The sequence below is a fragment of the Centroberyx affinis genome, unplaced genomic scaffold, assembly GCF_046629955.1.
Source record: "Centroberyx affinis isolate AG114_WGS23_722 - 3 ecotype Tasmania unplaced genomic scaffold, CSIRO-AGI_Caff_v1 ptg002187l_1, whole genome shotgun sequence".
NCBI classification, from domain to species: Eukaryota; Metazoa; Chordata; class Actinopteri; order Beryciformes; family Berycidae; genus Centroberyx; species Centroberyx affinis.
This window is the reverse complement of record NW_027280495.1, coordinates 790-144,968: the sequence shown is the minus strand read 5'-3', so window position 1 is coordinate 144,968 and position 144,179 is coordinate 790. Positions and strand designations below refer to the sequence as shown.

At 41.3% G+C, this 144,179-nt stretch overlaps 5 protein-coding genes across 10 annotated transcripts; 3 read left to right on the top strand and 2 right to left on the bottom strand.

Moving 5' to 3' along the window:
* Nucleotides 1–31,748: 31,748 nt before the first annotated feature.
* On the bottom strand, nt 31,749–45,738 carry rps6ka4 (ribosomal protein S6 kinase, polypeptide 4). 4 transcript variants are annotated; one of them, XM_071532375.1, is made up of 19 exons: nt 45,685–45,738; nt 44,741–44,879; nt 42,916–42,987; nt 42,336–42,403; nt 41,363–41,513; nt 41,070–41,185; nt 40,045–40,152; nt 39,793–39,873; nt 39,377–39,480; nt 38,932–39,082; nt 38,564–38,725; nt 38,163–38,288; nt 37,437–37,570; nt 37,164–37,257; nt 36,243–36,413; nt 35,543–35,734; nt 35,295–35,454; nt 34,654–34,817; nt 31,749–34,529 (listed from the first exon to the last, which is right to left on the bottom strand). In XM_071532375.1, exons 2-19 carry the CDS (start codon nt 44,826–44,828, stop codon nt 34,272–34,274), a joined length of 2,400 nt encoding a protein of 799 aa, XP_071388476.1. In that variant the 5' UTR covers nt 44,829–44,879; nt 45,685–45,738; the 3' UTR covers nt 31,749–34,271. The 4 variants fall into 4 exon arrangements, with proteins under 4 accessions (XP_071388476.1, XP_071388475.1, XP_071388479.1 ...); XM_071532374.1 differs by having other exon boundaries at nt 44,741–45,719; XM_071532378.1 differs by having other exon boundaries at nt 37,437–37,552; nt 44,741–45,719.
* Nucleotides 45,739–46,486: 748 nt separating this feature from the next.
* stip1 (stress-induced phosphoprotein 1) lies at nt 46,487–60,078 on the bottom strand. The gene is made up of 14 exons (XM_071532395.1): nt 59,961–60,078; nt 56,209–56,418; nt 55,975–56,116; nt 55,408–55,549; nt 54,762–54,927; nt 53,972–54,098; nt 52,957–53,059; nt 50,583–50,703; nt 50,146–50,242; nt 49,942–50,066; nt 49,784–49,820; nt 49,523–49,626; nt 49,226–49,398; nt 46,487–49,091 (listed from the first exon to the last, which is right to left on the bottom strand). Exons 1-14 carry the CDS (start codon nt 59,967–59,969, stop codon nt 49,019–49,021), a joined length of 1,629 nt encoding a protein of 542 aa, XP_071388496.1. The 5' UTR covers nt 59,970–60,078; the 3' UTR covers nt 46,487–49,018.
* A 2,597-nt stretch (nt 60,079–62,675) lies between these two features.
* kat5b (K(lysine) acetyltransferase 5b) lies at nt 62,676–73,056 on the top strand. Its single transcript, XM_071532393.1, has 15 exons — nt 62,676–62,702; nt 62,783–62,849; nt 64,336–64,404; nt 64,540–64,676; nt 65,483–65,551; nt 65,840–66,016; nt 66,108–66,182; nt 68,144–68,206; nt 68,522–68,770; nt 68,878–68,967; nt 69,089–69,229; nt 69,975–70,068; nt 70,199–70,358; nt 70,462–70,543; nt 71,208–73,056. Exons 1-15 carry the CDS (start codon nt 62,682–62,684, stop codon nt 71,340–71,342), a joined length of 1,629 nt encoding a protein of 542 aa, XP_071388494.1. The 5' UTR covers nt 62,676–62,681; the 3' UTR covers nt 71,343–73,056.
* Nucleotides 73,057–78,583: 5,527 nt separating this feature from the next.
* sipa1 (signal-induced proliferation-associated 1) lies at nt 78,584–114,340 on the top strand. 3 transcript variants are annotated; one of them, XM_071532384.1, is made up of 16 exons: nt 78,584–78,835; nt 96,082–97,744; nt 97,850–97,974; nt 98,055–98,243; nt 98,602–98,776; nt 99,160–99,263; nt 100,384–100,541; nt 101,128–101,734; nt 101,839–102,113; nt 102,932–103,309; nt 104,642–104,768; nt 104,873–105,005; nt 106,836–106,934; nt 107,884–107,956; nt 109,708–109,786; nt 111,303–114,340. In XM_071532384.1, exons 2-16 carry the CDS (start codon nt 96,631–96,633, stop codon nt 111,444–111,446), a joined length of 3,780 nt encoding a protein of 1,259 aa, XP_071388485.1. In that variant the 5' UTR covers nt 78,584–78,835; nt 96,082–96,630; the 3' UTR covers nt 111,447–114,340. The 3 variants fall into 3 exon arrangements, with proteins under 3 accessions (XP_071388485.1, XP_071388488.1, XP_071388487.1); XM_071532387.1 differs by having other exon boundaries at nt 109,719–109,786; nt 111,303–111,441; XM_071532386.1 differs by lacking the exon at nt 78,584–78,835 and adding an exon at nt 95,162–95,293.
* Nucleotides 114,341–120,500: 6,160 nt separating this feature from the next.
* LOC139655096 (sodium/potassium/calcium exchanger 3-like) lies at nt 120,501–142,936 on the top strand. Its single transcript, XM_071532394.1, has 17 exons — nt 120,501–120,603; nt 125,090–125,200; nt 133,960–134,036; nt 134,233–134,307; nt 134,476–134,560; nt 135,430–135,533; nt 135,640–135,714; nt 135,825–135,850; nt 137,813–137,866; nt 137,993–138,132; nt 138,631–138,797; nt 138,911–139,172; nt 139,610–139,776; nt 141,319–141,433; nt 141,556–141,668; nt 141,879–141,944; nt 142,826–142,936. Exons 1-17 carry the CDS (start codon nt 120,501–120,503, stop codon nt 142,934–142,936), a joined length of 1,851 nt encoding a protein of 616 aa, XP_071388495.1.
* The last annotated feature ends 1,243 nt before the right edge of the window (nt 142,937–144,179 follow it).

Genomic DNA, 144,179 nt, shown 5'->3' with positions numbered 1-144,179 from the left:
CAAAACAACGAATCCCTGTATTCCTGATTTTTCATTACTGCCTCTCCTGCTTTATCCCTCAAGGCTCATCTTCAGCTTTATGTTGTCTTTCTACTTCATCTTTTTTTTCTATTTATGCTTCTTTCTAATCTGTAACTGTATTGTGCGTGTGTATTTGTGTGTGGCAGGAAGTGCTGGACGCGCCCTTATTCTGTATTATAATAATCCCAGATTACACATAGATATTGTGTGTGTATGTGTGTGTGTGTGTGTGCATGCGTACCCTTGCATGTGTATTTATATTTGCATACAGTGGCACACATACATGTCTGTTTGCACTGCAATGTGTCTGTAATCTTGTTTTCTGCCACTCTGTGTACGTGTTTCTGTAATCTTGTGTCTTGTGATTTTTTCCATTGCAATCAGTGACCTCTGCACTTCCATAAATTGGTGTAAAATTCCACAATCCAGCCTCCAGAAAACACTAATCAGATCGCGCTTTTTCAATGCTGCTGTTCAATCTACATCACCCACAGCACCTGACCCAAATGTCACTTTCCATTTAGGGTGAAGGACTGGAAAAAAAGAAAAAAAAAAGAAAAAGAAAGCTGTCTGCTGGTGGGGACTTGAAAACCAAAAAATGTTGAAAATTATGACAGAGTAATCTTTGTAATGGCTTTTCCTTTCTATTGCTGTTTCTCCTGTTTTCAATACCACTCGTCTGTCAGAATGTCCAGCTATTCAAGACTCAGCTCGTTGTATTGTATACATTTGTGTGTGTATCAGCTGTAATGTATGTATTGTAAAGCTGAGCATTTGTGTATGTGTGTTAGCGGGTGTGTTTGTGTGTGTGTGTGCTGTTTGTATAATAAAATGTGCTGTTCCTATATTGCAGAGTCATTACAGGAGCCATCTTCCTTTTGCTGTGTGCTGTAAAGCCAGTGAATTTAAAAGCAAAGGACCAGGACCTTCTTGAGGGAAGAGAGGGGATTTAGAAATTAAAAAAAGGAAGAGAAAAAGGGCAATGATGAGTGACAGAACCAGTTTAATTATCAGTCTAGTGCAAAAGAAGAAAGTAGTCCTCCATCAAAATATGATAACATCAGTAGGGAATGAATTTTAAGACGTCAATATCAATGGAAATTCAAAACGTAAACTGTATGTGTTTGGCATATTAAGAGAGAGATGTAGAGCTACAGTATGCATGAGTTAGTCGTATGTGTATGTCTCTGTGAGTTGGCAAATATCTGCACTTGAGCTGGCATGGCCACTGTACCCTACTGGCTGCCAGCTGTCACTCAGGAAGATAGAAGGATGGAGGATGGAGAGCGAGAGAAGAGAGAGATAAAGGGAGTGGTGATGATATAAGGACAGGAGCCCCGAGGCTTTCTTTCTCTCTTGTTCCTCATTTGTCTCTCTCGTGATAACAGATAACATGGCAGCTCAAAAAGAAGAGAGAGGCTTGTTGAGAGGTCCCACATCAGGGAAATAAGGTGAAAATACAATGCAGAAGAATTAAAATGAGAGAAGGGGTGTTGAGCGTACTATGGGAGGGCAACTAACCATTTTTATTGTAGATGATGAGAATAGAATACTAAATAAGGCCATACCATAGTAATTCTGGATGCATTACTCCAAATGAATGCATCCCAAGGTCTACTATGACATTTAAGATATACAATGCAAAAATGTGGCATTTTATGCCCACGTTGAATTGCTGATTGCAGAGGACTACAGGTTTACCCACAGCCTGTTTTCTCACAGTATTCATTACTTCCCCAACTAATTAGGATAAACTAGAGAAAATAAAGATCCAGTGTACAAAGAGAAACTCCCCAAATTGTTAATACAGTGTGTTAAAATGTCACCAGAAAAAAAAAACATGTTGTAGTTTTACTTGTTCAAATTTGAGGAATAATTATTCTGATATGAAGAACAGATAGAGGCAGATTTTAGTCTGTAAAAACCGATGTTCACTACATCTTTTTTGGGTTGTGATTAGTCTTTTCCTCAAATTAGGGAGGCTGGTCCTCAGTTATGATACCACTGATGAAAACACACATTCATGAAAGTTAGGAATGCTTCCTACTCAATAACATGAGTGAACAAAGCAACGTGAAAGGTGTCCTCTTGATACCACATTATAACACACATTTGGCATTGCACTTCAATAAAATACACTTTTTGTGCTGCTCACAGAATGAAGCACTGCCAGTACTTAAGTCTAGCCTTCCTACTGCCATCCAACCAGAAGTACTGTATTGATTGTCATAGAGACTGAAGCAGTAGACTTCAAAATGTAAGAAATAATACACATTGGCTTATTTGGGTTCTCTGTGTCTCTGTAACATACAGAGAACTGCTTGGCCACCTATCCACAGTTTTAGACAAGATGTGAAGTTTCAGTTTTTATCTTTCTGGCATGACCGAACTTAGTACAGTAAATATTGATTTTGCAGGAAAATGTCCACACCTTCATTTTAAAGAGCAGATTGTTTTGTGCGTTTACTTGATAAATGAGGACCGCTGTGAACTCCTAACGGCGCCTGCTGTTCTAACAAGACGGCGTACAGTATCTGACGTCATGACTTCTCTCTCTGACTTTTGGACTATCAATCAACATACAGTCCCAGAGCTGCACAAAGGGGATTTCGGGTTAGTTTCTCAAAAAGGTGTCAACAGCATGTGCACTGAGGTTTGGATGGAAGATCAGCACATACTGCACCTTAGACCTGACATGAAGTGGCTTGATATTCTTTGCTCTGCTGCAGTAGATTTGCAGATTACAGGACTGGTAATGGCACATGCAACTTGCTCATGTCCCAACAATGGTTAATACCTGTGACCCATACTATATATTACAATTGATTATTTCTCTGCACTTTGGGTGATTCTTTTGATTTTGAATTGTCATGTTAAAAGCCTTTCCGGGACACTTTGGGCCTTGCGCTGGTAAAACGAGGTAAAACAATGCAAATTAGCCATGGGATGTAACAAGCTCTCTGATTGGTTAGAGAGCCGCACCCGCCTCATACCCTAGCGGAAAGGTTAAATGGAGAGGCTAAAAGGAGAAGCTAAATGACTAAGCAAATCGAATAGCTAATAGGAAAAGGAAAAGCAGCGGGGAAATGGAAATGCAAATGGGAAAGGAAATTGCCCTTTGATTAAAATCTGTATTCTTAATTCAATTTGTGAATCCAGTTATTTATTTCTCTTTTTAAACTGCATTTTCAAATAGATTTTTAAATTCCATTATTTATTTATGAATTCATGAATGTATTTTTAAATGATGTACTTATTGACTGTTTTATGGTTGTTTTTGTAAATCCCTTTTTAATTTGAACTATTTATTGATGGATTCATATTTCATTTGTAAATTCTTTTTATAATTCCTTTTTATTGCCCATTAAAATATCAAATATCAAATCGAATTACTTCATAATTTAGTCTATTTATTCATAGATTAATAAATTAATTTGTAAACAAATGTATTAATTCCTATTTTTATTGTACAATCAGTTATTAATTAATGAAATGCTTTATGACACTTGTGGTCCTCCATAGTTATCTAGTAGATAAATATCAGATATTCGTTCTTGTTCTTTCAGATTTCTGACAAAAACAATCTGAGCACATCTACCCAGGCGATTCATCAAACATAGGCCTACTGATTTCCATGATTTTCGGTGTGAATGGGTTTCACAGATCAGTAAACCGCGAGAGGACACATATTGTGAGGATTACTGGAAGATTAACACTCTTCAGCGTCCACTAATGTCACTCCTGTGGGGCCTGAAACCCCGTCAGAAACCTTCCTCCATGTCTCGTTGAGAGCTTCAATGCAAGAAAGCCCAAGCACCATCAGCTGTCTGCTATTTTGAATTTTAGAACTGAAATATCTCAGCTTTATGAATGTCTCTCTGTTTTCTGTACAAACCAGTACTGAGATTTTCAAAATCATGCAAAGAAATAGTAGATATGATTTCCACCTTTGGTTGTTAGCTTGTGGGCTTTCCCTTAGACCCACAAAATCTATTAGTCTTGCTAGTGTTAAGTAATAAAAATCTGAATTTTATAACCAGAGATATGAGAGCTTTAACACGGCATGAGCAATACTTCACAAATCTAGCCAGCGTAGACATGAAGGGGTAAAATTAAAGATTTTTGCTGGGTTGCATGAGGCTGTATGGTCTCAGAGTTGTTCGAGCTATGTGCAGATAAACAGATTGTGTTCTCTCATAGTTGTGTTCCAGTTTTGCTAAAACTGTTATGAGCTATATACTGTTCAAAAGATGCTGGTGTGGGCTCATTTGATCCACCAGTGTAACTGGTCTCTGAGGGAGGCAAACAGTTTTTGCTTGTAAAAAGTTGTTTGTCTTATCCGTTGTCTAAGCGATTACCCTCCTTACTGCAACATCATCCCCTCCTCCACTCGAAATACACACACACACACACACACACACACACACACACACACACACACACACACACACACACACACACACACAGTGCACTCACTCCCCCTTTATTTCGATACAAACCTGCTTTATTGAAACACACCCACACACACACACACACGCTATAGGATATGATGGACAAGGGATAACAGCACCCAGAATAGTATAGGTATAGTATAGGTCCAGCATAGGTCAGTGTATGTTCATCTGACAGAACATTATGCGTCATCGGAAAGCTGTTCTCAGACAAGGTTTTGTTTTTGTTTTTTGTAACTGCAAATGAATCTGACCAGCATTACATTTGTCAGAAACTTGCATTTATGGATCCGAGCCGTCTCTCAAATAAAGGAGAAATGAAAACTGAGTGAAGATGTGGTTTGGTTTTTTTTGTCTTTTACAGTAACATGGCAATATCTGAGGCAGAAATAAACAGTACTGACTGTGGTGGAGCAACACAGGCTCTGTTGAGACACAACAGTGTTTTTACTTCAACTCAGTAAACTCTCATAAGTGCAGCTTCAACTTATTGATGTCCGTTCCCACAAGAATTGTTATTCAACATGTGGGTGTGTGTTTTGTTTTGTTTTGGGTTTTTTTGCTTTCTTTTTTATTTCAGTTGATTTTATTATTACTGTTTTGGAAATGTTGTTATTATTTCATTATTATTTACTCATTATAATTTGATGTAATACATTTTGTTCTCTTCCTTCCTTCTCTCTCTTTTGTAATTTGTGTCAGTGTCTGTCAGTTTGGTATTGTTTATCTATACTGTCTATTATGTAAATTCTGTAGTAAAAGTAAAGCCTGATATTGGGAAACATACTGTACATGCTGATGACCCCACAACCATCAAACAGAGCTTTCATCTATAGATTAATTGGTCACTCGATATACTCAGCCTGATTGAAAGTAAAAAATAGTTACTCTGACCATAAAGTCTGAAGAAGTCTACAAAACACTGGGAAATAGTAAAACAACAATCATTTCTCAGAGGCAGAGCTGCTCTGGAGGCAGAAATAGTCTGATTGGTTGAGTTAAACCTCAATGGGCAGAGCCAAAGAACCACAGTTTTTCGGAGCGCAAGTTAGCTAACTGGCAAACTTGAATGGCAATGAAGGAACTCTTGTAAAATACAAATAAAAAATATAAATGGCAACGACTTTTCTTGGAAGGTCAGCAGACTAGCTAACTAGCTTACTCACTATGGGCTAGTATGGCTAGTTTGAACTTGGAACGTCAGCTAGGCTAAATTACACTAACCTACATAATATATAGTATGACTAGATTGCATTTTTGCAGTTAGTATCAAGAGCAGTAGGCTTCCTTTTCCTACTTCCTGACCTGTTGCCTTTTTCACTAGGCTGTTGCTTAGCCAAAAAAAGAAACTGCCGCAAGTTTGCCAGTTAGTTAACTTGCGCTCCAAATCACTGTGGTTCTTTGGCTCCGCCCACTGAGGTTTAACTCAACCTTATTTCTGCCTCCAGAGCAGCTCTGCCTCTGAGAAATATTTGTAGAAGTAAAACTCCAATCTGTGATTTGATTGCAGCTGTGGGTTGGTGCTATTTAACTTGTCTGGTAACGTTTCAGCGACAGGCTCAACAGGCTAGCACAAGTGTATGCATAATATTATAGAGCTTTATTACCTAAAACAGACAATTTGTGCCTAATTTTTCCTTCAGGAGTGTCCATACTGTAATCATCACTTATTTTTGTAGTGTTAAGATACATTGTGAGTTACTTCCTAAAATCATAAATCTATTCTCAACAAAAGTTGGTTAGCTCTCTACTTTGACAAGACTTTGCGATATCAAGAGGTTTTCCCCTGATAAAAGACATATAAATATTTTAAAAAAAGAAATATGGAGTTAATGCATGGAGGTAGTTTTCTTTGATCTCTCTTCCCATGTTTACCATGTCAACCCAAAGTAGATGGCTAATCTCACCATGACAGAGGCGTAACACAGCTGAGGTAATCAGGGGAAAGTTATGCACTGCACACACAGTAAGACTGAGGCACATCAGGGGAGGGAGCCCGGATCTCGCCTGCTCTTTTTAGTCATCTTATGAAATTGTCAATCTCCCATCTTTGCACCTGCACTGGCTGAGTTTCCATTTTATAATGTGAGTCAAAACCTCGAGTTAATGCCTCTTTTGCATATTTACCAATGCTCATGCTCTGATGTAACTGTCATTGGCGGTTATCTGGTGGGTACCTCCCATCACAGGCAATTTGTTCAATTAGGCTTAATGTGAATTCTGCGGTCCCAGAGCCGCCCCGCTCCGAACCCGCTTTCAATCTCACCATCAATCTCAACAAGAGGCTAAAGGCAGACCCATCTGGCTTGAAACAGCCCACTCAGAAGTTCAAAAACCAAACTGTATCAGCAAACAACGCTCGACACAGACGGCTGTGTGGTACTGACTCAAAGGCATTTTCCAAATCTAGAAATCGCTCTTCTGTTGTTTGGCTGATTGAATTTGGTGCCATATCATTTGTGCTCTTAACACCTTGCTGGTTCCTGTATGCAAATGATTCTTTATTCCTCGATTCAATCTGTTCAAATTATGATGGACTTGATGGGTTTTTTTTCAGTTATGTATGTGTATATATCCAGGCTATATTTTGAAATCCATGTTTTGCGAGCTAAGTCTCTTACTCTGTTAACTAGAAGCTAATGAGACTAAGGCTGAGTTTCAAACTTTACTACTTTAAGAAGTGATTATCAACAGTGATGAACAGCATTGTGCCTATGACAGCTGTGTCATAGTTACTCATGGTCATTATTATAGTTATATATATATATATATACTACTGCATGCATCACAGCACCTGAAAGGACTGTAAAATATTAGACTTTGCTACTGTTCATTTACATGGGTAAGCTATAGAAATATAGTCAGTATATGGGGAACCCTGAACTCTGAAGTGTGGCTTATAACCTGCCTTGGAGTAATACTGTTGATATACTGTATATGATTGTGTTTGATTTGCTGTTGTAGACTAGTATGCAAAGACTTGCTCTGGTGATTATGTGGAGCTGCTTGTAGCTTACTCCTTTGGCATGCTGGTGCTTTTTCAGTCCTGCTATCATTAGACACATGCAGCCTAAGTTTCCTTTGGTCTTAGACTCGCTCTGGAAATCTTCTGATTCACAACAAAAATGTGTCTTTTAGTGAAGACCACATTGTTAAATGTATTTATGAGCATCTTTCTGATGGCTATTCTTCTTCATTAGTATATTATATTCCATACTAATGAGCAATTAACATGTAAACAAGAAGAGAAATGTTTTCGTGTCCGTTTGTTTTTATTTGTCTTGGAAGGGTTTCGGTGTGAGTGAATGTGGTGATATTGCCATTCCCACTCTGTCAAACGTTGTTAAATAGCACTCGTAAAACTCAAGCGTCTGCAGCACAGGATGGCAGAAAGTTTACAATAAATGTCGGGATAAATCCATGAAAGACAGTGTTGCCAACTCTTCTCCAATGAAAGACACTAATGGCTGCTCAAAAACTAACTATAAGTCAACTAGATGATGCAATACATTCATTTACATATAAATGAAGTCAATGCATATTTTGATACTTTACTACATGAAAGAGAGAGAGTTTTTCTGAGTAGAGGCTGAGCTACGACTTGACTAAGCTTTGGAGATGTGACTGCTCAGTGAGCTGGAGGTTGAGAGAGACAACCTGTCACAAGCCGGCCCTCTCTTGTCTCCCAGCCAGCTGACTAACACCGATCCAATGAACCTCAGTTTTGTCAGCAGTAGTTCAACGTGCTGTTTACCCTGCAAATGTACAGCTAATTAGTTTGTGGTCATGGCCAAAGATAGTGGCTGTCCAGCTCAGCGCAGGCCTGTGGCAAGGATACTGGACACCAAGGACCTCCCTGTCTCTCCTATATTGCTTCCACTGGAGGAGAGAGGCGGTGTTTCTGCGGCCGCAACTGGCAAGTGGCTCAAAATTTGCTTTAGTCAAAACAGCCAAGTCTCCAGTGGCAAAATGAATTGAAAGTCCGACGTTGAACATTCTCACAGATATTCTTTAAAAACTGGAGGATTTGTCTGCGGATGCTTTTTAGAAATGAGATCAATAAGAGGTTCTGAAAAGTTGCTTTGTCTAGCCACAAAGTTGCCACATTGTCAACAGTGATGGAGAAGATTTAGAGCACAGCAGGTAGGTGGTATGCTTTGAGCAATACCTTTGCCATACAGATTTTTTTTTTTCACTCGCACTATTAGATTTGGCCTATTTTTCCCTACAAGTCAACGGGAAGAGCACTTCAATGATACATTTTCCAACAATGCTATGTAGGCATGTTTTATTTCATGGCAAATGGTCCATTTTGTAGCCATCATTTGAATATTTATGGTTACTCATGAATAATCTTCAGGTCCTGCTTCTCTACTTCACTAGAATATTGAGAATGTTTTTGCTCAAATGTTGATTTGATCTGTTGATTTGCCACTATGTTAGTGCAAATAACACCGTCTTGTGTGAAGGACTGCGAAGTAGTTGGCTTGCAATTACCAGTCCAGTAAATATTGAGTATAGGTAGCCAAAATCAAAATGAATTTAACTATGTGCTGCTTTAACCATGTTGCTCAGTCCACCTCTGGTCAATTCTGACTATTTCTACTTACTGCCCACTGAGACACTGCAAACCACCAATTTTTCAGCTGTAATGGCAACAATAGGGAGCGGGAAGGCTGTCATTCCTATAATGGCTGTGCCGTCATGAATATAATGGCTATGCAGTTATGTTTTATAGACAGGAAGGCCAAACATTCACAATGTGAGCAAGTACTAGCAGAGTGCAGCTAACTTGCTTGGGCTGAAACAGCCGCATTTCTACCTGTTTTTAAGATTATTTTTTGCTTTATTGCACAGTCTACAGCGGAGAGAGAGAGAGGGGGGGATGACATGCGACAAGGGTCTCAAGCTGGATTTGACCCCATGATGTCGCAGGTACATGGTACGCACCCTAACCAACTAAGCCACCAGGACACCCTATCACTTCTATCTTGTTGGTGTAAAATCTTTGATGTAGCATTTCCATGCCCACTTTTGACGGTGTTTACTTGCAACAGTCCTGCTGGGATGTGGTGTTTGTTGAAGTCGGACCCAGCGGTCTTGTCAAAGCTCAGTGTAAATTGACCCGGACAAAGGTCAAACATCAATAACGTCAATACGTCAACTGTCAGTAATTAATGTTACCTTGAATTTAGGACAGCTAATGATTTGGGAATAAAATAGGTCATCACTGGTAGCTACTTGCTAGCACCAACACTAGTTCCTGAGCTGCCGCAGGTTGTAAGGGATGATGTACAGCGAGATGGTCATTATCGCAAAATAAGCCCAGATGCGAATTGCACTAATGACCGTCTCCCTGTACATTATCCTGCTTATTACACAAAATATAGATTTAAAATTATTTAATCACAAGCTGAAGTACTTTACAAGCTTCTGCCAAAAAAGAAATGTTCCAGCAGGACAGCAACTATATAAACGTCTGTAGCTGGCATCTATGGCTACACTGTAGCACAACTGTAACCATTAAAAAATAACAACGCACACAAAGCCACTAAGTTTGACATTCAGTCTCTAACCAGCAACCAACAGTTCTCTGAATAAATTGAGTAATATTGGCAAAACCTTACATGTTTCTAAACTTGATCTAAAAGACATTGCTCCTTAACTACTGCAGAAATTAAGGAGTAACGTCTTTTAGAAATCAACAAAATCCACAAGACGTCTTGACTGCAGAGTGGTATGATTAGATGTGAAACAACTGCTATGTGAAAGAGCTGCCTGTTTTTCATAAATAAATATATGACATTTTTATTTGGTAGGATCGGCCCCTTGAGATGTCGCATCTCGTTTTCAAGATAAATAACAGACCTCAAAATGCGTTCATTGGCCAATCAGAATTGAGTATTCAAAAAAGCTGTGTGATAAAGCTCAATAGCATCCTCTAGCTGGTCGCAAAGATTCGGTTAACGCTTGCAAGGCAGTTATCTAGTTAGTTTTGGAATACTTTCTACCTCACAACAACAGCACAAACAGATAAAGTAAATAACACACTGAATACACAGGCCCAATACTACTCTAATATATTAAGGGCTTGCACTATATAATGTTCCTGCTATAGCTCTAAAAATTAGACCAAATTAGAATGCCACACTATTCAGTAACCATGTTAATGACTGGAGCGGGCGTCTAATAGCACTGGAAGAAGCCACTTTGTGCCTGAGCTGATCATGCAATTGCAAATCCTAATTGTTTGCATACATATTGAATTGTTGGTGAGGCCATGTAAATTAGAGGTAGCGCTCGATTCAGCAACACTTTGCAACATCAGCATCACAATTATCGTGGAACAAATGAGATATTTTGAAAGGTGTCGGTAAGTGTAATCAGTGTGGCTATTCAGCAAGACTGCCATCACTACTGCCAGACGCACGCAACGTTGCCAACAAGTCAGAGGGTAGTCCATCCAAGAATATCTCTTCCAACTTTTGGAAGATGAATTCCTTTGGAGGTACCATCTGTCTGTCTGTCGCCTGTGTGCCATACACTTGGGTTAAACCAAATTATTGCAGCAGGCAGTGTCTCAAGCCTCTCCAATTCCTTCTTTATATAGATCCTCATCGTCCTGTTTTGTTTCTCCTCTGTGAAATGCTCCTCTGTGGGAGTCTGCCATAGGCTACTCCCTCCAAATTTACCTTCAATTTGGTATTCATGCACCTGGGATTGTTTTATGAAGTGCAATGGCAATGCGTCTGGTTGGAACAGATGCACAGGGACTGGTCAATATCATCCTCTGAAATCCTTCCATGATCAAATGCGGATGCTTGAATGTTAGTTTAGCGAATCAAAAGTGATTAAACCAAGTGGGACCGAGGAACAGCCGCCTCCCAGAACTGTCCCACTGTTACCATGAGGTTGGCTCGTGGCTGGACAGGACATTTACTTTAGGAAGGCTTGATTTTTGAATGGATGCAAATTATGGCACAGACCATAGTAACAGGATGATCCAGAAAAAATATAAAAATTTGACCCATTTTGCTTGGTTGCACTATCTCCATTTTCCTTTCTAGATCATGCCCTAAAGGGCATGAAAGGAGCAGTGGAAGCAGATATGAGCTGTTGCCAATTTATTACAACCCTCCCTTTTTATATACAGTAACTGATACCTCTAAACCACAATATTTCTATTTTACATTTTCAGTTTTAGTGCAAGTGTATTCATTTCAGGTGAGTTGTTATACCATCCAACAGCTTTTACCAACTTAATGACAGATTCATGGGCAGACACTGTGGGAGGCATTTGCTGCGCAAATAATATGCAATAATTCAGAGTGTCTACATGCCTTTGCAGATCAGTCAATGGAAACCAGGCTATGGAGGGGAGGGGAGGTTGAGGTTATCACAGTCTTCAGCTTTACTGGAACTCGCCTGACCAACTTTCCAATCACGTCATTTAGCCCCAATCCAGCATTTTTGGATTATGATAAAAAATTGGAGTATATTCTCATTGATTATTACAGCATTATCTTGCAGATAGATTTTGAATTAGAATAGAAAGATTTTGCATCTTTGTTGATGCAACTGTAACTCAAAGTAGCCTTTTGTACCCTAATAATTACACATTACAAGTGCAAATGTTATTAGAGAGGTGTTGCAGTTGTAGCCTAAACTAATATTTTGCAGCTTCAAAATGCACTTTGTTCTTGTATGAAGACCTGCGCCAATCAATGCCCAATCTCTATGTCTTTTGATGGTGTGTCTTCCCCCTTTGTTTAAATTTATATTCCGGACTGGGCCTTCAAACCAGAGCTCACAGCTTACATCTGACTGCCAGCCATTCACTGACACCAACATGCATCTTCAATCAAGTGGTCTGGCAAAATGCAAATAGTCGATTGTAATGTTCTACAGGCCTAATTATTTCTCCAGCCGTGCCATCGACAGAGAAAAAAATGTGTCAAATACTTGTTGGGCACATAATGCACAATAAAACACCAAAGTGGCGCGGTGAGATTTGCCAGACCGATGATGAACAGCATAGTGGCAGTCCGCTTACATCAATCAAGGCTCACCTACCGGATAGTCCTTTGCATTTCCACGCTTTCTCTCCACTGTGTTTGATGCAAAGTCCCTCAGATTTTGGCCGCCCTTTTTTTTCGCAAGGATCCTCCGATGTCCTCCAGAGACAGGTGTGACCACAACCTCGCCTTGTTGTATTCCCATATGTTGTCGCCAGTGCAATTATGAATGCTCGAGTTCATCAGTCACTGAATAGCCCGCGATCATGTGCTGCCAGCTCCTTTCTCTGCCTCCTCTCTGTAACTGCTCCCTCCGCCCGATTATCTCCCCGCTGCGGCACTGGCTATGGTAATACAGATAAATAAAACGTGCTTGACATGTTGGCGAACTTGTGCCTTAAATTATGGTAATTAGTCGTCGGGCCGATCCTTGCCTGTTCATCCGTGCACCTCTGCAAATATGCTCGCTCTCAGCTGTCCGCTATTTGCAGTGAATAAATCGCCCTGAGCCGCTGAAACGTGTTTTATTCTGTGAAATTTCTCCCCATCTGCCAGCTGACGCTCGAGAATCACAGAGGATGAGAGGAGAGGAGCGAGAGGCTGAGGCGTAAAGGATGGAGAGGTTTAAAGGAGAGCGAGTCGGCTAAAACACATTTGGGAAAGACTTTTCTCTATATGTCCTTTGAATAACAGTGAGGACGGCGCATATTTTCCCAAATCCCTATCTCTCTCAGTGTCTCTCTCTCTCTCTCTCTCTCTCTCTCTCTCTCTCACACACACACACACACACTCCTTTCGCTGTCTCTCAGCTGTTCGTTGTGTTTATTCATTGAAAGTGTAGGGTATTTCAGAGAAAGACAGCAAAGATCAATATATGTTATAAATGCAGATTCAACCAAATTATCTATCTATCTAGCTATCTATCTATCTATATATCTATCTATCTATCTATCTAGGCTATATGTCTGTCTATCTACCCAGTGAGCAATTTTACAATGATAGCCGTTTAAAAGATTTAGGCTAAAATGAGGCTACATAGTGTTTAAAAGTGAAAGTTAGTCTATGTCTATAGACTATGTCCTCTGAGATAAATTACAAAAATAATGCATTATCTTGTACTTCTCTGGTGCACATTTTTTTTTAATATTTACAGCAGTTTATGCATTGCTTGAAAATGCAGTCAGTTATTTAGTGCTTGGTCTAACACTGGGCTATACATTGCCAAAAAAAATCCTGGGCTATATGAGAGCTGTAACATAGATGCAACATTGAAATGATGTCCAGTGCTCAGTGGCTATCTATGCAAATGCATGTTAGTCTCCTCCATTCACCACACCTGCAGTGTGTTTGTCTAGAGCTTCAACCTTGTGAATGAATAACATGATAACATCAGCACCCAGGAGTATGTGTAATTGAGTCGTCCTGCATGTCATTTTTTAAACCCAGAACAATTTTCCAGAGACTTTAGCCTGGCTGGTCTGAGTCACTCCCCCTTTGTCAGACTGATGGATGTTGTTTTTTAATCAGGGCTCCAGTCTGATCTGCGCAGCATGCTGTGCACTTTATGATTCCATGCAACCATGGCAGAGCCTCAGCAGAGTGTTCAAGGTGGTCCTCAGATTGGTTGGACATCTGTTCCTGTCCCCTGAGTGGACTGGACCGTAGTTCGCTGTGGGTTGAACCTAGCGGCAGGAGGACTGTGTTGTGAACCCCACCGGTGGGGTTGAGCTCAGACCAGCTGCTTACATTCGAGTTGTGCATCAACAACCGACTCTTGTCAGCAGCAGAGTTGTTCATGAATGAGCCGTTGTGATTAGAGGTGGCATAATTTTAGCCTTGCTTTCCCTGCATATGCGCATGTTAATGTACAAAATGTGCTGTCTCTAAAGTGTTGGTGTTGTTCTATGTTCATTGATCGTACGCCATGAAAAGTCAGGCTTGTGAGTTGTGTAGAAAAGCATAATTTTCTACCTATCATAAGGCAAAATTGTAAGTAAAGATCTGTGGCAATAATTACAATGCAGGGCATCAGCATACAACATTAATGATTCAGCAGGACCTTGTTGAAAAATGCAGCTTCTCATTGTTTTATATGGCAGCATGCACTCTGGTGCTCGCGGTGCATTTTCTCCTCCATGTGATGTGCTTTTGTGCACATTAAATTAAAGTCGTTCTGTTTTGCTCACAGGAAAGTCACAAGGAACAATCAACATTGAGACTGTTATAGCATATGGCAAAAATGATTATCATTCTTAGCCGTGTTTGAACACAGGGCTGCAGACATTGGGGGTTTCATGTGAGTAGTGTACAAGTGTAACTCTCATCAGTGAGGGATGAAGCTAGAACATAAGGCAAAGGAGGCATGTAACGTCAACTTAATCTATTTGAGTTGCTCTGTTTCTCAGCGGTGTGACATGCCTCATCTCTTTGCATGAGGCTAATATCATAATCAGGCATGTATGGTCTGATAAATGATCCTAAATCTGAATGACGTGTTGTCCTGATAATTAATTATTGAGCAGCAACACTCTAACCTTTACGTCAAGCTGTAGGCTGGTTGCAGCTATCAGAGTTGTGGTTGCTTATCAGAGGTGCAGTAATTGCCTCTGACAAACTGTAATAGACACCAGTGCTGAGCTGAGAGAACGTCCATGCTCCTCAGACGTGTACTACTGGAAATATATTGCACCATCAGAGGAAAGGACGTGAAGGAGACCAAGAATAGCTGCGGGTCATTATGCGTGTGCAAGTCATTGATAAAGGCCAATCACTGCTCGAGGCACACTGGCCGGGCGACTCGTATCCGTGCCAATTGGCTCTGCAGGCCAGCTGTTGATTTTTACATCTGCTGCAGAATCAGCTGCTAAGGTGCCCCAAGCTTTATGGACTCTGTCTTTTTCTGTTATATGGCCGTTTGGGCCATATGTGATAAAACCCGCAGAGGACTCGGCCAATTGTATTGAACTGGATGATGTCAGAAACCTTCCCTGAGTTGTATGATTGATGTGGGTGTTGCATTCACATGTTCAAATGCTTTTATTAGTTTTTGCTGGTTTTCCTTATATAGGCTAATTTTGTTTTTTGCTGTTCTCTTGCTGGGGATGTTCCTGTCCTTGAAGGCCTAACTGGCTCTTGTAACTGGCTCTCGTTAAAGCCAGCTGGTAAGATGGTTTTGTGGCTGATGAGCAACTGTGGAATGTGCATTGCCATTTAATGTGGCTTTTTATCGTGCTTTCGGTCATTATGTAATTTTGCAAGAAGGCTGCAAGTTGAATGAGAGCGTGAGTATTGCCTGATCTTCAGATCAAAATGCACAAGATCCAACGGCTCAAGCACGTTAACGCATGTCTAAACAAAGGATCAATGAATTGTTGTGAGATGGACACCTGCAGGCAGCTCAGAGGGAGCCAGTAAGTAAACTGGCCCTGTTGCAGTCTGCAGTAGTTCAGAGTAATAGGCTATATTATCGTGGTTTACAATATGTTGCAGTCCTTTATTAAGCTAAGCTGTGATCTGCAGTATGTTGATTCATATTGTCCAGATGTTGATTAATATTGTGCAACAACTTTCGGTATGGAAAGCTGGAATACATTTGGAGGTAAATTGCAAGTCCATGGTCCACCAGATTTTGAAAGTCACCTTTCTGTCCCAGTTTGTAGGAGTGCACACCATCCAGGCTTCAGCAAGAGGAACGAATCTAATATCTGACCTCCCATGTGACATCTTGTACCTCTTTTCTCTCTCTCCCACTGCCACCATTCTCCATCTATGCTGCATTTCTTTCCTTATCCTCCCTCTCCATGGCGTCTCAGTGGGAGTGGGATTGTAATTACGCAGTCAGACGGTGTTTACAGACGCAAAAGCGCCTTAATTTATTCCAACAGTTAGCAGTAATTCCCCACTTTAATTTATAGCTCCTCCACCCATTGGGAAAAGGGAGAGAAGCAGATAGTGAGAACGAGGGGGAGAGAGAAGGAGCATATGGACATTATATTATAGAATACAGTTGACTGCAACTTCTACAAGGCGTACAAGCACGGAAAAAACACAAGCACTGGTTTTACTGCACAATTTGGATTTTTTTCCTTTAAACCTGCTTCATAATGGAAGGCATGCAAAGAACTAGAACAAATATTTTCATGGCTGTTATTTGTATCTGAAAACTTTTTGCAATATTACATTATTATTAGCCATCATTATCATTATGTCCTGTGCAAATAGCCACAGCAGATGGCCAGCAATGATATTTGTGTCAGGTGAGGTCGTAAGCCAGGTGTGCCTCCAAAGACACAGGAGTGAATGGTACTTTACTTTGTCTTTACTTTTCTATCTTGAGTAACAGTTCACCACTAACCAATATATTTACACTATTACACTCATCTTCCTTAAAGGGATTTTCAGCCTGTTCTGAATGTGATTTATGAACAGAGAGTCTTTTCAGGCCATCCAAAAAGCCCAGGCTCCAGTGTTTTCTTAACTCATAAGCAACACCAAAGCTGTGAAAACTGGCGAGAAAACGGCCATCGACTCCACTCTTACTCCGATGCTGAAGGCCAGCCCCAAAACAGCTACAAGGGTTCTTATTGACTGTGTTTTCGAAACCATGTGAGGCAAAGATACGAAACCTTAATGACTAGACCAAAACACTTGTCAAGATACCCAAGAAAGACAGCCTCCGGTACTGTGACAACTGATGCGGTAACACTCTTCTCCTTCCCTGACAAGAAACTGCAGAATTGATCCAGCTGTTGACAACAACCTAAAACAGGAGCAAGCCAGATTCAGGAAACAAAGAGAAAGCATGGACGAAATCTTTGAATGATTGAATAGTTAAAGATATATTCAAGAAAGCGTTTGACAATATGCATACTGTGACACGCTATAGAAGATCCTGCAGTCTTATTGAATCTGCTCAAAGATTTTCACACTGATAGTGACAGTTTTGCAGCCACTTGGATGCAGTGTCAAAACAAGGCTGTATCCTCTCCTCCATTTTCTTCTCCATTTTCTTCCTGCTTGACATCAACTCCATCAAGCACAAAACAACAGCTGATAAACCTAAGGGCTTCTCCCAACTAGATGATCCAGATTTACAATCAATTGAAGTTCTCAGAGAAAGCAAATTAAATTGAGTGCAACAGTAGAATAAGCTTAAATTCCTGGATCGCTGCAACATTACAGTCAACCATTAGTAGCACCATTAGTGGGAGTGCAAGGGTCAAAGCTGCAGGGGCTTGACAATAAATGTAACAAATCTTCCTGATAGAGAAACACTAGATAACGAAACAAGGCATTTTGAGTTCAAGTAGAAGAAGAAGATATGGAGGAGGTAGAAATGATTCAGAAGAGAGAGGATGGTAGTGGGGAAGGAGACACGAAATGTTCCGAACAGAACAGAAAATCAGGAGTGACACTGCTGTCCTGACTGGGGATGGGAAGCTCATTCCACCAATGGGGAGCCAGGGATGCGAAGAGCTGACACCGGGTGGAGCAATGGCTACTTTGACCACAGGGAAGAGAGAGCTAAGCAAGAGTAAGCTGGACTCAAAGTCAAAAATCATCCATGTGCAGTTCAACAAATCAGCTGCATCTGTCACTGTCAGTAGTGAAGCTACACAAGATTGTAAAAGACTTGGCATGTTGGGCAAGTCTCATTAGTAATAGCGGACCACAAAAGCACATCAAGTTTCAAGTTTATTTTCCATTAAAAATGCATTGGAATTCTTGATCACAAGCCTCACATCATTCAAGCAAAAAACACATAAGAGACAGGGTAAAAAAAAGGACAAAGACACATAAGAAACAAAATACAAGCATGATAAAACATAAAACGTGCAGCAGTACATGCATTTTCGGCAAAGTGCGATAGTTGCTGTAGTTAGTAAAGTGCAGCAGTGCTACTCATTTAAAAACTGGACAGCCTCTGGGTAAAAACTGTTTATAAGTCTGTTTGTGAGAATTCTTTGCTTTACCCGTCGATCTGGGCAGCGCTCCCATTGCTCATCGTTGCTAGATGAAGGAGACAACAGCAAGTTTGTACAGCTTAGACTGAACTCTACAACAGCAATGTTAAGTCTGTGTTTCCATATGGGTTTTAGTGCAGGTGGGTTTAAAGGAGGCCATGAATATAATCAATGCCTTCTACAAAGGATGCCTCACAATGGATGCCTCAGGAACATATTTAAAATCATATTTAAGCCTCTCTATACAGTAAACTATGTTGATAAACAGATCAGAAATTGATTTGAATGTACCGCCTGTGAGTAGAAATGTTTTACCCTCATTTAGTTGCACAGGCATGCATCAGAAATTATGTTGTTTCCTTTGAGGAATTGGGTGAACTCAGAAACTTGATGATTCCTCTAATAGCCCATATGCAACAAACAGACCTTGCAGCACCTCAATAGTATTGTTGGACGTGACTGATGTCATTGGAAATACTTCCAGCCATTGAAATCCTGTCTATGACCATTAAATGTACTATTTGTCTTTATGGTAACAAATCCCATTAATGAGAAAACAGAAACCCTGGAGAACACACTGCAGCCATTACATTCCTATTTGATGCAGTGTCATTACAAATGCCACTTGGTCTTTTACCTTAAGTGCCTTACAGTGCCATGACTACATACATCCTTAGCATGGGTGGCCCAGTGGGAAGTGAACGCCTTGCTCTGGCAGTGTCGGTGTCAAAACCTGGAGTTGTTTTGTGTCCTTATCTAGTGTGCAATTAGATGACTGCAGTCAGTTGTCACCCTCTTCATGAGGGTGAAGTGGGTTTTTAGCAAAGCGAACGCTAGACAACACGTTCAAACAGAGGACTCAGTCAGAATCATAACACCAGAGTTGGATCTATGTGCCCAGGATTTAGATTAATGGAAACATATGGAGTATGAAAAGTGTTTGGACGCTTTCTTGCCTCTAAAAGACACCATGTGCCACTCATGTGTGTCATAAGATCCTGTAATCATGTTTTGGTTTGAGTGAAAACAACTTTTTCCTCCATTTGTTAACATCTGGGAATTGCTGGAAAAAAGGTAGAAATCATTGCAGAAAGCATCCCCCAAAAGCCTCAAGACTTGAGACTGGAATACAATTCTTCATAAAATGTCATACAATGATTTGTGGTTAATAAATTTACATTCTGAAAAAACTTGCATCAGTAGGCCATTTGGCGATCAGGCAGTAACCACCTTTACTATAAATAGCTCAAAGCCGCCCACATCTTCAACATACTTAGATATTCTGAATGGCTAAGGTATAAAGATTAAAGAATTGAAGTTGCAATTTCCCTACCTGTCACAATATCCAATTTTAGACAGTGAGGTAAAACTGAAAAAAAAAAAAAACTGCATGTTACATTCAAAGGACTCCCAAAAACTGCTGCAATACCACATTCATATGAAAGCAAGGAACCATATGACTCTCAGCTTCCAAACCCTGTCCCCATTCTATAAAGCATCCAACTATAGAATAAACATGATCAATCTCTCTCTCTCTCTCTCTCTCTCTCTCTCTCTCTCTCTCTCTCTCTCTCTCTCTCTCTCTCTCTCTCTCTCTCGCTTCCTGCGACCTTCTTTCTATTAATATAAGGTATAGGTGACAAGTAAAACAAACACTGGTTGGGTAAACCAGGCCAATCAATGCTATAAACAGGAGTGAAAAGAGTTTGCAAATAAGCCTCTGTGGCAGCTGAGAAAAGGTGAAAAGGGGGAAATGAAGGAAGCAAGGAAGGAGTTAATTTTTCATTTTAGTTTTTTTTTTTTTTTTTTCATTTACTTTAATATTTCCTTTTACCGTTCATGCAATCAACAAACCACCCAATAAACACCACCCATTTCAGTACTATCACAGTCATTTCGTAATGCAACAGTCTCAGGCGGTGACCGAGGCAAGGAGCCGAGCCAAATCACTCATCTAATCCTGAATCCGAACAATTGACTTGAGCGTTTGATTTACACGTAGAAATGAGATGACCTGTTAACTTATAATTCCTAACTGCTCAGTATATTTCCTTTCTCCTTGTGTGTAATTTAATCGTATTTATAAAAGTGATGTTGGTCTAATCTATTATGTCTGTCCTTGTTTCTCCTACTTCACTAAATACTCCTGGGATCTTTATTCTGCCGCAGTTGCTGGGGAAGAGGAATTATTGTCACGCTGGGGTGCTTCAGATTGCAGTGGGGGTTACTGTTGAGAGTCACTACTCATTTTATTTTGCCATTTACAGTGACATTATTCCACCGGGACTCATGAGGCACAAGCAAAAGGTTTAAATAACATATTTACAGAAGCACAAATTCTTAAATCCACATCCTAACCATCATTTGTTCCCCCGCAGAGAAAGATGTGAAGCAATGTTGGCATGGCTTCAGGTCGGAGCAAGTCCACACAGCGGGGCGAGCGAGGTAGAGGGGAAGTGGTGGGGAGGGTGAGAGAGACTCAGGGTGAGGCAGAGCAGATGTTTGGGCGCAGCATTACCCCACCCTTTATGTCTGAGTTTCAGCAGCAGTGCTTACTAGATGAGAGGCTGAGTTATTCTCAGCACAAAGCTCATCCCCCACAACCTCCAAAGACATGCTAAATTACTAATCAAGGATTCCTCGTTGATGATTCCCAATTAAAGATCTAATTTTCCACACCACTGGCTTGACTTACTCTGTCCCAGAGCATACGGCACAGAAATATTGGAAGTATAGGGAAGGGAGACAAAATTGCCACAGATGCATATTGTTGGAAGGTGTGCCTGTGCGTGGGTGCGTGCAAGCATGTGTGTGTGTGTGTTGAGAGGAAAGTCTGTCACCTGATAATTCTTGCAGCCGCTGCTCCACCCTGCCGCAGCTCTTCTTCAGACGCTACATATGGGGCCATGTACCAGCAAAGAGCAGTGCGGCTGTACAATAATCAAACACGTTCACAATCAAAGTGAAGAGATGCAGTTCCCTGCTGAACAATGGCCTGGGGCTTTTATCAGGAGAAAAAAAACTGAATAAAAACAGAATTGTTAATATTAAAAAAAGAAAAAAAAGGCAAGAAAGAAACAGAAATGGCTGTTGCTTGTTTGGTCCCTTTCTGGGCCTGCTGGCTTACCGATCAAACAAACAAACTCACAATTACAGTTTGAGCTCCTTTGAGTTCCAGTCCAGTACAAAAAACAGTAAATCCAGTACCCATGAGGTCTTTCTGCTGCCATGACCAGAGAGTAGCAGCTACATCCTGCTGAATCCAACACAAATATATGCTGTGGCTGTTAATAAGCTTCCTTGTTCAACCTGCTTAGCTTGATACATGAACATGTGGTGTGAAATGTAAACCTGGAAACCTTGAAAACATAAAGCAGACAAAAAAAAGAATTCATGTTCACAGATGGAAACACACATTAAATCAATATAAAAAATAAAGGTAGTGGATATTTTACTAGAAATGGTATTAATTGCTATTTTACCAACATTATGTCAAGTGTTACTGAAGAGTTATCTCTTCAGTGCTTGGTGAAGAACTTTGCCTCTTAACCTTGTTGAATGGATTTGCCATCACCATCATAACGTAAGAAATAGCTATCATGCAGTAACATGACCGATAGACTAACCTCAACTTTATTTATTTATTTAACTTTATTTTAGCTTGTAAAATAATGTTGGATTCATTGTCATCAATTCAGTGGCTATGATCTGGTGCCTGATACTGGTTGGATTCAGTTAGTTTGGACTGAGAGAATCCAGTGACAGCATGAGAGCAACAAAGAAATACAACTGAAAGAACAGATCACTCTGGAGTGAAATATGAGTGTAAACTGTGGCTCCGGCTCAATGCCTGGAACCCAAACTCCCAGTGCTAAAGGTCCAGGCCAACGAGGCAGCATCACTGATTCAGAGATGGCACTCATGTTATGCCAACTGCTATGCTGTGACAAAAGAGAAATAACAACCAACAACTTGTAAAAGTAAACATGCATTTAACATTTTGACATATTTTCAAATACTATTAAAAAAATCTAAAATAAATAATCTTCACATGTTATCGCTTTTTTTCTTGCATAGCAAAGTAGCTCTTGTTTTTAAGCCCTAATGTGGCTCTGTTTTACTGTAATTTTCAACTCCTGTGAGCCTGTTCCACAATTTAATTGCTTTACACCTTTGCCTAAGCTATTTGGATTTGGATAATAGGAATTCAGGAGAAACCTATCCAGGGTACCTTTATAACTTCTGTAATATGTGTGAATTTTCTCCCTTATCTCATGTTCAGACGTACAAGTTTGATGTTTGGCCTGGGCAGCGATGAAACAGCCCCAACTTCAAGTGGAGCGGTTGACAATAAATGAAAAGAGAACAGCCGATAATAAACATGCACTACTAGTCAGAAGTTCGGACACACCTGATTGAATGTACTATGTTTTTCATTATCATAAAGCCATTGTGATCTAAAGGCTTATGCGTAAAGGCTTGAAATTTGTTTCTTAGCCAAATATAAATAGTAAAGTTGATGCCTATGTATGAAGCCTTTGCCTTTCCATCAAGGCAAAGGGCGGCTACTTTAAAGAATCTAAAATATAAAATAGTTTTGATTTGTTTAACACATTTGTGTTATTTTATAGTTTTGATGCCTTTACTATTATTCTAAAATGTGAAAAATAGTAAAAAATAAAGACAATTTTTTGACTGGTAGTGCATTTCATGAAGCCTAACCTACATGGCAGAAGGACAGCAACAGATCACACACATTGGATGCTAATCTGTTGATTTAATGGAGGAAATGAGGCTTGAGTTGTGGGAGAGAGAAATGTTCTGCACCCTTAAAACTATATGAAGACAGTCTTCAGTGCCCTATTCCTGCTCCTCTGGTCTGACGGAGCACATTCAGTGCCACAGACAGCACTCTTTCGCCCAGCATGGGCCACCGGGGAGAGTAACAGAGGGCTGGTATCGATCCGGTGATCTGCTCTGCATGTGGGAGGGGAGTCGCAAGTGCACCGCATTCCTTTATTTCCACTAACCTGCATGAAGTTGTTTCATAACAGAAGGAGCCGGCGAGGCCTCAGAGTTTGCCAGGACCCCAGGAGGTCAGAGCTACCTCCAGCTCCCCGGTGCAATAAATGGCTTCATGCCAGACAGTCAGAACAGTTTGTGATTGTTGGGAAGTGGTTTGCTCTCTGTTGATTTTCTGTCAGACCTTTCTCATCTCCCGGTATTTGGCCCAGTGTGGCGTCTGCCTGAACCCCCACAAAGTTACCAGTGACCAAAAAGATTGTTCGTGTCACTTATCACCCTTCCCGCAGGGTTGAATAGCATTTCTCAAATCTATTTTCTTCTTCAGTCAGGAGCAACATTTTGATAATAGTTTAAAAGCGTCGAGCGGTTGCAGTTACAGTCTTCTTTTCTGGATCTTTTACTTTAGCAAGCAAGCTAGCGACTGAACATACTGAATAATAAAACGTGTTTTCATCCACAATTTGGGAAAGTGATCCACACATGAGGCGCGTGCCTCTGTTTGTATTATCTATCACACCGAGATGCAAGGAAGCCCAGGAACAATACATGGAAATAATTGTGAGGCAAGGCATGAGGAGGAGTTAAATAAGTAATGAAGCTGCACCACACAGATTTCTCGCTTAAACATGCATTATCACCTGCACCCCCCACCTCACCCCATCTCACTCCACACACACACACACACACACACCGGCCCAACTCTTCCTGCATCACAACCAGTGTATGAAGCATCCCAACGGTAATTATTATGCTTCGCTGTTCATGCACAAGGGCGAGGAATGCGTTCAATATATCCTTCAGCAGTTTGTGCTCGTTTCAGCACATGTGGCCCGTGAAAGCGTCGTTGCTGCGAGGGCCGAGTGATAGCTGCAGGCGCTCTGATGGCCATTGTATGTAACTATGCAAAGACCTCAGCAGAGAGCAACATAGGGACCGGTGATAAGAGCAGCACAGACTCCACAATGGAGTTGAATGTGTTGCCTTTGAAACGGTGGTCCTGAGTGTGCATGTCAGTCTTGCATGTGCCTGTAAAAGCACTCATGCATTAGAGGGGCTTGACCCAGATCACAGATAGACATAACAACGCATGACAGGTTGTCCTTTTGAATGCCCTGTATCCTAAAAAGCAGGCTGACCATTCACAGCCGCGATGTCTGATACTGAGTGAAACTGTCCCAATATTGAGTGCTTACATGTTAACCACGTTATTAACCACTACTTTCAGGTGTGGAAGAGTTGTGTGTTTGAGTTCAGACATGTAAACATTACATTCAAGCTCTTATTCCAGTTATACGAAGCCCTGACTCTGGGGATGTGCTGACTGTAAACCAGGAGGTCTGCTCAAGCACAGTTTCCATGGTATCTGTGGGCTTACTCAGAAGATTATATGTATTCATTATACATGGGATACATGGGCGCTTGCATAAGTGAGCATAATATGAAAGATGCATATGAACAGCTTATCCCAAAGACTTTAAAGACGTTCTTCACAAAAAAACAAGAACAGTGTATTATTCACATAATCTGACGTCCTGAAATTGGTAAACAGTTGGCACAAATGTGTTTGGTTTGAGTTATTCAGAGCTAATGAGTTCCTCCCAGTGGTGTCATATGGAGGACACTTGTTCTGTGTAGTGTGGTGGTGGATTTGGTAGAATATTTATATTTCCTAGTTCACAAAACTGTACATGACATCATGAATGGTCCTCCGACAATAAAAAAACATACTTCTACAACATTTACAGACAAGAAAAATTAGATTAATCTAATATGTCTTTCTGTATCCTGGATCTAACTCCTCAAGATGTAATTTAGTCTGTTTGCAATTATTAATATTGTGAGAGGTAGGAGGAACACGCTGGTAATGACAGCAGGTCCGCAGGGCAGCTAATAACGGAGGCTGGGCTACTCAATGTCTATGGAGGTATGCATGCTGAATAGTAAGAAATGTTCACTTTAAATACAGCTCAATGAAATGCTGAAAATGAAGAATTACAGTGGTGTTACTGTAAGTTTCAAAGGGGAATTATGTTAGGATCATATAGTTTTGAAGTAAGGAAGTAGATCTATATACTTAATACAGTGACACTGCCAAATATCTAAAGACTGTATCGAGAATCTTTTTGAGGGAATCAAACCCACTGAAGGCAGGGAAAAGATGGAGCTAAAATGTAGTCTAGTCTCTTTCAGCTGGATATGAGTTTATATCTGGGATACTTTGGCATGTTAACACACTCATTGAACTTGTCCATGATGGCTGATGTTGATTCCAGGACAGATGGGTTTATGTGTTGGTTAGTATTCATCTCTGTCCCTAGATCTGTTAACGTCTCTCCCTGTCTTTTCAAGTGTTTAACCTTGTCAGAGATAGGCTGGAATCCATTAAGGTCTACTGCTGTTTCCAGAAAGAGGTTGGGCATTACGGGCTCATTTAGGATGACTTCCATTTTTAATAAACTGCTTTCAGCCCTGCAGATCTGATAGTGAGGAAGGTGCACTTAACAATGCCAGAGAGACAGATATGACTCATAATTTATATGACACGAAAGGTTAGGAAATCATACCCACGCACCCTTCATTATTTTTCCCCCCTCCCTCACTTTGTTCTGCTCTTTCCTCTTCTTTGTGAATGCTCTTTTCACCTTGCACTCTCTAATTTAACGTATTTGACATGTCCAAAAAACTCTCTCGTCATCTTTTCAGCTCCTCCCTAAAGCTCTGCTGTGAAAGTGTTTATCATTATTTTCTAGCCTGGGATTATTTGTTAGTACACTGCACCACCCCTGCCAGCTGAATCTATATCAGTCCGAAAAGGCTTGTTAAGGTGGATTTGTTGGCAGAGAAATTGTCCTGTGGATATTAACATTAGTGGGTTTACATTTTTACAACACACTTACGTTATTACAGTAATATTAGCATCTGTATATAATTCTACAGGGGTGGCTAAATGCGTGAGAGGAAAGATAATGATAATTGCAGTTAGGGGTGTGAGGGTATAGGATAGCGTTGCAGTGGGACAGAGGGAGTGGGACAAAGGTCACGCCTCGCTCTCTCGCTCTCTCTCTCTCTCAAATGAACCAGAAATGAAGGGACGAGAATAAAGAGGAACGGGGTTAAAAGAAAAGTGAGGCGGGTGACGCGGATCGTGCCAGAGGGGAGGGCGAGGTTAATGGAATCGGTGGAGTAAAGTGTGGGGAATGGAGGGGGTTCAAATGGTATGTGAATTGAAAATGCCTTTTTAGCTGCTGAATCGATACACTGTTTCTCTGTTCTGAGAGCCTGTCAGTCGGGATGGGAGTTTAGCGAAGGCTCTTTAGTGTGGAGGTGAAAGGGTGTAGGGTGAAGAAAAACACTGGGTAAAGACCTTTCTATCTACTTTGAGTGGATTATAGACTCGATGTCAGCAATCACATTTCTTGTACAGTTGTGGTTAGGATCATTGTCACAATTTTGTTGATAAGAGCTATTTTGTCAAAATGAAATTTTAAAAAAGCCATCAGATATCCACCACTTTATTCATTTTTCTAAGTGTTTGGAGCTATAATACTAATCATTAACCAGGAGTGGAGGTAGAAGTGTGCATCACCAAAACAGACTTGATTGGAGTGCTTAACCAAAAACACTGAACTTAGAGGTAAAAAATTGCACATCCAAAAATAAAAGTAGTATGGCGTACTCACTTTTCACTTGAATGTATTGGCACACACACAATAATGCGTGTGAGCAATCATTAACCATTTGTGGTGAAAACCCTTGACTGTTTCTGTTAGTTGTCTTTCTAAACACAGTAGACTCCTCCTCATCTTTTCGGGTGTCAAGTCAAGTCAAGTCAATCCCTTCCTTACTGTACTGCATCCTCAGTCCGAGGCTGTTGTTCATTTGTGTTGACATATCCATGAGATATCTTGACTTCACTCTCTTTTCTTTTTGCAAAAATCACAATATGTCAACTCCATAGCAATCATCCCACTCAATTTAGCAGAGAAATATGTTCCTGGGTGAATATATGTCTTTATCCTCCCAATATCCCATGGGCAGACCCGCATAATTAGCTGAAAGCAGTGTATGTAACAGCGTGTGCACCCGCCGTATGAGTCAGGTTTCTCAGATCTATTCGCAGATGTTGACTGTTGCAAAATTAAAGTTGCTTGTGTAAATGTCACTGAGTGGGAGGAGGACAGAGGTAAAAGGGGACATACACGAAGGATCACTCTTACTACTTCTCCTCCACAAGGCAGCTGGCTAATGCAGTATTCAGCAACCCACAGAGCAATCTCATAAAGCATAAGGATGCTGACACTGTTGCCCACCAGCACACCACATACAGGGAGAGGGAGAGAGACACAGAGAAGAAGAGAGCGAGAGAGAGGGAGAGAGAGAGAGAGAGGTCTTGATAATTCACCCATTAGCTGGAAAAATAAACTTACATGTGATTTGTAAACAATACATGTATTGCACACTGTTTAATACTCTTTCTTGCTCAAAGATAGATGCAGCTTTAATTAACCCTGCTGAATCAGCAAGACCTCAGAAAAATGTTTTAGTAAGGCAACAGGTTGGCCTTGCATGTGGACACCCTCTCTGACTTCAGAGTGTCGCGTGAACCTTGGTTTGCTTTTTTTTCTCTCTAATCTGATAATACTGTACAGCACTGTGTGGAGCTTGTTAATAAAGTGGCCTCCTGTCCCTGAGCGCTCACAGGCCGATGTAAGATTTGCCACAAAATAGACCCCAGTATAAATTGTGACAGTTGGGCTTTTAACTATTCCTCTACTAAACTACAAGTTTAGTAGAGGAATGTAAGGCCACATCTGTATGTGTGGTCTGCTCTCCAAACTCTTCAGTAAGTGAATTAAACCAGTATTATGGTATTACTGGTTGATAGGCTACTTCAGCCGCCAGTGTGTGTGTGTGTGTGTGTGTGTGTGTGCGTGCGCGCTGCTGACTGAAGGCAGGAGACTCTGTCCTTGGGTCACTTCCAAGCCTGCAGATTGTAATTGATGGAATGGTTTTGAGTTAGTGTTTCATCCATATCCATCTATGTCATGCTCAATATATTACATTTTCCTATGCAAATCATCCACTCAGGGATTGTTTTGATTAATGGTTCAATGACACATTATAGCCATGTTATCCATTGGTTCTCAATTGCTCATTGTGGCTTTTGTGCTGTCAATGCCAAGCACCCTACTGACCCCCCGGTGGCGTGGAATTTATGGTGCAGGGCCCAAAACCACAGACGGGTTCAAAGATCACGACACATATCAGTGGACTAATAGAGCATTATGAGTCCTTAATGTGGACCATATTTTGGGCATAATATATATATTCACGTACCATGTATTTAATGGGCTATTAATACCATGTATTAATAGCCCATTAAATCTTTCATTACACGCTCTAATCAGTGAAACACTTCATATATATTTTTCTATATGGGACTTGCAGTGGACCAGCACTACAAGAGAAGCTATTCTCCCATATTGAACACAACTGCAGGTGTTTAGTGCTTTTTCAGTTTTTTCCCCATTCCTAACTGTGGTATTAGCTACATTATGCACTGTGCAGGCAGTTGGACACAGTAAAATTGTCAGTAAAGTCTGAAAGTGGTAAAATGGACTCACTTATACTCCGTAACCTGACGTTGCCAGTTTTTTATACAATAAGTAAAAGTAGCACATTTTAGCAGAATTTGTGATCCACAATTGTAAATATGTCACTTCTCAAAGGGACAAATACAAAGAGCCACTTTGGAAAAATGAACACTCTGTTGTTGTGGATACAAAATAGATTGATGGTCATACTGGAAAGATAAAAACTGATTTTCCAGCTTTATCGAGGTTGCAGGAATAACTCTTTACAAATCCAAAAGCACCATATAAATACAGTGTATCCCAATAAGAATTTGCGTCACAGTGCTCTGTCAACAGAGCTATATTTTATTGCACACAGTCTGTCATTACACCAGCTTTGATAGCTGTCATAGCTGTCATTCTAATTCTGTATGGCATTGTGCGTTGTGTGAGTGAACACTCACTATTCACAAAAGTCACGCCCCACTGAAAGTACAGCTCTTTGTAAAAGATGAAAACGATGTGGTGCTAATAACAGTGGGCAGCGCTGTAGCATGCAGCATGTAGAATATGGCAGTGCAGGAAAAAAAGCGAAGGGGTTTGATTAGCCGAGAGGCTCAGCAGGGGATTCATCTGCTGCCAACAATCAATGAGCGAGCTGCGGGGAATGCCGATCAGTTTTATTGGCTTCTCTTCTCCTTTGTGCTACCACATGCATCCAGAAATATATTGCCTTTTTGTGGATATTTTGTGCAATCACTATCACTATAGGTATAGAGTACTATTTGAGCTTTAACTATATAATAGTTCATAATAATTTGGTTGTGACAATGGAATACTTTAGTAACACCAGTGACAGCTGACAGCTTAGTAAAAAAGAAATCTAATATCAGGAATACATTTAAAATTAAACAAACTCTGTGTGCATATTGTTGTGTTTTGATTACACACTGAAAAACTTGCTCCCTTCCACAAAACAATATTTTTTTCCTTTATTTTTTCAGGATGGCAACCTGCAGCAAACATGCAGTGTTTTGTCAGGAAGGACACTGGAGATGAGTCTGGTTCTTGCATCTTTCATCTTCATGCATCTTTTATTTTAGCACCAAAGAATAATAAAACTATAACCAACACAAAACCAACACTGGTGCTTTGCTCAGTTAGTCAGTATCTATCAGTCTGTAAATGCGTCAAGGCTTCTCCTCCAGTCTGTTCAGTCCTTTGCAGGCTCTCAGTCTGCTGCTGCATGATCAGGATTGGGTTGTTTTGTGTCCTGTCCTGGGCAGTGTCTCCTTCTGTGTAATTTTGTGTCTTGTCCTGTGTAATGAGGGTCTTGTGTCATTAGGTGTCTTTTGTGTCCTGTTCTTTGTGTCCTGTCCTGTCCATTTCTGTGTTAATGCTTCAAAATTGCATGTGGTCTGATAAAACAATGCATCAATTAACAGTCTGAGTTTTTTTATCATCATGTAGCACATAATTTAGCAGGATGTATTTGCAGAATAATCATTTAATCCAATATTAGATGTTTTGAAAACATCACATACTGGAATTTCTTCTATACATATTCACCCAGGGCTACAGTGTTGTGGTAATGCCAAGGTTTCACATTATTTGCAGCTACAAATCGTCTGTCACAAGTGTAGTTGTGGGACTATCTGTTGGTTAGTCCATGAAAGCTGTAGTGGGATAATTTGTATGGCAGAATGTCATGATTAACTATCAAAAGCTTGTGGCAAGTTTAAAAATATTCCAGTAGCATTTTCATTACTGCTTAGAGCAGAGTGGATTTTATCAACAAGATGAAGGACGGCCATATCTGGGGTGTCATTTTTTTTTCACTCGACTGATGATCAGACAGGATGAAATGAGCTTCCAGATGCTCAGAATTCTGTTAAACACCCAATTTTGTAGAACCTTTGAAAAATATGCAGAGGCAGAAGGAGCGACAGACGACCGGACTGGAGGAGGGGAACTACTTTAACTACTTTAAGATCTAGCCAAATGACTTTCCAGCGATTCTGAGGCTACATATGTCAATGGATTGATAATTGAAGGACACAGCTTAGTCAGCAGAGGTGAACTAATCTTATCGTGATCAGCGGCTGAATTTCTCATCTTGGCAATTATATCTATGACTTCCTTCTTGGTAGGTGAATCAAACCATGTTAAGAGCCATCAGTGACTAATGTCCTTAGAAAGGGATGAGCCATCATAAGGGTCAGTATACTCTATGTACTACTGTGGAGATGTTGAGGAGTCTCTTCTCTTGTTTAGAAGCCGATTAATGACTTTCTATGTCGTTTTGATATTGATTGAGGCTTCATTGAACTTGTAAGAAAAGCATTTCTTTTTTGTTATTCTCAATAAATGGGTACATTTCAGAAAATATTTCAAATGGCTTCAATCAAAAAAAAAAGAGAAAAGGGAAAAAAAAAGGGAATTTCCTGGATAATTTACAGTGTTTGCACTTAGTCCCCATAGTTGCAATGTTATTTTACCTAAGAAACTAAACTACTGAACAATGTGAGGTTACGTTGTGCAGTTTATGGAACAACTTCAAATCACAACGTTGAGAGTACTCAGCCTAATGAGCACTTCAGCCACATAACCCATCCAGATAACATTGATCATAGGAACAAGATAACATTAATCATAGGAATAATTACAATACGGCATCCAAAGATAAAACACACAGCGATCTATTTAAAAGTAATGTTTATTTTGCACCAGATCTCATGAAACATTCTTGGTGCCAAAGATAAATTCCAAGTTATGACATAGTGCATCTCAATAAGATGGTATGCTCCAAAAACAAACAACAACAAATACATTACAAAAAATGAAAAATATCTCATTTATCACAAACTGATAACCAAATCGGAATATCAACACCAATAAAAGCACAGTTCCTGAAGTAAAATTTTGAATACTCTAAACACAAACAACCTGTTATCTTTAAAAAGACGAGGGGAGAAGGGGGTGGAGGGGGGGGCAACAACAACAACGACAAAAAATTATACAGTAACTTGCAATAATGCTTCATCTGGTACAGAAACGTAAATACATCCAATCTCCCAACACCACTCATGCCTCTCTCACACACCCACACATATAGTGCTGATATACAAACTAACAAGAGCCAATTTATCATGAATCCCATTACCACAGCATTATAAAATACATTAAAACCAATTACATGTAATAAATACCAGAGAAAGCACCTTTAAAGCTGAAATGTGTTTAATTGATCAACTGACTGTGCAACATCCATATAAAAAAAGATCCAATAAAAATATGATTAGTAGATCGGCGTGACTAATGTACAATGATTAAAACAATCATCAAAACACTACAATTTTTTTTTTCTTTTTTAAAATCAAGGATGTATATATACACAACGACTCTTCAACGGTGGAGTCTCTCACACTTTAAGATCCCACCGTAATGCAAAGGACTGTATTAAACTCATGATTAAGTGTCTCATACTTTATCATCATTTTAATTTGAGAATGAAAGAATGTCTTCAAACCAATTATGTAAACAAAGCCAGAATTGGGGCGATCTTGGCAGCGCAGGCGGCACTTTACTCAGGTTCTGAATTGGGCTGTCAATACATAATTTATTTGCCATTTAAGCGACAAACTGAGTGGCTTACTCTATTGGGAAGAGCTCCTTGTAACAATATTTCACTATACCAAATCAGATTGCATTGTGATAACCACATATGGTGCCGGTCTGGTAGGCCAATAGAAAACTGACATCCCCTGTCAAAATTCACATGCCTACGGCAAATGTTCACTCAAAATAACCAAAAGTTATTTTTCTCCAGTCTTCCTGCAAACACACTGTAAAGGGTAGCTCAGGCTGCGCTTGGTAGCATAAAAAACAATTTGAATGACATCTGCTAGCGAGCCCGAGCTACCAAAATGTAGAAAAAGTTCTTTTAGATCATCTTCACGACAGATTAGCATGCTAAAAATCTCAAAACAGGCACAATGATGCTAGTAAGTTACAGCAAGTACGACAAGAAAATCAGACCCCAGTCCTATTTCATCACTGCTTCTTTGTCTTTTGTCGCTTTTTCTACCATTGGCCATTTGGCTAGCACTGCCATCACCTCAACTCAAACTCCGACTGGTCAACTTGCACAACACTTGCCCATATTTTGTCACATCATGAAACGAGCTCTACACTGAGTTCAATGGGGTCTTTAACGTTGGTAGTGTATTACAGGTTCAACTGGTTTGCCAAAGACCGTGTGCCCTTTGGACTGAAGATCATCACTCACAGTTAAATTTGTTTCTAAATGAGAAGCTTTCCACTACAGCATCACTCTTTCTATCCAATATACTGTATAAGGTTATATAGATCCCAAACAATTCCCTCTCTGCTCAGTCCTTCCAGGAATTGCAGTTTTTTGATCTTCCGATTTACATTATTACCATTATCTGCAAATAGTGCAAACAATTGGATTTTTCACCAATCCACACAATTTATCTTCTTTTAAAAAAGAATATGGGTACCTCAATTACCTATGTCAGAGTCTTTGTGGGTGTCTAGCACAGCACTTATCACGCAGATCACTAAAATTTTGCCTACCGACTCAGTCAAGCATGACTGGATACAATCAAAGGATAAGTCTGCAAAATCCTGGAAGGACTGTCTTTTTGCTATGTGCAAATTTGTGTGTATTCACAACGGCTCAATTGTTACAGTCACTGCTTTGCTGTATATATGGCTTCTGCTCATTCATGGCTCCTTTTTCCCTTTATCCCTATATGGTCAGGCACTGCTCCCTACCCACTATAGTGAGAGTAGGTAAATATCTTATTTTTTAACTTTTAGTGTGTGATATCACCAAATCCTGGTGACTGAATACTGAATAAGTACTGAATATTCTGAAGGCCACAGATTATTATCCATATTAAAAGATATGACTCTAGACCTTTTTGTGATCCGTCTTCCATTCATTCAAGAAAAATACATGTTTGGTCTTGGGGAGAACACGGCGTGATGAATGAAACCAATTGCTTTGCTATGACAACACAAAATGGAATTCGGCTTTGTGTTGAAAACTTAAATACTCGACCAGTCTTTTGGTTTGTTCATAATTAAATTTATGGAACTGGGAGGCCATATCACTTCGGTCGGACATCATCAGCACATACCACTTTCCTCTTTGTTTCTCTCCTTTCGCTCCTCTTCTCCCCGCTCCCATTTAGGCTAGCTCTGCTTTGGGGTCACAGTTTGGTTTGGCTGTGCTTTGGATGCAGTTGCAGTTGCAGTTGCAGTTGCCGTTGCAGTTGCCGTTGCCGTTGCAGTTGCCGAGGAGGAGGATGTGGATGAAGAGGAGGAGGAAGAGGACGAACTCCACCGGGTCTCCACACCTGTACTTGTCATCTTGAGCTTTCGGCGCTTTGCCAGGGGAGCGTTGTCGACGCTCTTCAAAAAGAAGCCTTCTCTCTTCCCACGGTTGAAAGCCTGGTGTGGAGGGTAAACGACAAAAGAAGAGGAAAGGACGACAGGAAGAAATATATTAAGCGAATGCACATAACATCTGTTTCAAGAGCTTTGAGAAAATGTGGTTCACAATGCCATGCCTTACCTTGTAAGTGGCATTGACATAGGTGCGGACAGTAGGCCCACTGGACTCCAGCACATCTGGAGTGCACAGCGGAGTGGTGGACATGGAGGCTCCGCCCTGTAGCCAGCTGTTCTCTTTCAGGTCAGACAGCTTGAGACGGTTCTCTGGATCCACTGTCAGCAGGCCTAAAACCACAGAGGGACGGGGTAAGGTGTGGACCAATTACAAAGGCAAGGGAACAAGATGGGAGGCGTACAAGCTAAGAAGCAGAGTTGCAAAGGGGTGTGGAATAAAAACATTCCTAAATGACAAATTCTAAGAGCAATGGGAACTCCCTAAACCATCCCACTGTTACATTTACTGAAGTACACACGCCTCCAATCAGCCTTTAGAAGCTGAGGCCACCGTCCTGCGCATAAATGTGGAGCTGTTAATTAACATGCAGTGGTGCTGCACTACAAGCAAGGTCTCCTCACTTCAAGCTCACTGATTACAAATGCATACTTATTACATTCCCCAGCAGGGCAAGCAGAACCTCTCTGAGGAAGGGTTGAATATTGTGCAAAAAGTCATGTAGTGTGCCCCTAACAAAGAATGTTCAAATATACTATGCCATTTTGCTTCCCTTCTACAAAGCATTCGGTTTATTTCAACTGGTGTACCTTTCACAAGCTCTTTGGCCTCCTCCGACACGCCCTTCCACGCCTCACCAGCCAAAGAGAAGTCTCCCTCTTTTATCTTTTGCATGATATCAGCGGCGTACGATGAGGTCATCCCGCGCTGCTCACTCTGAAATGGCACCTGGCCTGACAGCATGGTGTACTGATTGAAAAACACACACACATTCTCATTACTATCACAATTATCCTAAGTCTGATGTGACAGAATCAGTGGTTTTAGTTAAAATTACCAGGATAACCCCAAGACTCCAGAGGTCGCAGGCTTTGTCATATCCTGCGCTCTCAAAGAGTTCGGGTGCAGCGTACTGCAGTGTGAAGCAAGGAGTCTGCAGGGGGGCGCTGCCTGCAGGGCACAGGCGGGCAAACCCAAAATCTATCACTTTCAGCGCTGAGTCTTCTCCCTCGTCTGCAAACAGCACGTTCTGCAAGGCAAACAGAGAGAACATCATTATCCCACCTTATTTTTCTTACCTTTCACACTCAGTCCGCATTTGCTTTTTGTATTTTACATGTGAGGTGCATTTTCAGGGATGAGGAGTGCGTCATTTAGGTCAGTGATTCTCGACCTTTTTCATATCAAGGACCCCTAATTTAGTGCACTTTAGGGCCACAGACCCCCGTTTGATGAGATGTTGTCTCTCGAACCCAAATCTGAGAATATTTTTATTGTCAGATATGATTTTGTCCAGAATTCCATGACTATCTCTACTGTAGGTAGAGAGATAACAGTGCAACTATGATCAAAATAGTCATTCTTCTACATTCTCTAATTGTGTTTAATTCTTGTAAATGAAATAATGGTGAAGTCTAATAATTCATCAGTTTATTGGGGAACTCCCTCAAGGACCCCTGCTGGTCCCTGGACCCCACGGTGAGAGCCACCGATTTAGCTATTAGGGTGGAGTCTAGTTACGTCAAGCGATAGCCCACCTCTGGTTTGAGGTCTCTGTGCACCACTCCAGCCTCGTGCATGAAGCTGACAGCGGAGACCAGACTCTGTAACAGCTGGCTGGCCTCCGCCTCGCCAAAGAGCTTCTTCCTCTTGATCCTTTCCAGCAGCTCCCCGCCTCGCAGGAGCTCCATCACCAAGTAGGTGTGGTACTGAGAGAGAGGAAGATACACAAAGGGGGGGGGGATAATGTGTTTTGTTGTTGCACATTACCCAAAGGGGAACATCGTCCATTTTAACAAATTTAATATTATTCAGAAGGATACACAACATGATTGATGAGACACTACTGTCTTCTCATGCAACAAAACAACTATGGGGCCGCGTCATCACGTAATATAAAACAATTGCCTTCCAATGGGAGAATAGGGGGGTATAGAATTGCAACAAAATTTACCATCTAAATAAACGTGTCACAATCTGAATCTCTTTTATGATTCAGCGCGGTAAAACCTTGCATGGATCTGGAGGGGATTTATCCATCTCCTTTGACAGCGCTCACATAAACAAAAATGAATACTGGAAATCAAACTAACTCAGAAAGGTAAGGCATTGTTTTTACGCGTTAAGAGTTTATTGTTCACATAAAAGAGATTCAGATTGTGACACAACGTTTATTTAGATCACAAATTTTGTTGCAATGCTATACTCCCTTCAATTTCACATTGGAAGGCGGGTGCTTTATACTGTGATGACAAGGCCCCCTAGTGGTTTTAGTGTGTGTTGTTGATCAATGCACAAGCATGAGCAGGCGGCAGTCAGTCATGTTGTATATCCTTCTGAATAATATTACATTTGTTAAAATGGCCGGTGTTCGACTTTAACATTCAGCATTGCAGAGTTTCCAGGCTTGCATTTTATGCCATGTCACTGGCTGTACATGTTCTATTCCTCTGCTGTACCTGGTCAGTGTAGACGTCGTACAGTTTGACAATGTTGGGGTGAGCCTCACATTGCCTCAAAGCAGCAATCTCCCTCTGGGTGTTTACTTCCATTCTAACGGAGCCAAAAGAGACATTAGAAGTTAACAAGAACATTCTGTGACTATCAAACAGTATAGTGATATAGTAACACATGTTAGAGCACACAGAAGCACAAACATGATGATTAATCACCTTGATTTAACAGTGACACACAGCGGTCTACCAAGATAGAGTACCAGTGCCTCCACTCACCTGCGGCTGACGATCTTGACGGCGTAATCGTGGCCACTTTGCTTGTGTCGGCATTTTCTGCACACAGAGAAGCTCCCCTCGCCCAGGGGTGGCCCCTGGAGACAAAGCTCATAGCTCTGAAAAAACTGGGACTCCTGAACAGAAAAAGGACAGGATTAGTCAAGCTCAAATTGACGGGGGAAATAACAATTCTTGTGCAACAGGATATGGCTCCCACCACTGCACTGTAAAGACTTTCAATAAATCAAATTTACTCTGGCATACGTCAACAAATATGTGACACAGCCTGGCAAATCAGCACTTGTGGACCTTGAAGAGTTTTATGTTTATGGGGTAGCATGTTTAGATCTATAAAAGGATGCATCTTGCACTTAAAGTCAAATAAAACATGAAAACATTGTGACCTTTTGCTGTGAAACTTTGGTGAATAAACTTGGCAGCTTTCTCTTCCCTTTCCTCTTTGTCCATCCTGCATGACCAACACACTGCTGAGCCCTTTTCAGATGCTTGTTTTACACATGTATAGATTGCATGAGGGCCTCAACTGAACACAAGCTAGTTGTGAAAGATTGTTTTTCTGAGAAAAAGCGAAAAACGGCCACTTACACCCCTAGCCAAAAACAGGGTGATGCAACTAACCTGGGTGAGCCAAAACACGTCACATTTTGTCCAGTCATCAATTTACCTAACCACTTGTTTGCACCAACATCCACGCTAGATCCATACCTCTAACATCGCACTCCGCTGGACAGAGGCTGAGCCTGGTCGATCAGCGCTGATCTGGGATTCTATGAAGTCCCCCATGACCGCGTTCTTGTTGAACAGGATGGAGGGAGCAATGAACGAGTAGCCCTAAAATTGCAGAGAAGAGATGTTGGGTCTCTCACAAGGCAGCCTGCTGTGACCGTGGAATTACTGTATTGTGCATTGAAGAGTTTCATTCCAAAACGCTATATATCCATTTCAGGGAAGAATAAATAAACAAATGCTACCTAAAATTCAGTCAATATTACACTCAAAAACAGAAAAACAGATCTAAATTTTAAGCAAAGGCATTAAGATGACTCAAAACTATAAACTATACTTTTTGAAATCACACTGTTCATTTGTCGTTAGTGAGGACTGACCTGGAACAGGCGGCCCGTGCTTGGGGGCGTACTGGCTGGGGAATAGACAGGATCCATCCCAGTAAACTCCTCAGCAAAGTTCCCCACATCAAGTTCACTCTTAAGCTCTGGTCTGAACGGGCTTGCCACCTTCTTTTCTGCCAGGTCAGCCCAGTTCAGTCCCTGTGTGAGGAAAAAAAGCAGATGGGAATAATGAGATAAGAGAGCTGTGTGCTGAGAGTTGTGTGTGTGTGTGTGTGTGTGTGTGTGTGTGTGTGTGTGTGTGTGTGTGTGTGTGTGTGTGTGTGTGTTTGGGGGCTTTTCTAATGGATGAGAGGAAAGAGAAGACAGGAACAGGAGCAGAGGATGGGAAGTGAGGTCAATAGCACCTTGAAGAAGGCATGTGCTTTGATGTCTTCAGCCCCTCGCGGCCCGGAGCCCAGTCTCCTGTGGGGATCTTTCACCAGCAGCTTCCTCAGCAGGTCCTGAGCGGTGGCTCCAATCATAGAGGGGAACGGGGGCTCACAGCGCAAAATACGTCTGTGGGGAAGGCAGAGGGAAAGGAAATAATGGGATGACTGCACATTATGTTAACATAGCACCCTCATAACGTATTACTGAATTCAAATTAGGCTGCGGGTTTTACTTTATGGAAAGGACACATCACATTTATTATTAACACAACTGTATTTTCTGCTGGCTGGATGAATAAGTGAAAGGAGCCTCCAGCACAATGGCTGGCATCATTTTCATGAATTGGAGAGTAATAAAGGTTAATCAAAGATGGGAATGGTACACAAGTGAGATGGAGAGGGAGCCGAGCCCTGCACTCACTTTGACACCTCGCTCTGGGAGTTTCTCTCTCCCTCCAAGGTAAACGGAGACGCTCCGGTCAGCAGCTCAAACATCAGGATCCCGAGACTCCACCAATCTACCGACTGAGGAAGGTGACAGGTGGAAATTACAACCTGGACTGTCTGTCCTGCTACTGACTGCCTTCTATCACCAAAATGGTTATAATCTCCTCTTTCATGTGTGAGTCACCAGACCTGCAGCATTTTCAATTTAAGCATATAGGTCCAAACGCTAAAGTGGATGGATCTCCCCGTCATCCTGAAACTTCAAAACCTGATCTTTACACTTTTACACATTTACACATCACCGTGTAGCTCCTGACACGTGACACCTTTAAATCTGTAACATTGACACAATGATTTGAACTCTGAAAATCAGTTCAATATTCTTTTTACCTTGCCGTGGCCCGACTTCCCCCTGATGATTTCTGGAGCCATGTACTCGATGGTGCCACAGAAAGAGTAGGTCCTTTCCTTCTGCATTGAGGGGAAAGGGAAGACACTGTATGTCTATAATGACAAATCTATGAATCAATTTATGATTCTGATGGCTACAACTGAGAAGACACATTCCATCACACACACACTTGAGAATGTCTGCATGCACACACATTCTGATGGTTAGAATTTGTTCGTGCATTTACACACCTCCTCTTCCAGAAACTCTTTGCTAAGCCCGAAATCTGTCAATACCACATGTCCTTCGCTGTCTAGAAGGATGTTTTCCAATTTGATGTCTCGGTACACAATCCCAAGCTGTACACAACACAGTGAATACTTATCAGTTACATACATGGTAAATGTAGTAAATTCTTAACAGGGCATCGGTAAACATTTACACAAGCAATGAAGACAACACTTAATGAGATATTCAATGTGAATGAGAAATTCATTAACAATTGGTTATTTCCATTTATCATGTCATCTTTTCAATATTTCTGAGTCCAAAACAATGTGTCAGAGCAAACAATTGCCCAGACAGTAACACAAAGTTCAGCATGAACCTTAGTGATAACATGACCTCAGCGAATGAGAATACCGCTCATCTCCAAAGATACTGTTGTTTTGCAAGTTTAATTTAAAGATATCCAGTGAAGTTTTAGCCATGGAGTAATTCGCAAAATGTGTATTGCTGGTGATTAATGTACAAGCTGCAAGGATCTATTATCTCCAAAAACTTTTGCCATGTTAATTTTTAAGATTGATTTTGCTGCTGTATTGTTTACAGCCATTTTCTGGTTTAAGATGTCATCTGCAAATTACATGCCCTCAGGAAACATTTTCATGGGCCGGCCAAGTAGTAACAACCTCTTCATTGGAATTAGAGTTATCCAACTTGCTAGATTCCAAGGGAGAATCTAGTTTGCTGGCCCACTAGTTATAAGTTATGGATTAATCAACAAAAAACTAAAGAGCATTCAAATGCCCTCAGCTCAACCTTGAAAATGTAGTTTTACCTCCCTTCCATATTGTGGTTAGTGCACATGCTGGGAAAACGCACGATAAATCACTTTTAATGCCACATTTTCTTCTTTGCCTCATTAGCTCCAAATTTACAACTGGTTGTCAAAAGTGTCATTGGGTATCTTTAATGATCTAGAGTGTTTTTCAGGCAGTAAAGTCAGAGTCCAGAGGCGGACGGAGGTTACAGGGTTGAGAGGAGAGACACCCACCTTGTGCAGGTGCTCCAAAGCCAGGATTATCTCCCCAATGTAAATCCGCACTGCCTCCTCACTGAAGTGATCCCGCTGGTACAAATGAGTGAACATCTCCCCTCCGCTCACATAGTCTATACACACAGACAGATACACAGGGCGCTTGAATAGACATATACAAACATCCATTATACACAAAAGGCCAACAGACAGACACACAAAGTAATAGACGCATACAGAAAACACCTATTCAGCACTTCAAGATTGAGACCAGAATACTCCACATTTGGGTCCAGTGACCCAGCGCTCACCCAGGATGAGATGCAGTTTGCTCTGCGTCTGAAAGGCATAGTGCAGGGTGACCAGGAAGGGAGACTGGCGGATGTGCTCCAGCACCTGCCTCTCAGTGCGAGTGTGTTCTGTCGTCTTTGCCTTTTGAACGATAGCTGCTTTCTTCAGCACCTGGGGCATTAATTAGGATCTTCCGTCAGTATCTATAAATCCCACCAATACTAAGTAGACATCAACAATGGAGTTGGGTTTAAAGACCAGATGAAGTGAAAAATGGGTGGCTTAGTCAGCCTTCACTCTGAGGCGGAACATTTTGATTGACATCCCTTAGCAAGCTTCAGCTGCTGTGCTGGAGGGTGACATATATACAAAATTCTGTCATGTTGTCCTCAGTTGTCCTTAAATGTCCCCACTAAGTTGCAGCTAGTATGGGAATGAAATTTGTTCATCTAAAACCATCTTTCAACACTGCCTCTTTGTTTTTTTGTCGCCCGATCCCCAAACACTGTGTAATTTGGCTAGAATTAATCAATGCGATGCGCCCTCACGCTGTTCAAATCGCATATCTCCAGCCCATATTTCCTTTTCAATCAGACACTCTTGTCGTGGAATGAGCTCAGATTGTCATTTCATTTGGTCTTTAAAGTAAGATGCCACCCTCAGTTTTGGTCCTTTAGAAAAATGCAACAGTACAGTTTGGTATAAATTAGCATAAAGGGAAAGGGATGCATGATTTTATCAGCAGAGACTAAAGCATCTAGTCCCCCTGTGAAATCACCAGCTAGCAAAGTGCATAATTACATCAAAATTTCAAAAGGTAATTGGAACCTATAAAGACGGAAAAAAGCTGTGATTTTCAGCAAAAACATGAATGTGTTTATAGGGTAACATAACATTTGAAATAGGTTTCTTAGCTGACATTACAGCATTGCCCAATATTTTAACTTTCAAGCTCATTACACTAAATGCAATATCACAGACCAAAAGCCTCACCTTCATAGCGTATAGCTGGCCTTCATCATGACCGCTGTTCTTCCTGACCAAAAACACTTTTCCATAAGCTAGACAAAGACAAAAAGAAACATTTCCTGCAGTCACACTAATTACTTCTATTAACAAAGTCATACAAGTAACAGCCGAAAACAGACACACCAAGATAAAGAGTCTTATTCAGGTGTGGGGCCACTGTGAGTCACCACAACAGGTTCAGCAGGTGCATAAACTGCACAAGTGTCTGGAGCTCTGCCGAACAGATGTAACAGTATTCTTCCACACAAAATTTAATCATGTGTTGTTTTGTTGATGGGAAACAGCTTCTCCGGCCCTACTCAAGGATCTCCCATAAGTATTCAGTTGGGATGAGATCTGACGACGGAGATAGCCATGGCATATGGTCTTTACTGGCAACTAACACCAATTGTAAACACTCTGGGTTGATTCGACCTCAACATGGCAGGAAAATGCAATCCATCTGCTTTCAGTATACTTTATATCACCAATTTCCTCAAGTGTTTATTTAAGTTTGGCTACACCTGAGGCCGTATATGTGTGGATGCTTCATGCAGACACTTACCTCCAGTACCCAACACTTTGAGAAGCTCAAAGTTCTCCATGCCGACCCTCTCAGTATGACCTGTGAGGTTAGCTAGTGGCAATAAACAATGATACCACGTTAAAGAAAAAGAAGAAAAAAGAAGAATATTATATTTCAGCACACAACAAACTGTCCCACACACACTTTTTCAATCCTGAAGGCAAAGGGCAGACACAATTCAAAATTTCAACAATACTAGAGCTTGAGTATGGGCCATGAGCTTTTCACCAAATATCCTTAGATGGTCTTCAACTTTATGTAACACTAATCACACCTCAAACAAAAGTAAAGCATCACATCCAAATTAGGGCATAGGTTTGTAGTGTAAAGTGTCTTCAGGAAGTATTCAACCCCCTTGCCTTTGTCTGCACTTTGAGGTGTTGCAGCCTGAATTTAAAATGGAGATTGTTTTTGTCAACAATCCACACAAAATTCCCTATAATAACAAAGGAAACAAATTCAACTTTTTGGACTTAGGGATTTTCTCCAATTCATCCTTGCTTATTTGCTCAAGCTCGGTCAAATTGGATAAGGGGCATGAACAGCTATGTTCAAGTTCTAAATTTTCAAATGGGATTCAAGTTTGGAATGGCTTCAGAACAAGAATGTGAAAGTCCTTGAGTGACCCAGCCAAAGCCCAGTGCTGATTTAGCTTTATACTTAAGGTCACTGTCCTGCTGCAACATAGATCATCGCCCCAATCTAAGGTTTTTTGCAGTCTGAAGCTGGTTCTCATGAAGCTGGCTGTTATTTGGCTCCATTCATTGCTCCCATTAGCCTTGTAAGTCTCCCGGTCCCTGCTGCTGAAAAGCCCCCCACAGCATAATGATGCCACCACTATGCTTCGTTGTAGGTGTTTGATATGCGGTGAGCTGTGCCCGGTTTCCACCAGATATAGCACTTTGCATTATGGCTGAAGTGTTCAATTTTAGTTTCATGAGACCACAGAATATTTTGCCTCATACTCTCAAGAGTCTTCTGCGTGCCTTTTTGCAAAACTCCAGGTGTGCTGTCATCTGCCTGATTCCCTGTCCGTGCCTAATCGTCTAGTGTGAGTATATTTACAACTGAGACAAACAAAAATCTGTGAAATCCATCATTACGTGTGTGATGCAATGTCTGTGTTTTCAGAATTGGTTAGGATTTTAAGAGTTTTCTAGTTTGTTCCAAGCCTACCAGATGAACTTTGCCAACCATCATTCCCCAAGCCAATCAGGATTTCCCCTCTGATTGTGGTATGGGCAAATCTGGTGTAAATCCTCCCGATAAACCTCTAGTGTATCCCCATATAGACACATGTGCATATAAATCATGTCCAGTCAATAGAATTGGCCACAGGTGGACTCCAATAAAATTGTAGAGACAACTCACGGACAGCAAAAGGAATATGGATGCACCTTAACTCAATTTGTCACTGCAAAGGGGTTGAATACTTGTTAACGCAAAATATTTCAGCTCATCATTTTTAATGAATCCATTTTGACATTGTTGGTTATTGGATATTGTTATTTTGAAATCTTCATCTGATACATTTTGAATTCAGGCTGCAGCACCACAAAAATCGGACACAAGGGGTTGAATACTTTCTGAAGGCACTACTGAGTGCAATCCCGAGAAAATTAAATATTATTGTTGACACACAGATGCACTGAAACCTTTGCACATGGCTGATGAAAGAAGATCTTGTTGTCGACCATCTACTTTATAGTAGCAGATCATATGAGCCATACTGAAGGCCATCAGGTGTTTAGTCCATGATCTACATGTGTACCGTGTTTAATAACAAAAGGTATACCTGACTTACCATTGGTAATCTGATGCTTGACGGTGCAGGCTTTTTCATTCGTTTTTGCATCGGAGTCATCGCTACTATCAGAAGCGTCCCCAGGCATACCGAAAGTAGGCTCTATCTAAAGACTCTCTAAAATGAACTGGCTAGCCAGCTGTTTGGGTATTTAAAAAAATGTTACACTAAACGCTCAGCCAGGAAAGCTTTATTGCATTATGACGATTTACAGAGATTAACAAAATGGTCTGGCTGTTGTGTTTTCTAAACAATATCGCTGCTCTAATTCCCTTGCCTTGGACATCCTGGTGTTTCGCATTAATGTTAGCTGTCTTATCTCCAACGATACCGGAGGACAATAATGGCCGAAATCAATCAGAAAAGGCAGAGAAGTGTATAAAGATACTAGGTTAACACTGCTAGCTGGCTAACTTTATTTCAACTTTACAGAAAATATCATCAATGCTGAGAGTGACTATGTGGCTAACGTTAGCATTAGATGTTTAACATTAGCCATTATTTTCCATCCGTGTAAGAACACTACTCATTACTGTTTGAGATAAACGTCTGATCAAAACAACGCGTAACGTATTAGCTAGTTAGTGCGTAAATAAATACCCCGCTTGTTAGCTAACATTATTGTTACGATCAAACAAAACATGTTACATAGCTAGCTAGCTGGTAATGGTTAGTAGTAAGTTAGCAAACTAGTAGCTAGCTATACCTAGCTAGCGAGTCCCTGCTGTAGTTGCTCATCAAACTTTGTAACGTTAACGTTAGCTAATGTTTGGTTAGCACACTCAGTTAGCTAAGTTAACTGGTATCCTGAGATGTCAATTCACGTACAAAATCCCCTGGTTAACCAAGATCATGTTGGAAAAGGCCAGCTTGGGTAGTTCCTTATCCTGTTTCTACGGGAATCAAGTTCATGACTCACTCAAGTTGAAAATAATGCACCTCACTTTATATTTTGTCAGCAGCTAACTGCTAATGGCAGTTTCCCAACGACTGGGTGCGTTCAATACAACCTGGGCGACGGTCCGTCACGTGAATCAACAGGACCCATGCGGGCGGAGCGAAGTTGGTCGAGCCCTAGCTAGATTACCTCCCACTTCAGCATGCATTTCCTATTTACATGGATCACCATTTTTCATATCAACACAACAAACACGTTTTTCTATGAAATAGTAAATAGAAATGTACAATTTTTTTTGTATGACAAATTCTAGACAATTAGTGTCGATACCTTCACCATATAAAACAAACAAACAAAAAACACAATAAAGCACTGCACTTCATCCATCTATTAGTAATAACAGGTGGCCTATACTGTATGTGCCTGTGCGTGTATGTTTATCTCAGTTTGCCTTGTATTAGGAAAATGTTTGCCTGGTTGCATTCAGCTTTCCGACACTGGGAATATTAGACTTTGCTATGCCTATTCCTTGGAGAGGGACATTCGCCAACATGTACAAAGTGTCTGTAATGGATGTTACTTTGCAACTGGGACTCATTGCTGCACCACTGGGAACGTATACAATTTGACAAACAAAAAATATTTCACAGAAGCATTTGGTTTATATTCAAGGCTACAATAGTGGATCTTTTTCATTGTACTTTTACTTAATGTGTGCCTATGTGGTGTTTAATTTAGTTTTGTTTTTTGTTTTTTTAAATACATAAACTACCACTGAAAATGTAGTTCAACTGCATCTAGTCAACTATTTCAAAAATGAAAGACTTAAAGGACAAAACAGCCACCAATGACCTTCGAAATACATTCAGATATATTTTGCAGAACAGGATTCATTTCACCTTGTACATGACACTTCTTGGACAGTTTCTTTTACATGTGAGAGTGCCACATTGTTCATGTGCCGGCTGTACTTTATTTTGTGGCACAAGTCATGGAGGATTCCAGATAGAGCAAGGCTATTGTGGAAATGTTGAAACAAAAGTAAGCTTTAAAAAAAAAAACTCAATACATAGGCTATTTAATGTTTTTGAGTCCCTCCTCCTTTAACACAAGAAACCAAAGGATAGAGATATGATAATCAGATAATTTTGTGAGGTATTTGGAGCCGTGTGTCCCATACTGGTCAACAGCCATACTTTCACTTAATAGCCTATACTGTATTTTCTCTCTCAAAATGGATGTTAAACAAGCTGCTGTTGTGGGAGGACAAATTCCAACAGCAGTGTCCAAAGCCAAGAAATTATAGGGCATCACAATTTGATCCAGCAAAAAGTGGGTACTGGTCACCTAAAATGTGATAACTTGCTTTGCTTCCACAGCTGTAATACTCATTAGGCGGTAGTGACAGGTGGCCCTGCTGAGGCTTCAACACATCAAGACAAGCCAACAAACATTAAAGATGCAACATGAAGTGAGGCAATCATGACTCAATTAATCAACCAACAGAAGCTATCTTATAAAAAGGTAAATCCACCCTATAACCTGAATTCACAGTATTCCTTTTATCTGGACCAATTCACTCCGGGCAAGTCGTCACACTTTGAGACACAAATTTGAGACTAGTCAGCGAGCATCTATTTTGATATGAATTATCGATGCACCTGCCTATTGTCTACAGTGGTAAACCTGTAAATCTTTTTTTTTTTTTTAATATGAGCTGGCTGTTGGGCAGGTCATCAATCTCTCCCATCTCTTTTGCCTCAAGAGCCATCAAATAAGTTCTTCAGACCGTGTTAGGCCAACTCATTATGCCCTTTTCAGAGAGCAGAGCAATTTCAATATAATTATTGTTACTGTGTGGCTTTTATTGACAGTCCTGATGCTACTTCAACCAGTGAAAGAGCTTTATCTCTAAGTATTTTCATAAATTTGGGAGTAACTGCTTTTTTATCGTAGCCTTGAAATATGAACAAGGCTGCTTGGGCTCATAGAGGGACAGATTTAAAACACAATTATGGATCCAACCTCTTCAAATCTCCTATCATTGTAAAAACATCCCTCAACTCCTGAAGACAGATTTGCATAGTATCCTTACCAGTTACTATTTGCCTAAATCCAACAGGTTAAGTAAATGTTCCTTCTCCTCTCAACTTGCACAGTGCTTTAAGACAGAGCAGAGACAGGCATGGGGAAGAGTCACTCTCTGGGACACCTTTGAAAATTATGTCAATTTGTATTTTAGGTTTTGAGAGTAAAAGAAATTAATGTTAGGCCTAATAGGGTACACAACTGCCTTATTTATTACAATATTACGTAGTCCAACCACTTCCTCCATCCCCCACAACTCATCATTAGTGGATTAGCTCCACAAAGTGTCCCTTGATGATACAGTACAGACTTTTTTCTCCTTTCAAAGAGACTCTTTGGAGGAGACTAATACACAAAAAAATGTAAACTGTTAAACCAAAGAAATCAAGGCTTGAAAACAATCACTTTCAAATCATTTGGATCGGAGTACCAATGACCAATGTGCTTATAAGAATTGCTACCTGCATTTGAGTGGCTGGTAGACAGGACAGAGCTCAGCTTCTGCACTGTGGTCAAGCTGTGAGAGGAACAGAGGAACAGAAGCTGTATGTTTTACATCTTTCAAGCAGCATGTCTAGACATACGGAAGAGGATTAGGGCCACATGTGAAAAAGTTATTTGAGTTCTGAGTTTAAAGTCAGAATTCTGAGATTAAAGACAATTCTGACTTTTTTCTCAGAATTCTGAGTTTAAACTCAGAACTCAAATAATTTTTTCACATGTGGCCCTAATCCTCTTCCGTACTAGACAAGCTTTGCAGTGGCATGGGAGTGAAAAAGAAAAGGTAATAACCAATATCGGCAATTTCAACTAGTGATCTACTTCCAGAACCTAGTTATTACATTTGTGTTTTCGCTCAAGTGATAATTCCATTGTTTTCCATTTTCTTTTTTAATTCCCTGAACCGTTTCCAAGCCTTGATAGGAATAACGTGAACCGTTTTAGGGTGGATTTCCCCTTTAAACATTGAGGAGTGGTGCACTGCGTTGTAATGTGTATTTTAAGACCTTTTTAATCATCTGTTGACATTAATCCAGTTTTTTCAGAGGAAGTGTTCTGGAGTCCTCAAGTTTGCAGGTGACATACAAGATGCTTTTCTTCAATACAATGTAAAAATTGTGAGATTGATTTAAAAAAAAAAAAACATACAGGTCAAAGTCTGAATGAGACTGAGGACAATATAATTTTGAATTTGAAGGCAAAAAAGAGAGGAGGATGCAATATTTGGAGGGAATTGCATTTTGTTCCGCTGTGGTCTTGAAGTCTCCTCACGCTTCTGGCTCTTTCTCTCATCACCGTATGGCTATCAGTCCCACATCTATGAGTTTCTGAATCTTCTGGGCAATAACTGGATTCTTTAAGTGACTGAGGGTCGAATAAAAAAGGAAAGAAAGGGAAAAAACACTAAATTCTTCATGCATTTCAAACATTGATTGTATACTTGCATAATGTTGACTTTGCACAGAGATTCAAATCAAAACAAGAGTTAGCCAGCTTACTCGCTGAGCGCCTGAGGGTCCTTCTGCATTTGCTCCAGGATCATTCGCATGGCTGGGTCGCTCATAATCTGCTGCACCTCGGGGTCAGCCATGGCCCTTCTTTTCACATCCTCGGGGCTGTCGTTCCTCACAGCCTGGCTCATCACACAGCGCTGAATGCCTTCTGTGGCTTCCTGAATGGGCAGGAGGGCAGGTGAAGAAAGCCAGACACATGGGTCATTATCATCAGCCAACTTTATCTTCATCACATACATATGAAATAAGGTGTGGGCCTTGGTACACTGTCATTGACAATACCTTTGAGGAAGAGTCAAGCTCCAGGGCCTTCTGGTATGCATCCATAGCTTTAGTATAATCCTTCATGGCTTCTAAAGCAGCTCCCTTGCGTGTGTAGCCTTTTACTGTAGACAGAGGTGTTAAATTAGGTGTTAAAATCAGAACAAATATTCACCTTGAATTGAAACATCTAACATAGTTATAGTAACCAATGCTACCACTAACGAGTGCTTCTAGCAGAATGTTAATTAAATGTTACTTCAGTTAAAGTTCGCTACTTACTGAAGGCGGGATCAAGTTGGATGCAATCTTCACAATCCTATGACACAGATAAAATATGATTGTCATTTTCAATTACAACACAACTCAGAGGCACTTTTTCCAGGTTTGAATCTCATGAATGTACAGTACTCCTGTGGGTGCTTGGTGATGCACAGTACCTTCAGGGCAAGCTGAAACTCCAACAGCTTTGTGTAGCAGGCGGCTCTGTTACTGAAGAGTTTGGCATCGCCAGGGTTCCTCTTGATGGCCTCAGTATAATGTCTCATGGCTAAGGGGTAGTCTCCTATTGGACAGGAAAGAAGAGAGAGTGCATTAAGAGAGAATCCAATCACGTACAAAGAACAAGCACTGCACCTACACACCTTTTTGGAAGGCCTCGTTGCCCTTGTTCTTCTCTTCCAGGGCTACCTCGGGGTTGATGTAGGCTAGTTTCTCCTGCTCCTTCACTATCTTCTCTGCCTGCAGATTCAATGAGTGTCAAGGTGTAAAAAGTGTCAATAATTTTGTTATAATGAATGTTCAAACAGACATTGGTTCCTGTAACAATAGCCTGGTTTCAACAACAGAGTCTAATGCAGCTTACAAAGATTTGAGTTACTTACTCGCAAGTAACTCAATTTCTCACACTATTTCTGTAGTTCATTTTGCATAATATTATTAGGGCTGACTTGTTAGCTGGGTTAGACTGAGATGAATAAATACAGTTTAAGATCCTCAGTTCTGATCATCCGAGTTGGCATCACATAGCTCCATTTTGTGGAAAACTAGCAAATAATAAAAACAAAAGCCTACACCTCACCTGCTGACACTTCTTCAAGACATCAGGGGTGCGATGCTCTGTTAAACTCTTGTTGAAATACTGAACTGACTCTTTGTATTTCTCCTGCTTGAAGTATGAGTTGCCAATTCTAGCCAAGGCCCTATGAAAAGAGGAGGAGAGGGATGAAGATAAACATGTTCTTAAAATCAGAAAGCAGAGAGATCCACCAACATCATTCCTGTTTCCTCATCTAATAAAGCAAGGCAACTCAGAATGGGGAAGATTATCACTTACGGACGGTTTATTCAATCTTGAAGCTTGACCTTGGCTTATGAATCACACACAAATCTTTCAGTTCACCAAATGCTCAGCATTTTGTCACATTTTGCACTTATTTTTGGAAAAAAAAGTGGAACATCCACACACTTAGATCCATGCAGAATTTGATTTATTAGCAAGCTGTCAGTCTCAACAGACCTTCTTCAAGGCATACTTGGCAAACCTGTGAGCGGTAGTTCTTCTACATTCTGCACTTACTTTTAGGAACAGTACTATCCAACCCATTTCAATTTGCGCCACTAGTTTGAATATTTCGAATGACGAATGGGACACCCAGCAGTGAGACACAGGATGGAAGGTTCAATGTGGATTTGACGCAAGACTCCAGCGTCAGGGACCTAAATCACCACAGCATCTTTGGGCAGTTTATTGTTTATTACACACAGCTGTAAATACTGCAGTTAAGAGCAATAGAGTTACATTGCCACCCAGTGGTTACGTGTATAACATGAAGAGTGCAGACTGTTCTTTAGTCAAATTCTTGTGATTAACTTTTGCTTGTATGAGATCCATTGATTATAAGTACTAATTTTACACACACCTCATCTACCCTTTTAAACTCAAAAACAAAGTATCCTAACCTGCAGTAAACTGCACTTTACAGGATAATTCCAGTGATTTTCAATCTGGGTCTAATTTCCTAGTTTCTGTCATCATGCCAATCAATTCTGATCAAAATTTCGTCAACTACTCCACTGTAGAGCTACGTACCTCTCAGTCTGCAGGGAGCGCTGCTGTCCAATACAATCTAGCGTGGCTAGGGATGGGTACCAAAGTTCGGTACACTAGAGATACAGACCAAATATTGGTGGTACCGATTACTGCCAAAAGGCTTTGAAAAATTCAGCACCAATTTTGGTTCTAATGACGTTAAATAATGAACACACAATGCGTTGACTTGTTTCTATGCTCTGAATTTGAAAAGACCGAGGACCAAGATAGACCACCACTATAACGCGATATCCTAGAAGCCAGTGTGAGTCTGCTTGTCTTGACTGCGACCAGCATACAAACACTAGCTACTGTACTGAGGATCTGAAAAAATTTATTAACAGTCTATGGTTATATTATCAGAAAGCAGATGTCGACAAAATGTAGGAAAAAGTAACATCTGTGGCACAAAGTGTGGCTTGGTAAATCCGATATGACATGAACATGGCAACGGATGGCAATGGATATCTAATACTGCAACATATTCAAATTTTAGGCCATGGATAGGCAGGTCACTTTGCAGATTGAGTGTTACTCTGTTCACAAGGATGTTTTGGGTCCTATGGCCACATTGGATTGAACTGGAGACAAGCTCCCTGGAAACTGAGATGTATGTGGAGCTCTACAGTAAAGTAACTGACAATTTTGATCAGAATAGATCAGCACAATGAAAAAAACCTAGGCCCAGGTAGAAAATAACCAGGAAGTAAGGAGGAAAAAGTTGTTCTAAATAAAAGCTGTAAGATATATTTGAAAATCCAAAGGTCATCTTCATGACCTTTAAGGCACCAAAATATCCCCATTTATCATTAGAACAAATGGTTGCATTCATGAATGTGTGGGATGGATTCTCTACAAAATAAAAATATTGTGGAGGTTACATAGTTCAAAATGCTTATTCCCTATGAGACAAATTGATTTATGGTGAAATTTTACATGGAATGCAAGAGGGAATTCTCCAGTTCATGGGGGCAGTGTAAGCAAAATAACATATTGGGTTATTGGCTGATAAAGTAGGCAAGTAAGTAACTAAAAATCCATCCAAAAGTTGCATTACTTTCTACATTACTGTGACAACATCTAAAGCCAAAAGTATGGGCTGGTGCGTCTAATTGAATGTTAGCAACACCGTGAAATACAGTGCTGTCTTTATTCTACTTGATCCCTCTAGTTTGGAGGCTGGAATCTTCAAGTTGTACACAGTTGTTATATATTTAATTTGACCTGGGAACAATAAATTAACATCAAATCAAACCCTGCTGAGGTTGGAAAATTTATCTCTTACACAGCAGCCAAGTATATAATATACACTCATTGATCTTGTGGTTCGACCCATAAGATGTTGTAGAGTTAAGGAACTCACTTTGCAATTTGTCTGTAGTCCTCTCGGTTCTCTCTGCCCACATCAATGGCCTTCTCACACAGCTCTCTGCACTTCTCAAACTCTCCCTTCTCAAAGTACACAGCTGAAGGGAAAACAAAGAGAAGAGTTTGTTATAAAAGTCTGACCTTAATGCAAATAATAACATTTAAATAAAACATTTCTTCTCCAAGCTAAAATAGTCTCTCATGATTGATGAAGATGCACACAAACTCAATTAAAGCACCTCCCATGGCATTGTGAAAATCGTTGAAATGCTCAATACCATGACATTAAGCATCTTCTAGCTATTTTTGCATCTATAGCTCAATGAGGTAACCGCTCTGACAAAACCAGAGATTGAAATGATTACAGCTATATTAAGACATTCCAATAATTACAACCAAATTGAGCTAGCAAACAGAAATGTGAATTATAAAACCCTTAAAAGAGTCCCAAGTTTGTGTAAAACCTGACATCTAATGGTAAAAAGCATGCTACTGAAATTGCCATCTGCTATTGGCTGATCTTTGGTACCGGGCGACATCACCTGTTTTACTGTATAGAAGGTGACATCATCTGGCTCAACTCACTGTCAGGACACAATGATACCAACTAGGGGTGGAACGATTCACAAAAGTCACAGTTTGTAGCTGCGTCAGTATGGAGATTACAATTTGGTCTGTTTCCAGTACAGTGGAATTAAAGTGTCAGTTGAGTAGATTGGGTTTTAAGGTGAATAGTGAAAACGAACCTTGTCACACCCAATAATGATTACAATCAATAAAAAAGGATTATTGGGTCAGTATTTCAGTCTATTTCATATTTCTGAACAATGCATTTCACTACGTTGCATGTATGAATAATGTTCTAAAAATTGTATACAAAATAATTTTTTTGTGATGTTTGATTCCCTGTTCATTTTATCTATTAGTTGGATCAGTCGGCTCAGATGTTTGAGGTTGGGATAAAGAGGATCTAGTGTAGTTCTGTTCTTCCAACATATGATAATGCATACCTGCTTGATTCGAAATATAAGTCATGTTGGATGGGTCATGATTGACTGCTTCTTCATAATGTTTCAGTGCAGCAGCGAAGTCCTTCTTCTTATATGCAGCATTCCCAAGTTCTTTTTCTTTCAAGGCCTATAAGAAAAAAATGGAAATCAGAAGTGTTCACATAATTCACAAGAGAGAAGCCCTTTCTGAATGTCATTTCTTAGATATTAGACCACAGCTGAAATCGTTAACATTTTGTCAGCTCCATGATACATACAGTATGGCCAAAGTTTTGAATCGCGAAAAAGAAAATGTCTCAACTTACTGGATATTAATCTGAAAGCTGAAAGTAGCCTAGGCTATCACAATCGGAGGAAAATTACTTACTGTAACATTATGTACTTTTATAGTTGTTTTTATTGGTCTGTTTTTACTTAATTATTGTACTACTTGCAATTTTTACATTTTTTTGCATGACACAGCTGACCATCTGCGTGTTGCTTGGCATTCTTCACATGCTGCAACCAATGCAAGTTGAACTGTGAAATGTAACATTGACAATCCGCCCCTGTAAGTTTTTCCCCCTAGAAATGCAGCCTTTATTTCTGCCACACAAACTTCCCTTAAGTGTAATTTCACCCTCATTATGCATTTGCCTGGAATCAATGAATGTCTAGGCAGCACTTATGCATGATAAACCAAAATGAGACCTGATTTGGATTTATAACAGTGAATTTCTCTAAAAAGGTGCTGAATTAGACCAGAAGGAGGAACTGTGCTGATCTTTCACTTGAACCCAGACTGATTTACCTTTCTCTTGTTCTCTGGTAGGTCTTCCTCCTTGGGAGGAGGTGGCTGAGTCTCTTTGGGTTTGGGGGGTGGAGGGGGAGTGGGCTCCTCCTCTTCCTCCATCCCAGCAAGGTCTAGTCCCAGCAGCACAGAGAGTGTGGTCATCACTCTGGGATCCTGCAGCTTCCTACATAACAGGCAGAGAAGTGCATTTCTGATGCTTAAGTATTCAGGTTTCATACACAAATGCATACATATCCAATTCAAAATCACTGTACTTTTTCTAGACATTAATTCTTGACTAGCTTTGAATATTTTGGATAATATATTCTCTAGCTAAAGGCTATTCTGGACAACAAATATCACAATATACGAAATGATTACAAATATATACTGGGTAGTCATGTATTGGGACTGAGCAACAACATGTCTCCATGCCTTTCTAGACTTTTTGTGCAATTCTCAAACTGTTCATTATAAGCAAATTAATTTTCCATACTTTTCCAGACCTGCATAGGAACCCTGGCCATCTTACAAAATTTTACTTCTGATCTTATCTTTTTTTGTTGCTTAATCTTGCCTTACAAATGATACTTTAGTATCAGTCTTTATTACACAGCAAATAAAGACTGCTTTAAGGCTGACAAATCCTTGAAAATGCACATACATGCCAAGCTCCGATGGTTTGTTCCTGAGCTGCTCCAGCAATTCTCTGTAGCTCGGATCTGCCAGTAGCTCGCGGGTCCGAGGATCACTCTCCAGCTTCTCAAACATGTTGGGCACTGCGAAGGGGTTCATCATCTTTTTTTCTGGTGAGACGAGAACTGCTGATTAGTAGTGTGATCTATATGGTCACAAAGAAGCACTCAGGATGCCCAGAGACATTCAAGTGGTTCACACACTCTGGAACCACATTTGCTCCCACTGGCCTAGGATTGAATCTGCCAGTTTTCTCTACGGTGTCTTCCCTACTACTTTCCCCCTGTCTACATGAATAACAATACTGAAAAGCTGAGTGGACTGCCCACTCTCCCTTTTGGAAAATAAGGAGCACTCACAATGTGATTTTGCTTTAGTGATCCTGTCAGTAGTCATGTCTCATCATCCTCTACCCACACAAGGTACGAAAAGCCGACTCCCACACAGTTTTCATGTCATAACACTATTTTCTGTACCATAATGATGGAGACACTATTAGAAAATTGTGAGACATTACAAATTCTGCAATTTCTACCTGCTAGCCGGGCCTCGATGTTCTGCAGACCCTCCTTCAGCTGCTGATTACTTGGCTCTCGTCGGAGTCCCTCTTGGTAAGTCCCTTTAGCGTCCTCCAAACGGCCAAGAAACTCTAACGCCGCTGCTTTGCGGGAGTAACCCTGGTTAATCAAAATTGGGAGATGTCACATTAAATCTGATTACTTTTTCTCATTTATGGTCATCAGAGTACACAGGACAAATGTCACCTCACCTTTCCCCAGTCAGGCTTGATCTTGATGGTCTGACAGGCATCCTGGAGAGCGCTCTCATAGTTGCCTTTCTTGGCGTGCGCAGCCGAGCGGTTACTGAAGAGGACATGGTTTGAGGGGTCGAGGGCCAAGGCTTCAGTGTAGCAACGCACAGCCTCCTCAATATTCCCCGCACTCAGTGCCTTGTTGCCCTGGTCTTTCAATTCAGAGACCTATGAACCGTGAAGACACAATCAAATTCCCAATACTGTAACAGCCCTGTACTAAAATCTCTCTTTCACACACACACACACACAAAATTTCCTCTCAGCCTCTCAATCTAAGATCTGTGATTGGTCTAAAATAGAAAGATCCAATGTAGATCTGCCTAAGGAGAACACATCTTTCATAACTGTATCAACTGCTAAACACACACAGCCAACCAATCAGCTGTTCCTGACGCTGTCAGACAGGTGCTGCAGTGCTAGAGATAGCTGATCATCTGATATTAGTTCAGTCAGTGTGTCTAATGCTGACCTGCTGTTCTCCAGGTGCTTTCTAATTATGTAGCTAGGAATATTTTTACCAGGCAGGTGACAGTTTGACAACTGCATCTGAAAGTCAGTGTGTTTTACATGCCTGCCTGCTGTGATACCACTCTATTTTTAATTATTTGCTTTTCTCTGTATGAACCCCGGTTTTTCTCCTATAGATGTAGACCATATCGCTATAGAGTGTAAAGATAACATCCATAATCAGGTGTCCAATTATGATTAAGCACAAAATTTAGTGCAATTCAAGCAGAATTAAAGCGATTAGTCATGGCCTTTACCAATTTAAGAGTTGGGGAGTAGTTCAACTCTACATAATAGCCCCTTTCACACATTAAATGCCGTTAATGTTACGGCATCGTTCACACATAAGGTCGATACAGAACTTTACCAGTAACGTTGCAACATCTTGAGCAGTGAAATTGGCGGAATTGATTTACCCGCATTTAGACACCAGCTCCTTTTCACACATGACAGCGTGTCGTTACATTTACAGAACAGGCTGCATGTGTGGAAGGGGCTAATGTTGTTCAAATGGTAGTTTAAAGGTTAATGCCGGTGCTGACTTTGTGGCCCCTCTCCAGTGGCCTTGTATGACTTGCAGGCAGCTCAACCAAAATTGCCGCTTTAGCACTTAAATACAATGCTACAACTTTTGCCAACCAAATTTCATGCCAACACTCTTTTCAGTGGGTTATTTTTGAAAAAGAGGAGATTCTTGTTAATGTAGATAATGTAGAGAAGATAGTCTGCTTGTTACAATGTCCCAGAGATAAAAATGACAGAAACAAGACAGAAGCTACATCCAGGAGGCTCATGTTACTACCATTCAGGTCAACCACCTCCAATAGGATTATTTTTGTATGAGGCATATCATGTTTGTCATAAACAATAAGCAACAACAAGCAATGGCCAGGCAAACACATCGCACAATGTGATGTAGCCAACAATAAATTAATAAAGTAAATGAGGAGAACATGTGATAAGCAGTTATACCCCATAATCCAATGTTGTTCTATGTTACAGCACCAGCCCAAAGTCAGGAATAGGGAGGTGATGGCTAAGGGGGGAGATAAGTGGCCAAGAATAGAGCGGAGCAGTAGAACCAGAACCAAGACTATAAGCCTATTCAATGAACAAAACCAAAACTAGGGATGGTAATGTTTAAATGACTAGTCGTTTAAACGTTGGATGACATACTAGTCATCATACCACAGAAAAATAGATGAGTCACAGAATCATGCACTGCAATTTTCTATCATGACCTCTAGATATCAATAAAGGACAGCTGAGCTTTACACTTCGCACACTCAGAAAGAATTGTGTCTCTTTTGAAGGAGATCGAGGTGAGAAATTTACACCAGCTACCCACCAAATGCTGCTTAACATTTTAGCCATAGATATAGCTGGTAAATTTGCCCACTCCAACTGCCACTTTGGCAGATGACCATCATTTCCTATTCTAAAATCCTATCCAGCTGGTAAAATAATAAATTCTGGGGTTCACCATTTTCTTTCCCAAAGAGATGCATGAGAGGAAGGTAGTCTTTTATTTCCACTAATGATAGATGTGATCCTGAGCAAATAACCTTTTACAGATATGACGCTGAGGAATTTATGCAGCTGATGAAGTTTATTGAATCAGAATACAATATTAAAGCCGTCATAGAAAAGCAGGTAGGCTATAGCTTTGTTGGCAAATAATGTAGGAGAAATATCTGACTGGGTGTGCACAATAATGACAAAAAAATTAATATTGGAATTTTACTTGCAGTACGTGTCAACACAGCTTTCTCTATAAAAGTTATTTTAAGTGTTTAAAACGTAAAAAATGTGTGAGTTTGTGTGTGAGGGGGGGTAAACATGCCAAAGCTTTGAATTTAAATTTTAAAAACTGTAAATAGTTTCCTCCAACAATTAACAAGATATGTTGGCCATGGACTCCGCACTGCACGAAAATATCCTGTTTAAAAGCTAACATCTTTCAATTTAAGGGTGAAAAAATGCAGATTCCTGTGAGTAAGAATAATCAATATTGTGATTTATTTTCTGTTTCAATTTATTAACACAGCCCTAAGATGAACTATGTGTTTCGGTGTATTTCAACCTAATCAAAAACAGTTCAAAATCAAAATTCATCATCAAATTTGCGAACAAACATCGCACCCTGACCCAAAACTAACCCCAAAAACCAACATGAAACTCTCTCCGAATCTGATTGAGGGCTCCATCTGATTGGAAAGCTGAGAAATCAATCACAATAACTTGATTGGTTGAGCCATGCAAGCGGCTGCGTGTCTGGGACAAGGGAGCCTGATCAAACTTTTCCCCTCTGTAGGCAACTTGACTGTGCGAGAACATTCGAGAGGGCGCAGCAGTTACGACAGAATGCGGCTCTCTTGTAGCCATGACAGCCGCGCCGTGTGTATCTATGATGATGATCCCCATTCTCTGTACAGCGCTGAAGCGGATCCAAAAATACTCAGCGTACACTGTGCACTACCTGCTGCCACTAGAGCAACTTCCATTTTTGAGCTTTCGATTTTCAGACACACTCCTTTTTGTTTTATGATGAACTCAGATTTACCTAGCTAGGTCTTCATTTGTCCGCCTTAATAAGGACAGCTTGTGTGCGATGACAGCGTCCACATGATGGGCTAACAGTTACCTGCCGGTTTGCTGTTGGCTAACAGTTAGCTAATAGCTGTTGTCATATCGAGACACAGACAAGGCCCTGATCACTGGATGGCAAGCTTTGCTGTAATGTTCTCCGTTTGTTAAAGCAATGCTGACTAATTAAAGCCAATTACTTGGCTAACGTTATCGTGCCGTGGGATAAATTGGTAATTATCTAAGACGGTAGCCTGATAATATTACTCAGCAATTGGCTAGCATTTACTGGACATTTCAGTTTGGGTTGCAGCCCAGCATATTATCTGGTGCTGGTTAACTGTTAGTAGCTCCTGTACCGCTATCATTAAGCTGGGTCAGGCAACGTTAGCCAACTACTACACATTACCAACTTGGGGATAATGCTAAGCTAATGTTAGCGTTAGCTATGTAACGTTTGCAAACAGCTAAGTCCCATTGTTAAGAGGTTCACCAATCTTTAACTTGTTATTGTAAAAAACATAATAAATGCTAAAAATTCACAGAAACACATCAAATGTTTTTTGGAAGTACACGTTTGATAATAGCACAGAAGACAGTAGCAGGATACTCACTTTCTCCATGGTGCAACCATGAGGTTCCTTCCAGAATCTACTGCGGACGAGCGCCGCCCCCTGAACAAGAAGAAGGTTGCCAGTTTAGGGTGAAGAATATCCGTAATTAACATCCAGATCTAAGTTTGAATATTGCCAATTTATATATAAATAAATAAATAAATAAATAAAAACAACAAGGAAATCCTGGTGCTTCTTCACCTTTCTGAATAAATGGGTTCGATTTTTTCAATCACTTTTTCCATGACGTTTGCAGTCCAAAAGATAGTTATGCTCGTGTTTCTTGACCCAACCCAGGACATACCTCTCAAACGTTGTTCCTAATATAGCCTTCTGTTATCCAAGGCAAATGTACTGTATGCTGTAGCATGCTGAATGTGAACGTGAAAAATTCAATATGATCAAGCTATGATTATCCTGATTTGCATTGAAGACTTCCACCATCCACCATCTACTGAAACTGTTGGAGAGCCCCAAACAACAGAAAACAGGGAAACTTAAAACACCAAACCTGTTCGAGCAAACCTAGATACGGCCCCCCCCCCCCAAAAAAAAAAAAAAAAAAAATTCTTAGCAGATGTGTAATCAACACACAAACTTTCAAACCCTTAACACCAATAGTCATGAGGTTTCTTTCCAAAATGAATAAATGCCAAATTTTTACTGTTATTTATCATAGGGCATACAGGTTTACATGTGCTTTTATAAATGTGGGAAATATGGCTGATCCAACTACATTCAAACATGCCTACATGGAGCTGAATACTTGGGCTACTGGTGTCAATATCTTATTTTTGTCATTCATACTTATACTATCTTCTCATTCGTTGCTCTTTGCAGCTCTTGACATCATTTGTCAAAGTTAGATCAATTCCACAACACAGAGTGAATTATTTCCCATTTTGACTACTGAGTGTTTTGATCACTGAAGCCAATTAAATCTAGCCTTGGCAGACATGAATGTGAGCAGAAAAAAAGGCCATGAAGCCAACATTTGATAAAAGAAAAATCTTGAGTCAGCTGTAAACACACAAAGACTGATAATCGGGAGTTTATCTTGAGTTTTTAATGATATGTTATTTTAACTCTAAAATCTTATTTGAGTTTTGAAAATTGGGCAAATAGGCCCGGGGTCGTAGAACCATCACACAGGCAGCACCATTCACCAGCAAACTAATCTAAATGTTACAGGGTTGGTATGTGAGTGCGGGTATACTGGCTGGGGTTTTCAAATGCACCTCCCATCGCAGATGTTTTGTTGAATTAGGCCCATTACACCTCAGCAGTGATTTCTGGCATCCCACAACCCCCCTGGACACCAAACACAGCTCATGTTGCCTACACTACCCTTCACTTAGTTCCCAGCATTACTCAATAATTTATGAACTTGCTTTTGATTTCAGCAACAATGAGCTAATGGGACGGATGATTCTGCTAGCTTGAGATGGCCTGCTCAGCAGATCAGGAAGCAAACTGTATCAGGAAACCTTTATACCAAGAACTGATGCATCACAACTCTTCTTCAGCCCAGGCAAAAAATATACTTCTAGTATATGTCACAAGTATGTGTCAGTCACAACCAAAAGCTGACAACCTATAAATCAATATACCAGCAAACATACTACTAACAAAAAGCACCAGCAAGCATGCTTCAAACAGTTCAAACCCTTTAATACTCAAGTAATTACATCGCATTTTGATGTTGAAATGTTGAAGTTGTGGTGCATGTATAGGATGAGTATGCATCCTTTAGTTACTGGCCTTTGTTATTGTATTGATAAAAAACGAAGGGTAATGACTTGACCAGATAGTCAGGGAAGGAAGAAGATACAAAGACTCCACATTCACACATTTTCTGTTTCTTCATACTGAAACTGTCATAACTTTTCCTGTAAGACAATAAATATGACACCGTCTGGCACCTACGTCGTCGTTATTTTTGAGAAACAAATGCATGACCATTAAGCTGTGTAGGGGTAGGTTTTATAAGCCGACATTTCATTTGAATTCAGCAAAAGTAATCCCCATGTTGGATGCACAAGAATGAAAACATGTCAGAATTTTGGTGATATTGATACTGCCATTGCAAGTCAATTTTGTGGCTCGGGCATCTGACCAACTGAGGTAAACTTTAGAGCAGGAGGGCTTCAATCTGAATTGTCAATCACCTGCAGGCTCATTGCCAGTGGCTGGGTGGGTAGCCTATATGGGAGGAGGGGGAGAGGGGGCTAAAAATGCTAACTGGCTAAGTACAAGTAAATGCTGGGAGTACATGTATATTCCCATGTTGCATTTTGTTGGGTTTGTGGTGCTTGAGAGACACAAAGGTTATTTTTTTGATGTCACAAAATTCCTGTCATGTTAGCATTTTGTGACCCTGAATCAAGTCACTTTTTTATGGTTGTGCAGCTGTCTTAAAACAGAAACAGAACGCTATGTCAGTGACAACACTTTTATTATATTATTATCATTGTATTATATTATATCTTTAATTGAAAATCAAAATAAGTGGCCACAGACTCAGAGGTGGCAGAAAGTGAGAACCCCTTCCCTTCCCTTCTGCTCTTTTCCGGGTTCCATCCCAACCATTTCCGTCTTCCTTTCTAGCTGACAAACGTTGGAAGTTTGCAATGGATTAATATATCTTGCCATTTATTACCTCTTTGGTGTAGACCGGCATTTTCCCACAACACCCTGCTTCTGCTTTCACAGATGACGAAAATGGCGGACAACGCAACAGTGGTAGGTCCCCGAAAGATACAATTTTAATTGCGAGACATTAGGTATTTTCAGCATAGAAATTAACGTGTTGTTTTCGACAGGTGGAGGTCGTCGAAGGCTGTCGCCTCCCCGTTCTTCGTAAAAATCAAGAAAACGAGGATGAATGGCGTAAGTATTTCTCAGTAGTTTCGCCAGCGCTAAGCTAGCTAACTAGCTAACCTCAGCTGTTGTTAACAAACGTAATGGCCTTTAGCTAAAACATTGTAAACACTACAGTCAGCAAGAACACATGAAATTACGCAATTTAAAGTTAAACAACGTAATTTTAAAGAATTAAATGTATTTTTTTTAAAGCTTTATTGGCCTCCAGTACATCATTAACTAGCCAAGTAGCGAGATAATTCTAAATAAGATAGGGTTTCTAATTAGAATAGGCCAGACCAAAACAATCTGTGTTTTCAAGCTGTGTGTTATGACTCCACAAACAGAATTGCTCTAAGTACATGACATCTTGCTTGGACGCATTTTGGCTCAATTTTAGGGGTCATTTTGGGGCCACCTCCGCTGTCCTGTATTGAGACAGGCTAAAGGAAGAGAACAGGTATCACAGTCAGTGCAGACAGCACAACAGATTGGGACAGGATTCAGTCTTTTGCTATATAGTGTGTGTACAAATTGGCACTACGAGCGTTGGAACACACTCAATAAACTGGCAATAAAGTGAGTGCACTGATTGCTGTGTCAAGAGGTTGTTGGCATCAAGAGTCCACTGGCTGCAGCTGTGTCAGTGTTTTACAGCTGTGAGAAGAAAACAAAACAGTAATTATCATTATGTATTTTAAATGTATACTGCTTATTTACTGTGTATTGATGTAGGTTGACTGTAAATAAATATATGCCCATAATTAACATTGAGGTCATCAATACCCCTCAGTTTCACAGTCATTTGTTTTGATCTTGTGAGAATCAATTAAGTTAGCCCTGATATGTCTCTTTCTGTTTTTGTTAGTGACTGTATGCCAAAATGTTGCAAGGTAGTGTGCCTTGTTTATCAGCAAACACACAAGGGGTAGACAAAATAATGGATCGGAAATGCCACATGAAAGAGGTCTTCAACTTTGAAGTAAAAAAAATCATAATTGCAAAGGGAGCTGCACAGGCGAGTCATGTAAAGTTGAATCTCAATTAGCCGCTTGTGTCAGTTTCAAAAGAGGTTTGACAGTCATCACCTTTTATATTTGAGTTTTCAAAGCAAGGTCCGTGTGGCAACAAACTGTTCCAAAGAGAACGACTTACAACTGAATTGTTAGGGTCTTCTCTTGAGCTCGGCATACACCCGATCCATCAACCAATGCTTCAATCAAATGTAAACTTTTAAAATGTATTTGCATTGCTCGCTACTAACTGTTCACTACAGTTTATTTTGGTGGAAGAAGTGCTGCTGGCAAGTGTCTGTTGAGGTAGCAGCCACTGTCAGGCAGTAAAATAAAGTTTGATAACTTTGGCATTTCAGATTTGTCCTTAATATCGAGTTATCTCTTATAGCTAACTAGTGGCAAGCAAGCTGTATCTTCACTACTACTAGTGATAAACTTGATAGCTAGTTAAATACCTATGATAGTTTTAAGTTGGTTTCTTTTTTCTTTTTTTGCAGCATTGGCTGAAATTCTAAGTGTGAAGGAAATCCCTGGAAGAAAGCTTTACTATGTTCACTATATTGACTGTGAGTATTTGTTTGTTTTTTTTCACATTTTTCTGTCTTTTTACCTGCAAGTGTTCTTGTGGTCTAATTCATATTAGACCAAAATGTCATGGCACATGTGTTGTTGTGTTTGTGTGAAATTGCTTGTGTTAAAAGTCAACAAGCGTCTGGATGAGTGGGTCACACCCGACAGGCTGGACATGAAGAAGCTCCAGTTCCCTAAGAAAGAAGCTAAAACACCAACCAAGAATGGCCTTCCAGGGTCCCGTCCCAGCTCTCCAGAGAGAGAAGTGGTGAGTGTGTACTGCACTGCTAGATGTTTATCTCAGACCCTCAAATGTCAACAGTAAGCTCAGGTTTGGAAAAATCACTTTAGCTTTGCTAAGGTGCTAGTGTATACAAGGAAGATGGCTTCCTCTTGGATGATCCTAGCTTTTACATCCCAGCATGATGGACAGCCGTATGGTGCCTGTATGATGAAGGTAATGACCACTTGGAGGAACAGTTTGTGTAATCGATGGTCCATACCACAAGTCACTTGACACCCTAGTCAATACATAATAACTTGGGTTTTTTATGAGCTGTTCGACAGTGGTGGCCAAGTTGCTAGTCCTAGCCTTGGCGTAACATTCGGACATCAGCAGCTATTTGCATGGTAGCCTTACTAATGGCCTGCAACACCATGTGTGCTGCTCGAGTTGAGCAATTACTTGGTTGAAATCAGCCAACAGAGTATACGATGTGGTGATTTGCTCTATGAACACAAGGATACAATTTGTGTTCAGATTTTTACATTTAACTTAGCTTAGCTTTGGCACACCTCGGATAATAGCAATTAAAGCAGACCGTTTCACAAAAAAATCTCCAGTTGTGAGAAAGATTGAAAGCCTCAGTTTCCATCCATGTTTTTATATTCATTCTATCAAATATCATTTTGACTCCAACTGATTGCTACAGAAACTGTTTATTTTTCTTAATTATTATTCAAGCTACTTTAAATTTGTGTGTACATTGAATACCAGAACACTCAGTGACTTTGAGGGTTAACATGTGAATGTCAGTTAACTCCCTTCCTTCTCTTCCTTTCTATTCAATTTAGCGGAAGAGTCTAGAGCTCAACCTACAACCTGCCGCAGCTCCTTCCAGAGGCAAAACCCTCCCCACACCGGTACAAGTTGAATTTACCCATTCTAGAGAGCCATGACTAAAGCTCTGTACACATTGGACCAGATTTACCTTGGGATAACCGGGAATAAGGGCTAAATTTGATATGCTGTGGCTACTAAACAGATACAGTCTTGGCTAATACTGAGATAAAATCAATAGCTTTTAACTAATACATTGGTTTGTATTTGGCAAATTCGAGCACATGTCTCTGGTTTGGCTGGAATCTAAAAATCTTGTATCTTTGTACTCATCTTTTCACTGAACTTCTAACAATATTTCTCTGGTGCAGAAGAGGAAAGCAGAGTCCGTCTCCTTGGCGACTCAGGCGTCCCCGGTCACCTCCGTGCCTTCACTGCCAGGTTCAGCTGAAGCCACTCAGGCGTCTGTTTACCCTGCTGTGAGGGAGACCAACACCTTCAACCCCAAGGCCCGCGACGACCACGAGCAGATCTCCTCTCTGACAACGGTGAAGCAAAACTTTCAGGCTTTTTCAGTGTTGGATCTGAAGTCTCTAAATCATTCGCTAGTGTGTAACCTCTGTTTTCTCAAAACAATAGAATGGCACGGCCCGACGACTCATCCCCTCTCAGCCAGGGAGGAAGAGGAAGGCTAACTGTGGGGGCACTGATGAGGTATGCAGCTCAAAGATATTTCATCTTCACATACAGCTTATTATTTTCCATTTGTATTCCAACATAAACCACCATATCTTGGTCTCTCCATTTTTCAGTTTTATACATATGATGTAATTGGACTAATTAAATGTCAGTCACTGCTAGCTTTTTATTTTAATCCTCATTGGGTTTTTTTATTTTGCAAACAGAAATAATTATTTTTAATTTACACATTTATTGGTAGCATTCTGGGAATCTCAAATTCATGGGCTGACAAATACAAAAGAGTCGGTTAGCTCAAAGAACCACTTTACTTTAGTATCTGCATCAGCAATACGGCTATTGCAAGCCAAAACAATCCAGAATACTTGCTTTACTGATATGAGCAGAATTACAGTGTTATAAAAGGTTTTGCAGAAATGCATGATTGAAAAAAAATTACTCACAATAATAATGTAATCCCTTATCTAACCCTTAAATTAATATTGTGTGATCTGACATAAGAATGTTTCCTGTCTTAAAATATTCACACTCTTCAGGAAGAAAAATGCTTCTGATTATAATAAATACATACAGTATAATGCTAATGATGTAAAAGGTAACATTTCACTTTGGTTCAGTATTTTCATTTTTCAGCACGCTCACTTTGACATAAGCAGTCAGCCTCTGAAACTCCTCTATGCTTTAAGATGTGGAGTTCGTATTAATATCGCCCATGTTATGTGAAGACAAGTATGTTGCGCAATTAATGGATTAATTAGCTTGATTATGGCGGGACATTAGGCAGCTCAAGTGCCTCTTGTTTGATTAGACGCCACTGAATATGAAAAACAATTATCTGAGGACTTTGCTTTACTTTGATTATCAGCTAGATTTTTGAACTTGTTAGTTTATGAATTTGAGACCAACAGAAGTTAATCTAATGCATGATAACATACCAGCCAGTATTAGGGGCTGACTGTTCACTCTGCTTTCATACATTTTAATTTTTCAACATTCATTGTCCCTGGAATGTGTATTTACAGGTTTCCAGGCTTTTCCCACTGATTTTGGCTAATTACAGAAGTTTTTATAAAAGATGATAACACAGAATGCAGAATGACAATATTACCTCAGTCACCCCGCTGTAGGCTGAGTTCATGTTTGGATGTGATGCTTCTTGCTTCATTCTCACAGTGTGATTGCTGTACTTCATTTGTGTGAAACTGCAATGATTTTTTTGACTGTCAAGAGTGTTTATTTACACTTTTGACATGGGTCATTTGCAAACATATACTGAAAGAAAATCTTATCTACATAATTGAGACTGCCTACATTATAACATTGTTTTTAATCAAAATTAAGCTTCTTAAAGTTTGCTTTGAGAGGTTGGTGGAGAAAGCCAGGATGACAGTAGCTTAGTCTATTTGTCTTTCAATTACACATTGAAAGGATTTAATGTCTGAAGTCAATGCTACCGAAAAAATGAGTAAACCTACTTTGTTTACAAACCTATAGCAGTTCAGCCTCTGAGTTAATTTTCAGTGCTTCTGTACTACTTCCAGCAAGCTCCTTCCACTTGAGCAGTTAACCTGTGGTGTTGAGTATATAAAATTGCAGCACTTGCCCTCCCACTTTTCTTATTTAGTCAATCTCTTATGACAATGGCTATTGGGTTCTTTGAATAAAGCGAACAAATCAACCTGTCAAATCCACATAAAAGAATTGGCCGAACATTTATTTTTACTCTTTAACCTCGCTCTTCATTCATTGTCTGATATCACTATCAACAGCCAATTGCGAATATTGGTGGCTAACTACTGATGAACCCACACTGGAATATGTTCGCTAAAACTACAAATGTTATACTGAAGTTGGATATTGCTTTCAATTTACCCCTGTAACTCAACTGTTTAGTCAAACATTCAGTGTAAATAAAAATCATTTTATTCCCCTCTTAAGTTTCCAAAAGCCCCTGTTCGCTTGTGTTTTTCTGATAGATGATAAAGGTTTTGCAGTATAACAACCCTCGAAGTGCCACTGTCTATCTGCCACCACAAGAGGTCTGTTTTATTTCCTATTATTGCCCATTGACTGTGTATTGCTCTCCAGAGCCAGCTGTGCCATAGTGGGTCCAGTAAAACAGAGGAGCTGCTTACCTCTGACCCGAGCTTAGTCCTTTTGGTAGAGAAATGGGTTTAACCTGGCCATTGTGGTTACTTGTTAAAAGAAATTTTCTCTGAATTTGTAAAAATATTTAAACTCTATCAGCTTTTTAAGTTACACAGCTTTAAGTACTTCAAAATGATTGCAGTAAGAGTGCATTAAAGTGAGAATTAATGATGTTGGTGCCTAACGTTGCCTCTCTTTACCACCAGGACTCCCAGGACAGTTCTGACGGCATCCCGTCCGCCCCCCGCATGACTGGCAGTCTGGTGTCCGACCGTAGCCATGACGACATAGTCACCCGGATGAAAAACATAGACTGTATAGAACTAGGCCGTCACAGACTGAAGCCCTGGTACTTCTCGCCGTACCCGCAGGAGCTCACCGCGTTACCCATCCTCTACCTCTGTGAATTCTGCCTCAAGTACCTCAAAAGCCTCAAGTGTCTCCAGAGGCATTTGGTGAGATTCTGTTTGAAACCTCTGTAGATAACTTCAGCCCTTTCTCTCCTGCTGTATAGATTATTGAAATTCGCTCTCATCTTCTCGTCTTTATCATCTCATGACAGACAAAATGTAATCTTCGGCATCCCCCAGGCAATGAGATCTACCGCAAAGGCACCATCTCGTTCTTCGAGATTGACGGCAGGAAAAACAAAGTTAGTGATTTATGAGTTATTATTCCCTCCTCAGAACATTTTTAATATTGGGTGTATTTTTTTTTTTTTAATTATTATTATTATTATTTTTTATTGAATAATACCATATTTTTTTCCCCAGACTTATTCCCAGAACCTGTGTTTACTGGCCAAGTGCTTCCTGGACCACAAAACGTTGTATTACGACACAGACCCTTTCCTCTTCTATGTAATGACGGAGTACGACTCCAAGGGCTTCCACATAGTGGGCTACTTCTCCAAGGTACAAATTCTATTGAACATTTTAAAGTGCTTTTACAGTGTTTATATACACTCACAGAGCACTTTTTTTTAGGAACACCTGTACACCTGCGTATTCATGCAATTATCCAGTCAGCCAATCATGTGGCAGCAGTGCAATGCATAAAATCATGCAGATACAGGTCAGCAGCTTCAGTTAATGTTCACATCAAACATCAGAATTGGGAGAAAATGTGATCTCAGTTACTTTGACCGTGGCATGGTTGTTGGTGCCAGACGGGCTGGTTTGAGTATTTCTGAAACTGCTGATCTCCTGGGATTTTCACACACAACAGTCTCTAGAGTTTACACAGAATCGTGTGAAAAACAAAAAACATCCAGTGAGCAGCGGTTCTGTGGACGGAAACACCTTGTTGATGAGAGAGCTCAGAGGAGAATGACCAGACTGGTTCGAGCTGACAGAAAGGCAGCAGTAACTCAGATAACCTCAGAGCAGAAAAGCATCTCAGAAGGCACAACACGTCAAACCTGGAGGCGGATGTCACTTTGGTAGCTGGTTGACGTTGAGCTGAAAGCTGATACCTACCCAGTATTAGTAAGGTGTTCCTAATAAAGTGCTCAGTGACTGTATATGTGTATATATATTTTTTTTAATTTACCAAGCTAACTCATTGATCTGCATGTTTCCACTGGTAATAGCTATTAAACATTCTAGCGCCTTACTAAGGTTTCTCAGCTCAAAATTAACTTTTGTCCTCTGTGTGCAGGAGAAAGAGTCGACAGAAGATTATAACGTGGCCTGCATCCTCACCTTGCCTCCTTACCAGCGGAGAGGCTATGGCAAACTGCTCATTGAGTTCAGTAAGTGTACAATTTTGAAAACAATGGCAAGACAGTGTTCAATACATGTCTGTGTGCTTTGGAACATTTTCTGTATTCACCTCACAAGTGATAATCTCTTCACTGTGTGTTTGTGTGCTGTATTTGTCAGGTTATGAGCTGTCCAAGGTCGAAGGAAAGACAGGCACTCCTGAGAAGCCGCTTTCTGACCTTGGTCTTTTGTCCTATCGCTCCTACTGGTCCCAGACCATCCTGGAAATTCTCATGGACCTGAAGCCTGACAACGGGGAGAGGCCGCAGATCACCATCAAGTATGTGGCCCATGGCTTTTTAACTCAACCTTTCGATGTAGCTCGAGAATAATATTCAGTTATTGGTTCCCTTTTTATTTAATGTTTTATTTTGTCCCTCCAGTGAAATCAGTGAGATCACCAGTGTGAAGAAAGAAGATGTAATTTCAACGCTTCAGTACCTCAACCTAATCAACTATTACAAGGTGAGAGACCAAGATAACATCTTTTGTCTTAAATTTATCATAGGACATCTTGATTCTTGCATTAAATTTGAGCCTGTTTTTAAAGTGATGATACACAGGCAAATAGAGCAAATATTTCTGCCAATCAGTAGTTAAGGTAACAGTTTCAGTAGATAAAGAAGACTGTTCATGGGCAATTTAACTGAAGAATTTTGGTTGTTGGCAGTGTGAAAATGGATAAAATTACAGAACTTTCCACGAAAACTCAACTTTTTACTTGAGCAAGTTGACCACTTCATTCTCATCAATGATGAAATGAATAACATTTGAAAACACATTGCAGACAGCTAATGCTAGCTGCTAATGTTGTAGACTAGCAGTGTCCAGTCAAATGTCATAAATGTTATATAACATGACTGTTTACTTTAAAGATTCATATGAATGAAGATGTCAGTGTAGCCAAGTGAAACATTATGAATTGACTCTTCTCACCCTGGTCACACCACCTTGGTGTGAAATGTTTTGAAGGAAGCACAGGTCTTCTGACCGCTTATCTTGTTTCTGATTGGATGATGTTGAAACTTTGGCACCAGATTTGCCCAAAATGATCATCACCTTATGATGATATATGGGATTCCATGATTCCAAAAAAAAATGTTTTGACTGTCTTGTCTCTTGCATCTAGGGTCAGTATATTCTGACTCTCTCTGAGGACATTGTGGAGGGGCATGAAAGAGCAATGCAGAAGAGACACTTGCGCATAGATCCAAAATGCCTTCACTTCACCCCCAAGGACTGGAGCAAGAGGGGCAAGTGGTAGAGTCCCAACCTTTTCAGCCAATCCCCTTCCTCTGACAGCAGACTTAACTGAAGCAAGCGGTGTATCAGATACAGCTTTTTGTTGAGTTGTGGAGCCTCTATACAGAAACCTTTTTGAACCCAAGACTCCTTTTGTTTAAGATGTAAACAATGAGCGGAAGTTGTCATTCAAGATGCGTATGCTTTTATTGTGAATAATAAAAAAAAAACTATTAAATACAAAGCAAATTTAGGGAAAAAAGAGACAGACTGGTTAATGGTGTGACAGATTTAAAAAAAAAAAGAAAAAAAAAAAGCCTTTTTAACAACAAAATAAAAAAAAGTCCATGTGGCTAAGTCTTTATCTCTTCAGAAAGTTCATAAGTGTAAAAAAGATCATGTTTATGACCTTAACAATACATTATAACTGGGGTAAGGTATCTACTAAAACAGTGGAAATTAAAGCCTAAGAAGGCAAATAGGCCGCCTCATGAAGATGAGATGGTAGGTTTGCAGGTGATAATGATTCTGTATGGCATCGCCTCATATGAAACGTGTCCACATTTTTTCCTAAATTTTTTCCTATATTTAGTGTGTTTCTATGGCGCATCACACACGTGTGGATCTTTGTCTACGTTCTTTGTGCCTGGCACACAGCAAGGAAGTAGAAGAGGTTCAAGGTTGCCATCAAGGATAATTTTTTATGTATCCCAAAAATCGTATAAAAACTTATAAGGATAACTTCTGGAAGAAAATCCATCCTTGTTCGACAAACTTTTTGCCAAGAATCCTTAGGCAGAGACTCTTTCCAGAAACATCACATTGGTTTTTCATACAACAGCAGTTGTCAACTAAACCTGAGCTGATGGAAACTGGACTAGATTTGGAAAGGGGACACATTTTTCGAGAAACTTTACAAAGAAGGCACATTGTCACTGTGAGACCTGTGGCACTCATTAAACACTGGGACAAAAAATATCTACGCAGCACTCCAAACCTTACTTATCAGTTTTTACTATAAAACAGTAATTGTGTACAAAGTGTCGAGGCTTGGAGTCATCGCTCCGCTTCTGCCTCTGTTTCACTTGGTGCATCTGTTTGTTTTAATTTTGAAAGCAGTAGTATCTGTTGATGAAAAGAGTAGAACAGCCAACATGGCCATGTCAAGTTTATCATTTATTTACAATATTAGTCTTGCTTTAAAACCACACTGTTGATTAGTTTGTAGTGTTCCATGTTCTTTATATGATCATACTAGTGAATATCTCTCCTTTTTGGTTCAGATAATTCTCAGTCAGGACCATCTGTCCACAGTGTGCAATGAGACAAATCAATTTTCCCAAATAACTTTGTTACCTGTAATAATTGTACATACTGAGACTGTTTTGTAAAAACAAAAATGCTTAGAAAAGAAACAAGCCATGTTGAACTGTTAGAAGAATGTAAATTATGTGTACAGTTGTCTTTCCATTTTTTTACTTGAATGTAAACTAACAGGTGGCACAATAATGATGTAATGAAACTTTACTGACTTAACTGTTGTTGTTGTTAGGAAAATGCATCAAAAAAGTGATATCTTTCTTTCAGTTTGTTTCATGTTTACACGTCTCTTAGGATGTTGAAGCCCAAATTTATGTAGTTGAAATTCTCCGGATTTGCTATATCTTTAAGTGAAATACATTTAAAGTATGATTTGGACGTTTGATATGAAAATGTTGTTAAATTGATAAAAAAAAAATATCTGAAAAACTCAAAAGTGTCTTTGTTTTAATGTGAGTAAAGGGTCCATTCTTAATTTTAGCCACTGGTAGTGCTGAATGAATGGATGTCACCGGAGCCAACATGACTTGTTTGAAATTTTATGCTATATTATATTTTATCATAAGCAAAGAGTTGCTGATTTCTGTTCATCTAAGGCTGTTTGACAATGGATTCTAAAACGTTACGGCTGACCCCGTGACTTCCTTTAGTGGTGGTTAACTTTTCCTGCTGTGTGGTGATTACCAGACAAACATATTTCCCCTTCAACTGGTTCTTGCTGTCTGTGCAGAATAACAACCTGAATGGTAATTTCACTGGAATTCAGATATCTTGTGCATTGAGATAAGTGACACTCAACAAGCCCACAGTGAACACGCCCCCTGCAACACTCCCCAATCCGTAACACAAATTACACTAGTTGTAAGTCATCACTGTCTGGAAGATGTATTGAGAGATGCATGGATGTAAGATGTACGGATTACAAAATTCATTGCAGTAAAATATAATGAAAACCCAATTTCATCTTATGCAGTCCACATCAAAATTGAAAAAATAAATAAATAAATAATGAAGAATTGTTTTTACAGAAAATGAAATCACCATGCAATGTACAGTGTAGTGCAGTTTTATCTTGTTCCCCTTTGGGAGGTTCAGCTCTTTTCACTGAGTTGGTGACATAGCCACCAGGGGGCAACATGATCACTTTCCCTCCCTGTGCATACAACATTTTATTACTAATGCTCAAACAAGGCAGAAGCTAGTTCAAAGTAATAATGTAGTTGTAATAGTGCCACCCTTAGGCTGAAAAGTGTAACTCTGTTAATGCTGGTGTGGCATTGGGTAATGTCCAAATGAGAAGTGGGCATCCGTGTGAACTGTGTGCAAATGTGGTTAAGTCCACAGGCAAATTACACAATAACTATTTAAATATATTACAATTGAATAAGTTCAGGCATTGCTCCATGAATAATGCATCCCTAGACTAGTTCATGGCTGCAGACCCATGACTTTGAAACTGGGCAGGGCAAGATAGGCAAAGGATTGATAGTGAGTTTAAAGGGATGAATAGCACTGCACTCCGCATTAGTTCTGGCAGCTATTACACCCTACCCCACATAGTTGTGTAAAACTTCAATAATAACATGCCACCCAGCTAGCTTTTCCTTGAGGGTAGCATCAACTTTGGAGGTTAATCGTCACCCATTGATGTACAAACAAACTGCAAGGGACAGGATGCGAAGGAGTCTTGCCTGCTTAGTCACCCAGCCGGATGTCCTCCAAAAAATTTAAAGGAGTCATTCTCAAATTGTTTCTGTTTGAATCAGGTTGTATAAACTGAACTCGGCTCCCAGGTTTGTTCTTCTCTGGGACGTCCCCTCTGTCAATCAGCAGGCATTTGGATCTGTACAGTAGGCAGCAGATTACAAGGCTTTCAGACAGTAGCACCACACAAGCAGCGACCCGCTCACAGTGAATTTAGAGGTTGCTGTAAGGATTACGAGCTTCCTTGTTACTTAATACGAGTGCTCATGCCCGCTGGTAGCCCTTGTGCATTTCTGCACTGCGGGTTTGGATCGTCAGCCTGACATTTAACTGCACTGCGGTTCTGGGGTAGCTTCTCCCTGCAGAACATCACAGCCATTTTCTTTCCACACCTGTCATACGGGAGAGGCACACCAATTCCCCAGAGGGCGAGCAGGAATTTCACACTTAATTATTTCACCCTCTCCACATTACTCATTTGGGAAGTTGTTCCTGACAACTAGTACACACCCTTCATCTTGGTACCTAGCTGGTGGCTGATATTTTGCGGACCTCTGAGATCTAAGAGCTCCGTCTCTTGGGTTTCTGCTCCTGGCAAGTCTCTCGCTTCAGGTTTTTCATGACCCCCCCCCCCCCCCAACCGCTGGACCCTCTGGCTTTAACAGTGAACTTTACTGGACTTTACTTTCCAGACCAACAATGGGGTGAAGGCTGACTTTGTGGTCTTTCATTTAGTAGAGACTATCGTTGCTGTCTCTCTAGTTTCAGTGGGGCAGCTCACTGGACCTCCAGTTATTGCTGTGCATTGTTTCCTCAGGGGCCTCCGCTACTTCTGGTCTGAGATACTACACAGTGAGGTCACTATAACGACAAGGATTAGACAGCCAACGAGGAGCAAGCTTTCGTTTTGCCCGATGACAAAAATTCCATAAAGGGAGAGACAAGGCCTTTGCTGTATGGTCCTAATGAGTATTAGCTCTTGAATGGTGCCAGTGGTTTCTCCCTGCTGTGTGCACATAACCTTTCTGCAACATCAGATACCGATACGTTACCACGCCTCCTGGTAATCCATTGTCCAGATGGATCAAAGTCCATTGGCAGCGTGGCAAATCTGCCATCTACTCTCCAGATGCTCAGAGAGTTGTACCAGATCTCAGGACCAGCTAACCTTAGATATTCTGCATGCATATACTGAATTCAACTGCTTTCCAGTACTATGCACCTTATTAATGGAATCAATTACAAAGGTCTTTGAAACTAGAACATCTTGTCCTGGTAGATGATTTTAAATTCTTAATTGCAGGTTTATTTAATGATGTTTGTGATTGTTTCTGATGATCTGTCTAGGTATGTTCACTGAATGCTGACTCTGCAATGTGCATTGGATTGTGCTTGTTTGTTAGTTTGTGTATAATGTTTTGCTGCTGATCTCAATGAGACTACCTGAATAAATAAAGGTTAAAATCAAAAGGTAGCCAAGGATCTGTTTTGGTGGGACTAGGATCTGCTACGTCCAGTCTTCCCTCCTGGATCCTACACCTTTGGCTAGAAAACACCATGCTGCATCCATAGCCACCATTTCTCCCTCAACATGTGATATTCGTTGAGTCATGACAGTCGGTCATGACCTGGTAGATTCTGCACCCTGATGTTCCTTGCTACTCATTGCATCAGATGGCCATCTTCCTGCCACTTGCTCCAACAAATTTAATTAGGTCAAAATTGAGATTACTTTCCTCCAACCAAATAATTTTGGTGTTACTGTGGTAAAGACTCACAGAGAAAGAGCGCCATTACATGTGCACTGTTGTTAGGTTGCATAGCACAGATTGACCTAGATTCTTGAAAGCTATCTATTGCTACCTATCACTGGGGAAAAAAGATGATCCGTAAAATCATCTTCAGGGTCTAATAAAAAAACATTCTAGTTGTATTATACCTTTGCTTTGGTTTGTAGAATGAACCTTGATTTTGGCTCACAGTTGGGTTTATTGGGGCTGTGATGTTTTTAGGGCTTGTGTATCATCAGTGCAAAAGTAGGATAAATCCAACAAATGCAACATCTGCTTCACAACGCAGTGCATCTGCAATGTGATGATGCAGTGTTAACAGATTCACTCATGTAAAATGAATGAACTTCCTTGGGAACAATACATTTAACTAAAGTGTGATCATGAAATAAAAGCTCTGATGAGACACAGTGTACCAGATATGGCCTATTAAAATTTTCATATTTGACCTTTAATTATAGCGCCACCCTCAGGCTAATTGGGGTCATGTTGCAGACACATCTTATGTCATTGTTTAAAACGGCATGTCTCCTGCATGTTCCACCTCATAGCAATTTGAAGTGAGTGTGGAAAAAGAAAAAAAACATCAGAAAACAAAAGGGTTTCACAGCAGAGTTGAAACCCCTAAAACAGACTTGGTAGAACGTCTCCACATGGTGTCACTGTAGCACTGATTGTTGTATTTAAATTTCAATATGACTTTTGATGGGACTGAGGACGTCTTAACATTCAAACCTGTTTACAGATTCAAATCATGATTTACCATAACTGCCAGTAAATGGAAACCATTAAATACACAGATTATTTTTCTTGGTATCAGATGGGATACAATGTGACATACTGGAGAAAGATATAGGAAAGAGTTACTGTGCACATATCTCAGAAATTGCACAACTTCCAGTGGCACTTGTTATCATGTATGGTTAGTTTCACTGACATAGATTAAGGTTAGTGTAAAATTAATAGATATTAATATCTGTATTTTATGAGAGCTTTGTTTTTTGAGTCTATGTGAATGAGATAAACGAGGTCACAGCCACTCAACATTGTCAAATTTATGGCAGTTAAAGGGATATTTCACTTGAGCAGATTAACTTTCTTGCTTACCTTTATATGAGTTCACTTAAAGTCAACCATTAATATTAGCTCATTATAACAGTCAACAAAAAACTGAACACTGGTGGAAGCAACAGATTCCCACAGCTGCTAAAAAAGCAGATCTTGGCTGTTGACGAACACATACTGAGAACTGCATGTTAAAAAAATATAAATGCTGCACTGCTATCATCTTGGTTCCTCTGCTTTTTCTCTCTTATCTGTTACAGGCACTTGCTACCAACAGCACAGACTTCTTATCCCCACCCCCCACCCCCCGCTCTGCTCTGAGCTTGACCAGAGCCGCTGACCTGTTAACATGGCCATATGGTAAGGCCAGGACTAGACTTCATACAGTAATTAGGGGGATGGTGCTGGGCCCTTTGCTGTGGTGCAGTACAAGTTAAGCAGCATTACTCTCCTCTTCTCCTAAACATCTCTTGTTTTCATGTATTTCATCTGGGCCTCTATGTGCTCCTTTAATACTCAAATTCAGGTAAAGCACAGGTAAAAATGTGTAAGAAGGTGCAGAATCTGACAGGGAGGAAAGGGCGAGGTCATGTTGTTATGGTCTGTCTGCTCCTGCGCTCTCATTGTTTTTGAGCAGGTCGATTGTTTGGTATGGCCTCCACCCACTTGCCCACGTTTGGGGAGTACACAAAGGTTTCTACAGCCAAACAAACACACACAAACACACACACACATACACATGGCCGTTTTTCACGTTTGCCCCCCAGTCAGCCATTCCTAACCTTTTAAACTCACTTGCACAGAAATGCCAATTGTGGCACAAAGAAAATGAGACACTAAATGCATGTGCTTGTCATTTGCTAGTTCCCCTATCTATCAGCACATTAGTGTAGAAAAGGGATTAGTGTGAGTAGGAGCAAAAGAGAGGAAAAGAGAGAACAAGATAACCCCAACAGACTAATTATGAGAATTGACTATCTTGATATAACAGCTTACTTATCTTTATCTGATATGCTACATCATTTCTGGTTGTTCATGTCATATTATATATATAAATTTTGCAATGTCTTTCTTTAGCACTTGATTCAGCAACATTGTACATTTACAGTCTTGCCAATAAAGCATTTTGAATTTCAACTGAAGACACAGAAAGCTCTCATCCTGCCCATTGCTGTCCGTTGCTGCCTCAACCTCTCTCTGACAAGGAGATGGGGAGGGGGGAGGAGAGAGAGACTGGGTCTGCTGTGTGTGAGAGGAGGAGAAAGAGGGGGGTTGGCTTTCAGCGTGATGTGAATGGAATAGAATCAGCGCGAGAGAGAGAGAGAGAGAGAGAGAGAGAGAAAGAGAGAGGGAGGGAGGGAGGACAGCACAAATCAACCTGCCTCTTTTGACTTAACAACAGAATAGAGGAGCTGCGTTATTAGACATAGAGATCGGGAAGTATTGTGTGTGTGTTTTTTTTATTTTTGGAGAGAGGAAGAGAGCAGCAGACAGGAGGAACTGAAGGAGGAGGAGAAAAAGCCTCACCGTGGAGATAGATAGCAGAAAAATGCTGTCATGGGGAGAGAAGGGGAGGGAGTCGACAGAGAGGAACAGGATGAAACAAGGCAGGGTCGGGCAGAGCTGAAATGTGGAGGTAAGCCTTTTCTTTCTGTATTGAGATTATGGAGAACGCACATTCCAGCCTCCCCTACGTCCTCTTTTTGATGATAATGAATTCAGCTGGACGGATCCGCACACCCATGTATGCCCGAGACCTCTGTATAGGCATGCATATGCTCTTATATTCAAGCAATTCAGCCACAGACTTAATGTATGAAAATGACAGAGGGTATGAAATAATGTCTCAGCATTGTGAAATCATCTTCAAGCTTGTCCTCTCTGTCTATTGTGTTGCTGCCAGCTCTGTAAAAATGTGTTTACTGGGGTGTTACTGGGGCGTCCTAGAGGCTCAGTGAGCTAAGGTGCTCTCTACATACTATTTACACGCGACATTGGAGACATTGGAGGTTTCAATCCAACCTTTGTCGCATTTCATACCCGGTCACCCCCCCCCCCCCCCCCCCCAACCCCCCACCTCCTCCACCCCCCCCACCCCCCCCTCGACTATCCCACCATCTTTCCTGTCTCTCTCCATTGTACGCTGTCCAGCAAAGCAGAAATGCCTTAAAAAAATGGTGTTATGACATTGTCAAGAAGCCACTGCAAAACCTTGCTGTAGAGCGCTTGTGGCTGCAGGACTCGGGAGATGAGGGCAAGGTGGAGGGAGGGAAGGAGGGAGGAAGAATGAGGGAGACTGAGAGAATGAAAGAGAGAGAGGGAGAGAAAGGGATGAGATAAAGATGCAGGAACAAAAAAAAGAGGACTGGGAATTATTCCAAATACATATTTTCAGAGACAAAGAAGCCATCAGCCTCAGTCTGCTGTGGTGTGCAGGGGATTTATGTGGATAAAGAGGATTGTAATACCACTGCATGTCATGTGCACAGACAATGATGGAATGGAGAACCACAACCGGAATTGGGGTGTTGTTTTCAAGGTGGCAGAGAAAATGAGGGATGCGGGAGCCCTTCTTTTTTTTTCTTCTCTTCTTCCCCCCTCATTTAAGATGGGGCTGTGGGTTTATGAGATGTTGGGGGTTTCAGGGTTCTGGATGAGGCTGCTGAAGGAAAAGAAAGGAGGGAATGGAGGACTGGGGGGGGAAAGAGACAAGCAGCAGCTTACATAAGCCAGTGCACTCAAAGGACGGGCCATTTAATTTACATTGAGCCGCATGGTCCCTCATGCTATGTGGTATTCACTGTGGTTGTCATTAGCATTTCAGATGATAAAATGCATTTGGGCTTGACCTGGTGGAGACGCTCTCTTAGTGAATGAGTGTGAAAGCACGTATGATTGTATAACTAGATAAGATTTGGTGGCATTGTGTTTGTGTTCCTGGCTAGACCGGCAGGAGGGTGTGATGTTATTCATTAGAGGCTACTTTACATGGATGGTTGTCAGATGTGTGTATGTGTGTGTCTTTTGCTCTCTGTCTACACTCATTCTTCATGGTAAATGGTAATCCTAAAATACAGTATGTCTGCATGAACTGCCCATCCAACTCAGCTCCTGAGAAGCATTGACATAACTGTGCTAACAGTATGCAACCTATTTATCCAACTCCACTGTGATGCACACAGACTTTTCTCCTACTGCCGTTCACTGCATTGCATACATTACCATCCAGTAAAATAGGATAATGCTCTGTCTATGGCCATGTGTCAAACAATACAACCTCACAAATGTCCATAGGGCTATTTAATGTAAAGACAGACAGAGTTACAGGCAAACAACAGCACAATCAACCAAATAATAGATCATCCTTGCTTCAGAGTACTTGTGTAATATTAGATACAGCAGGTGTACAAATCTTATTGGCTACTAATACTAGAGTAACTGAAGGCCTCACACCCCTCATGGTCCACAATTTCCTTTTTATCTCCATAACAATTCATTGAGGTAGATGTTTTTCAAACAAACTTGATTTATCATTTCCCCTCTTTCCTGACGACATATTTTCCAAGCCAGATTTAGGTGAATATACTGTATTTGTAAAGTAGTTGAGGTGTTTCCCTGCATTTAGAGCGATAGGGAGTTGATTTCCCAAATGTAATCACCTAAAACAATCACATGTATGACGTCTGTCTGCGTTAATTAGGGCATCAAGGCTGTTATGTGCCATTTATCAGAATATGATGTCTTCAAGTGGCTCTACTGACAATAAATAAGAGACTATTTTTTAGACACTGACAATGCCCAGAGTCAGGGATATGACTACATTTTGGATTCAAAACCGTTACCACAACGGTTTAGTTTTAAGGCTGAGTCTGATCTGGTTTGGACACATTTGATGTGATGAAGTTGCTATGTGAACATGTTGGGACTCAGTCTGTTGTCCCCCAGTCCAGCTGCAGTCAAACTGGAGCCTGGAGCCGGCCCAATTATTTGACACGTTTAATATCTGTGACTCTGAATAAAGCTGGACAGACTCCTGTGATATGAAATGGACACTAATCTTAGAAGGACTCTGCCAGTAGCCAATGACAAAGTGTTTTCCATGTTCATGAATATAAATTGATATTAATTAACTGTCCAAGACCAAAGAAATAGCATACAGCCTGAGGATTCTGTTTTAGGGCAGATTTTCTCTTTAAAAGACAATAATGTGATCTAAATAATAGACATGGTTATTGGTGTCCATCTGTATCTGTATTTCTGCATCTGCTCAGGAGTCACACCATCGCCACAGTGTGTCTCTGTACGACCTATGGGTGTTTTTTTTCTATGAGAGGCCTCTGTGGGACATGTGGCACACACACTCCAGCTTGAGTGGGAGGGGAGCAGAGGTAGAGGAGACTCTTGGATCGATCCGGCCCCCTTTTATTTCCTGCACCAACTGGAGCCAAGAGAGCTTGACTCTATACCATGTGCTTCTGATGTTGTGGGTTCATATTTGGCTCTCACGTGTCTCACTGTCTTTCTCTCTCCTGTCAACCCTTACTGTCCAGTGAAGAAGTAATGCCATAAAATAATCCTAAAAAACAGTCCCTCAGTCAGTGCCTATGTCAGCAGTAACCTGTGACATCAGAGGACAATGACCATATTGTATTCTGAAACCAAATCGTAAAAAGAAACAAAGAATCTTACAAAGGAGCCATGTTATTACACTTGTCCTTTGCAAATGCAGGTGGAGACGTGTGCTTTGAGTTGAACGGTGATGACCGTTTGTTAGCAGCTTCACACATCTGTGAGGATTCAATCACTGCCACAGGGCCAACAGACTCAGGCTAATCGCTCCTCAAGCTGTTTGCCACCCAGGATTTAAACTTTAGCTCACACCGTTTGTCCTGTTTGCGTACAGAATAATATTGTGACTCCTTTTTCAACAGCTTCCGCAAATATAGATGGCAACCGTCAAAAATCAGCACTCTTCACACGTTGGAAAGAGGTGACAGTCTGGAAATAATGCAGGTTGAAGGTGGAGATATTAAACCCTCTTGTATGGTGTATCAGACAAGAGGGTTTTAGGAACTAGTGAAGTCTATGTAGGTGTTAAAGGTATTATTACACTTATATTGCTCTCATGTCAGGGTAAATGAAAAAAAGACGACCAAAAAATCAACATAGACATGAGACAAGTGATTTTGGTTGGTGTCAACAAAATAACTGTTGTGCTGTGTGGATTTAGATTAATACGTTGTTAGGTTACCAGGCAGATTCTGTTTTGGTCTGAGTCAGCATCATATCATTCCTCTCATTTGGAGCCATTTTGCATGGCTACACCCAGGCAGACTCCCTGTGGGGGCTCAGCGAGGAAGGCAGTTGGACAGGCGGAGCCTTCCCCTCATCGGATGGCAGGATGCCGGCAGTGTAAGCCACTGGGTGGATCCTCTTAGCTCCTGCTCTCTGTTGTCACCTGTCCCCTGTGGCCAATGGACTTAATGGAAGCTCTCACTACAGTTGAGTCCTAGTTTATTGCCTTCCCATAGCTGTGCAGCAGCTGTCTGCACAATTAAGACGAGAAGAAATAAGAGAAAGATTTATTCAAGGTGACAGAGAGAAAAGAAGTGCAAAGATTATATTTGTATGACATTCAGGGAGGCTTTTGTCATTAGTGCAGATGATTCTCAGTGGCTGAACTAGAAAGACCAAGCTGCTGTCAACTGACTGTTGACAGCTGCATTGAATATCTCAACTTTCAAAATGTCGCTCTGTGACTATTCCAAGGCCTACTTTCTATACAAATCAGTATCGTTAGATTTTCAAAATCACACAAGGAAATAATGGTCATAATACCTGAGTCAGTTGACAGCTTGTTGGCCCTCTGTTAGACCCACACAAACCATTGGCTCTTCTAGTGTGAAGTCAAGAATATTGTAGAATAATTGAAAAAAAAAATTGGTACAAAGAACAAAATCATTGTTGATTATGTTTTAGGCCTACTCCAATAATAAAACTCCTACAATAAAATCCTGATGTCATAGTCTGAAAATATCTGGGAACCGCAAATTCTTCTCCAGAAGTATTTGTGTAATTTCCATCAGGCGAGCTCGGACGTCCCACATGCATGAAAATCCCTTCACATATACAGCATTTGCATGTTGTAAGATGCCCCCAATTCAGAAATACACTCAAGCATGTTGTCAGTAATCACAGTGTCCTCCTCAGTTAGATCATACATACGTTAAACCATTAAGCAGAGCAATGCCTCCTCTTTTCATTGTTCACGTTGCCATTACAGCAGAAGTGCACTCAGGGGTATTCAGAGCTACTGAAAGGCCGACCATGCACACTCCCACCACATCACTTCATCTCTATACTTAGTAAATACAGATCAAAAAGGCAGAAAACATCCTGCGCTGAGAGGAGTGTAAAAATACCCTCATGAACAATATTCTATTCTTGGGCAGATGCATGAAATATTAGAAATTATCGACACATTTATTTCCGACTGAAGAAACTCTTGATTCTGTCCGTTCTGTCGCTATCAAGGGGGGTGGGGGTGGGGGGGGGAGTTGCAGCTTCAGCTGTTCCATTTGCAGGTTAAAGAAGTCAGAAAAGAAAGTAGTTTCCAGTGAGAGGTGCGTGGTTGCAGCACTGGCAGATACAGTATCGTTCACGGCTGTCTTGTCTGTGAGCCCCTTACTGGGCCAGACGGCAACCGTACACAGGAAACGCAGAGAGATGTGACCTCAAAGGCAGAGGAGGGAAGGGAGATGGGTGGTGGCATGAGTGTGTGTGTGTGTGTGTGTGAGGGGGGGGGGCTCTTGTCTGCTTTGAAATTAAGTCCCGTTACACTTCCCTTATTCTCTGTCATTGTTATTGATGTGAGACAAATAATGTGCCCTGCAGTCACCACAGTTATGTGTCTGGATACTCAATTTTATACCTAAAAAAAAAAAAATTAGTGGCAGAAAAAATGTTGCCGGCTCCAGGCACATACTGATAAACTTTACAATTGAGCAGGTAATGGGTCAATGAATCATTCCATGCGAGCATTAATGCGCATTAATTCTCCCGGTGACACACTGTGGGTTTTTTTTTCAGAAGTCTGCTGAAAGCCACAGACATGCAGGACCTTTTCCTTCTTACAAAACATAGCTCACACACAGGGACACAGCAGAGTTATATAGGAGCTAAATCAACAGCTATATCTGCATCGCCCAGCACAGTTGGCATATTGCCGCGTGGATTTTGTGAGCTGCACATTTCTATGTAGGTCACAAGGTGCAGAGCAACCAGAGTAAGTGACACAAGGCCACCAGGCAGGGGAGAGGCTGGGGCTGCTATAAACAGCAGCAAGTGCTCTTCCTGCCTGCAATATACAGATGTATAATGAGCTCAAAAAAAATGTGGTCAGTAGGCTATAGCATATTTTTTCTCACATTTTGGCTCTGAAAATGTTCTGTCCTTTATTATTTTTGATGTGCGATGATACAATATCTACAAGGTTAAAGTATAAACAGACTGATTTGAGGGTGTTTTCATACAACACACAATTGCCTATTTCACCCAAGTGCCCATGTGTTGTATCCATCACAGGACTTTCGTTTTTATTAGCTAGCTTCCAATCCCCGTCCTTGGATCAAGTTGACCCATATACGGAGGTTGGGTGCTCTAGGTTAGCAGCTAATTTAGTTCTATTTATTTACCAACCATGTTCTCCATATTACACCGGTGTAATTTAGAGCCAAGGGCAGCTGAAAACTCATGGAGATACTATGAAATGCCAAAAGGCTGGGAATAGCAGCTGAAAATAAGATATCAAGAGCGAGAGTCTTCATATCCAAAATAATGAGAATATGGAGCCAAGATGTCCTGCTGTTCAAATACTCTTAGAGTTCACTGTTGCTTTCTTAGAAGTCCCACGTTTCACCTCATGCACTAGATCTACACTACTGCTGTACATCTGCTCTTTCCCTGAGAAGAACAGTTTGAAAAATTTCTTATTTTTACTCTATTCATCCATCCAAATTGTTGCAACCAGTCCGTTCAGAGACATGATTTCTGTGTCAAACGTGTACTCACTTGTTCCTTGCTACGTTTGAGAAAGAACGGTCTGTAGCGGCCACTGCAGTATGAAAGCAGGATAGATTCATGATGTGGGACTTCAATGGTGACAATGACTGTAAAAAGTCAATACGAGACATAAGCCTATTTCGCTAAACGATAATAGGGCTTTGTGTCCACTAAGATCATTGGCATAATGGACACTGGAGTAGCCAGAGTAGGTTGTGATTTGAACAGCAACAATTCAGAAGTGGCCTTAACCAACTTCAGCTCCCTCAGGTCATAAGCACCACTTTTATCGAGAATACTGTAACTGAAGACATCTGTGCCAAGTTTTCAGACATTTGCTCCCGTAGATAAAGATTTTCAGCTGGAGGAGGAGTGGGGATGAGAGAGTGTGTGTGTGGGCGGTGCAGCCATTTCACGGGCACTAGGCTACGTTTTGGCGGACAATAGGGACAGTGAGGAAGCGAGGGAGGTCAGCGTCTCTTCCTCTGCAAGCGGACAAGGTAGGGTAACAGTTCAGAACGTTATTACGGCAATTGTTGGGCAATCTCTTTTCCTCTCCCTCAAAGCCGGTTGTACAGATGAGAGAGGAATAACAGTGAACCCGTTCAGCTCGACATAATAGATACAGTGATGTGAGTTGAGGGTCAGTTCCTCTCTCTGTCACACACACACACACACACGTACACAAACATACAAGGCATACATAGGGCTGTCGCAGAAGGACAGCTGTTCTTCCTGTCACTGTGGACAGTGTGCCGCGTCTGTGTGGCTTTGACACTGTTTTATAGAGTCAGCAGAGGCACACAAAGAAGCACACACACATTTACTCAAACCATCTCTTGCATTTAGGCCTTCAGTCTCTCTTCCTCTCTCTCTCTCTCTCTCTCTCTCTCTCTCTCTCTCTCTCTCACGTGCACAAAAACACGAAGGTGTATTTTCAGATACACAGGAAGCTTGTGGCAGCGTTCTCTCCGCACACAGTATGGATCCCATGTCATAGCAAATAACATATCAAACAATGGTGTGACGTGCTTTCTTCTATTATGGCAAAATGGCATGTAGGTTAAGTCTGAGAGAGTGCATCAGTTTTAGGTTGGACTATTCAAAACAAGAGGAAGTTAGGTTTTGATACAGACAATACTATAGAAGGACCTTTTCTGAGCATGCTTCCTCTTTCTGGGCCGCATTTACTGAAGGGGGAGGTCCACCGAATTTGTTCCCGCCTATGAGTAAAGATAATGCAAAATGCTGTCAACGTGCTCAATTATGAAACATTCAGATTTGTACTTGCACCTCTGACTTCACTGATATAAGTCATGCACGTCTGACTCCACATTTGAATAGCTTGCTTACGTACTACCAGCTTGTTCCGGAACACAAACACTCACAAAAGAACTAAAACTGCACCAGACACCACTGAAATCACACTTCAGATGGCCATGTATGATGTGTATGATAAACTGAGCCACACATTCACCAGACGCAGACTTAGATACAAATCATAACAACTCAGCTAACAAAGTGTGTGTGTGTGTGTGTGTGTTTTGGATGCCCCACCACATCCCCAATGGTTAGAGAGTGGACAAGGGAGCGACCAACCAATGAATAATTAACAACTGTCTAACCCTCGCCCCCTGTTCCCCTGGCCTCATTAATAATTTATAAGGCAGAAGACGTATTTTCAATTTTTGAAGGAGAGATTTAAGGGAGGGTGGCTCTCCTTCAAATTGAAGGTATTTCATTGTGTGAAGAAGATGCTTCATCCCACTGTACAGCCCAAAGGTGGACTTGACCTCTGCATGCAACACACACCAACAGTGAGAGGTGCCATGTGTAATAGATACAGCCAAAGACAACACTTTAAAAACTATTTTGGCTGATTTATCCTGTTGTGGCATTAAAGGTTTAACATTTACATTCACATTTTCAACAGACATTTTTTTTGGGAAAGTGAAGAACAGAGATAGATTTTTGCTTCAGATGTGAAAAGTGCCAGGTGAAGTAAAATAACTCAATACAATTTAGATTGTCTCTTTGAAGATATGCAAAGATCCAATTTGCATGCAATATGGTATAACAATAATTGACGAGAGAAATGAGAGAAGAAAGGTGTAATGATGTCTTTACATGTTTAATGTTATGATACTTCTGACAGCACAAGCAAAGGAAATAAATTGTGTTTTCTTTAAATGACTTAACTGCCATCCTGCTGCCATCTGTCAGTATCACCGTTGTGTTGTAAAAACGTCATTAGAGTGAGCATTTAAAAGTCAACTGTCAAATTCACTCTAATGGTGATGGTGTGGAATTTTGCCTATACAGCAGGGATATGACTGATTTTCTATTAAAAAAAATCAGCGAGGATAACACTGTGGGCCTTACAGACGAAAACCATTATGAAAATTGTGGTCATACTTGTTGGCGAGATTGCCTATCTCCATTGCCGCAATATTTCCCACATATTACGGCTGAAATTCAGCGCTTGTTTGAAGTCTGCTTTCCCCCTGCCACCTTGACAGATATCCTCTTCTTAAAGTCAGTCTACTGAGTACAGGTGCCAGGGAGCCAAGCTTATACGTCTTTGGAGACCAATAACTCGGATTGACATTTGCAAACTGTTTGAATGAAAAAGAGAGATAAAACACATTACAAAAAGAGAGTGCTGCAGTGCTAACCACTTAGCAGCTTCTGGACTTGGCCCAGTTCACTGTCCGCAGTGTGGGGAAGGGGGGCGGCGGGGAAGATTGAGGATGCTTAGAGGAAGTGTTGGGCATTAGAATGAACTCATTTTCTGAATCAAGTCCAGGCACAATAATACACATTTACTTCCTTGAGAGCATAGCAACCAATTCAGTTAAGTGTCACATATCCAACAGCAAGGTAGGGATGCAACCTGATCGCAAATGTAACAGAGTTTCATGGGATCAATAATGAGAGTGAGGCTGAGACTGGCTTTGAATTTCCCCAAAATCAATCACCGTTAGTAGTTGATTTACACCTCATGGTTAAGAAACAGCAAAGCAGCTTTTAACTAAGGATGGACAGCGACATTACAGTAACTCACATGACACTGTAGTGTAGTGGCAAGCTTAAAGGACACCTACAGGAAGCCAATATGCATGTTTCCTACCCTAGTTACATTTTCGCTGTAGCATAGTAACATGCTGGATTTTGTTGTTTAAGCTGTCATAATAATTTGTATAATAATTTCTCCACCTGAGCGTGTCATTTTAATCTCACGTGTGCATGGAGTGCCAAGGATCAAAAACAGATTACGCCAAGGGAGTCTGGTGCTTTGAAATACTGCTTGCCAAATATGTGAGCACAAACTGTGTATTTCACAACTTGAACCTTCTATTACGACAGAAAACCAATGAGCACAGCAATAACCTGTGCGTCTACCCGCTCACTGAAACCTTGTTTTCTTAAACTTGATGTGATAGAGTTGATAAGGCTGTAGGAAGAGCACAACCTTTGTCATTGATCACATCTAATGGCTGCCTGTGCTAAGCTGTTAAGCCGATTTTCACATAGCTTCACCTGAAGGGAATACAAATCAAATCTCAATCATTTCTATCTGGAAGCAATATTTTGTTTACCCTCAAATACTTCAAGAGCCTGCTGAGAAAGTGTGATCAGCGTTAAGATTGATGAAAGCACACGTGAGATGAAGGTCGATGGATAATGCTACTTTTTTCTTATTGCCCTTATTGAAAAGTCAAAGTTATTTTCCACTGTCAGAAGCTAGTTATTTCTACAGTTCTACTGCAGGTTGGCCCGACATGGAAATCATAGGCTCCCATTGTTTTTTTTAAAAATCCATTAAAAACAATTGGCAGAGACACACTGTTGCGTTGACTAACATAATCCACCATTTTAAATAGCATGTGCATTGTGTTTTTTCCTAATGTGACCTTATAAAGACACAATCATTGCAGTTCAGAAGTAGTTCCATTCTGCCAGTACTGAATGTGAAGAGATCATTGTGCGCATTTGCCTCCCACTCTGCATTAAGTTTCATTTTGCCTCTTCACTGCCACCAGAAGTAACTAACAATGCACAGTAATGGAAAAACTGAAAATAGTCCCCAATTAGCTGCATGATAAAATCATGTCAGGAAAAACTGCAGTGCCATGTGCTGCTCAACATGACTGATTACATTTGTCAATGCAGCAGTTTGTCTCTGAGCTGTTTTTAATGTATTTTTGGAGCCTATGATTTCCAGCAGGTAAGACAAACCCGCAGTAGAACAGACAGTAGTAGCTTCTGACTGTGGCGAATAGACTTTTCATTGGCAATAATGGAAATAGGAAAAAACTTTTTTATCCTCTGAGCTGAATGATTAGGAGTTATTAGTGGACAGCTGCTGCTAGGGGACAGAAGGCTGCTCACTCATGCTGCAGTGAGTCAGTCAGACCGCCATAGGTGTGGAAAGCAGCATTAAGTAACAAATAGAGATATGATGACGACACTCATCCTTTCTGGGTTAAAAAGTCAGTCATCACTTCCTGTTTCACAGGACGCAGCCTCGAGCGAGCGGGGTGCAAAGAGGGCCGAGAGACCGCGACTTCCCCTTAAAACGGTGTATGTTTAATATGACAGGCCTCTGACTTCGGCTTCATTGTTGAGTCCTGACGGCATACACCGGCGGCCTGTTAACCTTGGCCTGGACTTAACATAACCACCAAACCGGACAGAGATCTCATTAACCTATGCCCAACCAAACATCTACCCTCCAAAACACTGAGATCACCGCAGAACTGACAAAAAGAGCGAAGGAGCGTCAGCTGAGCTGCAGTATAGAAAGAGATATAATCCTGCCATTCTGCTGCTCCAAAGTGTCATTTCAGATCGCTTTCCCTTGGTGCAGGTTTTGTGGTGTAACTTTAACTTTTGGCGAAGTAAGAATATCAAAAACCCAGTGCTGTTATCAGTCTGACTTTTGACGCTTAACACACAAAGGGACTGATTTCTCAGCGCTGAAATAAAGTCTAGTTCATCACATGACACCTTGAACATGTGAGGTTAGGCATGAGATCATTACTAGCCACTCACTGCTAACAGTGTTTTCAATACTGACACGCGGGATTAAACACCACTGTCTGCATGCATTATTGAGTTTCTGGCTCCGGTACCATGAGGGGATCTGCGGAGAGCGGCTGCCTCTGAACGGTCTAAGTGACCGCTCCAAATCTTCACAAAGTCCTGGAGAGCAGTTAAACCCTTCAGCTGCCCGTCTTAGATAATCATTCCTGGATTGATCCTGTGGTAGAAGAGAAAAACAAAGCAGTTCTCTTGTTCTGTTCATTATTGTAATGGGTGCAATGCTTGATTAGTACTGTGCAGTATACGTTGTGTTTGCTAAATATTAGGAATACCAGCCTTTTCTAATGAAATATGCTGACCATATGAATCCCCTATTGTTATGATCCCTGATTGGTTTCACCTAGGAAACCCACTTCAGTCTGTGTGGATGAAGAGCAGGAGAGAGGCTAAATAAGGATTTTTGTAGCCTGGAGACAGCTGAGACATGGATTACATAAACAGTAGGTGCCATTCAGAGGGTGAAGTTGATAGATAGATGACATAACAGCCAGATCATCAAGTTCTGGGCAACTCCTCTTCAAAGCCGTTTTAGACAAAAGATTTAAGTGGCTCCTGCCAGGCAGCCCAGCAACACAGCAGCAGCATCTTTCTGTTGGTGCGGTGGTGGAGTTGTTGCTTTGGGGAGTAGGACGAGCGGGGTTCAAGTCCCATTCCCGTCAAACGCTGCGCTGGTGTCAGACGTGAATGATGTGGAGGGACATTGGAGAGATGTGTCTGCAGTGTGGGCATGGGGGAGCGGAGTGTGTGCATTTCTGATCCAGAGATGAACATCATGCAAGGGTGCAAATAGTCACTATGACCACTTACTTCCACATTTAAACATATTGAAGAAAGGACAGATGTGTCCTGTTCCCCAATATCAGCTAGAAATAATCACAATTCATTTAAATATAAATGCAGTGAGCTGCCTAAGTATTTAGACAGTAACCCACAGCTCTATGTTTTGGCTCTGTAGACTTATTACTTTGTGAAAAATGACTACGACTACAACAAGTACAGCTTTAATCGTCTTTGGTTTGAGGTTATTTTCAGCCATTTTCGATGAACAGTTAAAGAACTGCAGCCCTTGTTGCACATGGTCCCCCTAGTTCAGGATGCCAAAAGCATTTGGAGAGATCAGGACTGGACCTATTCAGGACCTGAAATTGCAGAATACCCTTTGAGATGTTAGAAAATTACTTTAAATTTCTTCTGCTGAGACATATTGTATCCTGTCTTTGGAAGCAGTTTTAAACCAGGAAGATGTAGCATCATCACACCAAAAGCCATGCAAGTGTTTTTTGCATGATCAGAATGCAATCAACTGCTTTTGGAAGATCAACAAACAGCTTCACAGTGCTGCCACTTTTATTGGCACACAGTCAGTCTGGCTATTAACAAGTGATACATTTACGATTGTATTAGAGCCCGGTTTAAGACAGACTGATATAGGGTCATAAAAGTTTTTAGTTAGAAATGTCTTGGGAACACATTAAGCTGGCGGTTTATTAATAATTCAAATCTTTTTGCTAAGGCAGCAGAGTTTTTGGGCAGAGGGGGACTTGTAGTATCTCCACCTTTGTGTAAGAGGTGCAGGGACTTTTAAATTCTAGGCATAATGCAGGCACCAGACAAATATATTGAAAATGTGAACAGTGGGTTCAGATATAAATTGCACAGAAAGCTTTAGGAGGCAGGGAACGAGCATATCAGTTCCTCTTGACTTTGTAATGTTACTTCTACATAAGGCATCCTATACTTCTCTAGCAGTAACACAGAGAACGGGGGGTTAGGTTACTTTTAGTCAAAGGGAAGTCACTGTGAGCCGGTGGATGCAAAGCAATTTGACTGGACTAGAGCTAACCTGGCATGTAATCTGTAAGATATTTTAAACAGATAGCCTGCATAAGTGAAATGTTAACTGAAGATGTCATGTATCAGTAATGGTGAGCACACTTCCCTTACCAAATGCTTGGTTCCTTTCCCCTAGACGGGATGGAGAGCTTCAGAGAGCAACATTTGCCGTTCCTGTTACTGTCCTTGACTCTGAATCTGTCAAAGGCAGTGTGTTTATTATCCTCACTGCAGCAAACATAGATGTAAAATAGCTCAACGCAGTGCTAGATAGATGATGACACAACATCAGACAGATTATGTAGATGTGAATCATGCAAAGATGTCAGTGAATCAAATTCTGTGCAATTCCTTTTCAAAGCCATTTAAAATTTAGACCTAAGCAATGTAGAACCTCTGTGCAACTGCAACAACTGAGATGATTTGAAAAGACGCCTGTTATGGATTTATTTGTTGGGTCTAGAAGTCTTTTCTATTTGGAAACCTTTCCAATAGTTGAACACCTAGTATATTACAAATGTCTTTTATCTGAGGTCTGAGGCAGCCAGTTAATATCTCTGGTCATAAGCAATTCCAATGATGCATAGTTTGTAAGCAGATTTGCAGAGGAGTGAGAGGAGTTTGGTAAATGTTTGGTAAAATCCAAATTACTGTAACTATTTGTGTTGCTGTTTGTGTGACACAGGTTCAAAGCAACATATTTAAAATGTCTTTGGCACAGAGAAACGTACAGATTAAGTTACTTTAAAAATATCTGGCTGGTTCACTGCCTCTTCCTGTGACCACTGTACCCATTTAGATCCGTATCACCCTCCGTTATCGACTGTGTGAGCTCATATCTCTGTAGCGCCGTTGGGTTTGTTTCAAGAGTCCAGATGCAAATAAACGAGCATAAATTATGCAAGTTAACCAAGAGCATGCCGTGATTTAAAATCAAGCGGTTGAGGCATGACCGGATGTTTTCCCCCCCACCTCCGTAGTAGTTTGGCGTGGAATGTGAGCAAGGTCATTAATAGAAACACCATTCAATCTAGGAGTCGGTTGGTGGAGCCATTTCACTTCTCTGTCAGGAAACCACTGCACCAATATGGTACACAGTACTTGCCACAGTCTGAGTGGAGTAAATAGGGTTATTATACAGAACTGGCAGACTGGATACCACACTGTGAGAGGGTGGCACTAGACGAGTTGCCATGGAAACAAGGGCTGACTCATGGGTTGGGGGTCTTGAAAGGCTCAGGAATATGTGAGTTATACACAGAGAATGTGTGATAGCTGGCAAAGTTCAACTCTTGCTCTGTGTTGGTGGAGAGCAGGAGTGTATCTCTGAAGCGGAGGCACTCCTCTCCCTCTTTATGAGTAGATGTTGTTGTTGTTGGAGCACCAGGAGGACGACCCATGATTTAGGGAGAGGAACCTGCTGCCAATATTCTACACTCCCATGTAGAGACAGTAGACCGGAGAAGATCGTTTGCTCACACATTTTCTAAGCCATGTGAAACACGGAGACGATGCTGCGCTTAATGCTTCCAGATAGCCTCAGACAAACATCATTTGTGCCAACATGGATGAGGATGTTTGAGAACCTTTGATGGTTCCCTGCGAGAAATTAGGAGCCGGGTTTCAATGTCAGCATCCCTGGCACCATGCAGACTATCTGAACCAACACCCATGTGTCTGATGGTGGCACCACCCACTGCCAGAGATGGAGAGGGAGGGGTGCTGGCACCAGGATCAACCAGAGGTGCTTACAAGTTAAAATTATAGACCAGCTGAGGCAAAATGCATGATGTAATTAGGCCCGAGCTATGGAGTCATCAAAGAGCACACAGGATCCTTCTTCCTTCTTATATTGAGACAAGCGGACACGTTTGGGTCTTGACAGAATATCTCAAAGGAGGATATTAACAATCTGTTGGTGTAAAAGTGTCACAAACCTCAGACAGTTATTATTTATAACAAAACTATAAGTGAAAAGTTATTGTCTGTCAAAAGCCTCAAATGAAAAGAAATTTAGATAACACAATCTTCCATATATGCTCCAAAACTAAGCTTTCAACGCTATAGTCCTATATATATTCACTTTACTTTTCAACTCAGCACCACTATTATTGACTATGATGAGAAAACAGGCAAAGAAGAAGATGCTGACAATGATCAAATGCTGATATAAGCCAGTATAAAACACAATCCACCAGGACATGATGGGGTTTAACACAGACATATTTTGGAGGGATAAAAGCAGCAGAATCAACTTCAGTATTTATTTATTTCAGTTCTAACTGCCTTGGCACACAGTATATCCTCACTGGAGAACTATTGTTAGTTCCGTTGCTCAGGGAGCATGAGGTCTTGGGTTCAAACCCTGTTCCCGCCAAATGGTGAATGGATTTAAATTGTTTCTGTTTGTTTACACCTGTCTAACCACACCGAGGAATAGACTTTTGAATGCAACTGAATTTTAAAATTGACAATAAATGGAGTGCAGTAAGCATCTCCAATGTGACAAATTGTGTGTGTGTTTTCCAAATCATATAACGTGTATGGAAACACCCCAGGGCACATTAGCATATCCTGACACACAACTGATAGCCTACACCTATACAATTTCCATCTTACAATTGAAGCTTTTTGTAAGGCTTTTCGTTCCATATATTTCGTGCTCGCTGATATATTTTCTTTGTGTGAGGTCATACGAAAGAGAGAGAGAGAGAGAGAGAGAGAGAGAGAGAGAGAGAGAGAGAGAGAGACAGAGAAAGAGAGAGAGTGAGAGAAAGGAAGAGAAACAAATATTTCATGCTACTTCCTCACTTTCCTCAAACCTATAGCATTTTGTCTGCGCTGTGTGTGTGTGTGTGCGCGCGCGCGCGCTGGTTGGCTGGGTAGCAGCACTGCACCACTGCACCTGCTCTTGAGGCTACGAATGCGAGAGGAGATGCATGAGAAATAGCAAGACAGGAAGAAGTCTGTTACCTTATTGAGAGCGACAAAAGCTTTCACCATCAGTTGATTGACGTCAGTTTGGTCAAAGACGCGGTGCACGAGGATGACAGGAACTGGCTGAACTCTACCGTAAACAATAACCATTTTGTTGGTGAGTTAAACTGAAAACTAAAAACAGCAAATTATATAAATGAGGTTTATAGGAAGCAAAAGTCCTTTCATGTTAGTACAAGACTGAGCGTTGCTTTTAAATAAGGTATTACCTGTTCATTGAGTTACGATTATGTTATGTTTTTCATAAAAATATTTTTTTTACTGCTGTTTGAGAGTTCCAAAATACTGTTTTGTTAGTGATTTATAATGTTTCTGTTAGTCATTATGATTTAAAGATATCTTAGAAGAAATGGTGCAGTGATAAACAGCAAAACTATGTGTCTGCTTGTGTATGAGTGTATGTGTGGGTGAGGAGAGAGAGAGAGAGAGAGAGAGATAGAGAGGTCACCTTTATTTCTATTTTATTTAAGCTGTCTTAAGACAGGAAGGCCCCCTCCCCTGTGTTAATATTCTCTATTGTGAGAGTGTGCGGGGTGGATGTGGTGAGCATTAAGTTTGCTATGGAGCTATTTATGGAAACTTTGGAAAGGAAATCATGGAAAGGAAAGAATAATAATGAAAGAAAACACAAGGAGTTACAAGGCAATACTCAACAATAAAACACACGTCACACATGCTTGCTACTTGATTGTTGAAATTCAATGCTTAGCTTTTATTTTCAAAGACAGACGTAAACCATTCTTGTCCTCAACATGTTGACTAGGAGCTCATGGTCGAATAGAAAGCTGCCACCAAAGATAATAGCAGTGTGGGTGAATGATGGGGTCTTGAGGCACAAGTCAAGTTGAAAATTGGACATTTCTCTCCTTTGTTTTTGTCTAACAGGAGGCCAGTGGAAGAGACCAAGGAGAAGCCGTAGGCACTGAAGAGTGCGCACTGATGGATGACATGTTAGAAAGGTTGATACAGACAGAGCCTCTCCTACACAGAGGACAGAAAGTGGGGCTCCAGTGATGATCACACTCCTCTCGTCTTCACTCCGCAGGAAGGAGCACCCCACAACTGGAATACCACCAAAACACACATCTTCACACCTGGAGGGACTCCTGCAAGCAGCTGCATATTCTCCTGATCAGAATCTGAATCTGCTTTATCTGCCAGTACACACAAGAACTGACTTGTCGTAAGTGCTGCATCAAGTGTGGCACCTCACAGAGGCATCTATGATAATCCAAGGGATGCGAAGGTTCAATCATCTTTAGTGGCGTGAATGAGGACTACATTTGTTGCTTTTACTCACCAGGATTTTTCCTCTTCGTGGGCAACGCTCCCATTTCACACCAGCACCAGGGCAGAAATTTAACAGGGAGAGGAAAAAGCTCTGGACCAGCGTGGAGAGAAAATCTTGGGACTGGAGTCAGTATCTCAGGCACCATGCAATCTGATGACCTCTTCATCCGCAAGTTTCGCCGTCAGAGTGTGCGGCCACCCATTGCCACCGTCAACTTCGAGTCCAAACGGGATGGAGGTGTAGTGGAGTGGCCCCCCAGGAGGGACGGTGAAGGTGCTGATGGAGAGAGCCTTACTCCGAGCCTGGTGGGGCTGAACCTGCGGTCGGTGGGCCGGGGCCACATTATGCAGAGAAGCAACAGCGATGTAACCTTAGGAGACTTGGATTCCTCCGGGAAGTCAGGAGGAAAAACAGCTCGGGCGGTCGGTGAGAAGGTGGGTGCAGGGGCGCAGGGGGACTCAGGTGTGCTCCTACATAGGGAATACGGCAGCCTCTCCTCGCTGGAGAGGCAGACTCAAGGCCAGGAGCCGAGCTCAGACGACCAGGGGACCCTGAGTCCGAACGCCCTCCGCTTCAAAGACCCTTTCCTGCTTTTAGGACTGCAGGGCAATCCCCCAGAACCTGACGGATTCTTCCGGGCGCTGTCCGCTCCCGCAGGAGACTCCCCGAAGCCCGCCAAGCCTCCGAAGCCTGAGGGTCTCGGTAAGAAGTCCAAACCCATGCCCCCTCAGATCCCCCAACCAGGTCCATATGACAACATCGGGGGTGGAGCCTGGGTAAGGAACTTTGCCCACTACGACGTTCAGAGCATCCTGTTTGACCTCACCGAGGCGGCCACAAACAGAGACAGCATTGGACGAAAAAAGAATATCACCTCAGGGGCTTCAGCCGCCTCACAGCTGCGCCCCCTGTCCCAGGTCACCCCATCCTCACCTGCGCAGGGCGGAGGGGGCAATGGAGTGAACGCAGATGACCCTGAGCAGTCGCTGCTGCTGGACGAAGGTGACGGCAATGATAACGAGCTCTTACTCAGCTGTCCCCACTTCCGTAATGAGATGGGGGGCGAGGAGCGGGTGGGTCTGGGTCGGTCCCAGGGCAGACGGGGCCTCTGGTTGAGCCTCCGCAGCCCCAACGATGCAGTGTCAGTTCTGGAGGAGCCCAGGGAGAGTCATGTCCAACAGCAAGGCAAGAGCAACTACTTTATAGAGCATGCAGATCTGGGAGCCCACTACTATCGCAAATATTTCTACATGAAAGGTGAGTGCCACACTGCAGAGTGTGTTTTTGGTGTGCAATTCATCTTGAGTATTTGTTTATGCTCATTCAATAGTCTAACATTATGTGACTATATTGTTATTACAGAACATCAGAATTTCTTCGGCATAGACGATCGTCTTGGTCCAGTGGCAATCAGTTTCCGTAGAGAGGAGAAAGAGGGATCCAGCGGAGCTCAGTACAATTACAGAATCATCTTTCGTACTACAGAGGTAAGTTTGCACTTGATGTATGAGTGGACGTTGAGTGGATGTGAACGCTTCCAAGCGCTTACCATCTGAACTCTCCCCAGCTGAAGACACTGCGAGGCTCCATCATGGAGGAGTCGGTGCCCTCCGCCGCTCGCCACACAACCCCTCGAGGCTTGTCACCCAAGAGGCTGTTGGAGTTCATCATCCCCGAGCTGAACCTGCACTGCCTCCGCCTGGCCTCCAACTCACCCAAGGTCCGGGACACGCTGCTGAAGCTGGATGAGCAGGGGGTGAGTAGGGCTGTTGCTGCGGATACCAACTCTACCGAGAGAAGTGATGAGCCTATTGATTGATATGGAACGAGCTAAAGGAGATTACAGTTGATAGTCTGATGTATTTAGTGCAGATGTATCAAATCAATTCATTCACAAGAATGTATTTCTCCAAACTTTTACCTGTGTTCTTTGATTTCAAATGGTCAGGAGGCTCCATTAGATAGGACATTCAAATCTGCAACAGTAAATACTTTCTGCACTGTGCACTTTCTGTAGTTTGAGTTTATAGGCAAAGACAGTATGAATACGTAAATATAACAGTATGATGATGATGATAATTATTAACTCCCTGTTTCTGTGTCTCCTAATGTAGCTGAATTTCCAGCGTAAGGTGGGAGTTATGTACTGCCGGGCTGGGCAGAGCTCAGAGGAAGACATGTACAACAACGAGAGCTCTGGGCCGGCGTTCGAAGAGTTTCTGGATCTGCTCGGGGAGCGTGTGCAGCTGAAGGGCTGGGAGAAATACCGAGCTCAGCTGGACAACAAGAGTGAGCTGAAAACATGCGCCAACGCCACGATCTACTGGCTGTATCTCACCTTGTCGCAAAAACATTATCAGAAGGGCATCGGTGCACCACTGAAAGCCTGAGATAACTGCTATCTACTAACATGTAATCTGAGTAATGCTTGAAAAATAGCATAGTCACTGCTGATTATCTTGGAGCTGCTGTTTTCTCTTTAATGAACGGCAGAGTGCAGCAGATGTGACAGATTTTACCCTGCCTCTTCTAGTTTGAGCTTGTCTTTCACACAGAAACATTGGCTTGATTTTTGTAAACCTTTGCTGTGTCTCTCTCTTTGTGTGGGGTGTGTGTGTGTGTGTGTGTGTGCCTGCATGTGCATGTGTGTGTTTGTGCCTGGATTTATGCAGCGGACTCAACGGGGACGCATTCCCTCTACACACGCTACCAGGACTATGAGATTATGTTTCATGTGTCCACTATGCTGCCCTACACAGCCAACAACACACAACAGGTAAACAAGATACATGCCTTTCAGCTATCCATTATGACTTATTAGATATGACTTATGATTTACTATAATTACAAGGTTAATTTGCCCTGTCTTTCATTGGCTTAAATATGGAATAGAAGCACTTCCCCAAACCAAGTGCGTCTCTTGGGCTTCAGAGAATGAAAATATCCTCAAATGTCTTACCGCCATTCTTAAAAAAAGATACACCAGTCTCAGTTAAAGCTACACTTCCCATATCTGTTCAGACTGTCATGCTTTAGTAAATTCTTTAGCAAATGCCTCTGTACTCCTCAATAAGCATGACATAGAAATCCTGCCCCCCAGTGTTCGCTCCCACTCTGAAGGTATTCACTGTCGGCTGGGAGGAGGACGGACAGTATAAGCCTGTTTGGTGTGACTTGGAATAAGACTGGACACGAAATACCAGTGATGATTAGAAGGTCAGATAACCAGAACATAGAAATGCAGGACCTGTCTGCTGCGGGGTTTTCAGGGTTGAGTTTTCAATGTGGTTGGTTTGGTTGCTTTAGTTTATTCATTTACTTATTTATTTATTTTACAAATATTTTGTTTCAGTTTAGGTTTTAGATTCAGCTCTAGTTTTAGTATTTTTGGTAGGGATGGTATTTGTAAAGGTAATTCAGGTATTGTTTAATACAAACAATAAATCATGAATTCCTTTTAATGTGTATTTACATATTTTTTTCAATACATCCTCAATTAACATAAAGTTGGGGCCACTTGGTTTCAAATGAAATGCATTAGCTGACTCAACAGCAATCTGCATTCAGACCATTTAGCTCAAAATACCTTGTGGCGTAGTTAGCGTTCAGTAAAAAAAGCCAAAAATTCTACAAAAATCATTCTATTTTTTCTACCCCGCACATAAACCAAAAGACAAAAACTAAAAACTTAGTTTTACAAGTAGACAAGAAGGTTAGTTCAGTTTTAATCTCTTTTTATTTCAGATGGCCTATACCTACGGCAATGTTTTTTTAACACCTACTTTTCCTCCTCTTTTAGTTTGCTATAATGACCTTGGTCTGCTTGTTTAATGGATCTCTCTCTCTCTCTCTCTCTCTCTCTCTCTCTCTCTCTCTCTCTCTCTCTCTCTCATCAGTTGCTGAGGAAGCGACACATTGGGAATGACATCGTGACTATCGTGTTCCAGGAGCCAGGTGCTTTGCCCTTCACTCCAAAGTCCATCCGCTCCCATTTCCAACATGTCTTCATCATCGTTCAGGTTCATGAGCCCTGCACTGACAACACCTATTACAGGTCTGGTTTGATCCCATATGTTACAACCTCTATGAAATGCCATGATTTATACCCAGGGATGTAGTGGAGGATGAACTCATCCAAACTCTTTTTATCTTGCTTTTTATTTGCAGAATAGAGTTTACCCTGCTTTTTAGGCTGATAAATCTTTGTGACATGGATTCATAGTAAGGCTATACATCATAAAGTAGTATCAAACTAAAGTAAGTTATAAAAGGAGTTTTCTGAAGATATAATTGATTTTTGTTGTTGGTTGTTTGCCTTATGATGATCACCGACTGGAGGTCATAGTTCACTGTCATTTTTACTTATGGCTACATCACTTGTGATATCCATGTAAGTTCATGTAATTACAGTATAGGCAGGTATTGTTATGTAAACTGTTACAGCTTACATCATAGAAATTGTGGGGCAACTTGGGAGAAAACTTGCAAAACTGATGTGTGCAACTACCACAGCAAAGCCAGTGTGTTTGTAATTGTGTAGACTTTTACACAGCGGTCACTGAAAACAAGACATAGATTGAATGTTTCAGCTGAACCCTCTCTCTTACTCTCTCGTTCCTCTTTATCGCTTTCTCTCTCAGGGTGGCTGTCACCCGCTCTAAAGACATCCCACTATTCGGCCCGCTGTTCCCTAAGGGCGCCCGATTCCCTCGCTCGCCTGCCTTCAGAGACTTCCTGCTGGCGAAGGCGGTGAATGCCGAGAACGCCGCGGAGAAGTCAGAGAAGTTCCGCTCCATGGCCACCCGCACGCGGCAGGAGTACCTGAAGGACCTGGCCGAAAACTACGTCACCACCACGCCCATCGACTCCTCCACCAAGTTCCCCCTGCTCTCCCTGGGAGGCAAGCGCAAAGACAAGCTGAAGGGCGCCAAAGGAGCCGAGCTGCACAGCGCCGGGGCGCTGGTGTGGGCCGTGATGGTCAACAGCGGAGATGAAGGGGAGATGGGAGAGCACCGGCTCCCCTGTCTCCTTGGGGTGTCGGCCGAATCGGTGGTGCTGATCGAGAGGTACACGCGGAGGGTGGTGTTTAACTGCTCCTGCCGCGATGTCATCGGCTGGAAGGCGATAACAGAGACTAAGGAGGGTGGGCCGTGCTTGGATATCTTCTACGAGCGCGGGGAGTCGGTGTCAATCAGTGTGATGGAGAACCAGGCGGAGGATATACGAGAGGTGGTGCAGAGACTCGAGGTGGGACACTTTCTTTCACTGCTGGTTTGAAATGAACCCATATGACTGTTTTGCAATGGCTGTTTTACACCTCTGATTTCTGTCTTTCACCTTCTCATCCGTAGTTGGTGACCCGGGGCTGCGAGGCGCTGGAGGTCACCCCCCTGCGCGACGGCGTGGGCCAGCCTGGCTTCCTGATGAGCGAGGAGGGCTTTGTGACCGAGCTGCAGCGGTTCTGCTACGCCGAGAGCGGAGGTCTGCAGCTGTGGGCTCGAGTGGTGCGGCTGTGCGGCCACTCCCTTGTCCACCTGGGTCCGGACGAGAGGACCAGGCTGCTCCGCACCGCGCACAAGATCCACATCACTGTCATCCCACCGGACGAGAACGGCAAGCCTCGCAGGTCAGGAAGAGGCTGGCGGATTGGTGGAGAGAGGAAGGGGTGGTGGGAGACAGTGGAGAACGCTAATGAAGGGAGGGTCAGGTCATCAGGCTTGAGGGGGAGAACAGACAAGAAAGAGTGGAGAAGGGGCTCATGGGAAACAGCAGGCTGCGGAAGGTGAAGAGTGATGCCGATGAGGGGGTGAGAGAGAGGTTAACAGGAGATAAGGGGGAGGGGTTAGTGGGGCAAATTAATTCAGAAAACAAGGGAGGTGCCATTCTGGGGTCACAGCTCACTCTATTGTTTATGATGGGCTGCAGTCCGTGTCACACCAGCTGGCTAACAACCAATCAATCCCTCTAATAACCCTTAATTACACTAGCGCAGGTACTGGCTATTACCAGCAGCCTTTCCATTCCCCTATGTCAGTGAGATGGACCAAAAAAAGCTGGAGCCTGGTGTAGACAGAACTGTTGAAATAAAACCAATATTGAACCGGACACTACTGCAACATTTCAAAGCTGGTGGCAGAAACATCCTCAGAGAACTCCCCTTGTTTATTTTTATTTTAGCCCTGACATGCTTGTTCTGCGACAACAAAGCGTGGATTGTCACAAAGTTGTCATATTTTTTGATAGGTAGTGGTGGCTCTTGGATTTCAAAGGAATACAGTGGATGCTAAGACAAATATAGCGCTTTTATTTCCATCTCATCTGCATTGCTCCGTTTCTTCTCTAGAAGGCTGTATGACTCAATGGTGCAATGATAACACACTGGATGGAAAAGGGAAGCTTGACTGGTTTCTTCCTAATGAGTATATTGACGTTTTATGTCCGCAGGAGTTTCTCGGAGCTGTACCAGAAAGCCATCAAGGATGCGGAGTGTAAGCCGGGCGAGGGCCAGTCTGGAGAGGCCTGGGTGCTGGACGAGAAGGAGGAGGAGGAGATGCAGGAGGATGAGCAGACGCCGGGCGAAGTCAACGAGGCCGATGTGACGGAGGTGCAGGTGGAGGGGGGAGAGGGTGAGGACCAGCTATCTGAAAAAGGGCAGAGTGAGAGGGGCCAGAGCTCACTCCTCTCCCCACCCAGCCTACCTTTGTTACGGGCCACTTCTCTGCAGGACCACCCCGCCAACCCGATGCAGGAGTGTAACCCTTCCCAGCTCACACGCAGCTACTCTCTGGAGAGAGAGCCCCCCTTCAGGGACGCATGTGATGGGTATGTGTCCCTCCGACTGTTACACATGCCTCTGTCCATGACGTCCATTTCGAGAAATGGATGTCAAGAAATACAGCTTTGCTAGATATTATAATCCATCCAAATACTTCTGGAACCCTGAAATGGGTACACCATGAGCTAAAAGCGCTATAGCTCTTTAACTATTCATCCAACATGGCTGAAAATATCCCCAAATTGCAGCTGACAGACTGCAATTTAATCTCATAGTCAGTGTGTCACTTTTCCTCCAAAGCAAAAGAATGGAGTGTAGAGACAGGACATCGAGCAATGTGTCGCTCTTCAAATACTTATGGAGCTTCCGCGTATCATTTTTGTCACGTGAAAACTTCAAAACAAAATTTTGGTGATTTTGATGTTTTAACTTCAGTTGAAGGATCATATGCTGCTCTATGGGTTGAGAAATTCTATGACCCTTGTGTTTGTGAAACCTTTATCAAAACCAAGTAGATAAACTCAAAAATACATGGTTGTCAATGTATAAACAAGGCTGTTTTTCTTAATTTCTGAAAAGTTGACATTTTGGAGATATGAGGATTTCACCCAACAGGGATATTTTGGAGTGGGTGGGGTGTGTTTTTAGGACTATAATACATGACAAGAAACAAAACAAGAAAGCACAATTGGTTCAATTAAACAATTTCCTACATTATTATCTACTTTTTACATCATTTCCTCATCCTCTTGAGGTTTTTTGGTGGTCTCCGGTTGCCTTCTGTATACACCTAAAGCCTTTACACTGACAGCCAATGATCTGAGATGCCACCTGTTCTTCACAGAGAAAGACTTCTAGCTACCAAACTCCAATATGGAGAAGATGCTTAAAAAAAGACAGAGTTGTAAACAATAGAAAACACATACGCAAACGCAGTAGGACTTGTATTACACCCAAATGTATCTGCTTTGCAAAATAATATACTGTAAGTGCACTGATATGTGTAGCACCAAGAACTGCAAAAAACCCACTTCAAGAGGAGGAAATAGTGCATAGAGTAAATATTCATGAGGAACTCTGCTGCACACCAAGATGAATTTGGCTGATTTTTATTTCAGGTTCAAGCAAAGTAGATCTGAATTATTTGACTGAACAGCGTCAGATTTGTTGTTTTCATGGATTTCATGGTTTTTGTGAGCGCAGAATAGCAAACTTCAATCAGGCCAAATCTAAGCAATCCTGGAGATTACAGTACTTGACTAAGTGCTCCAGTTCCTGTTTTGACCTCTGGATTGGATAAAAAAAAAATGTCACGAAGCATCAACGGCAGATTTGCTTTGTATTCCCCCTCCCTCCATCTATCCCTCCCTGGCTGACAGGCACGTGTACGACAACGTGGGGCTGAAGTTGGAGCAACACATCTATGAAAACCCCGGGGAGCTGAGGGACGCCACACCTGATCTCATCCTGGCCGTCAAACCCAAGGTGCCCCTGGAGGACGAGCAGGTGACAAACGGAGGCAAAAGGAGGACATCTGAGTGGTTTCTCCCTAACGGTCCTTCACCTCTCTGACAGCGTTGTGCTTCCCCTCTATCTGTGTGTCTTTCTAGTTCTTGGGGGCCGAGTTTGGCGAGGAGAAAGCCTCGGCGAGCGACTCCCCTCTGTCCTCTTCCCGGTTGTCCTGTCTAGACCGAGCAGAAAGAAATTCACGGGCCCTAAGCCTTCATAACTCCATCACCAAGAGTGAGTACTCCCCTATTCTCTCTGATTTATTTTTATTATACACACTGCAAAAATATCCATCGTAACAAGTCATTTAGTCATTCAATTTTTTAGAATCAAGTGTCATTTTCTTGGTAGTAGTGCAGTGATCTGACTTGTTTCAAGATACTGACACTCATTTCTAGAAAATTCCTGAAAGTGAGACTGCATCTCACCCCACTGGCAGAAATTTTCTCGTTTTACGAAAAATAAGATTTGAATATGAGAATATGAGACTAAATTACGTTATGTAAGTTACGTTTTTCGCAGTGCAGTGAAAAGCATTTTTAAAAATATACACAATATACAACACTTCAATATGGATTATTCCCGCAGTCAAAGGTGTATCCTTTACCAAGAGAAACGGCAGCAGCACACACCCACAAAAGAATGAAACTGTAAGAGGATAGTCAAGAGAACAAAGAGCAGGCTTGGATATTATGACCCTGATCATGGACTCAAAACAAAATCTCCTTTAGCAGACTTTGTGCCCCAGAACAGCTGACGCGGCCGCTCCAACGATGCCGAAATGGAACAATTACAAGTGTTTGTAAATTGTCTCTGCCTTATTTGAGCCTCAAAATCCCTTTTTAGCTTCCAGATCCTTTCTCCGTTAAACCCCTCTCCTCATTATCCTCCCTTTGCCCTCCCTCGCATCCCCTTTGTCCCGCTTCTTTCATCTCCGCTGCCCCCTATTCCGCCAATCTAATATCACCCCTGCTCTGCTGCCACCCCCTACCAGGGCGAGGATAAAAGGGGGACAGATGGGTGGTGGGAGGGGTGGAGTTTTAGGCAGCCCCAAATCAAGGAGCCCCTCTTACGCCATCTGCTCCCTCTCTGCTGAGACGATGGGACTCATCATCTAACCTCCATAGGAGCACGCTCACTCATCATCTCATCAAATTCTTCTGCTTTTTGAGGGGGCGGCCCCCAATGCCTCTGATTGTTTTTATCTTACATTCATTCACAGGGTGTCTGAGAAAATGTGTCACATCCTCTTCAACTGAATTATAAAGTTCAAGGCCTTGAGGGGTCTTGGTGGAAAATCATCGTCTTTCAGTCTTACATAGAATTTCCAAGACCTTAAAATTATTAAGCAATTAGCAGGTATTTTTGTTTTAGCAAAAAATAAACCAACATTGGGTTATTCGGATAATATTTTGCTTGGTTTTTTTTTGTGCACTACTTTCTTTTTTATGAGCAAATTCCATTTTTACAGGGGGTTACAGACATTAAACTAAACAATATTCAAACAAAAATTATACAATAACCACAACAACGCACCAGAAAGGTGTAAAAGTCAACACGGCTCAATTTATAAGATGATTTCCCACCTGCTACTTGTGTCCTAGTGAGAAATCCTATAGCTTATTCACTTCAGTCTACTGTCATCTTTTCCCTTTAATTTTAATGGTGAAATTGAAATTGAGTTAAATTCCATCCTAACTGGTGTCAAAAAGATCTTAAAAAGTCAGAAATGTAACTTAGTGAAACCTGCAGGCACACTGCATCCATAAAGAGACATTTTCAAAGGCAACTCTCCTCCCCATCCCTGTGTCTTCTGTGACTTTGTCCCTCAATCTGACCAGCATTATAACAGCAGCATCCCCCAGTGGCGGCTCTTTGTTACTGTTGAACCAGCACATTATGAGAGAATGAATTTGGCTGCTCATAAAATCTGCAATCCCCACTGTGTTGCTGTCCCAAGTACATTAAACTCATTTGCTGCTACATCATTTTTTTATGAAACCAAGTTAAATCCCGGCCGCTCCCTTCTCTCTCTCTCTCTTTCTGTCTCTCTCTCTCTCTCAGTTCTTTCAGAGACGACAGATTCTTCTGAAGAAGAGTGGCAGTCCATCGCTGATCTGGCCACCGCCTGCCGCAGTATCCTGGAGGCTTTGTCACGAGAGGGTGAGACCTCTTTACTTATAGACCTCACTCATATGTACGTATAATATAATGTAAAATAGGGCAGTGCAGTGGCTCAGTGGTTCGCCCAATTGCCTCACAGCAAGAAGGACCCGGGTTCGACTTTGCATGTTCTGCCTGTGTTCCTGTGGGTTTCCTCCCACAGTCCAAAGACATGCGAGTCAGGTGGATTGGAGACTCTAAATTGTCCAAAGGTGTGTCTGTCTATCTATGTTCAACCTGTGGTGGACTGGCAACTTGTCCTGGAAGCCCCCTCGAGAACAAAATGAATCAATTACATATACACTACCAGTCAAAAGTTTGGACACACACATTTTTCTTTATTTTTTACTATTTTTCACATTTTAGAATAATAGTAAAGACATAAAAACTATGAAATAACACAAATGGAATTATGCAGTGACCAAATGCAGTGACTATCTTATATTTTAGATTCTTTAAAGTAGCCGCCCTTTGCCTTAAGGGAAAGGCAAAGGCCTTGGAAAGAAATTCATACATTAGGCATCAACTTCACTATTAATATTTGTCTACAAAACAGATTTCAAACATTTAAGCATAAGCCTTTAGATCAAAATGACTTCAAGATAATGAAAAACGTAGTACATTCAATCAGATGTGTCCAAACTTTTGACTGGTAGTGTATATGTGAAATTATGCCCAAGTAAAAGTAAATGAATAAATAATAGGATCTATTTTCTATCTCTGGGTTAAATACAGAGATGGGTATTGAGTAGATGGAGGGATGGAGGACCGCTGTCAGGACTCATTGTGGCAGGACTCTCTGGATTACTCTATATTTTATATTGGGGTGGAGTTTAAATATCTCTTCTTTGCCTCTCTCATCCTTTCCTTTGGTTGGTTCCTTTGGTATTGTAAGTATGGCTGTTTTAACTGGTAAAGCAGTAATTTGGATGATGTGTCTTTATCACAGACCGCAAAGCCGCAGACGGCTCCCAAGCAGGAGCTGACCAGACAGACGGCAAGCTGAAAGACATGAAAGACAGGTGGGTTGCCACACGGTACATACATACTTAGCCACATAATATAGACTGAGGCTGGATCAACTAGACCGTTCAGTGTGTCAGTAGTATAGTTAGCCCCGTGGCTTTCTGTCTGAATCATCTCACACATCCCTTCACTCAACTCTCAAACTCAGCAACTCCTTTATTCTCTTCCCTATTATTTAGACTCTACACACAATACCCGTCTGTTTGAGTCAGTGTGACGGCTTTTCTCTCTCTGTCTCCCTTATGCAGCCCTCTCAGTGACTCAGTGACACGCATATGTGCACATATGCATCTATACATGCACACAATGTCTGACTCACTGTCATGGTATCTTTCCCTACAACTTACTCCCCGTCCCTCTTGTCTGTCTTTCACAATCCTTCTTGTTCATTGATTCCCCCATTGCTCTCATAACACATAAAACCCACAGAAATGTTCAGGTTATCGTCTTAAGTTATCGTTTTAAGTTTTCCTACAGTCCATGATTACTATTTCAACATTAAGTTTCTTAGACCATCCCATGATGGATGGATCCATCTAGCAAGTTAAATGCTTGCTAAAAAACAAAAAAAAACAGTAGTATTTTGAGTTAGTCACCACTGGTTAGTGTCTGTTTGTGACATGAACTCATCGCAAGAATAGACTTGTGGTGAAAAGAAATGTTTCTTATGGTCAAGATTAAAATTGTGTAAGGATCTAATTATAACTTCAGCATGTGTTTATTTTGGTAGAAATGTGACCAGTAGTTGATTATGATCATTCATATTCACATGTACATTGTTTTTCTGCTAGCAGATGCCCGCTGAAATCTGTGATGAAGAGAAGAACTCGGATTAGCTCATATACATGGACTCAACTCTTGCTAATCATAATGGAAAACAAATCAAAAATTGCCAACTTGTTTAAAGATTTTAATTTCTGTCCTCATTAACTCAAAACAGTTATTTCTCTCGCTAAGGCTTTTCCGTATTTAACTGGACTGTTAACACCATTGGACTGACATGCACAAATGATCTTTAAAGCAGCCAAATTGGATAAAGTATATGACCATCATTAATCATTAAACTTAAAAATACACAATTGGGTCCATATATTTTGATGAAGATGCCATGTTGTTCCCTAATTACATTGTCATGCTTTTCAAGTCATTGGAAGACGAGCTGTGCGTGGCTTTATGGGGTGTGTAGTCAACATGGATAACACTGCTGACATCAGAGAAGAAAGGCATCATGGGACGACTATGGTCACTCAGAATTGATGTGCTTATCAGCAATAGCAATGAAATTGATCTCTAAGTATTACAGGTTTCATTATTGTCAGCAGGGACTGTATCTTTCTCCCACCAATCAAGAAAATTGAAAAGTGCGCTCTTACATTAGATGAAGGAAGGTATAATCACCCGAGGAGAGAGTTGAACTGACTTCATCAACTTTTTTACAAAAGGAATAAGTGGAAGTGAAAAGACAGCTGACACCAGTGAAGTGTCTTCAAAAAAATGTAGAACTTCATCTTGGTGATTTTTCAAAAGACTTTTTTGCCAGCGTTAGGGCTTCATTTCCCACTGGGACCACGCAGGTTAAAAATGAACGCACTTGTGGTGCTGTTAGGCACTTTGGATAAAAATGTTCACCAAATTGCATATGTGAAATGCATTTATGTTTAATTGGACACCAAATCATCTAGCCACCAAACCTATAGAAAACCGCAAATGTCTTTTGACTAAGTGTCACTGCATAATTCCTTTGCAGTGACTCTCCAGGCCACCTAGAGGAGAAGGTATCTCAGCTGGAGGCCATGCTGAAGAGCCTGCAAGATGACCTACAAAAGGTAGTTGCCATTCATGAATGACATTTCTTCTTTCTCTGTAGTAATGTTTTCATTGAGCTCTATGGGAAAATCAGTAGTTAGAAGAAACTTTAAGTTGGTTGTGGTTATCTTGAAGCCTTGTAGCTGGAGCATGATGATTTGTAGCTGGATTGCTGCTGCAGACTCTTGTTTACTTGTGTACAAATCCTCCCATGCATGCACCCATTTCAAGTCAAGTGTAGTCACAGCTGAATCTTTACAGAGACACACTGACATGCAAAAAGGCTGAGACTAATAACATTAAAGGCATCAGTTTGCTAGTTTATAGCATGGGGAGTTATGGATACGGATTTGATAATCTGTTATTTGATAAATATTGCATATATGCTGAAATTTTTTTAATTTTGCACTCTTTCATACTAAACATATTTCAGATTTTTGTTCTATTCGAGTATCATACATAATTTTCATTCATTTTTTCTTTGTTGCAGTAAGCTCTATTGCTACTACCTGCTGCTATTGTCGACACCCTCCTTAATGCTGTAATCCACACCTTTTCATACTTTCATCTATACATTTCTGAATATGTTCCAATGTTGAAACTGTCGGTTGCCTATATTAATTTAACCCCCATTTGCTATATTCTTGTTTATATTATATATATATATATATATATATATATATATATATATATATATATATATCTTTTCTTTGCTGTATCCTATTGCTATTTGATTTTTTCTTTTCTTGTCTTATCTTATCTTATAGGGGTTACATTTACTGTATAAGTCATTATATATGGGGAATCTTCAACTTCTTCAAAAGTTAAAAATGACTACTCTCGAATACAGTCTTATTCTGTCCAAATACTTTTGGTAGCCCGACATGGCCGGACCATGTACAAAAGGACTGTAGTTCTTTAACTGTTTATTCAGCCTGTCTGAATATACCCTCAATGGAAAGCAGCCAATTTGACCTTTAACCTCAGACAGTGTGTCATTTCTAATCCAAAGTTAGAGTTAGTTACTTACTTTAGAGTATAGAGGCAAAGCATCAAACTATGTGTTTCTTTCCAAATACTTACAAAGCTCAGTGCATGACTTTCCTACAACCTTAGACCATTCATATTGTTAAACATGACTTTCTTCCCATGATATAAACCAGCAAATACAAAACTTGGAGCTGCCATTTTAGTTAAATGAGCATATGTAGTAGTTCAATTCCAATAGATGGCTGTCATGTATATTTCTCATTTACATGTCAGAGACTGTGTCCATGCCTACTGTCCATAGCTCTACATATGAATGAAAAAAATCATTATTCCACTCAATGACATAGTAGGTTTTCTGTTTTGTTAAGTTTTGCATTGTGTGTTTTATTCTTCCCCACTGCAGTCTTGTGTGCCGCTCTACAGTGTATGTGCTGTTTTATTTCAAACCCCCGCGTCGATGTGCAGCCGCTAGCTCGCCTACTTAAAGCTTTACTTATACCACACTTTACCCCTCACTCCACTTTTGTTTTGTGCTAATATCTCCAGGAGAAAGAGGACAAGGCGGTGCTGCAGGCCGAGGTGCAGAGCCTCAGGCAGAACAACCAGCGGCTGCAGGAGGAGTCCCAGAGCACCGTGGCCCGCCTCATCAAAGTCACTGAGCTGCTGTGCAACGTCAACAAGCCCTGTTAGCTTCTTCACAGTACACACACACACACACACACGCTCATACACACACAGACACACACACAAACATAGACATGCAAAACACATAATCTCATTGCACACTCAGTACACTTATTTTGTACAAATGAATTTGCAGTCGTCGTTTCAAATGCAAACAGTCGGACACACACACCCATGTCCTCTACAATCTGTGTATTATCACAGCCTCTATACCGAATCCTGGACCTGCCTGTTGGTGAAGGAGTATGCAAATCAACTCACAGAAGAACCATGACAGACTTTTTCAACAACATCACACGACCTTCGTAGACTGACCAATGCGCAGCACTCAGGCTGCCGTGTTGGTGTGCTATGCTCAGAGTGCTTCTTTGTGTGTGTGTGTGTGTGTGTGTGTACAGTATGTGCGCCTGCGTGTGTGAGTGTGTGTGCGCGAGTGCGTGCGCACATGCGTGCCTGCGTGCGTATGTGTGCATCTCTTACCTTGCTTCAAATACTTGACAAGTCGGGCTGAATAGCACTTGCATAAAACGTGGCAATTAAGATTGAGAGACACTGTATAGCATGTTTGGTGGTGTCTTATTTGAAATGACCAAAAGTGTATATATTTCACCTATAATGTATGTGAACAGTAGTATCCCTATCCTCTCTGCCAAACCCGTAGTTGCAATGTTCTGAGTATGGTTCTGCCTTGCACCGTTAGTGTGGAAGGCCTTGGAATAAAACACAAAAAGAAAAAGGGAAAACGACAATGACAAGCCTGTAGGCAGCCTTCTACTTCAAAAGATGTAATGATGCTGACTGACTAGCCTCACTGTTACTGTATGTAGGGACATCATTCTCTGCCCTCTTCACTTCTCAGTAGTACTGTATTTAGGAAATTGTGGACTCAGTTTAAGAGAGGGAGAGAGGATTTCACAGCCCCCATAACTGACAGAGATGCAAACTGGAAAATTACTGAAAGAAATGACTGAAAGGGAATTGTAACAAAATGAACGGAGCGACTCGTTCCTCTTGCAAGTGTTTCATTCAGAGTATTGAAGGGATGCTGAAAGGGTCATACCTCTCCTGAAGACACAGACAATGACAGGAAAGAACTGCTTCAGCTTCCTTCCATGATTGCCTGTAGCCGTTTTCTTCTAACCTCACTATTGTAGCAGCCATACTGTAGAAGTACTCCTCCTGCTGGCCTGAACCACAAAATGCCATTAGGCAGCTTTTCTTTCAGCTGGCAAAATAGCTTTAGGTGTCTGAATAAAACACCTTAAACGAATAGCGAAATACAGACTATTGTATTTAAATATGTTTTGTGTTCGGCGGATGTCTACAGTGACTATTTTGGGTAATTGTTTAGTATGGCTTATGAGTGGTAGCGTTAAGGACAATAGGTGAGGGCTTACCATTCCACCCTATTGTGTGTTTCTGTGTGTTTCTGTGTTGTTCTTGCACTTTTTTTTTGTTGTATAATCAGCATTGGACAGGGCACATACTTTATTTAGCCTGCTCCAGGTTGTGTCTTGCTTGAAATAAGAAAGTGGATTTGATCTCATCCCCTCACACCACCTTACCTCACCTTCATGTCCACTGCTGACGGCGCCAATAACAATGTGTGTTCAGAGGCGAGGGGCTGCTTCTCCTGCCGGACTGCGACGCCAGTGCCAACTAACGCCCAGGCAGCTCTCCTGAATCAAATCAATCAATGGAACTGACTCAATCACACACACAAGACTAAAACTCCCAACTTTAAACTCCAATCTCCAACGAAAGGGATGCCAAACGTTCGCCAGTCGCCCAGACTCTCAACGCCCTTGTTTCTTGTATACACTCTTTATCTTCCTCTTGTAATTTTATTTTAGAGTCACTGTGAATACCTGGTACCAGCATATTAAGATACAGTATATTCAGATTAAATTATGAATCTAAACTTTATCGATATGTGAAGATATGTACAGCTAAACTGTTCCATGTTACTTAGTGCATTGGGTTGTGTATGCCCTCTTTTGCAGGATGATTATGCAGACGAGTGTAATTGTGGCCATGCAGGCTGTTTCATCTACTGTACATGCTGAAGCCTCATGACTTACAGGGAGACGTGGTATGAGAAGACCTGTTTTACTGTGTCTTGTATAGTTATTTAGATTGTAGGAGGTTGGTCAAGCATGAGAATGTGCCAAGCAACTTCCAAGCTCCCTTCTGTATGTGTGTATGTATAAAAAATGTAACTTATTAATCATGCAAATGTGGACTTTCTTGTAGCTGTTTAAATTTGAGGGAAGCAAAGAGAAAACGTGAAATAGAGCAAAAAGTTATAAACTTTTGTTTTTTGTAGAAAACAAACAACCACCATAAGACATAACAAAATATTTCAACAATGTTGTTTGCAAATAGATTTTCTTGGTTAAAGTGACTATGGTTGTTATTATCATTCTGGTATTGAGCTATTTCATGTATAGCTCTTACATTAACATTTAATAAGGTCTTAAACACCATTAGGTACGCCTTAATGAGTGAAACTCTTCAGAGTGGATGGTAAAAACTGGTCATACTGGACTAGTCATACTGGTGTAATGTGAAGGCTTATTTCTGACTTTGTGCCTACCTGAAAATGTAATGTATGTTAACCAGCTTAGTGATCTCATCTCATTGTCTTTGGTTGCACTTACTGAGGTTTTCTGACAGAGGCTGGTGTAGGATTTGTGGTGGACCTCCATAAGATCTGGTCTTTCATCCACTATGTAAGGAAAAAGCAGTTGCGTGACATGAGCCAACAGGAAAGGAAAAATTAGATGTGATTTTTTTTTTTTTTTTGGATCATAAGCATTATGAAGGTTTACAGCTCAATCAGTACCACCGATTGTTAAAGAAGCAAACCAACAAACATATGATTTTTAAAAGTGAATTAAAAAGGAAAAAGTTGCTTAACACGACTCGAATTGAAATCAAGCTTAAATTGAAATGAATGTGTTGAATGGCATAAGGTCTCACTAAGGGATAATTATTTTGGTTTGTAAATATTTTAAAATGAATGAATTTTAGAAAGAAAATTCCAACAAAGATTCAACAAAAACAAGTATGTGGCTTAATGACCTAAATGAGGACATGGGAGAAAGAATCAGTCATAATTTAGGCATTACATACTAGCCTAATGTTTAATAAGGTTGACTTAATCTGGAAATACAACAATCCCAATCTGGTCTCTAACCTCATATCTCCTCAAAAAAATAATACAGACAATACTGTTTTTTTTTGTCAAAGTGAAAAATGGCCCAAACACAGATAAACTTGGGAGATTTATGAAACTTAATTGCTGTAAGATATGCTGGAATGACTGTGGGTGTAATTGCTCATAGGAAAAACAACTCAAAAAAGCAAAAGTTGGAATCCAAGTGAAAGTTGGGTATTTATCTTCTATGATTCAGACACCGACAGACCTGTCAGTAGCCACCGAGAACATGGCGCTTCACAAAATGGGATTACTGTCACAGAACGTTGCTAGTGTTTGGATTGGTTCCACCGTGAGTTGTTCCAAAATTAGATTCCAATAAAAATTTAAAAAAAATAAACTCCATTAAACGATGTAAACAGACCTCTGTAAAACACAGTTAAGTGAGAATAGTTGTGGTGGAAAAGGCTTTCAATGGCACTAACTTACTCTAAACTTCTCTGTGGAGCGTATTTATGGCGTTTTGGGAGCAACTTGTGGGGGAGCTGTTATTGCATGTTTATGCGTGCTAGCCCTGCTTTGCTAGCCTGAAGAGGGCTAAAGCCAGAGTCATGCTGTTTGATGCGCATCAGATCACAATTTTCTCTGTGGGAACCAGCAGGCTCCCAGACATGCAAACAAAACATGCAGTATATGTCTAAAAGTCATTTAATATATCCTTACAATCACTACAATTATACTGTAAGTGAAATAGCATACGTAAGCAGCTTAAAAAAAACAGTCAATCTCCTGAAATGGGCAAGTGAGAAAAATGTTTTGGTAGTTAAACAAATGGGAATGACTACACTTGAGGTACTTTACCTGGTTTATTGAACTGACAGGCCAAGTGGATTGATCTGAATTTAATTCTTGTGCTGCATTTACACTGCAGCATAAAATCTCCATATTCTGTTTTTTTCCCTCACAAGTGACAAAGATTTGAGGTTTACTAATCAGTGTGAACAGCAAAACTCCAGCATCAGCATGGAGGACAACAAGACAACGGAAAGAAAGCAAAATAGCTGACTTGATTGGTATTTGGAGAGGCGCCTCAATTCAGTCAAAACTCAAAGGCACATACCATAACCAAAATTTGTTTATACAAGAAAAAAAGAAAAAGAATAAAGAAGGAAAGAAAAAAATAGATTGATCAAAGAGTGGTAAAGTAAATGGAAACCACCCAAATACAAGCTATTTTTGATCACTGGACAGCAGGCCTCTAAAGATCAATATTTTCTGACCCGGAGCTCTGAGAAAACAGTCGGGCCACCGGGAAAATGGCAATGTCAAGCTCTGAACTGATGCAACTACAAGCCACTACTAACACTAGCTGTTACTACATATGTTAGCTAGTTCGCAAATCAGATGTGTTAACAACAGGACAGTGAGAGTTACCATACTGGTGCCCAATTATAGACACCCTTGGGCCCAGTGGTCCTCAATCCTCAGGACCCAGAACCCTGCTGGTTTCACTCCAGCCGTCTAATCAGGGACTATTTACACCTGGGATGCAAAGTGAATGCAATTAACTCCAATTAACTAGCTGGTAGGAAAGAAAACCAGCAGGATTAAGAATTAAGAATTGGGCCAAATCTGGACACACATACCTTTTTTTTTTTGCTCAAATACATATATGTATGATTACGTCACTTGCCTTTTGGCAGGAAGCTTCAAAAAGTCTGGAAAAAGACTGGAAACCGCATCAAAGAGTGTGTCTGAAATTGGCCACCAGTATGTTAGGTAAGCAGATACTATAGCAATAGCTAGATGACACCTAAAATAGAATTTATCAGCTGTATCAGTGATGAAATGATAAGTTCCTAGTTAAAAACAGTGCAGAAATGAACCATATCTAATCAACTCTTGAGGCTGACAAGTTGTATGTTTAGAAAATAGACAGTTCACAGCTGTTACTGCCCAACAGTTACCGCCCTCCACTTTGGTTTGTTATGCCACCTGAAAGCCGTTTAGCACATTTGTTCATATTCAGCTGCACATTAATTGCCTCCTTGGTGATAATAAAGCTCACGCACTGTTGAGCATTCACTCAACAAAGGTCTACTTATTTTTTTAGCCAACATTATCCCTACTACTGACTAATTATAATAATAAAGAGCAAAGTTATACAACATACTGTAAAATAAAAGGAACAAGCAAACAAATCTACAAACGATTAGCAACGATAAAGGGAGGTGTGAAGTGTAAAATCCCATGTAACAGGAAAAACTTGTATTGAGTATTGACCTGCTTTAAGTTACTATAGCTTGGGCTGAGTTGTTTCACTGGAAAAAGATTATTCCTAATTTCGAACACTAGAGCATGGTGACAACGTATCTCATAGTTATTCATGTCATGTTAAAATATCCTATTCTACATACAGTAGGTGAAGTGAAAATGTGTGTATTAATATGTTTTGACAGGTTAGAAATTGTTTTCTCCTAAAACAGTGGTGAGTAAATCTGGTAGACGGTAAGAGCTAGCAGTCGTTAGCTAGCGAGCTGCTACTAGCATACTGAGTAAGGCCCAGTTTCCCAAAAGAACCATCAATGACATCATCACATCCTACTGACTTACAATAGATTTATGCAAGAAGAAGCCAGTCACAGTACCTATTTTATCCTTAAGTTCAGTGGAGACAATCAGTCCTTCCTGTCAATCTCAGAGTTTAGTGTCAGCAGGACTTCTGGTGTGGAAATAATGACCTTTTAAAACCCATTTGCAGTGAAGACGTGGCACACCATTATCTATCAAGGTGTGCGGTTACAAGCCTGTGTTATTAACTTCCCACAGGAAAATGAGAAATGCCAGCAAAGCAACAATGGAACTAGCCTACTTCAGATGAGACAGTTAAGAATAACAGTTATTCTTAGCACTGACAATATCAAGTGTCCAAACTTATTTAGGATTTTTGCCCCGCAAGTTAATATTGATTTGATTCCTAATTCTGTTGATTGAGCAAATGTAATTGTAAAATCATAATCACACATCATCATGATTGATTATTACTCATTCTTAAACCATACACTTTTATAAGATACAACTGTAACTTCATTCTGTGTCTTCATATTAATAAAAAAACGGCTAATTTTACAAATAAGGCCTCTCACAGGAGGTCTACTAATCTTATCTGCTCTTTTGCCCCTTTACCAACTTCCACGTGATTGTCAGCTGTTCATCATGTCACCGTTTCATGCTTGTTTGCCATCAAGTTCACTCAACAACCAACACTTAAATGCTGATGGACGTTTAGGGTGTCATTGCAACATAGGGCCGCAGTGTAATGTGTGTTCTTCAAGTACTGTCACATCAGCGCCACAGCAAAGATACCTTTGATAACATATAACATCTTTACTTGGGATTCTGTGCCAAAATACATAAGATAAAACCAGCCTGTAGACACACACAAACACATATAGAGACAACCCAATTTAAAACAGTGTGGAATAATGTTAAGATGCATATTCCTGTCTCCCTGTGAACTGATACAGCGTGAGGTAAGACAAATAGGTTTTCCACGGCTTGTTCCACAATCATAATAAAGCACGACAACATAATACAAACATTTCCCAGGACCCTGTCCTCTGGAAAGCTTTCCTAAACACCAGCGGCAGAGAAGCTCTTTATCTTCCTTGCCCTGACACCTGGAGGAGAGCTGACGACAACAATGCACTGGCCTATGTCTTTATTTGGGGTTGGAGCGCGGGCCTGAGTCTTCACTAGGGGCCATGTGTCAGACACAGCTCAAGGGCTTAACGCCAGTTTGACTCATCCGTGTTCTGTAAATACAGAGGGCATGTGCTGTTGTGTGTGTGTGTGTGTGTGTGTGTGTGTGTGTGTGTATGTGTGTGTGTCGGTGTGTTTAGACTCCTGATCCACAGAGTTGTGTATTATATTTTAAATCGCCAGGCCATTGTTGCCCCATGAAAAACAAGTATAGGCCTGGCATGGTTTTCTGTCATAGATGAAACTTATACTAAGTCAGATTTCATAGGCTTGATCAATAACAAGTATCTGCAGAGGAAAAAAATATATAGCTAAGTACTTTATTCAAGAGCTCTTATGTTTTGAGATAGACCTACTGGTAGCATTACTTTACCTTACTTTACTTAACGTGAAGTTATATTGTACTTAACTAGAGTTTTTAAATTTTAGGGAACTTCATTCTTTTGTTTCACTGCATTTTGAACAAATTATCATTCTTTCTCCTCCCAAGTTGCTGTGAAAAAAAACATGCAAATTGTTAATAAAAGTATTGCAGTTTAGATTTCAAGCCATGCAAGTCACTGAGAAACTAATCAGAGTGACTGTGGAACTGAAGCGCCAAGCCTTTCAGCTTAACCTTTGGAGTTTAATATCATGAATATGTAATCTTTGCTGGCTGTTGAAACACTATAGGGCATTGCAGGCCTGCTGAAATTGCACTACTACTACTACTACTTTCCCTTTTTCACTTTCATTGCTACTACGATCACTGTCGTTTCGTCTTTTACTCAAAGGGTTTGTGCACTTCTTCCACCATCTGGGAAACAGCGGACAAACAGCAGTGGATTATTAGTAGACTCCAGTGCAGCAGTGTTTCTTAATCTTCACCCTGTTTCTGGAAGGTCTCCATATGACAAGAGTAGTCTAATTTTTTTTCCAAATCGGAGAGTGGGCAGTGCACTCACTTTTAGTATTTGTGTATTTTTTTTGAGAGTGGGAAATGAGAGAGTGAGACAGAGTAGGGGAAGCACAAGAGGGAAAACCCTGGTGGAATATGAGCTGCAAAAAATATCCATCTTAACATCCTGTCCATTTAGTCTAATACTGAGTCTTCGAATTTTGTTTTCCTCAAAACAAGTGGGGAAAAAAATCTACCAATGGGTTGAGAGATAGTTTCACAATTTTCTGAAACAAGCAAGATTATCTTGAAATAGGGTGGATCACTCCACTAGTATCAACATAATGTCACTTGATTCAAGAAAATAACAATGTTGAATTGTGTTGGAAACAAGTCAAATTATCTCACCCATTTGGCAGATTCTTTGCACTTGTGTTTTTTTTTTATTTTAAAGACCCAATACTAAATAACTTGGACATTTTTTTTGGGCAGTATGACCCTAGGGCCAGTGGGGGCACGCATGTGGTTGCAGAGGAGGGAGGGGGTTTCCTATCTCTCCTATCTCTATCTCTCTGTCTTCACGCCTGGGCCCCGGCCAGGAAGCGAATAAATCTACTCACTTCTACTTGGGGGTCCCCAAGCTTAAAAAAAAGTTGGAAGAGCCACAGATCTCTCTCTCTCGCTCGCTCTCTCTCTCTCTCTCTCTCTACTCACTTTGGGTCCCCAAGCTTAAAAAAAAGTTGGAAGAGCCACAGATATCTCTCTCTCTCTCTCTCTCTCTCTCTCTCTCTGAGCCTGTCGCCGCCTGGTGGCCACGCCTGAGAGAAACAGCACGTCGAGCCGTACAATGTGAGCAGAGAGAGTGAAGGCAGGCACAGGCACTCAGAGCATGTCGCCTCCTGTAGCAGCTGCACCTCACTGTGGGATCCGCTGTCGACCTTTCAGCCAGTAGAAATGAACTCGGAGAGCTTTTTGACTCATTTCTCCGGCACGCGCGACCTCGAGCCATGGATGCCACCGCGCGCTTTGGCAGAATAAAATAACACAGCGCCTGTTCTTCTGAATTTAGGAAGGCTTGTCTTTTGCGGGAGGATTGGAGTGACACTGTTCAGCAACTTGGCAGTCAAGTCGCTGCTGGTGGTGTGTGTGTGTGTTGGGGGGGGGGGAGAAATATCATCAGCGCTGTTTGCAGAGAAAGTGGGAAACAAGTGTCAGAAAGCAAGCAACAGATGTTTTTCACGGATATGAGACCGACTTAGGAATGAAAGCTCAACCCAGGCGCCGGCGGCCCTTCCAGCGGTTCTGCTGCTGTGGAGTCGGGCTGGTCGCCGTCATTTGGCTCACACAGGTCATCCAGGCACCAGGTGAGACCTTAATATAGACATATGATGTGTGTGTGTGCGTATGTGTGTGTGTGCGTGCGCGCAAGAAAAATAACTATAGTAATCCTATAATAGGGTAATTTTTAGAGGGAAATATCACAGCAAAAGTCTCTATGAACAAGCAAGGTGATTATCAACTCACTACTGAGTGTCACAAACACACTGTAAGTCTTTTTAGGAAATTTATAGGAATATTTTAGTGTTTTCTCGTGTGTGTGTGAGAGAGAGAGAGAGAGAGCGTGAGCGTGAGCATACCCTTAAGGAAAAGAACTGCACTAATCCTACAGTAATTTTTAGAACGATACAATATCACAGCAAAACTATAAGCCGTTATAGGAATATTATAGGAATATGATATGATACCGTAAGAGATTAAAAGTATCACAGACGCACTGTAAGTCTCTGTTGGAAAATTATAGGAATATTACAGTGATTTCTCGTGTGTGTGTGTGTGTGTGTGTGTGTGTGTGTGTGTGTGCCTTTATGAAAAGAGAACTGTAATCCTATAGCAAAATGTAGAAGGGTACTACGTATATCACAGCAAAACTGTAAGTCCATATAATGCTACCATAAAATAACATAAAACACAATAAGGTCTCTATAAACTCACAGTTGAGGATCACAGACACACTAGAAGTCCCTGTAGGACATTTATAGGAATATTTTAGTGATTTCCCATTTGTGTGTGTGTGTGTGTGTGTGTGTGTGTAACCAGTTCTGGAAGAAGCAGCCAACATAATTCCTCTATGTTGTTTTAAGAAATGTCAGGTGTAGAAAAGGCCTGATCTATGAAAGTACAGCTGGCTGGTCCTACATTCTCCATTAAAATCCTATTCAGGTAGTCTGTAAGTTGGCCTTAGGAACACATTCGATTATAAATTTATCTTAAGTATCAAAATTATAAAGTAGGTGTACAGGTTGGATATAATCTCAGTGCTATCGCCATCTCTTGTGCATCAATCGCTATACAAAGTATCTATTTAGTAGTATATCTTTATTTATGCTTCTTATGATTATTTCTCCAAGAGTCAGAAGTGTATCATTTTATGAACTGATCACTTTTTGAATGCAAAACATTTTCTTTATAATAACAAACTGTGCTGTATGATGTTAGACCTTAAAGTTGAACCTTATCCCACCTTTTAACCACCTCCCAGCTTTTATCCGATGCCGTGATTCACTCTCTTCTCACTGGAGCAAGGTGACATTTTGTCGATTATTTGAAGCAGACACAAATGTGGCATTTATTATACCAACTATTGGTCATCTTATGACTACAGATTCAGCAGGCATCACATTCATTACACATTACAGAATGATTATGATGAATTAGAGGATATATTATTGGGAAGCATTTATTTCACCTCTAAATAGGCATGTTCTGCCTTTTCCCAGGCTGTCACTGTAGCCATGAATTTGTTTTTGATGTGCCTAGATGAATGAAAGTTAAAATTAAATATGACAAACAAATGAGTACATAGCTGAAGTATGAGTTGGATGGTTTAATGCGTCGTCGTCTGGCAGCAGCATACCTAAGGCATCACCCCCATCCTTCAGTGGATTATCCTCTCACCACCTTTGCTGATGAGGTAATACTCTGCCAGCGACCCCTATCAGCAGCTCAAGCAGCCAGAACGTTTTCCTTTGTAGTCCTGTGTGCAATACAAGCTTATATATAAAGCTATGAATGAGTGAATTTAGATTTTGTTTTAGTGTTTGATTTACATTTTAGCTCTCACCTTGATATTGCAGGCCATGAGCCGTGTCATTAATATTTATATTTCACCTTTAAATTACGAGCGTGCCATCTAGCAGAAGAGGTTTTTTGAACTGAGACCAAGGCCGCTCAACTTGGACCAAATGAAAGCACAGGGCAGAGCGTTTGGTCTGCTGTGTGTAATGGCGACAGGCATGCTACTCTCATTAATGGGAAAATCTCACATGGAGCATCTTGAATAACAGCACTTGTATTGCCATTCCTAAAAAGGCAAGGTGTCAAGGAGAGCCGTGCAGATGAGCAAGAGCAAGAGATGACCAACCACTCTTCATGTAGAAAAGGTAGCAAAAAGTCACCAAAACTATCCACAGTAGGCTACTAACCGCAATCCAAAACTCAAGCGAATATTGACAAGACTAACAGATTCACGTCTTACCAAGAGAAACAATTCGTTTTCTGGTTTCACTCTCAGAAAAGAATCCTAACTTGAGTTTCAGTTTTGTAGATAGCCCCTCAATGTGGATTCTTAACTCTAACTCATTATTCATAATGCTCAGATATTTATATGATGGTAGCTTGCCATCTGGATCCCATTTAAGGTGCAAATCAGATGGTGACCAGATCCTCAGCTCTTCATCTGTGTTTAAAACGTCTTTGAGCATCACAGTTACTAAATGTTCAGTCTGGCAGTCTGACAGCCGTCCTGCAGGACTGACCTGTCATCTTCATAGAAATGCGATTCAGAGTGTTGGACTGAAATACAAATATTATTTATATAAAGCATTATATAAAGAAGTGGGTTTAGTTATTGAGGAATATTGGACTATTGAGGAATTCACAATTGAAGACATTTGCTACTTCTGACTGCAATCTAGCACTGTGATATTCCCTAAACCAGTTTTTGGCATTGGTAAGACCTGTGGAAGCCAGTCTGTCTAGTAGATGTGTGACTGACAGTATCAAACGCCTTGTTTAGGTTAAAGAAGGTTTGTTTTTCCTCAAGGGAACAGATTGCATAACTTTGAATATTACATGATGTTTCAAATAGTGATTTCTCTCTTTGTAGCCCAGTAATTATCAGTTGCGATTCAGTTGCATAGCTAATCATATTACAAATAGGTACTGTTTAATGATTTGCAACGGTTATATCATTTGGTCTGTGTTAAGCACGAGGGAGGCAAAAGTCGTGGCAAGATGAGCTCATGATAATTAGACTGTTTCGTTGTCCTACGACTTGCAGTACTTTCTCACAGCCTTTGTATATTAAATGTATAAATCAATAAATGTCAAAGCGTCAGCATTTGGCAATACGCGATACAGTACTTGAGTTTAAAGATTCCCAACAGCCGTGTTGACGTGGAGACAGATGAATACTATTTACACTTACTGTTCTGCATTCAACCAGTCTGTTTATGCTAAGGAGTGTAGCAGCAGGATTAAGGTATTTCCATACAAACACCACATTTCATGTTTCATCACCCTTCCTCTACTCTTCATCCCTCTCCACCTACTTTTCCACTTGTCCTTTTGCAACTTCTGTTTCTTCTCCCTCTTTCCTCTTTTACAGTTACATTTTGCAACATTACATTAAATATTTTACAGCAACCGCCAGTAAGGAGTGCAAAGGTCAGGGCCGGAGCGCAGACAGTATTGCTGTATCCAACAGTCATGTAAGAGCAAAGTGCTGGGAAAAGAAATAGAATAAGCTTTCAGAGGATTTTTTTCTCTTTTTCTTACGATACGAGACAATGGCTGAGGGGTTGGAGCTGTCTCCCACTTATGAGTGTGATCGTGGTGCAGAGCCATCTGTGGCAGAGACCCATTTGAATTTCATACGACTCAAGCTCCTCTTGATGCCTCGACATGAAAGCCTCCATGTCTCCTCTCGGCCAAGACCGCCGCTCTCATGAAATGGGCTCATTGAACTGTAAGGTACAAAGGGACACTACAGTGCCTGGCGATCATGAAATGCATTAGACACCGAGTCCAAGCTGCCTCTGAAATAAAAGGACAGTGGGTGATAAGGAGTATAATAGCCGCCCTACTACCTTCCAGGTTCTGGGTGGATAGATCTCTGTGGGTGGCAGTGGAGGATATCTGTAATGTTTCCCCATAGGAGAGATGGTGAGACAGATCTATATGTGAGGAGTTCCCCTGTTGCTGCCCTTATAAAGCACTACAAAGCCTAAACACACACAGAGATTGGCTATCAAGGAAAGAAATACAGAACTGAAATGTACACCATAAATATTTCTGTACCGATGATTTGGGGCAGCTGATTGCAGCCTGGTTTGTATACGTACACTGCTGTCTCCCATAGCCAGAAACGAGAGAGGAGAGAAGAGTCTGGAGCTCTCACATAGGCAAGGTCATACTGATGTATAACTGTGCAGAGCATTACTAGATGGAAAAGATGTCTGGGACAATACCAGGAGGGGACATTTACTGATTTAAAACCGATAGCACTGATATAATAAAAAGATGATTCGGTTATTAAAGTTCACTCAAAGGTTCTGTGAACTCCCAAAGTCGGTCTTGTATTCATTGCCGACAGCCCCAGGCTGTATTACAGCAAGGAACAGAGGTTTAGTTGTCTGGTTTCACGATTCATGAGAGAGTTAGACTGTCATAGGTCATATGAGCAAAACACAAATTTGTAAACTGGCTGGTATTCCCTTTTGAGTGCGTCTGTCTGGTTGTGCACTAAATAGACAAGAAAATTCAAATGACGCCGGTGTTGTTTTGTAACAGAGACAGAGTCCTCCGGGTTGCAGCCAGGCGTGAATGGCGGGCCGCTGCGTTCGACACGCAGGCTGCTGCAGGAGCGGACAGACAACCAGAGCCTGGATCACCCCAGAGCAGGTGAGTCAGACCTCTGCCTTCCACCCTTCACTCACGCCCGCTATCTCTCCTGACAGACCAGGAGGACCTTCTCCTCTCTCTCTGCTGCACTTCCTTACGCACTGTCCGTTTTGGGATCACACATGCACCCAGCAAGACCAGAAACGCACTGCGCTGCAGAGTGGTCCGAAACGGTCCGAGTGACGAAATGGTCTCGCTTTATAAATATGGCCAATGACGTAGCCGTGGTTTCCATTTGAGCATTTGAAATTTTCAAGACACATTGGCCTCATTCCAAACCTGAATTTCAGGAGAGTGTGAGTGCTTTTATAGATATCATTATATTTGGTGTGTGTTTACATGTATGTGTGTGTGTGTTTGGTGTAGGCGGGTAGTCAGGGAAGGCGGTGTGTACGAGGGAAGTCTGCCTCTCCCCTGCAGGTGAATTGAAAGGTCATGTGGACTAAGCAGTGGTAGTTGTCAGGAATCTGCAGTCTGTGCAGTGAGAGACTCAAGGAGGTAGACCAACTGTAAGCAGAGGGGAGGTAGCCAGGAAGAAACTCAGGCACATAATACATTTTCCAAGTTACAGCGTCTTTAGCAGAGGCCTAGGAAATTTGGTTACACTCTGAATAGTTAGGGTACATCCTAACTAATTTTGATATGAATTTGTTACTGAGACAAGCAGCCAATCAACAATCAAAGGTAGAGGTCTGTTTTCTGGTTCCCATGCTCATTTACGCTGGCTGGCTCCCATGAGCTACATTCATCATAGTTGACTATTTTACTATTCAAATTACACATTGGCAATGAAATCTCTTGATTATTGTGTGGGGAAATAGCAAAGAATAGCTAAAATAATAACGTTGCCTGAGGAAAAATCTTACTCTTCTGTGCCAACACAATGCAGTTCTGTAACTTCAGATCATTTGCACCTGATTTTAAATTGCACAGTTCTTTGCACCTCTTGCTTGAGCGTAAGTGCAGTCTTCTTCCCTACTAAATTTATGGAAATCAATTTGTGTTAATAATATGCCATGCAAAGTATATTACACAATTAAATAGCACCACTTTAAAGTCCACTCTGCCAACTTAGGGCCTGCAGCATAAAAAAATAAAGATACACACACACACACACATGCACACACGCACATTGTGTTTCTGAATTACTTCAGTTTCTGAAAGTCAGAGGAGAGATATTTTTTCTTGAGTGAAACACCCTTGCTTGTCCGTCTTGTTTGCGGTGACATCTGCATCTTGCAGCAAAGTAAGCAGCTGTTCTAAAAAGCCAAACTCAACATAAAGCACAAAATCTTAAAATGCATTACCACTTTTCAAATGTATCTTATTTTTGTGACAATTGGATGAGTTCATGTTAAGTCATCAGTATTTGCACAAAAAAAAATCAAGATTTCCATATGCACACCCAAAACTGGCACAACATGGCTGTATATCTATACCAATGTTACTAGGTGTGCTTTAAAATTATTGAACAGCAAGACACTTTAGAGGTACAGTCTGTGATTTAAGCAGCATACACTCATAGTCAACCAGGACCTGAATTGTTACTCAGGGTTGATTGATTAAATTTATTTGACATGAATTAAAAGAAAAGGGTCAGGCAAACACTTGGTCCTTTGGGGAAGGTTGAGAATGGAGCAGGGCAGCCAGCTACTATCTCTAAGCCATTTTTGAGCTTAAATTTAAAACCATTCCAGCTGCTGATAGTCTTGAGGCCACCTGGCAAGATATTACACAGCCTGGTTTACTGTAACAGCTTGGTTACATTGCAAATCATTTGAACGGTACAACAGCTTGTATTTGGGAGATGTTTAAACATGGACTTAGCTGCCACAAACAATACAGTATGGCCAAGCTTGGTTTAAATTTACACATGAGTGGCGCCACACACCCCAGAGCTTTACCACACATCCTCGTCTGCAGCATCACTCTGGTGGTGCTTTTTTTTGCCTTTTTCTTTTTTTTTTTTTTTACCACAGATTGGAGACAATATAACGGGATGCTCAGTGTATCTCTCTACCAGAGGTACAAATGTACTGTACAGTCATTTGTGTTGTGCTACCTGATAACACACTTAACCTTTATTGAGTCAGCGGTTGCAAACAGATCTCCCTCATTATCTTTGACAAAGACACAAGCATACTGTGGGTAGATACTTTGGTTTGGTTACACACTAGAGACAAGCCAGGGAACAAAAGGCTGGTTGATCTGTGGACAGGTACTATAAGATAGTGAGGCTCAGGTTGCTCTTTTTTTGTCTTCATGGTCGCGACTCTTTCTTACTCTACAGCAGGCTGTCTGGCAACGATTACATAATGTGTAGTGTGATTAAAAAGCCTGGCTTGGACCTCGAGGAATATTATCTTGGGGATTGCACAGCAACGTCCAGCCCCAGGCTCTCTCCCTCCCTTTTCATCCCTGCGCTGCTTAACAAGATGGAGACGGCGTGATCTGCCTTCAGCTGACAAGCCTTTGAGACCATTGTTGCTAAGCAACTGAATGCTAAATTTTGAAACCCAGACAATTCTGTCTTTCAAGCATTAAAAGTGCAAAGCAAAGAGCTAAAAATAGACTATGGGTAGAGGGGGGGAGCAAATGAATCCAAATGATGTAAATGAAGTAAATTGCTCATGCTGTGTGTTGTTGAGGCATGTTATGTTGTTTATTTTGGCAAACGACAGTCAGCTGAGAATAATATTTTTCCATAGCCACATTTTCATGTTTTATTGGGAGAGCATTGAGAAAGAGAAGCTGGCAGATAATCTAACACAATTTCTTCTCAAACGGCCCCGGACTTTTATCAGGGGATTAATATTATGGATGCCACACAAAGCAAATAGCAGTTAATGCAGCCATTATTCATGGGAGCAGTCGCCTGTTTGAAGTTTTGGAAAAATTGAAGCCGAATATTGTTGGCTCTCGCTCACTCCCCTTCATTTTCCCTGGAAGGCACGCTCTCCCGTTCACAATTACGACTCGACATTTGCAGGACAGAGGTTAAGGCTCTGTGCGTTTGCAGGACGGAGCGTTGGGTGTGAGGTTTATCATAAAAAAAACCCTCCTCCTAGCAGTGTTGATCTTTATTAAGGAGAGGATATTTGCTGTTTCCTCTTGATTGCTTTATGTCAGCAGAGTCATTTCCTCACCCACCGTGCTGATGTGCAGATTATGATGGATGGTGTTGTATGATCAGGCTGGGAGATAAAGCTATACCCCCCGGTGTTTTTTTCACTGCATAATGTGATGTGTAGTGTTTCTGTTGACAGGGCTGCTGCCTACCAAGGTGCTCGGTGCGGTTTTAAGCCCTGCCACCGTTTCATCCGTGATGTATTGAAACTGCCTCAAAGGAAAGTGAATCAAAGAACAAATGCATAATTGAATTTACATTACACACCTGGATGAAATATTTATTTTTTGATTCCTCATGAAAAATGCAGGGTTGTTGCAGTGGTGTGTGCGCGCGCGATGTAACGATGCTGTTTTTGTTGGTGCATGATGCTACTTTACTCCGTGTTCCGATCAATACCTTAGCTTGACTCCGAGACGCCCTGCAGGCTTTGGGATCGATGACGTTACTCTCTGCCTCCCAGCGCCTGTCATTCAGTTACTCTGTGAAGTCTCCTGCAGCAGGTCGACTCAGATGGAGAGATCAGCTCCTCACATCATCACTGGTTTCTTTTAGCGGGGATTTCACTTCTAATGCCTTCTGAAGAATTGACTTGGTATTGCACATATTATTACTATGTGAATCTGTCGTAAAGGTTTTGGTGAACTGGACTGGAATATTACAAAGGATTTTTCCACATCTGTTTGTTAATCTAATGAGTATCCGTCATTGACATTTAGTTTAGAGACTGTACAACACACAGTGGACATAAAGTGAAATAAAACAAAACACAAATGAAAATAGACCAGCAGTCTCCATTTACCCCAAGACTAAAATGATTATGTTTCATAATTATGTTGAATTATGTGATCCAAGTTGCATCAAAATAAATTGGCATCATGTTAATGCCTTGCTGCGGTTTGAACTGTGTGATTATGCATTTGCTTCCAGATATCTGAGTCTAGTGTTTTATAATTGCCAATGCATGTCAGAAATGTCATAGAGGACGGCTGTTACTCGAAGCTGGAAGCTAATAAAACTTTATGTAATGGATACCAAGTGTGTCAAGGCTGAAAACAGATGCAATGTGGTAAAAAGCCTTCCTGTTTACACCCTGCTGCTTCATGTACAGTGTAGAGGTCTCATTTAAAATGTCTATCTACATATTTCTTGCTTTGATATGACTTAATACATCAAATCACTGTTGTTTTTCAGTGTAACTTTTCTATTTGGTAGCCATTTTTAGGATTTATCACTGCCTTCAGAAAATGAACCTTCAACACCTCGAAAAACACAAAACACATTGATTTTTGTGAAAATGACACACTAAACTTGACATTTGCTTCGTGCTTTCATTTAGCCTGTGAAGAAGTCCTTCCCCATCTTCTCTAGATCCACTGAATTATGACACTTCACTGTAATTCAGTTCGTCACTTGACATGTAATCTGACAGCTGACTCTCAGTCTGTGAAGGCTTCCCCAGAGCCCCAATACCTTGTTAAATTGTACCAGGGATAGATATTGAGGGTGCCTGGTGATATGTTTTCATCAAAAGGGAGGAAATTTGAAATTGCCACCTATATTAGAAATTACAGACAGACTAAAAGTACATTCTTTTTTTACTTTCCATGTACTGTAAGTAAAGCATGTACTTGCCAACATTGTGAGTGGCCTGGGTGTTCACAACACAGTGAGTCTATGTTACTACTAGCCAATACTAGGTACAAGCTATCTAACAGTAGTTACTGTGCAAAACAGATGCGTCACCAACAAGACAGTGATGGTAATTGACCAGATGCTGTGGTTAGCTATCTAAAGAACAAGCTGACATTATCTAAACACAAAAACAATCAGATGTATCAGTGGGGAAATGATCAGTTCCCAGTCAAGAACGGCACAGAAATTCAACATGTCTGTTTGATACTGTTGAGACATCCGAGGCTCGACAGTAATGCATTCAGCTGTTCCCAGCCTTTGTTACCAAGAGGTGCGGACCTCCAACATGGCTGCCAGGGTGTGCATATCCTTTCATCCCTCTGTTTGGTTTGGACATGGATGCTTACTGTCTGTTTACAGTGTGCACCATGTCCACGCTCTTCCTAACACTCTACTTTGTCCACCTGGACTCCATAATGACACAATTTTCACCTTAGACATGACAAGAAAAAATATTTTTACATTTTGATTTACAGTTTGGTAACAAAGGATGTTTCAGCGTGACAACAGTGAGCTGCACAATGAGCAAGTGCTTCCTTAATATAAAGTAAGGCTGGGTATTGGCTATGACCTCACGATACGATACGTATCACGATACATGGGTCAGGATCCGATTGTATCACGATACATTGCGATACGATACATATTGCAATACATTGCAATACTCTACATAATTTACTGAAAATTTAAAAATAGAGCTGAAAATACAACTTGCTGTGTATCACCTGGGTAGTCTAATATGTACATCACATTATATTGATAACTCAGCGGACAAACTGAGTCAAAACTATTTAATTCAAAGGGATTTGAGGGAAATTTAATGTATCGATACGAGGGGCTGGAAAATCGATACAGTATCATGGAAAAAAATATTGCAATACTCGGCTGTATCGAATATGTTGGGCCAGTACCTACATTCAAAACACCAAAGCAAATGACTGCTTATCACCAAAGGTGTCACTGAAATCAAGAAAGACAAGAATCTTGCGGATTATCCCTTTAAGAATCTAAATGTGTAAAAATGAAACAGACTGTGACAGCTGTCTCAGCTGTGACCAAATGTTGATGTTTGGGAGCAGCTTGTGATGCAAAAGGCAGTAAAAAGAGACCGAGCACAAAAAGATTTAGTGTTGGGAGTGGACATAGAGGAGCTTGTAATGCCAGAGAAGCAACACTGCTGCAGCCCCATACTTCCCTAAACCCACAGGGGGCGGAGCCTGTAGGCAGTCGTGAATACTCACTGCTGGACCTCTGATTAGAAGACCACTGACCTCATCGAGCTGATGGCACAGCTGGCTCAAGTGCCTGATTTGAGAAGCCAATTGCAGATGTGTGATCATGTTAAACCCCGGCTTTCCAGTTTGTGGTCTTGTGTTGTGAAACCATGGCATGAGCTTGGTAAGAGTCAAGGCCAAGCAAATTCCTGTCCAGCACCCTTCAGTAAACTCTCTCTCTCTCTTTCTCTCTCTCTCTCTGCCCCTGTCTCTGCGTTTCTCTCTCACTCTCTGTACTCTCTCTCTCTCTCTTCCCTCTCCCTTGCTCTCTCAGACCTCTCCTGAGGGTTTGTAAGGAAAAATAAATATTTTTAGACATCGCGGTCCAGAGCTGCTGTCACTTCTCTTTTTTCATTTTTTATAAACCCAAACCATGGGAAACACATATTCACCTCCCCCTTTCTCGCTGTTCACGCAATCGCCTTGCCTTTGGCTTCCTACTGCCACCCATCAAAAAAAAAAAAAAAATGCTGCCCCCAGGGAGAGGGTCGCCATGGCAACTGACTTCACCAGAGCAACTCCTCAAAGCGTCCATCTGAGCTCCACGTTGCAGCTCTGCATTTCCATAGACAGCTTAACCTGGGACTTTTGTTTTGGGGCAGAATCGCCGACGAGACCCGGCGACGGCTCACAGAGCTTTTAGTCGGGATGTGAGAGAGCGCAGGACAAGGTGGAAGGAATAAAACCAGCGGAGAGAACGCAGATGTCCCGCAGCTGATCTGTTTGACAGGCTGTTTAAGAAGAGGCGTACAGTACAGATTCAGATTCTGACTCCCTCGTCCCTGCGATAAGATGGCAGAAAGTTTACATGCTAAGCTTTGGTGATGTAGTGGACGGGTCCTGCCCTGCAGTAACAGCTGGCACGACAAGAAAATAGGCTTTTTTTTCTCAGCTCAGTCCCATAGGAGAGCAGACAATAGAACAATAAAGACGGACAGAAACCCCCTGCCGACCCTCAGAAACTCACTGGGACTCTGGGCCTTGATAAGGGGAAGACACAGAACTTTATGGAATATTACGCCAGCAGACAGATAGGCGGACAGTTATGCGCTCTGGCACACACACACAAATGTGTAAACATCAGTGCACAAACATTTACATATTCTCGTAGATCATGGCCAAGTCCAGCCCCTTACTGTCCCCCTCCTTGGGACCATATGGCCTCCTGCTTTCCTCTGGGTTTGACGCCGCGGTGTCAAGGATCACAATCTAATATCCCAGATCACAAGGGGCGTTCTCGTAATCCACGCAGGCTGTTTGTTCAGTTCCTATGCGGCGCTGGTGCAGTGTGCATCGTGACGGGTGCAGTGTGCTTATTGTGCGCTTGTCGACCCGGCGTTGTGTCACACAGCAGAAGAGCTATTAATAGCCGTACCCTCCCTGGTAGTTTAAATTCATTCTGCCTTGCGTGGAGTTGTAAATTGGAGCTGCACTGCACTCTCTAGGCTTTCTTTTGCCATGCCAGGAGAGCAGAGGGAAGATAAACTCTCATTAACAGTTTTTTATTTATTTTTTTTTACACCCGAGGAAGGACAGGAAGCAGCTGCCACATCCACTTCCACCTCACTTCCTGCCTCTCTCCTCAGTGCATGGTCTCTATGGTCTCGACAAATGTCTAGATGACTTATTGCAAGGAGCAGTTGAGGCTGTTTGTAGGTAACTGTCATCAGACTGAGCCACGCCTGTTGAAACGGTGTCTGAAATGTGCTAGAATTGGACACACGTGGTCTCACATATAATCCCCTTTATAATAATGCCATGGAATTCCTTTATGTCCTTTAGGTCTTTGTATTTGTTTTGAAATGTTTGGCTGTAAAGAAGTAGAATCATAGAGTCTGTATGAGGTCTGGTCACTTATATATGGTGCTTTAGTTATAAAGGCTTTGTGCTTGGCAATGATTAAACCAGAAGATGACAAAGTACATTGAATCTGGTAAAACTGTCATAAGCAAGTGACACTTTCAGAAGGCATTAAGTCAATTGTGAAATTGTCTTCCATCTTAACTCCAAATTTTAGAGAAAAGTGGGGGGAAATAACAATTTACCTATCCGCAATGCTTGTGCTTTTGTCCAACGAAATCACTTGTTGGTCATGAAACTTTTGAGTTATAATTAGATCGTCATCTCAGAAACCATTTGTACCCTTCAGTTTGTTTTTGCATGTTTTGTTTTCAGTAAATTGATGTCAAACTGCATTGAGGTGGGTTTTTTGTTTGCAGCCTGTACAATATACCTATTTTCAGATTGGAAAAGGAATTAGAATAGTTACTTCATGATATGTTATGATATTTGTATTTTTAATTGAGCAAATGTCCACCAGATGTGCTAAGATAGAGCTATTTTGCCTCAGGGGACTACAGTTACGTTTACTTACCTTATTGGAGTCATATTGGAGTTCAGTTTCTATTTACTGTACACTGTAAATAGACATGGGCATCATACAGGAAGGGATTAGTTGATCAGCGACACCCATAGCAAAATTATTTAGTAGAAACACAGGACCCAGAGTGAAAGTGTCAAAGGGCTTTTTTGATTGTTGCCTTTGACATCCATTTGCAGCCCCCCTCCCCTACATACACACACATGCACACACACACACACACACACACACACACTCCCGCTGTCTGTACAGTGTGTCTGTAAATCTCTCTCTCTCTCCCCAGCCATCCATGAGTTTCCAGAGGACATCTTTACCATGGAGCAGAGGAAGAAGGGGGCCGTGTTCCTCCATGTGCTCTGTGTGAGTCTTTCACACTCATCACAGAAAACCTGCAGGATTATTACTCAGTTTTTTTTTCATTTACTCTTGACTCATCGGTCTGATCATTATAGAATACGACACTGGATGTCACTGTTTAATCAAACTCAGACCAGCATAACATTTATTTTACAATATAAAGAAGACGGGGGTGTGTATCTGTCTCTCCACTTTCCAGGCGATCTACATGTTCTACGCTCTGGCCATCGTCTGTGACGACTATTTTGTCCCTTCCCTTGAGAAAATATCTGAGGTGAGAGAAACAGCACCAACCATCTTTAGATATCATTATATAATATAAACCTCTCATTATTTGCTTAAATCCATCAGACTTCTAGTGTTTAGGATCTCATGAACTTTAGGCATTTCAACAAGTTATGGTGACTCTATTTCTTTTATGTATTTTTTCTCCATCTCTCAGAACCTGCAGCTCAGTGAAGATGTGGCAGGGGCAACGTTCATGGCTGCTGGAAGCTCCGCTCCAGAGCTTTTCACCTCTCTCATCAGTTAGTAGCTCAGTGAATCTAGACCTCTTTCATGTCAGAGTAGCAATTGTGTCAATCTTGGCAGATCTGTCGTTTCAAACTGTGTTTTCATTGGTTCTCAACATTGAACTAGGAAAATAATTCCCGGTCTTCTTCTCAGCCATGCAGTGGCAAACTCTTCCAGGAGATGTCAGCAGACTCTAACTTAAAGCCCCAATCCAGAGTTTTTGTGTACATATTATTTTTAGGTATTTTCTCAGAGATTCAGAGAGATTTGTGACCATTTTGACTTGCACATGGAAAAAATAAGCTTTTTGTAACGTCTGCAGCCAAATGTAGCTGAAAATACACTCTTGGTTTTCATCAGTGTTTTACAGTCATCACCAATGTAAACAAACCCTTCCCAGGCTCAAATTACATCTAAAACTAATATTTTGCTGACATACACTGTCAGGCCTTGGTTTAAAAGCTCAGTCACTAATTTTGAGAGTCCATTTAATAACAAGTCAAGTCAAATTTCTTGAGTACTTTTAACAGGTTTGTCACAAAGTGCTTCACAGAGAACACAAATAGAGATAAAACAAATAAAACAGAATGAGACAAAAACAAGAAAGAACAAATGTTTATTATATACATTTTTTTGGATATATGGCCAGAGTTAGACGGCATGTGCTGGTGTGTGTGTGTGTGTGTGTGTGTGGATATGAGAGCACCAGGGAGCATCAGACCAGTCCACAGAAATGGATAGGAAATGCCAGACTGCAGGGATTTATTTAATCTGAACCTAAACAAAAACAGATACTGCAGTTACAGGTTTATATTCCTTCTGAACAAAGAATAACACATTTGATAACCCCCCCCCCCCCCCCCCCCCCCCCCCCGACTCACAGGTGTCTTCATCACTAAAGGAGACGTTGGAGTCGGCACAATTGTGGGCTCCGCTGTCTTCAACATCCTGGTCATCATCGGCCTGAGTGGGATCTTTGCAGGCCAGGTAGAAAACTCGTCTTACATGCACTTGTTACTGAGAACGCACTCAATTAGCTTGATATTCACAGATGCCGGTAGTCACTAAACTATAACTGTCCTCTCCTCTGCAGACTGTGGCTCTGACTTGGTGGTCCCTGTTCAGAGACTCCACCTACTACATACTCTCTGTACTGACTCTCATCATGGTGAGATGTGCATTGCATCAATATAATCAATCAGAACGGTGTTGCTGCCCCGTACCACTTGACAGTAACTGTGCTGCGTTTTAAAGAAGCTGTTTGGTCTCTCTTTCTAGGTTATCTACGATGCCAGAGTCGTCTGGTGAGTGCAGATACAATGAATTATGTGCATATTCCATGACCTAAAGCCTTAAATAAATGTTGTCATAGAAATAGCGGGTTTCCCTGGTTGCTGCTGAACATGTGAGGAAGATTTAAGGTCCATAATTTACACTAGTTGTTAGTTTCTCAGATACTAACTGCATAAATCAGATTAACTACCTGGATAAATCAGATTAGACTTATCTTTGGGGCTCAGCTTGTTTGACAGACTGTGGAAAATTGTGTGTGGAATTTGATTTAAAGAGGGGTTGGATAACATTATTAAAATTGATAGAATAGGCACTGACATTCATATTGATATTCACTCAAATTGTTATTGGCTTGTACACTGAAGCTGGCTGCAATGGCTGGCTGGTTGAAAATGTCACGAAAATTAACACTGGTGAAATGCGTGCTAAAATACAATATTTCCCATTGTCTGAATCGCATTCACTATTTATAGAGCATTTTATCATGTCATCAAATTTCTGCAGCAGCCATCCTAGGTGTCTGTATGTTAAGTTAAAGTTAGGCTTTTTTCTTTCCTCTTACGCATTGATTGCTGTCAAGACCTCTGCCTCGGGAGTCAGCAGAGGTCCTTTCCATTTAAAATCTACAATCAATCCATTTACATCCATCTGCAATCAGAATGGCTGTGTTTGTCTGGAGGTGCATGTCATCAGCAGCTGGCAGGGAGCTCTTGTTGTCTTTGCTGATTGTCTGGAAGCCACTTCACACTGATGATGAGTCATTGGCAGCAAACTGTTGTTTGATGGACGTCTCTCATTTTGCTTTTGCATTCTTAATTGGTTCATTCAGTGCTCTTGATTCTGCGAGAGCTTTCTTTGCTGCCTCTCCTGTATGCTTTCTTCTTTTTTTTTTCTTTTATAAACCGTGGCTTTCCATTATTGTATTTGTCAATGGTTTTCATTGAATTGTAGATTTATTCATGGAAGTTAATGTAGGAGGTAACAGCGTCAGTGTTTTGGGAGGTTCTGTTAATTGAATCCCCGTCTGCTGAGCCAAGGCAGTCCTGTCGTATTTCATCTCCTGACTGTTTTGCCGAATACAATTTAGCAGATTCGTGATTCGGTTTAGTTTGCCAATTGATTGCATGCTCTGAATATCTGAGAGGTCTGCGCCCACATACATGCAGCAGTGTGTGTAGTCATCTATTGGCTGTTTACACAGGTACTTCTGGAGTTCAGTTTTAGGATTGGAGAGTTGTTGTGTTTGTTGCTCCAGTTCTGTGATTTGTTCAGTCAGTGCCCTTTGTGTTGTATTTGTATTTTGTTTGGATTGAATGTGCACACTATAACCGTTGCACATTTTTAGAAAGAATAAGATGGTTCATAGAGAGTTCATAAACAGTGATTCTGGTTTAGGATATAAGGATCTTGAAATGATTGCATTTTACATTACATTACATTTTAGGCAACAGTAGAATAAGCTTGAATTCCACCACCAAAAATCAAGGAATGGTGATGAGGTGAGAGTGCTAGGAAAATAAAAAAAAGAGAGGATTTTTAGAGTAAGTACAGTAGAGGAGAGGAATATGTTTCAACTTGCCTTCAACTTGGTTACAATTCCCGTGTTTTGATCATCTCTTAATAGCTGGATTATAGAAGGGGGGAGATGCTGTGAATATTAATTATGAATTCATGCATTGTATTCTCAGACTGGGCAACAATGAATACAAGAGGTGTTGTGCTATATGAGATCATTAATGATCCCAAAATGAATGATATTTAACATGATCAGCATGTCTGCACTTATATTGATCTAATAATCAAAGGCATAACAGGCAGGACTAGCAGTCGACTCATCAATTACTGTGGAAGAGGTTGACTGACATTTCCAGCTGTAACTTTGGTGTAGGTATTGATTAAATTTGTGGCTCAACACTGAGATCGAACTTTAGTCAGAGTTGAGTCTAATCCAAATTTACTGTTTGTGTTTGCAGGTGGGAATCCCTGCTCCTCATGTCCATGTATGGAGTCTATATTCTAATCATGAAGTGAGTTTGCTGAATACCAAACCCTCACCATACTGTACCTCCACAGTTGTCCAAATTCTGACGAAGGTCAAGCCCTGTGTATTGCACATGCAGATGTAAGGAAACAGTAGTGCTGTTTGGTTGCAGGTTCAACTCCCAGCTCCTGGGGTTTGTGATGCATCAGTTCAGGAGCGGCAGACCGTGCTGCTTCGGGTCCGACGAGAGAGATGAGAAGATGGGAGACGAGGCCGCTGCTTGCAACACCTCCATGGTGCTTCTTAGTAAAGGTCTAGTCTGAAATCCTTACTGTGTCTGTCTCTGATGCTGTCAGTGGCCTCACTCATGAGGCTGTAGCTATGTGGCTTTTTAAGTTGAGACTAATGGTATGTTCACCTTACCGGCTACAAAAGCTACAAAATGGTCTGTCAAGCTACATTGGTGCCAATGGAGCAGAAAAGTGTTGCCCAGCTGATCGTTGATGCTTCATACCGTCATCATGTTGGGAGCAGCAACTAACAAAGTCCAATATATTATCTGTTACATATTGCTGTTGTCATGTGGAAACCTTGTAGCTCTAATTTAGGTGATTTTCATATTTTAACTTGAATTGAAGGATTACATGTTCCTCTGTGGTTTGAGAAAATACTGCAACCATTGGGCTTTTGAAACCCTTTAAAACTGGATAAACTCTGAAGTGCATGGTGGTCAAGCTAAAAACAATGCTATTTTTCTCAGATCCTGTTGAGGTTTTTAAGGTTTTTACCCAACACCCTTACACTGTGCAGGCCAAGCTCATGGTCAGGATCCTCAGCCGGTCATGATGGTGGATGAGCTTCTCATCCTCAACCCCCACCAGCTGTCCTTCTCTGAGGCGGGCCTGCGCATCATGATCACCCCCCACTTCTCCCCCCGCACCAGGCTCTCCATGGCAGGACGCATGGTCATCAGTGAGGTACTTGACACAGACATCAGACATTATAACATGATCCAGTTGGGACAGTACACCAAAAAGACAGCTGTCCGCTCTCTACAGTCTATCTATCCTCTCTCTCTCTCCTCTCACAGAGACAGAGGTTGATCAGGAGTCCGAAGAGCCAGCTGGACGGCGAGGCCGGCCCTGGGTCCAGAGTGGGGTCGACCAACAACAGTCTGAAGAGGACGGGCTCTTGCGGTCTAGAGAACGGGGGCGGCGTGGAGAGGCAGGCTCCCGACGGGAGAGCTGGGATCGGGGATGGAGAGGCGGGAGAGAAGCCGGGGGTCGAGGTTTGCCAGCTAGAGGAAGAGGAGGATGATGAAGACGGGCCTTTCAGTCCTGTGCGCATACCAGGTGAGGATGTCCCGCACTCGGCCTGGCTTAATTATTACAGCCTTAAAGGTGCGTTAAGTATGATTTTGATAGGGTTGTTGATCAGTACCAAAGATTCAACAATTACTTACCAAGCACTGAGATTTCTGGCTTCCAAAACTCACTTTTTGGCTCATACTGTGTTTTGAAACGATTCCCCATTAGACATTTCTGTTGGACCTCTGCTATAATTAGCTATCTTACTCATCGCTATTGTGAAAATGTGACTTTATTATTCATGTAAATTACAGGCCACTGTAAGCTGTGCAATATTGTTGTCATAGATCACTTAATGCCTCTTTAAATGTCTCCATGTACTGCTGTTTGTCCATCAGAGTAAACAGACTTAGTTTATTTCCTCAGTCAAAGATAGATTGAATACCTCACTGTGACTGACGCTGTGCTCCTCTGTGCCGCAGGTGGCTGCTGTGCGCGGGTGAAGTGGGTGATCTCTTGGCCCCTGGGCCTCCTGCTCTACTGCACTGTGCCTAACTGTGTTCTGCCACGCTGGCACCGCTGGTTCATGGTCACCTTTTTGGCCTCCACCCTGTGGATCGCCATGTTCTCCTACCTCATGGTGTGGATGGTAAGGAGGCAGGACTTGTAAGAATCACATGATCACTACAAATGCTCGCTTCGGCTGGTTGGTGCTCCATTACAATTTACAATTTACAATTTCACATTTGGCAGACGCTTTTATCCAAAGCGACTTACACATGAGATTTGCATACAACACAAGCAAGTTTCTAGATAGGAGAGAACAACGAGAGTAAGTGCTATAGAGCTAAGTTCTGGTCCAACAGGACAAAGGTGCTACGAGACAGTGCAACAAGCTAAGTTCTGGTCCAACAGGACATAGGTGCTACGAGGGAGTGCTACAAGGCAGTGCTATGAGGTAATGCATAGAGTGCATCAATTTTTATTTTTTTTTTTTATTTTTTTTTTATGAAAGGAGGTATTCTCTAAAGAGCTGGGTCTTCAGCCTTTTCTTAAGGATAGAGAGGGATTCTGCGGATCGAATGGAGTTTGGCAACTCGTTCCACCACCGGGGAACCACAGAAGAGAAGAGTCTGGCTAGAGACTTAGGGCCTTGCTGAGGTGGCAGCACCAGGCGCCGCTCCATGGCAGAGCGTAGTGAGCGGGAGGGAGCGTAGACCTGAATGAGGGAGTTCCATTACAAAGTACTCACCTCTGGACAGATTGCGTAAGTTTGAAACCTTGTCTCAAAAGAGCCCAGTCTGTATTCATACAGTATGTGCTGGTACAAAGAACCTAATGGGTAATTCCATTTGTAGTTTTTAGATTCCCAGATCATATAAGTTAGTATATGAAGTGTAACATATATCTTTTCTTTAAGTCTCAGAAACCAACCAGCCAAGTTAGGTTGAAGGTTTAACAGAGCCTGAGCCAAGACTGATCTTTGTTCCTTTTTGTATTTTGGTGTATTTTGTAAATGGGTGAACTTTGCGATCAGGGATATGTCACTGAATAATTATTGAAAACAATATAACTGATTCAGATGTATCTGTAGCAGAGTAGCAGCCTTTTTGTTTAGTCCAGTAACATCTTTAGTAGGTTTATTTGGTATTGTCCATCCACACTATCTGCACACTTTACATGTAAAACTGCAAGAATTGTTTTATCCATTAGTAATTTCACCAGGTGAAACCAATGGTGTGTTACAATGTCTACATGGCATTTGAACTTTGAAATTTGAAATGCAGTGTGAGGTGTGCAGTCCAGACCGCAGAGAGCTAGAGCAAATAAACAAATTCCTCTTAAAAATGTTTCCATTTGTACCTGTATTTTTTGGACAATGGATTCTGGTCTTTATTTAAAGGAGATATCGGCAGTTCAGTGATCATACTGTTTTAACTGTGAAAATATTAAGATAAAATGTGAAACTAAACACAAAACAAATATTTACAGTGCAAGCACAAATGCTCCACTCTGAAATACTTTGTACAGTCAAATTTGCAGCTTAACTGTTTCTGCAGTATCTAGCAACAATATGCTCAAAGTGAGTTTTGTATTGCAACATTTTCTTTCTTATAATTCTGATTTGATGGAGTGCTTGTTTGCAAGCTTGCTGAGTGACTTGATCTTACTGTGTTAATGTCTCTGTCAGGTCACCATCATCAGCTACACACTAGGCATCCCAGACTACATCATGGGCATCACATTCCTGGCAGCCGGTACCAGCGTGCCAGACTGCATGGCGAGTCTCATCGTGGCTCGACAAGGTAACAAGTGGAAACTCTTTATTCTGAGCCTCCGACTCAAAACCGTTTACCCATTCTCTCTCTGCGGTGTAAACACTCACAAAGGCACTTTTATAGTTTAGTGTTTCTCTGTCTCTTTCCAGGCATGGGGGACATGGCGGTGTCTAACTCCATAGGCAGTAATATCTTTGACATCCTGCTGGGTCTGGGTTTCCCCTGGGCTTTGCGTACCCTCGTGGTGGACCATGGATCATCAGTAGGCACACACACTTTGTCCCCCTACTGTCCTGTTCCCCTTCTCTCTTTGACCGTCTTGGTTTATGGAGGCGTGTGTGTGTGTGTGTGTGTGTGTGTGTGTGTGAGAGAGAGAAAGAAAGACAGTGGAAGAAGTATAGAAGCAGGGATTTCAGTTTCTGAGCTATATCAGATGGTTGTACAGCTGTGACACCACTGCTCTTTTCCACAGGTCTTCATAAATAACAAAGGACTGGTGTATTCTGTCGTCCTGCTGCTGGCTTCTGTCTTCCTGACGGTGAGAGAATAAAATTGACCAAATTTTGCTCACATGTCTGCTGGGTGTTCATCTTTGTCGGCAGGCGAAATAGTTCCACATTTCGCTCCTGGCTCCGGTTTTGTCAACCAGCTTAGGTGGATTTGGATTCAATTCAAGATGTGGTGGGCTGTTTTATGCTGTCGCCATGTTTTCAGCTGTTGGATTTATTACTAACTGGAAACACGTGGGTCTGTCACGTGTTTCAAGGGTAACCGGTCCAGTGTGAAAGGGCTATTGGTCAAAATACAAAAATAGTGTATTGTATAGCAGAAACTGAAGCAGTTTCATCAGTTTCTGGAATGTTTTGACTGTGTGATATTACATTTTGGAAATATAAAACCTATTTGTTATTTTGGTTGATTACTGTTAGCATTGTACAGGTTATCTGTAGGTCCTTAAAAGCGCTTAGTATAAAACATCTAAATTTGAGGCCTTTAAAAGTATTAAAATGTTTTTAAATCCAGTTATTAGAGGTGTAATGTTTTTCACCATGTAATAAAAGGTGTCTCTGTGCTGCATGTCCACTCTTAGATTAATACAGAACAGGGTCAATAGTACAGTATGTATCCTATCTCCCTTTACAATTCATTTTCTGGTGTCCTTTTTCTTACACTGCCCATTTATTTTAGAACCTTCATTAGCTGTGATTAATCAGAAATAAGCTTGTTTTGACAGACTTTTGTTTCTTAATTTTGGTCTTTAGATTGGTCTTAAATTCAGTTCCAGGTAGCTTTTAAAAGGTCTTAAAACCTCATAAAATGTGTCATTTTGAAACCTGCAGACACCCTGTAGTAATATTTCTCACTGCTCTCTTTCCTCTCTCCTCCTTTCCTCTCTCCGTCCCGCCTCGCTGGCTGCAGGTGATGAGTGTCCATCTGAACCACTGGAGGCTGGATCGCCGGCTGGGCCTGGGTCTGATGTTCCTCTATGCCATCTTCCTGCTCTGCTCCATCCTCTTTGGGCAGATGTGAGGCCTTAAGGTCAAAGGTCAACCCTGTAGGTTCTTCCTGTTAGACGCCAAGCTGAGTAACCTACCTGTCTGCCACACGTCCTCTTTCCTCAAGCCAAAAAAAAACAAAAGAGTGACAGCGATGTTGTGTACTGTACCATGTGAGAGTTGATGTGCACCACTGTAGGATACGCTAGGGTGACGTTGTTCACATGCAACGACACACAGAGTCTTTTATCAATAGCAAAGTGTTTCTATTCGTACAGTGCAGTGTTTAAAGGCGGTCAGACATGAGCCTTTCAGTGGGTGATAGATAGAGAAATAGAGAGAGTGGCTTATCCAAAATAATCATGACATGGCAGATGGAAGCAGCAAATTTGGTTGACATGTTTATTGAGAGACACTCAAAAAAAAGATCTCAAACAGAAAGTGACATATAGCAAAATAAAATACCATATCTGGTAAAATACCAGATCAACGCACTCCTGTGACTGTGTAACAGTTCATTTATTTTAACGGCAACTAAAAGTCACCACTCACACAGTACATGAACTATATTGCTTGGTGGAAGAATAACATGTTGTTATTGATTACATCTATAGGATTTATTAAGCAGGTTTCTTCTTTTTTTGTTTTTATAAATGGTGTGTTACCGCCGTTTTATAAAAGCAGTAAGCCATAAGAGGCTGAACTTTACAGTGATTTTAGAAGCTCAGAGGGTTTTAATTGTAATTGTCTTAAAACACAATACTTACAATATTAGATTTTGCACATGAAATTAAATGTCAACATCCAGTGCAGTGAGCAGAACTCCTAGTCTTCATGACACGTCTTAATATGCAAGCAGGGCCTCATCTTTTTTTAGCGTTATAGCTTCCTGTTGCTGCAGCTTTATTTTTATCTTTTCCTCTGAGTCAGCTAGGTTTTTTTTTTTTTTTTTTAATTCCCAAGTTCTGAATTCTGCTGCAGCGTTTATGAGATAAAAGAGTGAAGTTCACAAGTAGGGGGAGTTATCTAGCTAGGGTTGGACGAGAGGAATTTAAATGCTTTCTAAATCCTTGTTCAAGCCACAAGATGTCTAGCGGGACACACCAAATTAATTACAGGATAGCTAGCTAGATGACCTTTATCAGCATCACTGCGAACAAAGGCCTTTTCCAGTAGAAAGAAGGCGTAATGACATATCTCCTCCACTGCTGAACCCCTATAGTTTCTGTTGCTATGGAACATTCACCATACTGAACTTTACTGACAACACCAATCAA

Bases quoted from the DNA above. Each gene is read 5' to 3' on its own strand.
- rps6ka4 (XM_071532375.1), bottom strand. From the start codon at position 44,828: ATGCCTGGGGACGCTTCTGATAGTAGCGATGACTCCGATGCAAAAACG. The intron at 36,414-37,163 runs GTACAGCAGAGG...CCTCTCTCTCAG, and splicing joins ACGACGTCTACACTGACCAG to TACCACACCTACTTGGTGAT. The intron at 35,735-36,242 runs GTGGGCTATCGC...TTTGCCTTGCAG, and splicing joins ACAGAGACCTCAAACCAGAG to AACGTGCTGTTTGCAGACGA.
- stip1 (XM_071532395.1), bottom strand. The intron at 50,243-50,582 runs GTGAGGTGTAGG...TTGAATCTGCAG, and splicing joins TCTTGAAGAAGTGTCAGCAG to GCAGAGAAGATAGTGAAGGA. The intron at 49,399-49,522 runs GTATTGTCAATG...CTGCCCATTCAG, and splicing joins AGCTTGACTCTTCCTCAAAG to GAAGCCACAGAAGGCATTCA.
- sipa1 (XM_071532384.1), top strand. From the start codon at position 96,631: ATGCAATCTGATGACCTCTTCATCCGCAAGTTTCGCCGTCAGAGTGTG. The intron at 101,735-101,838 runs GTGGGACACTTT...TCTCATCCGTAG, and splicing joins AGGTGGTGCAGAGACTCGAG to TTGGTGACCCGGGGCTGCGA. The intron at 107,957-109,707 runs GTGGGTTGCCAC...ATTCCTTTGCAG, and splicing joins CTGAAAGACATGAAAGACAG to TGACTCTCCAGGCCACCTAG.
- kat5b (XM_071532393.1), top strand. From the start codon at position 62,682: ATGGCGGACAACGCAACAGTG. The intron at 65,552-65,839 runs GTACAAGTTGAA...TCTCTGGTGCAG, and splicing joins GCAAAACCCTCCCCACACCG to AAGAGGAAAGCAGAGTCCGT. The intron at 68,771-68,877 runs GTGAGATTCTGT...ATCTCATGACAG, and splicing joins AGTGTCTCCAGAGGCATTTG to ACAAAATGTAATCTTCGGCA.
- LOC139655096 (XM_071532394.1), top strand. From the start codon at position 120,501: ATGAAAGCTCAACCCAGGCGCCGGCGGCCCTTCCAGCGGTTCTGCTGC. The intron at 139,777-141,318 runs GTAAGGAGGCAG...TGTCTCTGTCAG, and splicing joins CCTACCTCATGGTGTGGATG to GTCACCATCATCAGCTACAC. The intron at 141,945-142,825 runs GTGAGAGAATAA...CGCTGGCTGCAG, and splicing joins TGGCTTCTGTCTTCCTGACG to GTGATGAGTGTCCATCTGAA.